This window comes from Drosophila grimshawi, unplaced genomic scaffold (assembly GCF_018153295.1).
Source record: "Drosophila grimshawi isolate 15287-2541.00 unplaced genomic scaffold, ASM1815329v1 contig_44, whole genome shotgun sequence".
NCBI lineage: Eukaryota > Metazoa > Arthropoda > Insecta > Diptera > Drosophilidae > Drosophila > Drosophila grimshawi.
This window is the reverse complement of record NW_025063240.1, coordinates 18,451,142-18,554,052: the sequence shown is the minus strand read 5'-3', so window position 1 is coordinate 18,554,052 and position 102,911 is coordinate 18,451,142. Positions and strand designations below refer to the sequence as shown.

General features: G+C 40.6%; 7 protein-coding genes across 14 annotated transcripts; 6 read left to right on the top strand and 1 right to left on the bottom strand.

Moving 5' to 3' along the window:
* The first annotated feature begins 31,472 nt into the window (after positions 1–31,472).
* On the top strand, positions 31,473–43,516 carry LOC6557427 (paired box protein Pax-6). Of its 2 annotated transcripts, none has more exons than XM_001983714.2 (6): positions 31,473–32,131; positions 37,177–37,371; positions 40,060–40,200; positions 41,659–42,111; positions 42,170–42,354; positions 42,551–43,516. In XM_001983714.2, the coding sequence occupies exons 1-6, from the start codon at positions 31,795–31,797 to the stop codon at positions 43,055–43,057; spliced, it is 1,818 nt and encodes a 605-aa protein (XP_001983750.1). In that variant the 5' UTR covers positions 31,473–31,794; the 3' UTR covers positions 43,058–43,516. The 2 variants fall into 2 exon arrangements, with proteins under 2 accessions (XP_001983750.1, XP_032595360.1); XM_032739469.2 differs by having other exon boundaries at positions 31,481–32,131; positions 42,568–42,926.
* A 5,464-nt stretch (positions 43,517–48,980) lies between these two features.
* LOC6557365 (ADP-ribosylation factor GTPase-activating protein 1) lies at positions 48,981–51,462 on the top strand. Its single transcript, XM_001983716.2, has 5 exons — positions 48,981–49,337; positions 49,425–50,005; positions 50,067–50,271; positions 50,543–50,602; positions 50,669–51,462. The coding sequence occupies exons 1-5, from the start codon at positions 49,278–49,280 to the stop codon at positions 51,194–51,196; spliced, it is 1,434 nt and encodes a 477-aa protein (XP_001983752.1). The 5' UTR covers positions 48,981–49,277; the 3' UTR covers positions 51,197–51,462.
* A 462-nt stretch (positions 51,463–51,924) lies between these two features.
* On the top strand, positions 51,925–65,086 carry LOC6556829 (calcium-binding mitochondrial carrier protein SCaMC-2-A). Of its 4 annotated transcripts, none has more exons than XM_032743514.2 (9): positions 51,925–52,016; positions 53,124–54,019; positions 54,478–54,604; positions 54,664–54,751; positions 54,820–54,931; positions 61,673–61,750; positions 61,980–62,138; positions 62,198–62,771; positions 62,841–65,086. In XM_032743514.2, the coding sequence occupies exons 2-9, from the start codon at positions 53,486–53,488 to the stop codon at positions 63,077–63,079; spliced, it is 1,911 nt and encodes a 636-aa protein (XP_032599405.1). In that variant the 5' UTR covers positions 51,925–52,016; positions 53,124–53,485; the 3' UTR covers positions 63,080–65,086. The 4 variants fall into 4 exon arrangements, with proteins under 4 accessions (XP_032599405.1, XP_032599403.1, XP_001983753.1 ...); XM_032743512.2 differs by having other exon boundaries at positions 51,925–52,020; XM_001983717.3 differs by lacking the exons at positions 51,925–52,016; positions 61,673–61,750.
* Positions 65,087–65,546: 460 nt separating this feature from the next.
* On the top strand, positions 65,547–67,856 carry LOC6556751 (SET and MYND domain-containing protein 4). Its single transcript, XM_001983718.2, has 4 exons — positions 65,547–66,220; positions 66,278–66,623; positions 66,682–67,440; positions 67,498–67,856. Exons 1-4 carry the CDS (start codon positions 65,647–65,649, stop codon positions 67,805–67,807), a joined length of 1,989 nt encoding a protein of 662 aa, XP_001983754.1. The 5' UTR covers positions 65,547–65,646; the 3' UTR covers positions 67,808–67,856.
* A 432-nt stretch (positions 67,857–68,288) lies between these two features.
* LOC6556897 (RNA polymerase II-associated protein 1) lies at positions 68,289–74,287 on the top strand. Of its 2 annotated transcripts, XM_032741357.2 has the most exons (15): positions 68,290–68,463; positions 68,523–68,815; positions 68,877–69,108; positions 69,167–69,575; positions 69,636–70,118; positions 70,182–70,348; positions 70,412–70,581; positions 70,640–70,725; positions 71,612–71,846; positions 71,915–72,072; positions 72,145–72,682; positions 72,743–72,881; positions 72,943–73,355; positions 73,422–73,648; positions 73,734–74,287. In XM_032741357.2, the coding sequence occupies exons 1-14, from the start codon at positions 68,337–68,339 to the stop codon at positions 73,593–73,595; spliced, it is 3,624 nt and encodes a 1,207-aa protein (XP_032597248.1). In that variant the 5' UTR covers positions 68,290–68,336; the 3' UTR covers positions 73,596–73,648; positions 73,734–74,287. The 2 variants fall into 2 exon arrangements, with proteins under 2 accessions (XP_032597244.1, XP_032597248.1); XM_032741353.2 differs by lacking the exons at positions 71,612–71,846; positions 71,915–72,072; positions 72,145–72,682; ... (2 more) ...; positions 73,422–73,648; positions 73,734–74,287 and having other exon boundaries at positions 68,289–68,463; positions 70,415–70,581; positions 70,640–70,729.
* LOC6556949 (general odorant-binding protein 69a) lies at positions 70,538–71,485 on the bottom strand. Its single transcript, XM_001983720.2, has 5 exons — positions 71,354–71,485; positions 71,206–71,284; positions 71,064–71,152; positions 70,905–71,007; positions 70,538–70,839 (listed from the first exon to the last, which is right to left on the bottom strand). The coding sequence occupies exons 1-5, from the start codon at positions 71,423–71,425 to the stop codon at positions 70,739–70,741; spliced, it is 444 nt and encodes a 147-aa protein (XP_001983756.2). The 5' UTR covers positions 71,426–71,485; the 3' UTR covers positions 70,538–70,738.
* A 1,822-nt stretch (positions 74,288–76,109) lies between the features above and the next one.
* On the top strand, positions 76,110–96,405 carry LOC6556910 (bumetanide-sensitive sodium-(potassium)-chloride cotransporter). Of its 3 annotated transcripts, XM_032735258.2 has the most exons (21): positions 76,110–76,194; positions 76,809–77,023; positions 86,167–86,648; positions 88,626–88,805; positions 88,863–88,977; positions 90,207–90,465; positions 90,522–90,775; positions 90,840–90,954; positions 91,019–91,158; positions 91,238–91,403; positions 91,468–91,619; positions 91,689–91,798; positions 91,877–92,012; positions 92,066–92,659; positions 92,734–92,962; positions 93,148–93,204; positions 93,332–93,385; positions 94,220–94,317; positions 94,400–94,629; positions 95,657–95,886; positions 95,952–96,405. In XM_032735258.2, exons 3-21 carry the CDS (start codon positions 86,413–86,415, stop codon positions 96,194–96,196), a joined length of 3,600 nt encoding a protein of 1,199 aa, XP_032591149.1. In that variant the 5' UTR covers positions 76,110–76,194; positions 76,809–77,023; positions 86,167–86,412; the 3' UTR covers positions 96,197–96,405. The 3 variants fall into 3 exon arrangements, with proteins under 3 accessions (XP_032591149.1, XP_032591153.1, XP_001983757.1); XM_032735262.2 differs by lacking the exons at positions 76,110–76,194; positions 93,332–93,385 and having other exon boundaries at positions 76,827–77,023; XM_001983721.3 differs by lacking the exons at positions 76,110–76,194; positions 93,148–93,204; positions 93,332–93,385 and having other exon boundaries at positions 76,827–77,023.
* The last annotated feature ends 6,506 nt before the right edge of the window (positions 96,406–102,911 follow it).

Below are 102,911 nucleotides of genomic sequence, written 5' to 3'. Positions count from 1 at the left end.
AACTGAACTAAAGTCATCAATATGTGCGATGGCTCAAACTAACTAAATAGTAGTCTCTTCGAAAAAGCCAGAGACGCGATAATAAACTGTTGAAAAAAATATGGAAAGTTGTTTGTTTTCTTAAATAAGCAATAATGGGTTTGCTACTAATAATTATCCATCATAAAATATAAGACATAAAATATAAAAGTATTCATTATTCGTGCACAAGTCTTCAACTATGGATTACGTTTCAAAAATACTTACAAATGGCTAGTTTCAAAAATCAGTGATTAAACTATAAAAAAAAAAACACACACACAAATTTTTGTAAACCTTTGTTCAGTAAAATTAAGCAACAAAATAGTTTTCAAGCTTTTTAACAACTTTTTTATGGTGTGTCCAGATATGTGAGAATTTTCAAAGTACAACAGAGAAAAGAAGCTAGCTGCAGTTTAGTTCTTGAAACTTTTCACCGTCCCCCCTATAAATGTTGATAACTAAGTGGTTAGCTATATTCCTCACAGAGTCGGCCTCTTTTTCTTTATAGATAACTAAAAATTATTATTCCATTGGTCTATTACACTTATTCACAAGTTAACAAGGGACGTGCATAAAAATCGATATTTATATTTATATATTTATACACAATTTCCAACAATCAACGATACACACACACCTAGACACACATCCAATTTGAATGGAGGGGAAAGAGATACATGTGACAGCGAGAAAAAGCACAGCCAATGAGCATAAATAAACATTTAACACTCAAAAGCTTCTTAAAAACGTTATTAAATATTAATTTAATCAATATTCATTGTGTGACAGAGACTGAAACAGAAACATAAACACAGAAACCAAATGGTAAAAGAGATGCAAACGAAATCGAAATTCAAAATATCAAAATACGCGCATAGAAATCGCTTAAATTTCGTGTGTAATGGCCAATATGTCCAAATCGGGTTGATAACATCGACATTTTAATTATAACCAAATGAAGCCGCGCACACACATACAAAGCCATACATACATAGAGACCGTCAACCTTATGATGGGAAGGGGTGGTTAGGGGGACATAGGGAATGGGAATGGGAATGGGGACGGTGACGGTGACGGTGAGTGTCCGAGGGCTAACCGATTAAAAATGCAGAGTCAACTAAGCACATAAATCAATGTAAATTATGGTGTTAACAAAAGGCAAACTCGGCGCGTTCGGAACACCAAGCATTGGGAGACTGTTGGACTGGTTAAGTTTCTTAGTTCTGACTCCGGCTGGAGATTTAAATGAGTCGCTTGGAGTATGTTGTGCACTTCGGATCTGATAAGAGAGCGCTCTCTTCGCGTCGTTGTCGATACCTTAGATGACGCTCGGATGGGATCTTGTATGATGATGATGCTGCTGATGATGGTCCCATTTCTGATGCTCAATCTGAGCCATGCAAGCGTGCGCCCAATCACACACACACACACAGATATATATATATATATATACATTCAGTTTCAATTTGCTTGCGTCTTTATGAGCCTCTGTTTCCCCCGCCTGAGCTCCAGCTTCGTCTCCAACTCTTGACTTATTCTAATTTAGTGCTGGGGCTGGTCGCTGAGCATTCCTTTAATAAATTTAAATCACCTTCTATTGAAAATATTTTCACCTCTCTCGCCATAAATTATACCTACATTATACACGTACAATTGAGAGTGTGTATGTGTGTGTGTGTGTGTGTATTTGTTTGTATTGATATATTTATATATACATAAGTATTTTAGCAGGCAGTTCCTCGGGGTGTCTGCTTGTTGATTTCCAATTAGTTGGTCTGCAAGCATTTCAAGACTTGCGACATAACAATACACTCCTACTATGTATCCAGGTTTTTCCCCCCTTCCTGGTCGTGTCCTGGCACGCCCCTGACTACGTTGCGAGACCAGTCCATCAACATCAGGCGAACCCACAGACTCTGACAAAGTGGCGCTCTCATGAGCGCCATATAATCGCAGTCAAACATTTTTACGATCGCAGCTGCGATCGTCTGTTTCAGGATATGTGTTGTGTTTGTTTGTTGTTGTTGCCTGTTGCCTTTTGCTAGTTGCCAGTTGCCAGTTGCCAGTTGCGAGTTGTTTTGCTGTTTTGGGTTTTACAGTAAAATTGCTCAGAGCTGGGCAACAATGTTGGGAGATCTTTTCGCAAATTCTTCTGTTGATCACTGCGCACAGTTTTTATCGCTTGGGTTGGCTGAAATCGATGAACTTTACCCAGGCTCTGGCGAGTTCCACCTCTTCCTACCCGCCCCCAACCCCCTCGCTATCCTGTTGCCTTTCCCCCAGCGCTGCTTGAGGGTCCTCTCTCGCACCAGGGGCCCGGTGATAAATCTGTTGGGAACGCCGACACAACATTTCCATCTCATAGTCTTAAATGGACCATAAAAGCGCGAAATCACAACACGCGCAATAACTAAAGTTAGTTACGTTAACTAATGTATACAGCAACAATGTTGCATAGTGATCGCCCTAGCAGCCTGCCTGCCTGCCTGCCTACCAGCTTGCCTCACTGCCAGACCAGACAGTCACCTTGCCTTAGCTGACCATCGACCTCACTAGATCATAGAATTCTTGATGAGCAAACTATAAATGGAAGCTTGTGTTTTCTAAACTTATTGAAATGTTCACAGCTAAAAGTGCATTTGCTAAATTATAGTTGCTTATTTCAGCTTATAAATAATATCCACAACTAATTTTCAGTATCCTTGAAAGAAGCATGTGATCTGATTCACAAGGAATGCAAAAAAAATGAAGATGCTTCGGTTGAGTTTTGACAACATGTAAATTGTTTCCAACTTTAAATGTACTTTAATCTATATGCCATGTTTTTTTGAAAATCAGTAATTCTTTTGTATTTCCAACTTTAAATGTTGTTTTCATCTAGAGGATAACCATTAAAAATTAAATTTTTACAAAGTTAGGGCTTTGAAAAATTTTGACCTGCTTTGAAGCTGAATTATGTAAGGTCAAAAATGCATAGTGGAATTTATGAAAATTGCTATCAATTAAATGTTAAGAAGCAAATGATTAGTAATATTGAGCTATCTACATATTTTCCATATTAGTACGGGAGCTGTTTGACTTCTAGATTTTATGCGTGGGTAATTCAAACAGTTCCAGGCATTAGAACGAGCCGCCTTTTGTATTGGCAACAATAGTAATACTTCTAGCTCATGCTGACAAACAAATGTTTGATGCAGCCCCCGTTAAGGTCTCTGTTCCAGCTCAGAGATCGGAGCTGAGCTGCTGTTAATGAGCAAAGTGATTAAAATGTGTGCATTTGTATTTGTCCGCTCCTTAAATGAGCTCGCGCTTTCAACGCGTTGCGACCGAGTGATTTTGTCTCGTTGTCATCTCATTAGGAATCGGGCGATAAGACAAATTTGTTTTCTTTGTTTATAACTTTATGCAGATACAGGTTTCCATCTCACATACGCTGCCACGCAACGGGCATATCAGCGCCACTTAACAACCGACAATACATGCAAACTATAGGGTATCATTGGACCGATAACAGTCTACGACAGTATCAAGAAAGCGGCAAGAAAAGTTCGAGCGGTCGACCAAAAAAGAGTTATATATTTAATCTTTGTCGCTTTGGAGCAACAAGCTACAGCCACCACAAAAATGGAATGCTAAGCATTGATTTTGATTTTGAATTCAAAATGGTTTTGTTTTGTTTCATGTGTGTTGTGTTGTGTTGTGTGTGTCTTGTGTTTCACTGCGCTGTGGCGGCAGCTGCCTGACATCTTCATTAACGAGGAGTGTGATCAAAAGAGTAATGAGGTGTTGATAGTGCCCCAAAGCCAAAAAGACATTTTATGCATTCTCGTAAGTTTAATTAAGAATAGCAACGGCAACAGTCAGAATATAATAATCACATGCTCATAAGCAACAGCAGCACAACTTTGACTTTAAGACTACATTTTTAAACTGACACAAAGTTATTATTCTTGGCATCACTGAAATGATTCGCATTTTATAATTACTTCCATTAGTGATCGTTGTAGGTTCTTATAACGACAAGCATTATTTAAGAGAACAACACCAGTTTCGCTAATAAAATTCAAAAATAAAATTGATAAATGATGTATTATATTAGTCTCATCTTTATTTATCTCTATATATATTATAATGTTTGCAAATTTAATACTTTCGAGCTTTCATGTTTTTTTTTTTTGTTGTTATGGTATACGAAATCTTATCGCTCATATTTGTTCTAATCTATCATCGCTGTTTATTCTAATTTCCATAATTTCCTATTCATATTGTTTGCCTTTTGAAAATCTATAGAAAAACTTAAGAAAGATAAATAAATCAAATCATGAGCTTAAGCATCTCAACGCATCTCATTAACTATTGGTACTTTCGTATTTGAATTGGTTCTATGGAATTTCACCATTATTAATTTGCATTTGATAAATTTGCGTTAGTATTTTGTTTAATCAGCTTTAGGCTCGTGTTCTATGCTGTTATTTCTGTTGTTGTATTGTAAAGCGTCCAATTAGCGTACGGCTACCGAATTATGATCAATTATTATGAATTGATTTGGGGACTAGTATTATAAAAGAACTTTTTGTTTCGTATACTGATTTTGCGGTATTGTGCAGCTTATCTAGAGAATGTCTTAAAAGAGAGAAGGGGAACAAAAGTACGACAACACATGAGTTATTAGCTGGATTAGGTCAGTCAAACAATGGCCAATCAAAGAGCTGAGGCGGCACCTGCTCCATTTCGAACCACTTAGCTCGCGCATAAACTTCGGCATGTGAAGGGTTTTTGGAATGGGAATGGGTTTGGGATTGGGTCTTTGTGCTGTGCAATTAACCAAAAGTTATGTCGATGTGCGTAATTAAAATGCATTCCCGCTCCTCCGCTGAAATGGGCCCTTAAACTACGATCTATTGTTCTCTCTAGCTTTTTTGGTGACAGTCTTTAAGCGCGACGACTACCAACCAAAAATGTTAAATGGCATTTTGAGGTTGCTTTGACACAAGATTTATTGCTTGTCCCCAAAATCACAGAGACCCGTTGCTGCCGCTGAAGATGCGGTTAAATCAAACCAAACAAAGGCCCTGCAAAGAGAGTTAAGATGCAGCCGATCACGTTCCAGCAAATCACGCATAAATGAAGTCGCCAACAGCCAACATTAACCATAGCAATGACATTAACATTAACGTTAACATTTAAGGTATTCATGCGCCTTCTTCGCCCACTAATTGACCCAGCGACAACGACACGGAAACCAAAAACCAAACCATCCTACTGATAAGCAGCAGCCAACAGTCTCAGCTCCGATTTGGATACGGGTTTGGGTTGTGTGTTTGGATTGGATATGTGTTTGTGTTTGGGTCTCTGTTTGAAAAGTTTGTGCATCGAGCGACACTTGGCGATCGGCATTCGTGCTGCCGTTGGCTAAATCTCCATTTAAATGTGGTTGGGAACGGTGATGATGCCTCATAATGCATACAATATGTCTCTATAGGATTTCAGTGGCTTCATTGATTCTTATCACCCTATAAAATACATTTCGTTTGATTATTTGTATTTCTCTCGCTTTTTATAAGCCTTCCACTTTGCTGTCGTTCTTGTTGTCGCCATTGTGGCTCGCCGTTGTTCGGTTTGTGTGTGCGCCAGCGTCTTATTTTTTGTATACCCTGTAATTACTTAAAAAGGTGCCATGCTGCTGCTCATCTGTTTGTAACAGACAGGAGAATGCATCACTTATGTAAAATGTGCACATATGTCGAGTCGTAATTTCCAATGTGACCTAGAAATCAGATATATTCACGGACTGAAAGCCAATTTCTATAATGGAATAATAAGTTCGTAACGGCTACACATAGGGTATCTGCAAGTCACCCACTTTCGGTTTTGTCTTGTTCGTATTTGGTGTTTTTATTTTTTCATTCAACAGACATAGTTGGTTGCTTTTTATTTGAAGTCGAGACTGGGACTGGAGAGTCGGGGCATAGTGCGATTCGGAGTGTAATTTATGTCTTTATTTAGTAAAGATTTCGTTTCCTAATTTATTGTGATATCTCTTTGGGCAAACGGACAAGCAGTGTTGCTCTGGACTCTCGGTCGCATCGCGACACCTTGCCCAACCTTCTCTCTCTTCCTCTTATATTCCCATCACTCTCACTCTTTTAGTTGTGGCTGGCTGCTGCTGCTGCTGCTGCTGCTGCTGCTGCTGCTGCTGTACTCTGATTGTGCGCATGCGATGTCGTTTGTGCTCACCTTTTTGACCACTCATTCGTTTCAGGCCAGAGCCCGTCCAGCGTCACCTGTAGCCGTGTCAATGCCTGGCTACTTTTGCCACTGTCCCATCGTTTCGAGTCAGCCTCAGGCCGCGTGTAGGGTTCAGCTTCAGCTGCACAGATTGAGGTTGCCATTAAGAGCGTGAAGTGATCCCAATTTATCTGCTATCGCCAGATAATGCTCATCGAACAAAGTGAATTAAATTGAATTTGAAAATAGCCGCAACACAGACAAAGCGTGGTCTCTGAAGCCGTGGCAACGGTACATTCTATATTCTACATTCCCATACCCAGTTCCAATACCAAACCCATTTCCATATCAATTTGAACAATTGCATATGAATACTCGTTTATTATGGTGTACTCTCTATAAACAAGTGTAGCTTTTATTTATGATATGTCGTAATTTATATATATCTTATTGCCATGCTTGGCCATGAGTGACGTCAATATTGAGCAGATTCAGCACCCTCAGGCCCAAATACCAGCCGAGAACATCTTCATTAGGAAATGGGACTGAAGACTGAAGCAGAGCATGGACTTGGGATCGTTTCAGCGACAAGTGCTTTTTCTTGTACGAAACGTCGACGGGGCTAATTGGATTACTGGACAGGAAGGACGTGGTCAGGTCCGCAGAGAGTCAGTTTCCCAGTTTGCAGTTGCAAAAAGGGTTTTAGCCCGCTCACCGTGTCAATTAAATCTGCGAACGAAATGCTTACATAAATTCCAAAATTGCTTACGGTGCGCATCGATTTAAATGGAAACAGCAACGCTGTGGCACCGACTGAAGCAGCGCAGTTGCTGCAATTTATATGCAAATTTATTTCAGTGCAGCTGATAGCTCGCTGGCCCTAGCTGAAACTGAGACTCGAACTGAGGCTGTATCTGTGGCCAGGGCCAGGTGATAACGACGTCTCTGTAACGATATTATGACGTCGATTATGATTGCGCCTCACTGGCGATCGCTGGCCATCGGCAACGGAGACAAAGTAATTTGCATACAAATGGTGAATGCTCGTGCTCAGTGTCGGTTGCGCTTCGTGATTTTCCGTTGAGATCTGGCGTCGGCTGGGTCAGATCGGTGTGGTAATTAGATTGTTAATTTATGCGACGCCTGAGCCCTGTGACCAAGCACAAGATTCAGTTTGCCGGAATCCGTTTCAGATTCAGACAGTAAGCGATGCTAAAAGCCTATAGGACAAGCCGTAAAGTAACACAACTGTGTAGTACTCAGTACCTCTACACTTTAAGAAATTCTTTACCTACAAATCAATTTTCACACTTTCTAGTATTTTGCTGAATTTAAAAAAAAGATTCTATGAATTTCAAATAAATGTTCTTGCTCTTAAGAATCTGAACTGTTCGTAAGCAGTAACAGAAAACTTTAAGAAATTGAGGCTACATTCCAGAATTTGGCCAGCCTGAATTGTTTTTAAAAATATGAATATGAATTTTAAATAAGCCTATCTTTTCAGATTTTGGAGTATTTCTGAAAAGTACCAGCAAATCGGATATTTTTGGCTGTGTCGATTGAGGTCAAGTGAATTTTAAAAAGTGATCTTATTTTTGGTGAGTGTAGCGGCCAACGCAATCCAAATGATTTATAGCTGAGACGGCTCGTTTTATGTTTTATTTGCGCTGTGACAATCGACGACACGCGGACATTTGCATGGATCGCTGCTGCTGCCGCTTGTTGCCGCCACTCGCAAGTTGCAAGAGTCGCCAATGCGACATTAAAGGGCATTCTGCTGTCAGGTTTGTTGCACACTCGCAGCTGTCCAACGCTTTGACACCTGTGTGAGATTTGCTGATGCGACTTTCGACTCAAAGCAAAGTTGACTGGTGGCTGTTGCTGCTGTTGCTGCTGCTGTTGTTGCTGCTGCTGCTGTTGCAGTGACTTTATTAGTGGCATACCCACAAAACCCAGACCCAAACAGATTATAGGCAACCGTCCTCGCTAGGTGAGGAACCCTTGCCCTCGTTTATCTATAAAGCTACTTGCTAATTGTTGGCAATTAATTGACACGCGTGTATTTTACACATTTGGGTTATGTGCTAATTTCTACACAATGTGCATGACGGATGGCGATAAAGAGGCGCTGATGATGCAATGACATAATAAAGACGACAACAGCAGCAACGACAGCAGCAGAAACTATACAATGACTGCCTTGCAGCACTCTGCCCCGGAATATGCAAATACTATGCGCCGATAAAGATCACGCCGTACAAACAATAAACAGCAAAAGCGGCAACATCAGCAACAACTAAAGCAACAGCAGCAGCAGCAGCAGCAACAACAACAGCAACAATGATCGCTGCTAACTGTTGTCTGTTGCTGTCATGTTGACAATTGGTCGTTGGCTTTGTTTTGGCCCCGTTTTTGTATTATTGTTGCAACAATTAACACACAATGCCCTGGCTAAGCAAAAAGGGTTGCCTCTCTCAGACTGCCTCTTGTCACTGCTTGGGTGTGCAGGTGGTCCTCTTTGCAGCTCCTGTGGCTGCTCCTGTTCCCTGTTCCTTGCTCGCCCTCGTCCACTTATGCAAAACGAATTCAATTAACACCTTAGCATAAAACATAAAATGTCTACGAACTTTTGAATGCTGTGCGCGGTGGTGTTGGCGGTCACGGTGGTGGTGGCACGCAGGTCTCCTTCTCCATGCCTTTCGTCACCCTTGTCGGCTATACACTTGCATAAATAATTGACCTAGTCTGCAGGAGAGCGCACTGAAATCGAAAAGTAAGTTGTACAGTAAAATAAAGTTGAAATGCAGACAATTTTTATATACTCTAAAGTGACCAATGATAATTATGAAATCTGTTGCACAGAGTAAGACGCTTTAGCATACACCAGATCCCACGATTTTCTGAGTGTACTCAAAACTTAGGCCTTACGCAGCGGGAGAGAAAGAGAGCTATCGGGGTAATCGGCACGCCAACGCCACGTCCGCTTTAGTGGCCACCAGGAAGACATTGGTTCCATTGGTTCCCCCCCTGGCAGACAGGTGAAACATGAAAGGAAACGCAGCACATCAGTGAATGGTGAATGGTGGCTCTGTGGTTCTAGGGGCGCCGCTTTGGTCAGTGGTGCGCGAGCTCGCCTAGTTATTTATGTGACAAAATTTTGCAAATAATTGGATTGACTGATCAAAGCGATAGGACGGCCAAGAGCAACAACAATAAAAACAACAGTCTCAACTGACCGTTTTCCTTTAAGACAGAGAGAGAGAGAGAGAGAGAGAGAGAGCGTGGAACAGGAATTGGAATTTAATTCAATTAAATGCGTATTGTGCTGCAATTCCTCAAATGGCCCGCCAGTTGTTAACCAGTTAACCAACAGCAGCAGTATCTGCTGTTCAGTGGAAAGAACCTGGAACTTGGAACGGGAGCGGGATCAATAAACGACAGCTGACCCAGCTGACCCCAAAGTACCTACGCTTCTGTGATGTCTTCTTCAATGTGTGCGCTGATGAATGGCCAGCTCGTACCTGAATGATGAGTGCTCATGTTTAGCTTGACGCTTATTAAATATGTGCGGCAGTTGCGACAACGACTTGCAGCTGATAAGCTCTCCAGGCTGGCCAACGAGCAGCCCGATTTTAGATCAAAATCGGATCAAGTACACTTGGGAAAAACTATGACATTTTACTTAACAGATTTGTAAATTTATTTTGTAATTTGAATTTTAGTAAGTTCAAGCTATAATAAAAACTTTACTTTCTGAATAACTGTCGATATTCCACACCATATTTTTTTTTTGAGTGTACCGACAAAAGCTTTCCCATAACTCTCCAATGATGCCGCAACCCTTTATCCACTGGACAGCCTAGCCTAATTGGATTAAATGAATCCAATGAAACCGAAAACAACATCAACATCAACATCAAAATCGAAATCAAAACGTTGAGTTTCGATTTTCTTTTTGTTTGTTATGCGAATCATGTTTGTTATTTTATGCGGCACGGGAGATGCTGCGCCAAGTCTCTGGTTGGGCTCCGTTGCGTCCCGCCATTGAAGTTTTACTTAGAAGTGCCTCATTTGAGCCCATTTGCTCATTTGAGCGAATCGACGACGATGTCGAAATCTATGAGATTCACTGTTGACTTCGGCGTAATAATGATATCCATGGGAAAACGTTTATCCGGCCTCGGCGGCATATGGCGACCAGTGACTCACATCGAGTAACTTGGAGTTAAGGAACAGCTACGTATACATATATAATTAAGTATAACCCATCAATATTTGAGTCTTGTCCAAATGTTAGTTGCATTCGACCTTAAGCACAAAGAAGTGCCACAGCCAAAGTCACTTCCACACTCCGAAAGACGAAAGCCAGCTGAGTGTATCCCTCGGCGGTGCCTAATAACCCGCAATTTGTGTAGCATTTGTACATTTGTACATATCTAAGTAACTACTGTACTATATAATTTGTGGCCCCCAAAATAAACGCAATTCGTTCTGTTCTCTACACAGTCGACAAAAAAACGAAGCGTTTTTCTGATTTCGAAAATGCAAATTATTGAATTTTTGGAAATGCAAATAATCATTAAGTTTAAATTGTGGTAAACTCAGTGTGGTTGAGGCTCGAAATGAAATGAAACCAAGCAAAACGCCTAAACTGAATTCGTCTTTCGTCTCTCGTACTTTGCGGTCAGGCTAAATGCGGCTCTGGGTTAAACTATATTTCCATTTCCATTTACATTTCGAATTTCCATTTGGGTTTCGCCTCAATTATACGCTCGGTCTGCGTTTTTAGGGGGCGGTTTTCTGTTAGTGCTTGAGTGGTCGGAACTCGGTCAGAAGTCTGTCAACCCCTTCGGTCAACCGGACTACCGACGACTCATTGGCAACACCTCTCCAATTTTCATGCAGCTCAATGAGAAACAGTCCCAAACCAAACCCAAACCCGTAACCCAAAAGTGGTTGCGCTTCACTGGCACACATAATCATAATTAGCTCAAAAAAGAAGGGCTCCCTTTTCTTGGCCGCCGCGGTGGGTGTGTCTGCCTCCAAAAAGTCTTTGACTCTACTCACATGGCAGAGTTGCGTTGGGAGTTGATTGCCGCAATCCTGCATAATATTTGCCAAAAGTTATGTGTGTACTGAAATTCCATAATAAATAACTGGCGCATGATTACACTTGAAGCAACCACAACAGTCATAACTTAGACTTATCACAGTTCAGCTGTCAGTAGAGGCTAGCAAATATCCTTGAATAATACTTGCTTGTCTGAGTACAGAAAGACCCATCGAGAATTATGCTGGTAATTGCGGTTTACTATATCTCAGTACATCTTGTGCTCTAATCTCTTAAAATCAATGACCTGCAATAGAGAGTTTGACACACAGAAAGACAGCCTGATAAGGCACATAGATACCGTATAGTATTGGTGAGCATACCTCTTTCAATTTGCAAGGGTATACAGGGTATACATATATAACAACCATGATTACGGCTACTGCAGTGGCAGTGGCAGTTGCAGTTGCAGTTTAGCTATGGTCTTAGCTTCAGCTACTTATGGCCGTGAGCAGTAGTTGTGCTCGTAAGTGCGCTGATCGCCATCGCGAGTGCTTCCTGTGCCCGGCTATTATAACTCACACACACACACACACACACCAACACCAACACACACGCGTAGCTAGAATGGCGGATTGAACTCTGGGCGATTGGGTGCAGTTCAGCTCGGTTTGAAGGTGCATTTTATGTACAAATACATATACGAAGGCGTTGTGCGCCGGTTAGTGGTCGTAATCGTGGCGGTATATAATGACCACACATTTACCATTTAAATTTACCAATGGCGCATGTGCTTCTATGTGGTTGTCTCAGTGTGTGTGTGTGTGTTTGGGTAATTACGTGCAATTTTCACTCCTTTCCATGCGCAAAGCCACAGGCTGTTTGAGTTAACTTGTCCAAACGCCAGATGGCCAACACGGCCTCTCGACCAACTCGGGCAACTCGGGCAGCTCGGGCAACTCCCCTGACGCATTACACAACCTCCATTGTTTCCGTTTTCCGCACAATTATTACTTATACAATATAAATTTAAAAATGTTGGAAAAACAACAACAACAACAACAAAAAACACATATGAAAGAGAGAAAAAAGGTGACAGAGACGCAGCCAAGTGCCGTTTTTTGCCGTTTTTACGGCCACTTAGCAAATAAATAAATGGGCCGAAAATTGCCGGGGCTCAAAAACAAAACAAAAAAAAAATAAAAATACGCGAACCAGGAGCAGAACCAGCTAACCGCAAGGCAACCCGAGGCCGGACCGCCAGTTTGGACCAAGATTAATAGCTGTAATTGTTATTCATTGAGCGCGGCGCTCTACTATTGTCTCAACACTTGGTCCGTACCCCAAACAGCTGCCTTTTGGCTAATATTGAAAACCGCAAAGTCTGCCAAATTGCCGCATCTCTGGCTGTCTCCGGCGATGCCAAACTAAATTGAAATGTTCGCCCAATCGAGATGCGAGACAATATTTATTGAATTTTTAACTGTTTACATGAGCCAAGCAACTCGATCCCAAAAGCTGCTGTGAATAAAGCTATAAATGCATCTGCAGTGTTATTATTTTAAATTATTAATCATTACAATAAATTAATTTTAATTTGGCAAGCTTGGCCATTTTGTTGAAATATTTATCATATGGAATTCAATTTCGTTACAAATACATTTTACATGTCAAAAATGTTGAGGAAATAGGCAGAATTATCTTTGATTATCTGTTTGCAATTATTTAAATTTAAAAAAACCCAAGCAAGTTGGTAATAATTTGGCGTGCTCATCACAAGAGGCACATAATCTATTAAGTATCTTATTCTGTGATTATATATTCATTACAAGAGACAGATCATATTTTGAGGATCTCATTCTGCTGTTGTGTAGCTTTCAGTTCAACAATTTCTAGACTTTCTTTGTTCAAATACGACTCAAATCTTCAAAAATCAATGTTTTAAATCGCATTTAAAGATTACTCAAATACTTTCATATGTTTTTTCTTCACACTCATTCTAATCTCAAAAAGCGTATGTAAAATCGTTTTAGCTGTAAGCTTTTGGCAACTGTTCGCATGAAATCGAAGAGGTCAACAGCAATGCGAACACAGCCAAAGCAAATCAAGCTAAAGGGGGCATAAGGAGGAGGGAATTTGGGGGGGGGGGGGTCATTGGTTTGTGTCGGGCGTGGATTCACGGACGTGTTCGGCGCAGAGCCAACGAACAATGTGCAAGTGAAGCCCCATAAATATTGTTTAATCGATGTTTGCTCTACGTTTTATTGCATTTATGGCGTTTTTAATGAGTGCGCCTCTTCTACGACTTGGGGGCCCCCGAGCGCGAGGGGCGGTTGCGGGGTTAGGGTTGTTATAGTGCAACATTTTAATTTTATGCCCCGCATGGCGAACGGTTATGGCTGCCCGAGCGCCCAGAGGGGCAACTTGTAAGCCGCTAACGAAAGCGGTCAAAAAGTGGATGCGAAAGGGGGGCAACAGGGGGATGCGAAGGGAGGGGAGGGGTTGGGGCAGACAACGTTAAGCAATCGGCAAATGCGGTCGCTGTTGCTCTTGCTGTTGCTGTTGCTCTTGCTGTTGCCGTTGCATGTTGTCTTTGATGTGACTGCCAATAGGATTACAATATTTTTGCCAGTGACTTTGAGTCGACGTCTCAACGCTCCATTTGCCATTGGGCCTTCAACGATGATTGCCAGCTGCACCCGGAAAAACAAGACTGCTTAGACAAGGAACACATATATATAAAGCAGACTTAAAGTATTCTGTCTAAAACTACCAATAATAAACTCTAAATAGAATTCAGATTAAGAAATTTAATTACTGAGCACAAATCAATGTGATTTCAATTGGATGCTACTGCGTTTTTTCTTCTTGTGTAGGAGGCAGATTTGTCGATAGGTCGGCGACGTATCCGTGTCTGGTGAAATTGACATTCATCAGCAATTAATTTTGTGCGCCTCGGCAACAATGTAATAGCCGGAGCAAAAGGAGGAGGCAGAGATTGTGTTGCCAATTGGCTCGTAAAAAGCAGATTATGCTCGCCTGTTGCCTGTTGCCTGTTGTTGGTTATTGGTTGTTGGTTGTTGTTATTGGTTGGCTGCTTGCTGTTGTCCATTGCCAAAGTTTGCGGCTAGTTGGCCAACTTAATCTTATCGCTTTAACGGTGATTTAGCACTCCAGAGAGCGAACGCCTCCGCCTTGGGCTCCACCAGCATCGGCCATTAAAGTATCTCATCAAGTTTTATCGACCATTAAAAGGAGATCCGTATTTAATTAACCAGCCCCAAAATGTGAGCATGAATTGGCCTCGCCAGGCGCGCACAATTCACCAATGCCAATACCCAAAGCCGCTGTCATTATTGAGCTGGTCTTCTAGTTGGTTTGTTGGTTTGTTTGGCTGATTGTGGTTATGGGCCGCAAACATTGCGCATTTGGCCATGTTTGGATGGCAGTTCAGCTCCAAATATGTGTAACCCCCGTGCCAAATTGCTTAACCTTAACAAGCCAGCCGGACGAGGTCTTGGACCATCTGACAGGGTGTTGAGTGGCAGATTACATGCATTAGGCTGCCACCACTCACGCCCCGCACTCCTCGTCCAACTCCTGCCCCACTGCTGCAGTCATTTATCGCGCCTTGACAAATTTACGGCTTGTAATTGCAGTCAGCTTGAAAATCGAAACCCGACGAAAAATACACAGCTTCATAAACACACAGCACACAGAGCAGAGCAGAGCTGAGCAGAGCAGAGCAGATCAGAGCTGGCTGCCAGGCAGCCTCCTGGCTCAATCTGGCCAATTGTCTTCGTCTCGGTTCTCTTGTCTTTTTTTCTTCTTTTATTTTATTTTTATTTTTGCTTATCGAGAGTTGGTTTTCCGCGCGCTAACCAGCAATTTGCGTCTTGGGTTTGCCCTCTTGGAGTCCGCAATTCGTTTGGATTTGCGGCATGTTTCAATTTTTCAGTAGGCTTGATGCTCACACGGCGCCTTTCACTGCCAAATGCTGGATTGTTATGCCAGCGGAAGTATCTAAGTATCTGATCCACCCACCCAATCCCCAACTCACTTCACTCTCGGCTGAAGTCATTATTTATTTGTAAATGTTGCAGCCAGCTGGCCAAGGCAGCCGTGTCATGCCAGCGCCAATACACACGCACACACACACCCCTGGGTTGACTGAAAGTCTGTCTGTCAGTCTGGCAGTCTGTCTGCTTTCGACTGGCCAGTAATAACAGTAGCTGACACTACCGCTCCCACACACACCCTCATTTCGGGGGTGGCGGGTTGTGATGTGTGCGCGGCCATTTGAATGCGTCAGCCATTTGCCTTTGTCCAACGAGTCCACCCTAAGTGGTCACTCCACAACTGGAGCTGCATTCAATACATCATTCGCCAACATAATTCACTGATAAAGGGACAAATATCCAAAAATGCAAAGATATGTGAACATATTTACACTAATTTTGATACTTGAAAGCCATTAAATTTTGGTATTTTAAAATTTAAAAAAAAATGGTTTTTATTATATATGAGGAAGTGACATTAAAGATAAAAACTAAACTCAAATGGAAGAGTGCTAAAATGAAGCATAGTCCACAAGCATAAGAGAGTGATATATATTCCAAATTCGGCAAAAAGACATTCTTTTTTTATGATTAGGAACTCCTCGCATCCTGAAGCGATGCTATCTCTAGCTGTCTATGCTCTGGTGCTGGCATAAAAAATGAACACGAAATGATCCACAAAAAACCAAAAAATGACTTATGAATTGCACTTTAAAAGATGATGTTGTGTTGTATTGTGTGTGTGTGTGTGTGTGTACATCACTTTCGAGCTGATTGATGATTGCGCACCTACGCAGCGCAAAGCCAAAAAAAAAAAACAGGCAGCAAAACGAGCGTTGGAAATTAAATGGTATTATTAAAAAGGTAACAAGCTAAACGCCTTTTAAAATGCGTTGGACACCGGGCAATTCAAGACTGAAAAAAAGAGGTACGAACTCAAAACTGGAAGGCGAACCCGTGTTATTTATGCATTAGCAGCGAGCCAAAGCACCTGCCAAAAACGAAGGCGACGAACTCCAAGACTCAACATCCCCCCCCACAACTAAAAGAGTGACTGACTGACAGACAGTTCGAGTGGCAGGAGCAGGAACAGAAGCCCTTTGTAGATTTAAATAAATTCCAAATTAAGAAAAACTTCAAGCAAAAGGGTTCCGTGAAAGCATTTTCCACATGCTCACACATACACGAACACAGGCTCTAGTTCCTTGATGCAGTTCTAGATGCCGATGCAGAATGCAGACCCCATCATCAATTCATCAAAAAACATGCAAGGGGTGAAGCGGCACTGCTGCAGGACCTGCTGATTAAAACAAAAAGGACGATAACCAACGGAAAAAATTAGAGCAATGTGTATGAGGTCAATATGGCATAAATTTCCGATGAGCAACTAAGGAAAAAAACAAAAATAAAAATGCAAGAAACCATCAAGTTGTGTTTTTGATAATGATGCAACATTTGAGGTTTTGTTTTTTGTAGCCGGCGGAAATGCTGCGACAGACAGGTGAGTTTTAGACGCGCGACGCACAAAAACCAGCCGAGTGTTTAGTGTGATGCGTATCCTGAATCCTGAGCATGTGCTGCTGCTGCCCCACGGCTGCAATCGCGTGCTCCGAACTCTGCCGCCAGCGTGTGACATGAGCAGCAGTAGCAGCAGCAGCAGCAGCAGCAGCATCGTCAGCAGCCGCTCAACTAACTAACTAACGTGTGGCCGTTAGTTAGCCCCGGCATCCAATCCCAATCACCTTGCTCTAATAACCTATCTATACCGGCCTTGCATGATTGCTCATCACCTGCCTGCCTGTCGGATGAAGCAATCGACCTTTGTTGCTCTCGCCTGGAAATTACTTTTTTGTTATATTTATTTTTGTATTTTGTATTTTGTGCGTTGCGTGATTTAAGCATTTGTTTCCTGATACACTTTAATTACGGGTTGCTCTCGCCTGGCGCTTTGTAATTGCAGGCATCTGCAGTTAAAAGACACACATGCAGATGCTGATGCAGTTGGAGTTGGAGTTGGGTATTGAAATTGAATTCAATGAACGGCAAACTCATCTGGCTGATGAGTTTCCACTTTGGCAAAGTCGTACAATTGTTTACGTATTTGAGCTTTTAATGCCCTGTTGTCATTAAAGTGAGTAATAGCAGTGAAATGAGGAATGAGTCAAAGGAAGATGAGAAGCAACAGCTGTCTTCGCATCATCTACTTAACTCTCTTTTATATTCACTCGATTCTTTCTATATTTATGTTAAAGGTATTTAATTGCTTCTTCAGAAGCCATACAAAATTCAATCTGGACAAGTCTGAAATGAGAAATTAATTATTTGATTCATTTCGCTTTGTAAACAATTATTTAATTTTATAACAACTGTAAAACAATTTAATTTGAATTACTCACTTAATGATGGCACGTAATAATAGCTGTGTAGGTCCTATTCTGCTTTCTAGGCAGTAATATAGATATTGTTTAGACATAATTTATTAATTCCTTGTAAATACCAATGCATCGCGGCTACACTAAACAACTCATCAAGTTATGTACTTTATTTTATTAATGTGTTGCTGGCGTACATATTTATTTACCACACATTTATTAGCCTGTTTATACTGTTAATTCGTCACGTCTGCTAGTAAATGATAAATGCCTGTCAATTTATGGCAGATAGGCCAACAGACTGGAGCTCTGGAGCCGTGACTCTGGATGGGAGCGGCAAAGGTAGTCAGAGTCGCGCGACCCATCGGTAATCAACGTCAATCGGTTAGTTAACACACACGTCTGAGTGAGTGTGTGTGTGCGTATGTGTGTGTTGTAAGTGTGTGTGTGTGTATGTGTGTGTGTGTATAGTATCAATACATGCATATGTGTCACGTACATAGCTCATAAGCAGCGGCATTATGAAGATTGATATGAGGCCTAATCACATGCTAACATAAATGAATTGTCATTATATAACACGAACTCTCTCTCCATCTCTCTCTCTCTTTCTCTCTCTCTCTCTGTCTCTGTCTCTCTGTATGTCTCTATCTCCCTCTCACACTAGCACATGTGTCTCGTCTAGGCGACAAGTGCGGCAAGCACTTTAAAGCGACTAATTCCATTTTCAGGCAACACAGCGGGCTGTCCTTCTTCTTTTCTTTTTCTTTTTTTTTTATCAGCTCTGGCGGAAATCTCTTGCTACACCTTGCTTAACCCACACACACACACAGACACAGAAACACACACACAGTGATATGTTTGCCGGCTTGTCCTTTGTACCCTGCTGCTTGCTACCTCAATACAAAACATCGATCGCTTTTTGATGATGATTTTTGATTAAGTGGCTGCGATTTGTCAAAATATTTCACGCTTGCAGCATCAGCTCAGTTTAAACCGGGTAGTGGGGGAGGAGAGGGTAGGGCAAGGGGGGAGGGGTTGCGCACGTGAGCAAGGGGTGGAGTGGACTCGAGGCGACTGCTTCTGCTGCTGCTGCTGCAGGCAATGCAGTAATCAGTACTCAGTACTCGATGTCATCGTCCCATCAGCGTTGGCGTTGTCAGCGTTGAGTTGACAGCAAGCGCGAGGAGATGCGGAGGGGAAGAGTGACAATCGGTGGGCACTCGGCTACCTGCAACTGTATGACTCCCAACCAGTGTGACTTGGGATGCGACTGCGACTCCGACTGCGACTGCGCAGATCTAAGCTACAGCTTTTAGCTTCTGTCTGAGCTGACAATAAAAAATGCGTTATGTTTCAATAAATGGCCGGCAAGACAATGTTGCAATAGTAAACAGTCAAGATAAAGATTTCCGTGAGCAGCGTGTCACAGTTGACTAATTGACAGGACAGAACAGGACAGGCCAGCACATACACATTGAACCATATTGAACTGAATTATCAGTGATTTGTACAAATACGTGTTTCACTTGCAGCTATAGAATGTGACAGTGAATGGGATTGGGTTGGGGTTGGGGTTGGGGTTTGGGTTTTGGAATTCGGTTTGAGCTGGGAGGGGGAGTTGTTCGATGCATGCCCATCAGCTGGCAGCTAATTGATGTGCAATAATAAATCTGGCAAAGTTCAGTTTTCAATCCGAACCGAAACACATAACTCGCAAACCATTCAAACTTGTTTTGGCCAACTGGCGAGATTGCTACACAAAGACAAGCCAATTACGAGGCGTCTCGAAAGCAGCGACTAAGTGTGGCTAAACTAACTGCAACACCAGCTACACAGCAAAGAATTATAACTTGCAGTTCAATTCCTTTTGATAATCGATTACAAATGTTGTAATATTTATTAGATAATTGAATGAATTTATAAAGAAAACAATCTGCTGACATTTTGGCTTAGAAGTAATAGTTGAATCGAATAAATATAGTTGTTCCCACTACTTTCAATCTGAATAGTATTCAAATTAAATAAAAGAAGTTCAAAAGTATCTGCAAATTTGATGGATGCCCTAAATTAACAAAGTAATTTCATATAAGCAATAAAAAAAGGGTGAAAAGTGCGAAATTGAGATGTTTTCACTTAAATTGTTTTTTAAATTGTAATTTTAGTTTTAATTTCATTTAATCTTTGGTATTGCTATTAAATTGATGCCAAACATTTGGTGCTGTGTACAGCGCAGTTAAGCAAAGGGAGCGCCAGTTGACACTTGCGAGCTGCAACTGCCACAGCGACGCAACGTCGCAACGTGCCCCGTCTTTCACGTCCTTGCCCCGCCAGGCACTCCCTTGATCCATGGACAACTATCTGCTGGCATAAAAGCAGCAACAGCAAACAGTGGATAACAGCGGCGTTTCTTGGATCGGGGTTGGGGCTGCTAACTGAGAGCTGCTAAAGCAGACAGCGGAATGGCAGGGAGGAGGGAGGAGGAGCCTTGGCTGCGGCGACAAAAGGCAGATCGGGCAGAATGGCAGAAGTGATGACCGGACAACAAACTACATTCAACAGATAAATACTGAATTTATGACTTAATTTAACTGCGAGCCAACGACAATTTTGATGATACCGAGCAGGCGAACGGGGCACGAGGGACACGGGCAGCGGGGCAAACAGCAAAGCAGGCGAACATGAGTGGGCAGTGGCAGTCACAGCTTGGGTTTGGTTTGGTTTGGCTTGGTTTCGTTTGGTTTGGGGCAGGGAATGGGAATGGGAATGGGATCGGCACCGTACATTAGCCAATCCTGGTCGCACATCGCTTCATTCACAGGCCGCGACAAACATAACTCAAGTTGAAAGTGATGGTGGGGTGTTGCAAGGGACGCGTTGGGGCAGGCATGCATCTGTGTAAGTACTGAGGGTCCAGTCTTAAGTCTTGCATCAGAGTCTGGCCTGGTTTGCTTGATGTCTCTATTGGCGCATTGACTAAAATATATTTAAAAAAAGAAGCTCAGCGCAAATTGCAGCAAATGAAGCGCGCAGGGTAAGGAGCAGAGAATGAGCGAATGAGAGAGAGAGAGAGAGAGAGAGAGAGAGGGGAGAGATGTTTATCAGTGGGGCAGACTGTAGCTGTATTAATTTATCGCTGCACTACACGCACAAATTGTAGCCGAAGGACATCAGGCGTTGCCCCCGACTACATCCGACTACTCCTAGACTCCTGCGATGAACACATGGCACATCAAATCCGGGCAGCTCAATGCACACACAAAATCCAACTCAGCAGCTGGAACATCAGCAGGCAACAGAGATCACAGGCATCAGTCATCTGACATGGTGGGGCAGGAAGGAAGCGGCACTTGCACACAAAATATGTTCTGCACCTCTGGCTGGAGTTGCGTGTTTCGTGCTCTTAATGATATTACGCGTAGCGTTGCCTACAAAAGATTTTCAATTGCAGACCACGCATTCATCTCGACCTCAACTCAAATTCAAAACTCAAGTCTCGAAGTCAAACCTCAACTCTGTGACAGCAATTAACCGTCTCAGTCAACCTAAGTCTTTTGCCTTTCTCCCTGGCCTGGTCTGCCTCTTTATTGTCAGCCACAAAAATAGCCAAAAACCAAACTATGACTAACTCCTACCACACTGAAAAAAATGCATTGCATAATAAATGAAACTTTAGCAGATGGAGCTATGTCTCTATGATGAGTTTAAAATATATTAAAGCCTAAAAAATCAATAATAAAAACTTATTTACTACATTTTATTTGCATATTTGATCAAATAATAAAATCAATAAATATTTAATCATATAATTATATTTAATATATTCTACACAATATTGTATCGGTGAATGTGTGTAAGTATTACTGAGCAACTAGCAATAGAAAGTGACTTCTGTTTTTAGCTGAATATTGGAAATGTGAAAGAAGTCTTTGACCACAATCAATATGTAATCATTGATTTGTTTTACACCATTTTTTTTTTCGGTGTATGCGTGTGTAAATTTCTAAGTATCTATGAGTAACTTTGGAGTTCACAAACACAATGAGATTCGGGGCGAAATGTAACGAAACGAAACGAGACGAGACGAGACGAGAGCGTTTCGTGACCCAAACAAATTATTAATTATTAATTGGGGAAAATATGCTATAATTGTGGCGGTCGCTTCTTTTTTATTTGGCTGACTGGCAGTGACCGAAAATTAAATGAAATTAGCCGACCAGGTAATTTCACTTTGCATGTGACGAATTCTCCCCAACCAAAAGAAGAGATACATGGACAAAGAAGTGCGTGACCTGCTGGTTACTGGTGGGTGAACCATTTGATTGTCTCAAAGCCGACAGCTGGGAATCCATTGCTTAGGCAGCAGCAACAGTAAGAGCGACAGCAACAGCAGCAGTGGTAGTGTTGATCCTGCAGCAAGCTGCAAGGCGATAATTGCAGCGCTAAACGCAATGACCAAAAACACAATGAGACAAGTTAACACATGAAACATGAAAATATGAAAACATTTCAACATTTCAACATTTTTAAACATTTCGCACACACGAAACAATCTACTTCAATTTGGATTTGCAGTTGACAAGAGTCGAGTTGCAGAGCAGAGCAGAACAGGACATTCTGTCCCGCAGTCAGACAAATCAGCGGTTGAATGCATTTAACACTTTGCAGCGGTTAACAAGTTCAGCTTTGACCGTTGCCTTTGGTTGCCCCATTCGCTTCGATAATTTTGATTTATGTGGGTAAATCATGAAGGGAACGCAAAGATTTACGACAGATCAGCCGCAGATTTATTACTTTTTGATAGTGCGTCCAGAACAGACTGCAAAAGAAAAGGATTCGCTGATGCTGATGTGCCTGCTGATACCCCCCCTCTACCTTCTACCCTCTCCACTATGGGCCAGCGATGAGCCAGCAGGTAAATGGGCTAATGCGTGCCGCCGCGTTTTTAAGTTGTTCTAATTTGCCAGCGCCTCGCCTCGCCTCGCCCGTCTGTCTGTTTGTCTGTCTGTCCTGCGGGACTGCAAAAAAGGTGTCATCGACATCAGTGGCAGCCGCCGCCTCTCGACTGGGCAACCTTTACTCTTTTTGGCTGCAGTTATCGAGAAATGAAGAACTGCAGAACTGAAAATTGAGAAATCTTTGAGCTAAGCATTTTTCTCATGGATTATGTCTGAAAATTGTGCTTCTAAATTGAAATAAAGTCATATTGTAGATGCCAAGCCAGGAATAAGCAGGAATTGCTTTCAAAATTGGCGCTTTTTTGGGGAAGCTCCACCCCAAGTGAATTTTTTGGGGCAGGTTTTCAAATTTAAATGCAGTATTCATCTAGATGCAAAATCATGATCATGAATGGAAAATCTGCTCTTTTTTGTGGCAGCTATCAAAGTGTGTGAAGTTTGCAACCGACTCAAAGAAGAAATTTAAGTAATAATAATAATATTGATCTTGATTCCAAACTATGATCGAAAATCTGCAGGTGAAATATATATTTCCTCATCAAGTCGTGCAGGTTCTGTTTTGAGATCGATATGGCAGTTGGAAGTCTAGAAAAAGTATTTAGTTCATGCTCAAAACTCAAATCCTACTCGTTTGTAAAAGTATTGTATTTAAGTATATATATATATATATATATATATATATATGAAGCGTAGTTGTTTCTGGAGTTGAGGTATTAAAAGTAATTAGCCATAAATTGCTGATAAGTGTAAACGGTGAGTAAAGAAGCATAAATATTTCAATACTAAGTACAAGTTTTGCGATGAAATCATTTTTGTGTTACGCTCGGGAATCGCAATGGGAAAGTTTTCGTTGCCAACTGGCTGCAAAGGTCTTGTTGCCAGTTTCGATTTACGGTGGCACACTAGCAAAAAAGCAACAAAAAAAAGTGGCAAAAAGAGGCAAACGGTAGGCTGGCAAGCTGCAATCGTGATTCGTAGCTGGGCTTCGAGCGCAATTATAACGGTGCAGCGGTGGTAATTACCTGTGAATGCCATTTGCATAATAGCCAACCAGCCAGCCAGCCAGCCAGCCAGCCTGCTAGCCAGCTAGCCAGCTAGCCCAGTCACTCAGTCAGTCAGCCAGCCAGCCAGGCAGGGCGGCCCCTTTTCTGCAAAGGCGGGTGGCGGCAGCCAGACGGACGGACGCATGGATGGACGGCAGCGGCCGCTTTTCTGCAGCTCGGACAAAAAAAAACACAAAAATTCAAAAAGAAAACCAATGCAATTACGTGCATACAGCTAACATCAGCTAACGCCAGCTAAAACACCAACAACAAGAACAACACCAACACCAACTTTATTCCATGTGCGCTGCCCACCAACCTAACACGCTTGATGGCACCAACAATAACAACAACAAGAACAACAACAACAACAACATCGCCTGGTGCTGCTGTTGTTGCCACGCTCTGACGGCTCAGGCCGCCATTTTGCAGCACTGCACTGTGGCTCAGGAGTAAAGCGCCTGGAATAAAATAACTACTGTTTACAGCTTTTTGCAACCAAAATATTATTATATATTAAGAGCTTAATCGATTCGAATTTTGATGCTGATCAAGATTATATATACAAAATGCGGTCGAAGATGCTTTATCTTGACTGTTTCATAATTTTGCATAAGTTTTTACATTTTTACGGGGTATTATTAATTAATATTATAAACTATTCATTTTCTGAAGCTTTTACTTGAGTCTAGAGGTTGACTACACATTCAACTTTATTATTGGGTTGTATAAGACAAGAGTCCAAATTTGTATCTTTTGTACTTCTTACTGATAACCAATCTATAATCCTTTGACCAGTCTAATCTATGCAATAATGTTTCCTGGCTATAAAGACTTTATATATTTTATATTTAGGATTTGGTTGTTGAGTTAAGACTCTAGTTTGACTACTTACATAATCTTTGCACAATATAAATCCTTTTGAACCTCAGGAAAGGGTTGAAGAGTTATTGAAAAGTTCGTGCGATGTGCAACGATGTTGAGCCACTGTGCGTCGACCTCAGTACTCATCCCTTGCTCCTCATTCCTCTGGCTCGCAAGTGCGCTTTGCTACTCGTAACTCGTAACAATGTAACAAGTCGCTGCTGTTGTTGCTGCTGTTGTTGCTGCTGTTGTTGTTAGGGTGTACTTTTGCCACCCACCTCCTCCCCGCCCCCTTGACAACTTCTTGCGCCCCACCTCGCACGCCCAGCTATCGCCAGTTGTTGGGGCAAAGTCGACAACAATGTTAATCGGTCTTATGGTTTGCTCAAGATTCGGGTGACTAAAGACGTTTCTACCGTCCATTTATATGCAAATTGCGCTATTTATCGCCATTTTGTTTTTGCATGTTCGCTTTGTGTTTTTTTCTTGCAGTTGCTGTGGTTGCTGTTGCTATTGCTGTTGTTGCTGTTGCTGTTGGTCTTATTGCGCTTTTTGTGCAACTTCTAATTGCAAGCCGCATTGGAGAAACTTGGCTGGAAATGAAAGCGTAGTTGTACCTACTTTTCGTGCAGTGGAGCCAAAGAGTCGCACTCAGCTGGGAACTGAGCGACTGAAGATGGGGCCAACTGCTAACTGCTGGCTGTTGTTGGCTGGCGTTGAAGTCGGAGTTGGAGTTGGAGTTGGTTGCTCCTCCGGTTGCTGCATTTAATTAACCTTATAACGGTTCGCTAACTAAAAGTGCCTTTCGATCGTTTGAATTTGAATTTGTGAATTATACGTTGCGGTCACTGGACAACGCGGCTCAACGCCACGTCGATTTTGAATGTGAATGCAAATTGCGAATATTTTGTATATACGATGAATGTACTCGTACAGTAATCACTCGCCAATTTGAACACAATGTGGCAAGCCTAAGCTAAAATGTGAAATCCTGAATAGAAAACTAAAACAAATCATAAAACGTATTACAAATTAATGATTTATTTATATTTTGATTTAAATTTAATGTGATTTCGAAAAATGTATTTGTTTATTTATTTACGAGTAAGCAATGCTAATGCGCTTTCTGATTAATTCGAAATCATTTTGTAATTCGTTAAGAAACAGCTTTTTGATTAATTGATTCCTCAAGAAACAGGTTCAATTAAATGTGTTAATAATGCGGATGAAATTCAGTTACTCATGTTTTTGTTTCTAATGACATTATTAAGTTCAACCAAATTAATTTAAAGATTGCATGCTTGAAAGGTATTCTTATAAAATACAATTCTATATTCAATGCCTGATAAATGCCAATTTACATTTTTAAACAATACTAATTTCTTACAGTTCTAATTTCAGACGACTTTTGGATATGGGAAAACTTGGATGGCGAAACTTGAGTTTTTACTTTGAGCAATTGAAAATTTGTAGCTGGTTCGTGACGAGCGGCGCTCCTGTTGTGTTGCCACAGTGGATGCTCGGTAACCCAAACACACGTCGAACAGTTGAACAGTTGAACAGACGAACATGTTTTTGAGTTCAGCTGAATGGGGACCGGGTGCAGGAGCGCCTTTTGTTATCGAATGCAAAACTATTTAGCCATTGCATGTTGTTAATAATTTTAAAATCAGATTTCCGCAAGTTTGACGCAAACACGAAGGTAGTCAATAGCTGCAGGAGTTTTTTGCCGTTGTTGTTTTTATTGTTGTCCATGACGTGTCCGTGTCTTGATTGCGGTTGCTGCAATGCGCCCTTAACAGCAGCGACGTTGACTGCGACCGCGACTGCGACTGCGACGCTGACTGCGTGGAGTGAAACTGGGGCCCCAACTGACAATTGTTGCGCAATTACACAGAAGACCTATGGGCACGCAACTTTTGGACGGTTTTGCGGCTGCCGCTGCCAAAGAACCATCTACCGAATGCGACTGACTCTGATGCTGATGCCAACAGTCAACAAAACTCGGATCACGCCTCAGCCAAACTGCTGCTGAAGTTGATGTTGCTGCTGTTGCTGCTGTTGCTGTTGCAGTTGCTGCTGTCCTCAGCTTTGTGTTCGTCCTCAATCACGCCATGCACATGAACTACTTTAGTCTGTCTCCGTCCCCGCTTCTCTCTTTCAGCTCCCGTCTCGCGTCTCGCGTCTCCCATCTTGCATCTCCGCGTCCCGGTCAAAATCAATGTTGACGCAAATACGTGTATGTAGAATCATTTTACCGACAGTTCGGACTTATTTCTTTCGCTACCGAATTTAATTGGATTTTCTCCCTGACTTAAGGGCTTTAACTGCTGTGGTATGTGGAAATCATTTCTGCACCCAGACACGCAATGTGCCAGCAGAATTAGCTTGTCGCAGGAGCAACAGCATTAACAACTTGCCCGCATCGTCGCCTTAACTCCCTCCCCTCCCCTTCTCAACCCACCCCACCCTCATCGTTGTTATGTTGTTTAGCAAAAAACTCACTTAATTTAGCGACGACGAGGAGTTAATCATTACAATTCGCCAGTCGCCGCCAGCTAGCGAGTGGGGGTCATCTCATCCAGTGCGTGTATACAATGTAGAGATATGTAGATGATGAACATGAATCCACTACCAGCAACTATTGCACACACCTTCATCTTGGTAACGATACCAATGGATTTCTAAAGCTGCATTATTCATAATATTATGACGGACATATCAGCCTTATTAATATGTCTGTAATTATCAGAAATACATATCCCTACGAATATCCTTGAACTGTTTAATCTATAATTTTGAGCAGCAGTAAGCACTACCAAGTCGGTTCGGCCTCGCCAGTAATGTCCTTGTCTTTAATTTATGTACTTATATGCAAATCGATATCGAATAGTCGCTTCTGTTTCTTAAAAGAAAATATGTGTTTGTAGCCAAAAGAAAACTCTAAAGAAAACCTCTTTTAGTTGTTTAGTTAAAGGCAAACTCGGCCAACATTTGTATTGCAAAACAAAAACTTTAGAAATGTTTATAAATAGCTTCAATAACAATGTTTCTGCAATTGATATATTTTTCACTATATAAATATGTATTTATATAAATATATATTTATATTTAAGTACGTAATTTTACTTCTTTTTGTCGTATTTTGTATTTTTGAAATATTAAATTTAAATGTTAATTTTTAAAATATTTCAGTTTTAGTACAAGATAAATATATATGTAAATAAAATATAAAATATGTCAGTATATTTATACATTATTCTATAAGTACATACTTTCCCTTCTCTTTTTTTTGTATCTCCCATGCAAAGTGCCATTTGTTTGCCTTATTAAAGCAAGAAAAAAAAGACACACAATGAAAACAATCGATTAGTTCATACTCAAGCCAAAAGGCTTTAGACACCTCGGTCGAGACGAGTGTTCGTGGGCACCAGACAAAAGGCGGAACTTTATAATTCTGGTCAGGCGCTAAGCACTTCCTCAGATGGCGGCCATTGTCGAAGCGGCGCAAACAAAAAGAGAGAAGCCCAAACTCATTTCCGCTGGCAACGGATTGAAGAACTTTGTCGAGTGACGAGGCTAAAATGCGCTAAGCGAACTGTTGTGACATCTGCAATAGACAATATATGGCCAGACCATTTGCATCTAATCAAAGTCTCAGTTCCTGCTAACAACTAACCATTTTTAATTATTGGGCATTTTTCTTAATCAGCAAATGAAGATGGAAAAAAAATGAAGAAGAAAAACTGTTCATCAGCGGCGGCAAAAATTTCATTTTTACGGTTCACAGAGTTTCGTGGCCATTGTGACTATAGTCAGGGGCTAGGCACTTATGAATACTGATTCGTATAGACTCAAAAAACATACCCCACACCGCTCGCCCCCGCTCGCCCCGTTGCCCCGCTGCCCGCAATCGTAATCAACATATGCATATGCCTACATATGGGTAAACATCACCGCGCCGCTAACCGTGGCCACAAAAAAGCCCACAACAGTGCAACTTCTTGTGTCTATGTTGTTTGCCTGAAACATGTACTTTGCCCGGACACACAGACAGACAGAGAGACAGACAGACAGAGAGACAGGGAGACAGACAGGGACAGGGGCCACGGCAAACAAACAAAAACAGGAAGCGTGGCTACCACAAATATGCGCGGTCTGCGCGCAGCAGGGCTTTGACTCTGCCTCTTTGAGTTTTGGCCGGGTCTTGAGTTTGGGCATTGGGCATTGGCTGCCACTTGCATGTAGATACTAGATGCCTATCTGACTAGGAACACTCGACTACCTCGACTGCCCAAAAAGAAATAATAAAAATAACAAAAATAATAGTCAAATAATGTTAAAAATAATGGCGACGGCTGGCTGTCAGGCGGCGGCCATAATTAAAGACACCACCACCACCACCACCACCCTCTACCCAAACCCCTCTCCTTAGATAGACCCTCGAAAAAAAAGGGCGCACGAAACGCAATTAGACGCAAGCATAATTTGTTAGCGCCGTCGACGTTGGCAGCGACGCCAACAGCGAGACAATTGGCATGCAAATGGCGTATATAAAAAGACTCTGGGCTGTGGACTTTATGTGCCCATTAGATACACAGTGATAAATGCCTAATTAGGCGCGTAATTAACGTAATCAATCATGCTGGCCCAAAAACAAAATGAAAATCAATCATCAAGTGGCTTTCGCACAGTGTGAAAGGGAGGGAGGAATGGGGGGGCCGTCGACCGAGCGCCATTAGCCAATCTGCGGCAATCGACTGCAGTGAGAAACAAGCAGCAGCAATAATGATTTTCTATACTCACACACAATACACACACAAGCAAACACACAAGCACACACACATGCACACCTCTATACTCAGTCGGAAGCGATTACATTCCAATTGAGAGCATACAATTCGTTCGGCGCATTTGATTGGCTGTTGAGCAGATGCAGCCGTTGCTTGCGTTAGAAAGAGATGTCGGCTGTGTGGGTAGCTAAAGCAGCATTGGTGCGACTGACACGCCTCTGCCGCAAGCAGAGCGCAACATTCTCACTCAAATTGTGAGTGCAACTCAGAAAATTGAGCGCATAATTATGACATCGGCATTTCTCGATTATATAAGTTTTGAGAGACAGTGTGAAAATGAGTCGCAGCAAAAGACAATTTAAAAGACACTTTTTGTGTGTGCAGCTCTCTCACTCTCTCTCTCTCTCGCTCTCTCTCTCGAAAAATAAAAACTTTGCGTAGTCTTTTATCTATAATAAAAATAAACAAACTATTAACTATTAGACGTGGTGTGTGTGAGTGTTGTGTTGTGTGTGTGTGTGTGTTGTGTGTGGTGGCATTTTGCCGGTTAAAGTTTGCCTTTTAATTTGAATTATTGTTGCTTTGCGGTAGCAAATTATAGCCCATTAAAATTGATTATTTTTCATGGATGAGGGGCGGTCGGGGACTCATCAGTAATCACTGTCGATATCGAATAAATATCCCAAAGTTCTAAAATACTATAATTTGTGCAAAAAATTGACATATCGCCTGATTGCTGTAATTATTCAAAAAAGAACCGGCTATTTTAGCGACACTTTTGTTGCGTTTCAAACAGACGCCTACAACTTGCAACAATGCAGCACAATGTGTGTGTGTATGTGCGTGAAAAGCCTACACAGAGTCAGTCACGCATGTTGCACTGCGCTCGAAATGCTATAATCAGCATGGAGAGCATAAGAAAATGAAAGCTAATATCGCAGCCATTATAAAAAAAGAAAAAACAAACTTTTGCTCCGAATTTCTGCCCCATGCTGCCCACCGCAAGTAAGGGAAAAAGCAAAGCCAACCAGCGACGAACGACCATTTTAGACGCACACACACACAAATCCATGTACATAAATATATATATATCTATATATATGTATGTGAATCAAGAATGGGCATATAAATCAATTAGGCGCGTCGCTTTGCCCACTGTGCCGTGTGTGGTGACCCGTGCATAAGTCTCGCGTCTCGCTTGCACTTGCACGACACGCGCAGCAGCAATAGTCACAGCAGCAGGAGCAGGGTGGACTTGATTTAGCGCTATCTCTGTCGCACTCGCATTGCATTTGGGGTTGGTTCTTAAGCTTAATCGGTTACTGTTACTGGCTAGCCTCAAGTCGGCAAATTCTTGAGCTTTTTTGCCTGGCCTTTGCTAATGCGTTTTTTTAGCCGCTGCATTTTGCAGGGCTCCATTCACAGCGGGCGTCCACAAAGACGAGCAAGAAGAGCAATAAGAAGTAAAAGAAGAAGAAGACGACTAAGCAGTAGCAGTAGCATGAAATGCCTTCATATATCATAATCAAAGTGTGCGATGTGCTTCCGATTTGCCTCCTCTGCTGCCATTTTGCTAGCTGCAACACAAATAAATCGAATACAGAACTTTTTGAAGTCACACATACGCCCCGTATTACAAAACAAAATCACTCATCAATTAAAATGTGACCGAAAGTTTGTTTTTTGTTGAGCTGAACAAAAGGCAGCGAACGATGACTGCTTAGGCAGTCAATTAATTATTGAACTTTTACTACTGTTTGAAAACAGAAACTCAACGAAGCGCTCAATTGTGCGACGGCTCACTCACACACACACATACACACACCTACATACACACACACTCACACACACACACACACACTCGAAAACGAGTAAAACAAGCATTGCACGAACAAAGAGAAAGACAAGGCGAAGCAGACAACGTAGAAGGGGACGAAGCAGAAGCAGAAGCCGAAGCAGACGCAGTAAAACGGTAACAGAGCAAAGCTCAGATCAGCTGCGCTGCTGCGACGGCTGACTGCTAGCCGGCAGAGAGACCAGGCAAACGAGGCGAGTCAGTTTCTGTCTCAGTTTCTCAGTCACAGTCGGCGTCAGCCAACAGCGTGAGTGAGTGCGCGTCGAACGGGAACGTTTCCCGTTCGCTGTCTCTCGAGTGGTATATTTGTACGTGTGTGTGTGTATGTGTCTACGTGTGTTTGTGTGTGTGTGAATGCCGAAAGACGAGCTCAAAAGGCCGACGGTTAATGCTAAAGAGTCGCTCTGCCAAATAATTCACGTGCCCAATTAGTTAGTTTTGAGGAACCGCACGCGCTTTATATTTATTGCTGTTTTTTCAACAAATTTTCGTAATTTATCCCATAACTTATCGATAGTCGTGAATTGTGTGTGTGTTTTTGTTGTGCGTGGCATGGCTACAACAACAGCGACATCAGCAGCTCCAACAAGGACCTCCACGAACAGCAGCACATCGCTTGCCGTCAATTATCCAACTGCCACGCCCACCTGTACAGTAGTCACAACATCATCAGCAGCAGCAGCAGCCGCAGCCGCAGCAGCTGCAGTCATGCCCACTGTAGGCGTAGCCACAGGTTTGCCCGTGGGCCTGGCTGCCGTGCCCATGCCACCCCATCTGCACCAGTTGCTGGGTGGCTTGGACAGCAGTGCAGCCAAAAGCGGTGCACAGCCGACGGCAACAACGAGTCCAACAAATCTAACAGCCGCCGCTTCACCCACACCACCCACAGGTGAGTCTCTTCAATTTATATTTGAAAATTATTTTAGACTCTTCTAAGCACAATAAGTTAGATACCCGCTGCTGCTATGGCTGCAGCTACACTCAGAAAAAATAAACCAAGTTCATTACTATCAAAGGAAAAAGTTTCTAAATAAAATGTAAGTGAATTTAGTTTTTCTTGTTTAAAACTGAATGGTTTCTGCAATCGAAGAAAGTTTTTTGAGACAGAAAATTCTTCTTAATGAAATTTATTTGTAATAAATCCGCGTGTCAATAAAAATTTGTAAAATATAGTTTTCGATTGTACTGTTGTGGATAGTTGAACCAAAATGTTTGTGGCTTTGGAAAATGGTATACAAAAACTGTTTGACAATAGGAATAAAATGAAGCTTTCGTGAAAAGAATTTGAAAACGTCTACAATGAAAATAAATAAAAATTCTTCCAGAAGGAATATATTTTCAATACATTCCACAGTCAATCAATTATTGCAAAAATGGATTTTTTATTGATTTTTCTAACTTCTGTAAAGATGAAAGAACATCCACTAGATTCTCTGTAATGAGTGATTTTACAAAAGAATAACACCCGAGGTGGCCTGTCATTTGGCTTGTCTGAGTGTATCCAACTGCTTCCCAGTAAAGTTAGCCAGCTCAGCACCTTGCAAGTCCAAACATTCAGGAATTCCTTGAAATGTGAAGGATATAGGTTAGCGCAAAAAGAAGATAAAGACTAAAGGGACTACACTAACCCAAAAAACAAGGCATGCATGTTGTATTTGTATTTGAAACTGGTGCCACTGGCCGCCAAAAAGCCAAAAGCCCAGACTCAAAATTAAATTTCTGACCGAGCCGCAGCGGCTGCCTGATGACAACCCATTGGAAAAGCGCAATGATTTGGAAATTTCACAACAGCAACAACAGCAAACACCAAAACCAACAGCAAGAGCCATGGCTAAAAAAGAGCTGACTGCAACGCCGAGCTGGGCTGCCAACTGTTTTGGTCTTTCGCACATCAGTGGCAATTTGTTTTGCACAAGTATGGGTTGTCAAATAAAATTAGTTCATGTCGTCGGCCATCGAGTTGGCCACGTCGAGATGCGACTACAACTGCCACAACGGGGTGCACCGAGGGGAGGGCGTGTAGACGAGGCGGGGTGCGACGAAGAGGCGAGGCCCAATGCGGTTGCAGCGTGCAAAAGCTTTGACTTGTCTCTAAAAGGTGTTGGAAGTTGCACAATAAATAAATAATTATAAAAAAGCGCAGAGAATGGCTAAACCAGCAAAAGGCACACACTCAACACACACACACACACACACTCTACACACAGTCGACACACACCATCTCAGAGCTGGGTACATGGCATACATTGATGTTTAAGCACTGCGCAGAAACCATACTTAAGGGTCTCGGGTTACTTGATGCGTGTATTCGCATTATTCTTAGAAAGCCGAGCGTATAAAAGGTGTGCACAATGATTTTTCGAGTGTACGTTGACGTAGCTGGTTACCTCGATCTGGTTTGCCACTAATGCTCACATTATGCTCCACATTTGAGTCCAACTATGTACTTTTATGATGCTTATGCTATTTATGTCACCGGGCATGCAGCTTCTATCTTCTAGCACAAGTCACTTGACCGGAAATTTCTTGGGGCATCCCCTTCCGCTTTTGGCCATGTCTCAAGTGCATTTTGAGGGAATAAGTAAATGCTCTAACTGGATGTGATCTAATTTGGGTTTATCTTGTTCATAGATCTGATTAAATGTCTGTTACTCATCTCCTTTCCATATCTACGGTTATTGGTTACTTTCTTTAGCCGACTTCTTAAGTAGACTCGATAATGCAGTTATATTAAATGAAAGCTTAACCAGATCAGACCACTTGACTTATATTTTCGTGCTGATCAAATAGATAAGTAATTTACAAGGTTGGATGAGCCTCTTTCTCATTAAGCATGTTTTGTCTGCCTTTATTTACCAAATTTATGGCTGCACGACAAGCAATGATGTGCAAATAAGAATTGCCTTGAAAACGCAAGTGTTTTCAATTTTTAAGAAATTAATATCAATATTAAAAAGTTAATTTCAGACAATTATTGTAAAATAAATATTGAAATGCATGCAATAACACGATTATGATCGTAAAAATGTAAAAATAAACGAATAAATTAAAACGAACTTCGAAATTTTTAATTTATGCAGACCCTCAAAATTTCAGAGATATTTCAATTTATTTCATTTATGCACAAAACAGAATTCAGTGAGTTATTCAGAATCTTAAGATTACATAATATTGAAAGACCAGAGTAAATCTTTCGACAGAGTGCTCCTATGGCAGAGACGTGATATACTGATCAGATCCGGTCATTCAGCAAAAAGGCGGACATATATCGAGTTTCGTGAAGAATGCTTTGAAACTGCAGACGATCTTGGCTATATGGACTCGCCTGGTGACGCTAATCAATAGTATATACCAACTATTACCCTATAAACGTCTCTTTCAATGTTTTGTACATTTAAAACACCAAATTAAAACATCCTCAACATGGGTATAAACATGCCTTAATTAATCCAGATTTGCTGGGCAACTTTTTCACTGCAAATGCGATCAGCTCGCTGTGGAAGCGAGAGAGCTAAAAGTGCGAAGATCACAATATGACGCATTACTGGATGGAACAAAAATAAAACCAGAAGCTCCTAGATTCGCAGACAACGAGTAATGTGCTGCGCGCGACAAACAAGATCAGCGAGCAGCAACTGAGCCACAAGGCGGGACAACAACACATCAGAGCAAAGTGAGAGCGAGAGAGAGAGAAAAATCAGAGAGAGAGAGAGAGACAGTTGGAGGGGTAGACTATAGAATGGGGCTGAAGTACTTAAAAAAAAAAACGCTTTCAACTTTAATTTATATGCAATGCGGTGCGGCAAAAAGTTTACCGGTAGCAATAAATCAAACTATCAATTGAATTCCGAGGCGATCATCACTTGTGCTGCTGCTGCTGCTGATGCTGCTGCTGCTGATGCTGCTGCTGATGCTGCTGCTGATGCTGCTGCTGTTGATGCTGCTGCTGCTGCTGATGCTGCTGCTGCTGCGGCTGCTGCTGCTGCTGCTGCTGCTCTTTGTTGGCGACGCACATTCGCAGTTGGCTCGATCCCGATCTGGATGTGGATCTGGATGTGGCACTCTCTTGGCTCTGGCGTCGCTTCTTGTTTGTTATAAGTTTGTGCGCCAAGTCGTGCGATTTTTAAGCCGATTTTGCAATTGACTGAGGCGCGTCGAGGCAGCCCAAGCTGTCGCATTGCCCCCTCAACATCGGCTACTAAATCATCGGTGTGGTCAAGTTTGCCGCAGTCGCTGTGTGAGAGAGTTGACATCCGTGGCATAAGCGCAAGTCTACGGTGCGAACGCGACTGAGTACTTCATGTGACTTGTGGCTCCCGGCTACCGGCTGCTGTGGTTTGGCCTGGTCTGGTCGTCAATTGTTTGGAGCGCGGCATATAAATCAGGCATAACCATAACCATATAAACGCGACCACAGCAATTGCCGCAACATGCGGCTGCAACAAATTGCACAGCATTTGTGTACGCATCACCTTTAATTAGCACAAAATGCGTACGTACACTGAGAAAAAAGGCTAGATGAATATAAAGAGAGTGCTACTTTTCGGAAATACTTTTTATTTATAAGCACTTATAAAGTACTCCAATTAATATATTATCTACTCCCACTTTCAAGAAATACTTTTCCATAAATTTACATAAAACACTCGATTGATTCACAAATAGTAATTCTGATCCCAAAAAAAGTAGGTGAGCTTAGGGCTTCTGGGGCACAGTTTTTCTCAGCGTGTATCAGAGGGTCAGATCGAGTTCAGAGATGGAGAGAGAGATCGCCCCACTTGAAGAGCATACCAAGGCATCCTGCCAACAACAACTGACCACAACTGAATGCCACACACAACAGTAGCGCAAAAAGGCGAGGTGTTAAAATGTGTGCAGTTCTCGCGATCAGATAAAATGTCAAAATGAACATAAAAGCTTCTACATCTGAGGAATTGCTAATCGCTGCCAGAGCATGGTGCGGCAAGGAGGGAACAATACCTATATATACCAAAAGCACAAAACAAAACTGAACCCAACAAATTGCCAGGGACTGCAACGGAGACATCAGGAATTTCATAAATTCCAACTCAAATTAGCAGTATCGGGACTGTGTTGGCAGTCGATCGCGCTGGCCAGGCTCGACCAGGTAATGGACCACACCACGTCCACTTGACACGCCATTATGACCATAAACGTTGACACTTCCGCCAGCGACTGCAGCGCTCGTCACTTTCTGCCAATGTCTTCGTCTTCGTCGGCGACGGACACTGAGGCGATCCTCTGACTCTGACTCTGACTCTGTGTGTCTTGTGTCTTTACACTTGGACGTGCTCGATCAAAAACAGACCGAAATTTGTCCAATCATCTGTTACCCTCCTCTACTCTTCCCTCTCCGCATCCACCTCCTTCCTTCAATCCGATGGTTGTCCCACTCTGTGCTACAAATTTCTTGGTGTTTGGCTGCCATGCGCGGAATTCTGGCAGCAGCTTCGTTTAAATTCCAATTGACATTTAATGATTTTTCGCGCACTCTTTCTTCTACACTCAGAGAATAATATGATATCATTTAATAAACGTTACGTTAACTCTTCGTTAGTAATCTACCCTGAATCCCTGATTATTACTGTGCGTCACAAAAAGTTGAAAGACAAATAGAATAATCAATATTATGAATAGATCGATAGTATCTACTAGATAAGAATTGTCTTTAAAATTCAGATTATTATTTCACATTCCTTTGAAGGCTTTTTCATTGAGTTCTGGATACTTTTCTACTTTTCAGAAAATGTTTTTTAATATTTTGTGGACTGTTTTTCACAGCTTTTCTATTTCTGAGAAATTTTACTTTTGTTAATTTAGGAATTAATTCAAAAACTCTCTTCTTAATTATGGACAATATTTTGTCTGAGTGTACGCTCTTTCTAACTGTCTTATTGTCTTTGTTCCTTGCAGCGCTTACGCACAATCACTGCCCCTCGGCAGCGTCCTCCCTCTTTGGCAATGGAGCTCAGGGCTCGGCGGCGGCAACAAATCTCAGCGCTCTGGCGTCCCAGCATCGACTTTTGGAGCTATCACGTTTTGGACTGCGTGGCTATGATTTGGCGCAACATATGCTGTCGCAACAGGGAGCGGTATCCAAGCTGCTGGGTAAGTCGAAGTGGGGAATAAAGGGGGTGTCGGCTGGCGTCGTTAAGGGTGCAAGTTCAGCCTGACGAATGTAATCATCGTGCTTGCATAACACGCGCTCCAAATGCAATTGTCGTGTGTCCCACTGAATTAGGGGCTCAAGCGTCCGTAATCGATTTGCGCGACTGTAAGTTCCAGATTGTGTTGGGGGCCACGTAAACACGACAAATCGATTGCACCTTACCATGCCCAATCTGCCCACCTGGCCAATAGCCAACACACAATACTGTTGGCTGCACACCTGTTGCGACTTTTATTTTATTTTTGTTGTTGTTGTTGTTGCTGTTGTTGTTTTCGTGCTCCAAATTGCAATTCTGCGCACCTAGCGAACAAAGTCTACCAATTCCAAGGGGGCACTGAAGCGGGTGTCTAAAGCTTTGACTCTTTGTTCTCATCTGGTGCCAGATCATTGTCGTCTGATATAACCAAAGACCAAAGAGATATACGAGTATATCTATCTCTACAGTCTTTGACATAATGTGACTGATAGCTCAAAGAAAAGGTTGCATTATCTCTGTTTTAGATACAGTTCATTTCGAATTGAATTAACTTCTGTTTGATTCTCAAATATATATAGAAGCCATCTATTAAAGTTCTGATAAGAGATACATAATCATCTATTTATTACAACTATGCAAGTAGAAGCGTTATGCATTTTGACCTGACTTGATCTCCCCAACAGTCGGTTAAACAAGTGCAGTTTATTGTTGAGCACGACTCAATTCGTTCACTACAACCATTCAGTGAGCTATCTTTGAATCATACTCACATATATTATCTGATCGGTACGCAGCCGTTGCGACAATAATTCATTCACACTACTTTAATTGACGTCTGTTGCAGTGTAGGGGCGAGGTGTGCGGAGAGCGCCTTGTCGCTAGCTCATTTAATACAGTGTAAATGTGTAAGTAATTTCCGTTTTTCGCAACGTCTAATTTGCATAAGTTCAAACATTGAATAGTAGGCACCGATGCCTATATAGAAGTAACTGTGATATACACTGAGAGAAGCTAAACCAATTTGTGTTACAAATGTGTTGTTAAGCTCAAACACAATGTGTGAATTTTAGTAATATTCAAGAGTCAAATTTCAGTCAAGATTTCATAAATTTGTTGTCATATAAGATAGGTTCCTCAACCTCATAAAATGAATACTGGTTAATTATGTTATGAGTACATTGTCATATAAGATAAGCTACTTATCATTGTCAATTTAGCTGTATTAAAAATGCAATTCTTGTCATTTGAGATCTTGTCTTATTCATTCTCAAAGATATTTCAAATTAATACTATTTAAAGTCTATAGTCAAGTAAATGATGCTATAAATGCCATATAAGCATCATTATTGATATATAAGACTAGATTTATCCATAGTCGTATAAGATAAGTCATTCATTTTCAATGATATTCAAATGTAACACCAAATATATTCCACAGCTAATTGAATTGTAAATAAAATTTGAGTCGCATAATTTCTTATCTTAATCAATCTCAAAGATATACGCAATTAATACTAATCTGCATGGATTGCAATATAAATATATAAATTAATTAATATTAGTTGTATTCCATAGTCAATTTTATTTGATTATAAATACAGTTGTTATCGGATAAAAACTTAATCTTATTCATTCTCAATGATATGGAAAGTTAAGACGATATTCCACAGTCAACTAGATTTGGTTATAAATAGATAGTGTCGTATGAGATCTTATCTTATTCATCATCAATAATAATTAAAGTTAATACTGGCTATAATCCACAATATTTGTGCCATAAATCTTCAATCTTTTAATGTTAGTTTTTTCTGCCTGTAGCCGATCTCTCGCAACTTATTCACAAGATAAGCAGCATGCGCCTGTCACTCGCTTCCGACAAATTATCATCGAAGCTGCGCTGAGGCTGCTGCTGCTGCTGCTGCTGCTTTGTTGTTGTTGTTGCATGAATGTGTCGCTGCCAAATATTCAAATTAGCGCCCCATTGAATGGCGGAACGCGACTTCAATTGTCTAGTTGGTGAGTTAGTTAGTTAGTTGGCAGCAGGTAGCAGTTAGCAGATAGCAGTTAGCAGGCAGCTCGCCGTGGGTAGCCAGCGGGCTTTTGATTTGTTTTGAAACGCCCACACGGCCCACGGGTGCGGATACTGTCTCTGTTTGTGTGTTGTATATGTTGTATATGTGTCGTACCCGGGAGCAGTGATTGATAATGCGAAAATTATGCGAGTAGCCCTCAAGGCAGCTGCATGTGTCTACAGTTGAATGAGGCTGCTCTCTGGGCCAGAGGTCAAATGGTGTTAAAGCAGTTGGTCTGTGTGTCAAGCGAAAAATGTACTCAAATAGCATAAGATATTCGTTCGATAATTTTCATATTTTTTATATACGAACTTCAATTCTGTTTCCAATGTGATTAGCTGGAATTTAAGACTGAATTCACAAGTTAAGACAAATGAGCTGTGCTCCAATTAAAGCAAAACCTTTCCGCCTTTAACAAACATCTTCCGTTTCCGTGCTCACAAATTTGTGAGTCTTGTGATTGTTGTGTTATATTTATATATATATATTTATAACTCTATCTTTAATGTTTGAAAATCACAACTGTTTAAGAATGAGAAAAAATACTCTTACTGATTGCTTTATTTATTTTATTCCAGGCACACTGCGTCCACCTGGACTGATTGGCGGCTCGAAGCCAAAGGTGGCCACGCCAACCGTTGTCTCCAAGATAGAGCAATACAAACGCGAGAACCCAACGATATTCGCGTGGGAAATACGCGAGAGACTGATTAGCGAAGGTGAGTGAGCGGAACAATGAGAACGACCATCTCATCTCATATAAGAAGTAAGAAGAGGGACACAATCAATACAAGTAGCCACAGTGGCTAATTAAAGTGAACTGATGGGAACTCCCAAAAGCCAAATTGCACAAAACCAGTGACAAGCTCGAAACTGAAGCAACTGCAAAACGTCAACTGCAACAATCAATTGAATTGCGTCTGGGCGGGCATACTTAGGGTTACGCGTAACATTCAACATCCAGCTCCAAGCTGAGGTCCAACTGCTGCTCCTGCAACATCATGACAGCATCGGGGCTTGATGTGTTTATGGTACTCGGCATCGTACTCGAAAAACGAATTAGCCATGGTCCATGTCCAGAGAACTGCGTTCCCTTGCCTCATTTAATGTTACATTTGTACATGCTACCAATATATATAAATATATATTTATATATATATATATTGTTTCGCTCTGTGGTAGATTTATCGATTGGCTAATTTATGAACATCCGCTCCTTGGCTCCACTCGATTGATATGTAAATGTGCTCACATTTGTGTCACTCACTCTGGCATTCCCCCCCTCAAACACAGACACACACACACACACTGCATCCCCCTGCTGTAGTCCACTCAATCGAGCTGTGCGATGAATCGTCCGATTGCCATCGCTCACATGAGACGTTCGAACACACACAAAGACCATAGTCCGAGTCATTGCGAGTCTCTGACTCTGACTCTGGCTGTGACTGTGACTGTGGCTGAGTCTGAAGCTTGGCCAAATGTAGATCACAATCGCAACTGGTCTGCTCATTACAGTCAATCTAATTTGCGTCAGTCGAGCTTTGGGGTTCATGAGCAGGTCACGACGCACTGCATCCGGCGCCAGTATCCGTTTAGCCACAGCTACTGCTTTCAAAATACAACATATGCAATTGCATTTGAAGACATTTAACTATTTTACATCAGATATATGTCGATTTAATCTACTACATCAAATTCAGCAGATATTAGTGAATTAAACTTGCCAGTTTGACTGCTCTTTGAATTTAGATTAATATTCCCAGTTTAACTCAGTTAAATTATGAATAAATTGAAGAATTTATTTGGTATTTGGCATAGGAATAAATCAAACAAGAAAGCTCTAGTGGAAAGAGCTTGAAAGTTTAGCTATTTTAAAATGTGTAACAGGCAGAAAGGAGTAACTCCGTTCCCATAAAGCATATATATATTTGATCATGATCAGCAGAGACTATAAGAGCTATAATTTGGAATATAAGTTTCAGTCAATCAAGTGCAGATCAAGTTGTTTTTTTCTGTATTTTGGATAACAATCAAAAGTTTAGCTTTCCAAGTAATATATAATTATTGATTGATCAACTGAAATAACAGCTGCGCTCAGAGCATCTCCTAGTCGAGCTCTCCCGAGGCTTAGCATATATTCTAATCGTTTCAATCTCCATGTTTGCCTGTGTTAGGTGTTTGCACGAATGCCACGGCTCCATCTGTGAGCAGCATCAATCGCATCCTGCGCAATCGTGCCGCCGAGCGAGCCGCCGCGGAATTTGCTCGGGCCGCCAGCTATGGCTACGCTTTGCATCCAACGCATCCGCATCCACATCCCTACACAAGTTTTCCCACCTGGCCGGCTAGTCTGCCCGGCCATCATCCACTTTGGGGCACTGTGCCGATGGCCGCGAGTAGCTCGTTGCCACCGGGTAGCAGCTTTAACAACAACAACAATAGCAACAACAACAGCGACGGCAACTCCAATTCAAATATTAACAACAACAACAACAACAACAACTGTACGAGTGCCTGCGGCGGCAGCAGCGCTGGCAGCGGACGTTTTTCCTTGCCAGCTTTATCGCCAGAGTCGGGCAGCCGGGACAGCTGCCATTCGCCGGATGTGGATGCGAATCAAATGATAGGTGAGTGAACAGAGACTACTGTTATATATATCGACATTATATATATATATTCTGCCAGATATTGAGGGTGAGGACAGCGACACGGAGGACAGTGATCAGCCCAAATTTCGACGCAATCGCACAACATTCAGTCCGGAGCAGCTGGACGAGCTGGAGAAGGAGTTCGACAAGAGTCATTATCCGTGCGTTGGGACGCGGGAGAAGCTAGCATCGCGCACAATGCTCAGCGAGGCGCGGGTGCAGGTGAGTTAAGAGTTGAATCTGAACTCTATTTATATTTCGCGGCATCCCCACAAATTTCGCCCCTTTTGATTACTAACCAAAAAAAAAAAAAATGAAAATGAAAATGAAAACAAACGAAAAAAGAAAAAAAAAAGATTCCGCTTCTCTTTTTTTTTAATGACTAACAAATTGTCTCTCCATCGATTGATTGAATTAGGTTTGGTTTTCCAACAGACGAGCGAAATGGCGACGCCACCAACGGGTCAATCAGCTGAAGCAACGCGACTCGGCATCGGAGTCACAGACGCCAGCAGGAGCTACTACTACAGTTCCGCTGGAGTTGAGCACCTCAGCCACCGGCAGCACCAACAGAAGCCCTATGGCCCAAGGCCACCATCTCCGTACCATGGCCATGGTCATGTCCGATCCCAGTCCCGTGCCAGTGATAGCAACAACAACAGCAACAGCGCCGCCTGCCTCAATCACAGCATCAGTTCCATTATTAATGGGCGGTGAGCGTAGCGCCTTTCATGCGACCATGCCCTCCGTCTCCGCCTCTGCCTCAGCGGCCGCTTTTGCGCTCAACTTTGCTCGGCAATATCTGTGGCGACACATGGCCGTGCCACAAAACGAGGAGAACTATGCTGATGCCAAAACGGAGCTGGATGTGGATGAGATCAATGTGGATGCGGAGGATCCAGAAACGGAATCGGAGGCTAACTAAAAACAGTGCAATCAACAAATGCTGTATTTCCAGTAGCTACACTTGCAAAAATGAATGTGCCCTCAAATCTAGAAAAATCACTTCCCATTTCTAAATTGACTCTCTACAAATTTTTGTTTAGATTTTTGTTTTTTTTTTGATTTTTGCAAACATTTTTACAATATTTACTTTCGAAAACTTTCTTTCTGAATTTAAGAAATATTCATTTCGAATTCCAGGGCGATTTTCTAGCTTCTATGGCATATTTTCCAAGTGTAGCTTTAAATCCTATAGCTAGAAAATATCTTAAAGAAAAGAAAAGAAAAACTATATAAAATGTGCAAGTTTTGTGAATTTGTCAATTTTTCCTATCGCTTTAAATCCAGAATTTAGTGCAATTTTTACTTACTTAATTTATGCAGTTTCTAACTAAAACTAAACACGTGCTGAGTACAAATAAAGAATGAATCTATATACATATATGATTATATATATATTTATATGTATATGTATGTATGTGTATATATGTTTTTAAGACAATACATATAGAAGAATTTCGATAAATTCTCACGGGTTTCGTATAATTGGTCGGGAATTCAGCAGTGTTGACACCTCGGCCGGAGAGGGGAGTAGGGGCTGGGAGAGAGCAGGGAGCTCCTCGACGCGCATTCAAAAATAACTCAAGTGGACAAATCTGACAATTTTGTGGCTACCACAGACACAGATACAACAGCAACAACAACAACAACAAGAAAATATACAGAGGCATCGACTCAGAGTTGAAGTGGCTTGCCTGACTGGGCTCGGTTCGCGTTTGGGCCAAGTTCTCTGTGCCGATGCCTGTGCTTGGCTCTCACTCTGACTCTGACTATGGCTCTGGCTCTGGCTCTGGCTCTGGCTCTGGCTCTGGCTCTGGCTCTGGCCCTGGATGATTAATGTGGCTTTAATTACATGCGCTGAGAAGTCGTGGAGTCGTCAGCGTCCTCGTTGTCGTCGTCAATGTGTATGCTCGAATGGATCACTATAATTATATAGATGGCCGAATTAAATTTTAATTTAACGCCTGTCAAATCAGAAAACCACTTGTATAATCGTTCGCTTAAGCCAGACTCAGAGACTCAGACACAGAGAGAGAGAGAGAGCAACAGCAACAGCTCCTCTGGCAGCCGAAACAGTTATTCATTTGGTTGAAAGAATCAATTGAACAGCAGCAGCGCCAGCTGCTTCTATTATTGATTGTAATGAGCCACCGAAGGCGTCAACATCATCTAAGCCAAAAAAACAACCTCAGCACCAACAATGATGAAAGCCAAAGAAAAGCAATGAATAGAAAGATGCCTCAGCACCCGAGCAATATGAAAACAATTAATGCCATGAAATTTACATACCTGCGGCTTTTTGATGAGTCGCTCAAAAGGCATTGTGCTGCCAAGTACATGCTACAATATCATTTAAATACATATGTATATATTTATATATATGGATATGGAGTATACGGTTTACTACAAAGCGAAACTGTGGCTGACGTGGCTTCATTTAGTCACGGTGGTGCTGCTGCTGCATGTGGCGCTATGTAAATGCCGCTGCTTGAGCCACCACCACCAATCAATAACGGAGCCAAGGAGGCGTTGAAATGTACATATGTATATACATATATATATGCATTGTACAGTAGTCGCTCTGCAATGAGTACTTCTCGCACTTGGCATACTTTGAAATCAAAAATGTTATTAAATTTGTAACACCGACGGTGTTTTTCAAGTGATTCGCAAAGATCCCCTTTTTATATGCATAGAAAAGTATAACTTTCACTCAAACAATCGCTTATTGGTGAGTGAATACTGTACTGTGTGTGTGTGGAAAGTGTCTCAACTGGGCTGCTACAGATCATTGGAATGTCTTAACTCGCATCCTTGCCATAGCTGTGGCTCTTAATTGCCAAAGGCGTTAGTATTAAGTGGTTTTCGTGCTTATTATAAATATCTCTTAATTTTTGCCAGCCCCAATGTTCTCTGTGTGTATCTGTGTGTGTGCGTGTGTGTGTCTGCTTGCGAGAGTATGAGTGGCAAAATCTTGAAATGGCAATCACCGACTTGCCTCTCAGTTGCAGAGCTAACCAGACAAGTGGAGGACGACGTCGTCGTCGTCTTCGTCGCTCCTGTCGTCGTCGTCTTTGTTGTCATTATGTTGTGTTATTTGGCACGATTTGTTGAACTAAGGAGCTGCATTCGTCGCTGATGTTGCACAGAGAGACTGCAGACTGGAGAGACTGGAGACTGGAGGCAACTGAGGTTGTGCGCGGTTGCATGATGCTGCCGATCGATTGAGAATCGATCAGCAAACGATCGGCAAAAGGCAATGGAAGTGGTCAACACTCGCAAAAAAAAGAGGCAGTAATCAGTAAAGTTGAAGTAATCTTTTTTTAGCAAAAATAAATTTCTCAATAAAGAGATTTGCTTTATTTAAGTTAAAAATATCTTTTTATGATTGATCAAGATGGCTCAGCAATTCTCATTCTCATCTTATTAGCTAAATTACAATGTAGCAATCATTATCTGCTTCCATATCTCATCTTGACAATGATAAACATATAACACCTGTTTATTACACCAACAACTACAAACACTTGCAATTCTCAACTCGCTATTCGCGAAGAAGTCATTTAAATAGTGTTAAGTACGAAGCTGCCCGACTAATTGTGGACTGTCTAATAATATAATAGATTTCTTATGTGCACTTTGCACACATCTGCTCGACTATAATATATATATAAATGTATACAATATATATAGATCTCTTCTGTGCACAACTACTGACAGATCAAGCGCTGTGTGAGAGGTGTCTACTCCGGGAAAGATAAATAGGGTTCTGCTCGCTTTCCCCTTCGCACTCTTTCTACAATAATAATCACAAAATTATATTTTATTTTTATATTTGTGATGCATTAATTTACTATTTATATGTTTATATCTAAATAACCTAGATCCTCCTGCAACTAGTGCACATTGAGCACTTCTTCTAGTTCAAAATCTTTTGTTTTTTCGAGTGCAAGAGCAAGTGGCAAGCAGTAGCAGTGCCTCAGTGCTGGTGTCTGTGCCTGTGTGTGTTGTAAGTGTAAATATCATCCTTTGGTTTTGTGCGGCAGCTTCAAATGTGCCCCATCCACCGTCTACCGTTCATTGGTAGCCATGGGAGCGGGAGCCAAACTGGCGTCGCTCGCTCAGCGCTTATAATTGTCGCATGCAACATCGCGGCTATCGGCACACATTTATATATATATATATGTATATATGCATATATGTTTATATAGCACGATGCAAAGCGACAACGACACGGAATCGCCCTGGACAGGTAGACATGAAAGGTAACGCATTGCTGCTGCTGCTTTGGTGCCACAGAGAATAAGTAATTCACTTAACGCTTTAATATCGCTGATAAATACGCAGCCCAAGCATCTTCCCCCCACTCCCCACCCCCCTTCTAGCTTGCAACGATCAGAGTGTTGCCTTGAATATACATTGCCACTTAATTGGTGCAATTTTCAACGATTTTGTTTTATTTGCATGTGTGTTGAGTTTTTGGGGTAGATCACTGTGCAACCTGCGCAGACTTTGTGGCAGCGGCGTGCGAACAAAACGCGCCTCATTTACATAACATCGTGTGGCAAAATAAATACAATTGTCTGTGTCTTTATGTATATATATATATATATATATTTATATATGCAACAGATCGCGGAATATTCAACGAGTGAAATAAATGATACAATTTTTCAGCTTTATTCATTTCGAATTTGTGCAACTAACTCAAATCAAACGCACTTTTCTTGGTTCTTGCAACATTTTCCGTTTGCACAGCTGCTGACAACTTATGTGCCGGAATGAGGCATTATTCTTACTGTCATTCGACCGGATGCACACTGGCCAGCACACAACTTGCACATGCTCACCCAGAGCAGTTAGCGTCAGAGGGACATCCTCTATATATATATATATATATATATATATATTTATATATATATATATATGTAAGCCAACTGGGATGCTCAGCAGGCGAGCAGGAAAGCGAAACTACTACCAGGCACTTCTATGCGAGTTTAATGCAAAGCTAAGCCTATAATTTGATCATATCCACACAATAATTCACTGGCTGGTGCAAAATGCCCAGTGGCGCTGCTGTGGTGGTGCAGGGCGTATCCACAGCACCACACACAGAACCACAGAAGAGCAGTGACAGAAAAAGCGAATAATGAATGCGCAGCAATGCCATTTTTGGCAGCTTTGGGGAGTGCACAACAGCTTCTGATAAGACCACCACCAAAGGCATCCTCCACGCCACTCCACTCCACACTGGATGCGACTCCAGCAGTAGTTGTTGAAAGCGTCGATTGACCAGCGAGAAAACCCCGCCAAAAAACCCAGGCTCACTTAGTTGTCCATGCGTCATAACTCAGTGCTGGAGTCAGAATTGGAATTGGAGTTGGAGTTGCTCTCGATCGGATTACCCGGCAGGCATTTCAATTCAACACATCCTTTGGTTCGCTTGCGTCGCCTGCCCAATTATAATCGTTTGGCTATACCTCGACCACGCCCCCCTCGCTCCAAAGGGGGCGTGTGGACATTTGGACGCAAATTATAGCAATGCGACTGACTTAAATAAATGCGCAAGTTTGAAAATTGAAAAGAAATTAACTGTGGGCAGGATTGGACCCCGCTGATTCCCATCTCTCGCTGAGTTGCAAAAATATTATGCATAATTATACGCTAATGTTCACATTGAAATATTTACTGATTTATCGCTATCTGCAAGTGTCCCTATATACATATATCTATATATATATATGTATATGAAGTGGCTTGCTCTGCACTTGGAACATTCAGTAAGAAAAAAGGTTATCTTTGATGCAATTTGTACTTTGAATAGGTTTTCATCAACTTTACAATATTGAATATGATGGAATTCAAGTCAGGGATGACTTTCAGCAGCTGGATCGTCCTCTATTATATCATTAGCTGTAGCAGTAACATCCCCATGAACCCATTGAAAAAATGCGTAAAAATATATGGCATTTAATGTATGTTTGGATGTAAGCATCTGTATTTAATATGAAAGGAAGTTGAGGCTCCCGGCGCCAGTCAGACTCGAAATTTGAAGGGACCACACGCAGTCTGTTTGTGTTGGAATCGGTCATGTAATTCCCTAATTTCTGTGTCTTAGATTCACCGACAGTTTGGATTGATTACTGTAAAGAGTGTGATAAATCTCTGTTTTTATTAACTTTCGGCATGACGGTGCAGAAATGTGCGTTCGTCGGTCGGAAGAACATGAATGAAATTAATATGAAAATCAGATCAGCATGATTAGTTATAATTTGTAAGACGCGTCATCGATAACGCAACCTTTACAAATACCCAAATACAAAAATTAATTAATTAAATTTGTTCGAGTGCTCCCAGAGTAGGAATGTAAAAGTTCATCCACTTAATTATTGTTTTTCAAAACATAATTATATTTAAATTTATGTAATTTAATTTTTATATTTTTAGAAAATCAACAATAGAGTGAAATTAATTAATAGTTTTTTGTGTATATCAAATGTTTGTCATTATGTCAATTTGGAAACTTAGAAGATTTGGTAACTCAAGTAATGAGTAATCTGCAGGAAGAGAAAATTATGCATATTCTGCTGATTTCATAAAGATATGGGAAAATATAGAATGATGTATGCACATAATTATTTCGCTAAATTGGAATCGATAGCTGGATGCAAATTCAAAATGTAGTGGAAACAGAGACTATCGAAATGGTTCCACACTGAATTGCGAGCTAGTTCCATAAAGAGTGGAACCAAATATGATACAAAAGTATGATTTGGTATTTTAGTATTCGGCTTGTTAGCAAACCCGTATTTCCCTGCGCATTTTTGCCATTGCCCAATTCGGTCACACTAATTGTGACCATTCCAAGTGGAACTCGCTATTAACAAATCTTTTTTTTTTTTGTGGCGAATAACTTTTAATGACTAACGTATAAGGTGAGGGAAACAATTGCACAAACTAGTTCAAAGTGTTAATTTAGTGACGAGAAATCAGCGTTAAACAACAAGTTGGACACTTTTATTTGAATGTCGTGCAACTGTGATTTACCCGATTGCAAGCAACGCCAACGTCAGCAAAAACTTTGGTATCAACTTTGAAGTGTGCAAATTAAGTTTATAGACGCTACATAATACTAGTTAATTATGGCCAGTCCCAGGACACGTCGAGTGCTGCAAGAACTAAAGCCACAAGATGATAATTCGGTAAGTTGACATTCAATTGCAACGCAAATATTGCGCAAACATCGACAAAAACGCGTCTTAAAATCATGTTTTTTTATGCACGCCCAGAAATGTTTCGAGTGTGGCACCCACAATCCCCAATGGGTATCGGTTACCTATGGCATCTGGATATGTCTGGAATGCTCAGGCAAGCATCGCAGTCTGGGCGTTCATCTCTCGTTTGTGCGCTCCGTGACCATGGATAAATGGAAGGACATTGAGCTGGAGAAGATGAAGGCGGGTGGGAATCGCAATGCACGTGAATTTCTAGAGGATCAGCCAGATTGGAATGAACGTGCGCCCATCACACAACGTTATAATTCCAAAGCAGCCGCTTTATATCGTGATAAGATATCGACGCTGGCCCAGGGCAAAACCTGGACTCAAAAGGATGCCGAATCACGTTTGAGCAACAGCAATTCCTATAGTTCCAATAGTTATGGCAGCAACTCTGCAACAGGCGGCGGCAGTTCGCAGCCCCGCGAGAATGCAACAGGTTACGGGGGATCCACCGGCGGCGGAGGCTATCAGAATGGTGGAGGCGCCTACAATGAGACTGCTGGCTATCAGCAATTCCAGACACAGGAGTTCAAGGACCAGAAGGAGGAGTTCTTCAGTCGTCGCCAAGTGGAGAACGCCTCGCGACCCGCGTATGTTCCTTCAATATAAAATTATGCTATAAACTGGTAATCAAACTTTCGATATTTACAGAAACTTGCCACCAAATCAGGGCGGTAAATATGCTGGATTTGGTTTCACACGCGAACCGCCACCGAAAACACAATCTCAAGAGTTGATCGACTCCACGCTGACCACTCTGGCATCCGGCTGGAGTCTGTTCTCATCAAATGCTTCCAAGTTGGCTAACACTGCCAAAGAGAAAGCCGTTACCACGGTTAATTTGGCTTCAACTAAGGTAATACTTTTAAAAGCTATATTTTATTTGTATTACAGTGGTTGCTTGGAAATATAATTGCCAGAAAAAAATAGTTTTAATATGTGCACATACTTTTTGATTGCGTTTATTTTCACTTGTAGATTTATATATATTTTCAGAAGTATATAAACTTAAATTTATGTCTTATGTACACGTATTTCTTTTAAAACCTGCTCTTGCTTATTGATATTATTTTTTATATGTTTCATTTTGTATGCGTTTTTATTTGCTTTTTTCGTTTACGTTGTAGATTAAAGATGGAACTCTGCTAGAATCCGTTCAGAGTGGTGTTACAGAAGCGGCCTCCAAGGTCGGTAAAAACTCAAACATCAATCTACATTATATTCACAGAGTTCGTGTCTATATACTCCCTTAGGTCTCGGATATTGGCAAACGTGGCTGGAATAACTTGTCGGGCAGCAATACAGCGACATCCCAGAGCGGTTACAGCGATCCTAGCATGGAGGACAATGCCTATCAGCGTTCGCATTCGGTGGGCGGCAACTTGGCTGGCGGCCTGGGCCAACAGAGCGGCGTTAGCGATAGTGATTGGGGTGGCTGGCAGGACAATGCTAACAATAAGACACACCTGACCAGCTCTAGCTCATACCAGAACCAACTGAGCAGCAATGCTATCGGCGGTACAACAAGTGCATCCGGGCTAACCCAGGACGATGATTGGTCCGGCTTCGATGCGGCGAGTTATCAGAATGCGGAGACATCGTATCAGAATACGCCGTCGGGTGGTCAGAGTGTCCGGAGGAACATGAAATTACAGGAGACATCGCAGAAGCTGAGTGAAGGATTCGACAATCTCGATGTGAAAAATGTGAAACCCGCCGCAACTGCGCCTAGTGGCAAAGCCAGCGCCGAGGATGATGCATGGGATCTGTTAATGAACTAACAACAACAACAACAAAGCATACAACAAATGTGTATTTTGACGGTTAACTTGATTTGTTTTGCATTATGTTTTTGTTATTGTCACTTTGTTAAAGAAAAAACTACAATTTATTCGTATTTCGCATTTAATGTAATTAACGGATATTATGTTCAAATCTATATATGTATGTACCGAATTTTCAACGAACGAACATTCTCTTTTTCCATATAATTTTAACAGGTTAGACCAATTTTAAATAAAAATGATACAAAACAAATTATTAAACAGAAATATATATATATGAATGTAACGAATTCCTTGCATTATATCACCGATCATAACTTTTCTACTAATAACGGATATTGGACACTGTATAACTGAGGACAGGGTATTCTAAGGTTGAGCACATTTTACTAGAGCATTATTATATCTTGCAGGGCGTTGTGCTCTTTATTCTAATCATTTAGTATAATTTACACGTCATTTTAGATTGGTTGTCAAATCAATAATGTACCTCAATTAAAAATACATATAAATTTTAAATAAATAAAATACACAAAAAATCGATAGCTTCAGAAACACGCAAATTAGATATATATATCATATTGCTTAAAACTATCGATGTATCGATACTGCACGAAACTTTCTGCAGTGTTTTCTCTGTTCTTTCATTCATTTTCTTTCGAACAAACTGTGTGGACGCGATTTTTATCGTTTTCGTGACATTCGAGTTGGCAGTGCGCGCAGTTTACTCGTTTAATTAGGATACAAAGTGAATTAAAATTGACAGTTAATAGATATTTACTGATTCAAACAGATCAACTAGAACAGTTAACAAGAAGTAGGTAATGAACACGCCACCCGCTGTGTTGGTCATTGCAACTCTCTTTTTCGTATCCATTTGTATTTGTTTCAGTGTGTGTGAGTGGCTCTGCCCGTGTGTGTGTCTGTGTGTGCACAAAAACGCGTACGCAGAAATTTAATTTTGCCAATTTGGCAAGAATGAAAAATGTACAAAAAGTGAAACCTGAGACCGAATCATTTGCACAATTAAGATAGTTAAATGGACATGCGGCAATCAGCGCAAAGACTTGAATTAAAACGAACTCCAACTCGAAAGAAAGTTCCAGTATCGTCCTGCACCCACACACACACACACATACACACCCTACACTCTCTTCTTGAGTGCGTGCGTGCGTGAGTCGTGTTGCTAATTTTCAAGGCTTCAGCAGCCTCCTGCGAGACACACAGAGCAAGCAGCTAACCTTTAAATCAATTTCAAAAAAATCAATGAATCATTCGCACTCGCCACTTCTTCGCTCTCTCTTCTACTCTGCCCAGCTGGCAGCTTGAAAAATATTTTGAAAAAAATGTAAGAAAAAAAGAAAAAAAATGTAGTGAAAGTGCGCTTGCGAATGACTTCATTTTCACGACGGCGTCGCGGCTTGTGGGCAAGCAGCTGATTCGCCTCATGCTCTGCTCGAGGGAAATAACCATAAAGCAAATGGATTTATGCCTGGCTGCTTTAGTGCTCTTATGTTCACACTCTTTCCGAGGGTATTTCGACCTTGTCACGTCATAATCACTTAAGTATATATACCATCTATTAGTCAAATTTTCCATAATTTGTAATATATCTGTAAGGGTATTTAAAGTTCGTTAAGCCTCCGATAATTCTGTCAAATATGTCAAGGGCGTAGTCAGTTTTTCGGTTAGAAGAGGGGCCAAATGCCGAAATTCAGATAAATATTAAACGAAATAGCAACGCCCATTTTATATATTTTTATACTTACCTTTTTTGTTTTTGTTTACTTTATACAAAATATTTTAAACAATGCCATTTGATATACAGATTCATACAAATATATAGGAATATAGTGTGAGTGTATGTGTGTGTATATAATATGAGAATAAACAGCAACAATTTCTTCAATTTCTTTATTTATAGACCTTATAGAGACAGACACAGAGAAAGAGAGTGAGAGAGAGTGACGAAGACGCCGCTGAGATCCTCCATTCGACGTTCCCGATCAATTCAACTCAGTTCAGTTCAGTTTAGCAAGCAAAAAGTAACCGAGCCCCGAATTCAAAATGTGTCAGCCATAAAAAGAGCGGCCAACATATATACAATTATATATATTTATATCGAAACGGGCATTGAAATTACTAGGAACAACCTGCGCTGATTGCTTTCGCATTTGTGCGGAACTCACAAGCCACACAACAACAGATATAAAAAAGAATATTTTGAGCAGAGAGCATACGGAAAGCAAGTAATACTTGAAAACAACGTTCAAACTAGTCTGGAGAATGGTTAAAAAGCAAGTCGATTTCGAGAACAACGCGTCCTTAGTAATAAGTCAGCAGCAGCACCAGAAGCAGGAGAAGCAGCAGGAGCAGCAACAACAACAACAACAACTACATCCTCATCATCATCAACAACCACAACAACAACGCATCGACATCGATTTGACGCCGGATCAAAATCAGCAGCAGCCTCCAAATATTGATTTTAATTACGCACGTCAGGCAAATGCGATTTATGCACCACTGAGCAGCAGCACCACGACAACGACCAGCTATGAGCAGCACCATCAGCGGGAGGTGCAGCTGCAACATGCGCATCTCGACACAATGCCACACAATTTTCACACGATGCCGCCACAGGAAATCGTTGCATCGGGTGTGCCACTCGCCATCGTGCCGACGGAGATTCCTGCCGAGGACGAGGAGCGACTGGAGCGCATCTTCAATCAATTGGATCGAGACGGCGATGGCAAAATCGACATACACGATCTGTCGGCGGCTCTACACGAATTTGGCATGTCCAGTGTCTATGCGGTGGTAAGTGTGAACTTGCAACTATATATATAGATGTAGAGATGTATATAGATGTGCCACAAGTAGACTAGTAGCTAGGCAGCTGCTAGTCGTTTAGTCTCTTGCCACAGATATATTCAGCATTAGGGCTTTGCCTTGCTTTGCTGTATGCCACAAATGTCTGATCTGTTGCACACCTCGCTGTCTGTTTGGCATGTCAAAAGCAAGAACATCTGATGTGCATTTACATTTTTGCATAATTGGCCTTTGGTTTTTAAGGTTTCATGCTTGATCCGCAGATTATTTGCGGCTATTGATTTTGGCAAATGGGCGTTGCGCTGTTATTTTTGGTAACAATAGCATGTTGGGGTGCGGGGGCCAAGGTTGGCCATAGCATAGTGTCTGGGTCAGCCACGTGCTCAGCATTTGGCAACCGTATTTGAATAATATAATAATTTGAATTATTGTTTTCTTTTCAACAGAGATTCTTGCAGCAGTCGGACACCAATCAAAGTGGCAACGTTGGCTTCGCCGAGTTCCTTCACTATGTACGCGAGCATGAGAAGAATTTGTGTCTGCAGTTCTCCCATTTGGACAAAAATCGTGATGGTGAGTTGGCTCAGACTTAATCTATATATATACATTTATACTAATGCGTTTTCGAATAGGCAAAGTGGACTTGGAGGAGCTAATATCGGCATTCGCAGATCTGGGACTGGACGTTGACCTCGAGGAGGCTAGAAAACTGCTTAGCAGGTTGTTGTTGTTGCTTTGCCATTTGTAGAGCTTATTAATTGATTGAATTTTGTTTGATTGCCACGCAGAATGGACAAGGATGGCAGCCTCAACATCAGCTTTAATGAGTGGCGCGATTTTATGCTACTGGCACCCTCAACGGACATTCACGATCTAATCAAATTTTGGCGGCACTCTACTGTAAGTCGGGGCTGCTACAGCCTTGTATATATTAGCTGCCAGTAATTCAATAGTGTAAGATAAGCATATTATTTTAGACGCTTTGTATATATATGGATTTGGATTTGGCTTGGCTTGGCTTGGAAACGAGAAGTTTGCCCAGGCAGCTGCCTGTCGCCTGCCTTTGTTTGCCTTATTGTAAGCGGAGCCTGTGTAAACTTTGTGGCTCCATTTCCATTTGCAAACCAATTCGAATTTGTACTTTGTTGCGCGCTCGTTTCCGTCTAGCTTAGTTTAGTTTCGTTTATTATCGTATCTGTATCGCATTTGATAACTAATTGTTAAACCTTTTTACTCCCCTCACCCTCTACTCAACCCTTCTTCGTTTCTCGTTTCGCATACACAAATTGACAATCCTATTTATATCCGCGTACTATAATGCTTATATTGTGTAGTACCTGCATAACTCCTGACTAACTGAGGATGATTTGAAGGTACATATCCGTCTAATTACAATTATCATCAAATTATTGTTGTAGTCGTTGTACAGGGCACATACATATATAGATACATATGTGTATATCTCATTGCCACATATATTTACCACTTATATATATTTGCCTTTGCCACATTTGCTAAATCACTCCCACACACGAATTCAAATCTTATCAGCTCCAGCAATCAATTCACATTCAAATTCCCCCAGTCATGTCATATATCCCTAATCGTTCCATGGGATGACCCAGTAAGCACTTTTCTTTCTTTATTTTTTTTGGGGGCCAACACATTTAAGAGAACACCAAAGCTTTGAAAGCTCTTCGGCAACGCTCTATTTCTCTTTGGCAGTCTCTTTTGGCTGACGTAAGTCGGCGTGTTTTATTTCATCATTGTGCTTAAAACTGTTTGCGAAGCTTTTAATGTTTGCATCTAGGCTGGACTCTGTCAACTGATCTTTTATCGTGCGCTTATCAGTGCATAGGTGTGGGTCAGGAAGAGGGATGTGGGGCGGAGGGGCTGTGACAAAGCTAACAGTTCCATTTCATTGGCTTTGTTGTCTGCATAATCATTTTGTTTACATATTTTCAACTGTTATGGTTGTCACTCGGTTATTGTTTTATTTCTTTTTATACACATATATATATTTAATATATATATTTACGTGAATACATAAATGACTTAATTCAATTGTTTATGATATTTTTTTGCTGAAATGATCCCATTTGGTTCGTTTCAACAAGCACATAACGGTGAATGTACAAGAAACATGACGATCCTCTTGATTTGTTGAGTCACTTTGCTGGTTTGTTGCCCACCAATTAATGTTTAATCTTAAGGTCAACAGGTTCTCTCGAAACAGGCTGTTCTTTTGTTGCTACCTGTCTGTAAACTGACAAATGGATTCGAATCAAGCGATAGCAACAGCTTCGTCTTCTTTTCATGTATTCCATTCGATTTCTCGGTTGCTACGCCATCTTTTTGCTCGAAACCAGAATTTGGCTTATCTTGAAACATATGATTATGCCCGAGTACCGTCAGGAATTAATTAGATTTTGAATATGACATATTCGACTGCTAAATTGGCAGTATTTTGCTTGCTGATAAACATATTTATTTGCCTGTTGTTAGTTTTTTTTGAAAATTATTTACGCTGTTGAATTGTGTTTACGGCACATAATCTTGGAAAAGTATTCCAGATTAAAGTCCATGTCCTAGAAGTCTCATCGACTAGACTGGAAACTAGAAAACTGAATTCCGTCTGCGTTAGAATTATTTTGAAAATTTGCGATAACACCATTTTTTGTTGTTGTTTTTGTTTTAGAGTGCACAAAACAATTGCTTATTTTAAAGGGAATTTCTTAGTTAAAGTGTTTAAAAGCCAGCTGTTTATTTGTATTTACCATCCTCGTAACTTGATCTTTTTGTGGACCTGGTAATTGTATGATTGTTATATATGACTGTGTTTCTTCACATCAACATTGCAATTGCTTTTTATTGCGGTTTAAAATACGTCCATTTAAGTTCCTGAGCAATTGCAGTGTATGTGTGTGTGTGCGTGTGTGGCAAACTCGACTGATTAATGGCTGTCACAATAAAATGGGTGTGTCAGTGTTTTTCTTTTTGTCTTTTATTTGTATTTCTATTTGTTTCAATGTGCAACCTTATCAAGGTTCCAGTGGATTCGCCTTAGTTCCACTGCTGAGTGTTTGTCTAAATAAAAACCAATTAAAAATAAATAATATTTGCTAATTTGCTGATAAGCATTGTGGCTCGTGTTTTATATAACACATTCGTAGGTTTTTTTTAGGTCTTGCAAGTGCATATAGTCTAGTTGTTTGAATAGTTTTCTCAAATGATCTCTTTGAACATTTTAACGGCACTTCGCAATGCCCAATTAACCTGTAAGTACAAGTTTTGCTTTGAACAGACTTGCCTCTTTTGTTTATTATAAGCCAATTTTCAGTGACGTATGCAATCCATAAAATTTCCATGGCATTTGGCATAAGGCGCGGGCGAGCTAAATTCAGCTGAGACTCTGCGACGCAGTAGTCCGTCCGGGTCGTCATATGCCCTGTTTGTGCGGCTATCAACAAAAATATTCCCGACCGACTGTCCCCTTCCCGTCCCGCTCTCAGCATTTGACGCAAGTGTCTGCGCCCTTGATTAAGTGTGAAATCGGTGCGAACCGGTTGAACATGCGAATAAAATTTAGTCAATGATAAAGAAAACAGAAATAAAAAGCCGTAAAGATGACAATAAATGTCTGGCGCTAGTCTCTAGTTTCTGTCAATGGAGTTGCCATAAGTTAACATCATTCTGTTAAATTGACTGTTTGGCGACAGTTGCTGGGAAAGGGCGGTCGGAGGTTATAAGTGGATTGTCGGACAGCGGGAGCGTGGGGAAAGAGCGAGAGCCACGCGCCAAGCAGTTTGATAATAGTAAGAGCAATAAGAAAGAAAATCTAACGCAGCGAGGCGTTGAGCTCAAAGTGCAAAAGCAAGCAGTGCCGCCGACGTCGACGACGGCGATCGTCGGCTGAGTTGCCGTTGTGAGAGACGAAAGCTCTCAGTCTTGTGGCAGCTGGCTCACGCGTAGGTTGTGCGCGCGTTAAATTAGGAATTCAATCCGCTCTCATCCAGCGATTTTTTATGTAATCATACTCAAGTGGAGACGGCTTTGCCTTCCTTCGTTCGTTGCAAACAGAAAACGTGAATTTTTTAATTCTGTGTCGCGTGTTCTGTGAGTTAATCGAACAAAGCCTCAGTTCTGCTATACTCAACACACAACGTAATAAATAATAATTAACAGTGAAAGTTTTTGCAACACACATTGCAACACAAATTTAGTGAAAGCTGCACCAGTTCAAATACGCACAACTATCCATCCTAAACGCTCATTTAAAGCGGAAGTGTGGAATATTGGCAACAACAAGCACGAGTCTTATTCGTGTCAATACTCAATTTGTGTGATATACAGAAATATATATATATAAAAAAAACCAATATGTTCCGCAATACAACATATCAATACAATTTGCCAGTCGACTACCATAATATACAACAAATGGCAGCCGCTGGCGACATGATGGAGGACTTCGTTTTCATATTCCGTGACATGATGAGACTTGTAGGTTTTATTATTATACTTATAACACTTTTTAAAGTTTAAAATGTTAACTCTGATACGAGCCATGTAAATCCCCTTCATTTTTATGAATCATTTATTGTGTTTCCCGCTAAATGTCATAATTACAATTGCCAAGTCTGGTGTCTGACGCTGACTCACCCTTGGAATTCAATTCTGTGTTCTGTTTAATATTTATCTTATCGTTTCCAGTGAATTTGTGTGAGCAAAAAAAAAAAATTACAAGCAAATGCTAAAATTGCACATTCCATTCAACAGTGTTAGAAAAATTTGCAAGCTTTTATGTTGGCAATGATGACAAAAAATGTCGATTCAGATTTCTGCAAGCTTTACTCTGCCACTTTCTAGCTTCTTCTTGCTGTATCCGCGGCCGCAACTGGTGCAATTATCTCTGCCTGCACTTGCTGCTGCTGCCTCACTCGAAATCGAAACGTATTTTCGAACTCGAATTGGCTTCCCATTGTTACGCAGAGTTGCGAGTTCCGATTCGGGAGAGGTCGCATGGCAACAGCGGCAAACATTCGAAAAATGCGACGTTGTGAAAAGCGCAAAGCGCGCTGCTGATACGAAACCGGTTGATGCCCTCTCGACCCACCCCTCATCTCTCCCCACTTGTGTTACTCCACACATTTAACATTTGGCGTCCATGTCTACGTCTTCGCCACGTCTTCGTCTTCGTCTTCGTCGATCGTTAAATCGTGTCGACGACATACTTACACACACACTGACATGCCTTACACAGGGCCTCACGCACTCGTGTCTAATTAACGTCTCTCTTTTTCGCTCTCTCTCGTTCGCTCGCTCTCTCGCTCGCTCTCACTTGTCTAGCATTCGCCTTGTGGGGTTTCATTACTGTTACTGTTGCTGTTGCTGTTGCCAAGTGATTGGGCGACGTCATTATGCTCATTTGCTCTTGGCCAACTTTACCCAGTTATGGAGACTGAGTCACGGCTATCGCTGATTATGTGTGTGTTTGTGTGGGCGAGAAGGAGGCTGGGCTGGGCTGGACTGGGCGCCCCCTAACCCATAATGACGTCAAATGCTGCGTAAGCAATGTTGTGCTGCTTGTGTAAACATGTTGATCATCTCCAATCGCTTGCATTATTATTATTATTTCACTGTTTACTTTACATTTTGCTGACGTCTCCGTTTCGGCAGCGGATGTTTGGTGCGTCATTGAGCCTGCTTCATGGAATTAGCCGCTAATCGCTGAATACATTTCAGCAAAAATCACTCTGTGAGTCAAGTGATCAACTCTTCAACGGATCACGAGATCAAGTTATTGATCCAGTTTGGGAACTGCACCTTCTGCACTCTGCTGGCCTAGTTTACCTTCATGGCTTGCATAAGTTACTTTGAGTCGGGCTTGAATGGGTTTTTAGCCTTGGCTTGGGGTTTTTATTATTTTTTATTTTATTGACTACTGAATGTGTTGAGCTGTAAACTGGTAAAGCGCCTCGGAGCCAACGATTTGTATTCATTAACTAATATCAATTGCCTCTATTCAGCCACTTTTCAAATACCAAATTTCCTTGTTATTTTTACTTTACTTTGAAGACTTCGACGTTCAATAGCGATAAACATTTTTGGCAGTGATTATTATAAATAGAACAATTTGTAGAAAGCTTTTCCCTGTCATGTGCTCAATCGATATATGTATGTGTATATATATGTTTGGTTCCGTTAGCGAGCCATTAATGAAAATAAGTAAAGACATATCAAAAGTGAATACGTAAATGCAAATATTTTTGTGCAGGAAACTCAAAGAGTCAATGTCCACATTTCAGGCATTTTTCTATTTTTTATTTTCTCTATATTAGATGAGATCATAATATTTCCGCTCTTAATGCTTTCTACAAATGACAAACGCAAATAAAACATCACATTTTATAAAATTTTCCCCCAAAGTGTGTGGTGCAAATATGTTAAACATGACAAATAATAATAATAATAATAATTTGAATTTCATAGCTTGCGCCTTTGTTTGCAATTCGCATTCGTTCGCATATATATAATAACTAAGCGTACACACAAAAAAAAAAAAACAGAAAAACAAATTAAATTATATACACATGGATAGTTATGAATAATATGGCATTGTACTTTAGTGCAGATCACATTTTGTTGGCCTTTTCGCTTTTATGGTATTTGCACTCGCGTTTAGATCTCGTTGAAAGTCATTCGTTTTGTTTGAAAGGCAAATGAACTTTGAATATATAAATTGAATTGTTGCTCAAATTGTGTTCACCTTGAACCGAGTTATTTATTTATGTTTTTTATTTTATATATATAAATATTTGTGCAGCTGCGTTGCAGTCAAATATTTATTGGGTTTTTCCTTTTGCTTGTGAAAAGCTCTTTTAAAATCACAAGACTTGATGTGGTATTTGTCTTTATCACCTTGAGACGGCTTTGCTGACATTTTGTTCAACTTAAGCGGCTTATCAGTCAAATTGTTATCAGTTATAGCAATATAAAATACACAACTTGCACATATTTTCAGCGTAATAAATTTCGAAAAGGAAATGCTCAAAACTGGCGAGCTTTAAACTATTAAATTGTTATGCTTCTTGTTGGGCACAAGACCAAATTGGCTAATTACGTAACGACAGTTCGTAACGTAACGTAAGGGGGGAGGCACGTCCGGGAGACGAAATAGAAAACAAAGCAAATTAGTATTTAACACATGCAACACACACACGATATAATTGTTGGCAAAACGCATAGTTGTTGGTTAGAGGATTGGGTTGCGAAGGGGGAGCGAGGTGTTTTTGGCAAGCGCGTCTGTCATTTTTGTTTTTTGCGTAGTTTGCTGCTTTTGCAAATTGGTCTATTTTTAGAACTAGTTGCGTGTATTCTCAGTTTGCTCTTCCGCATTGTATTTTGTGTTTCTTTCATGCATTTCTTTCGACTGTATTCGGGGCAGGGGCAGTGGCAGGGGCAGGGAGCACAGTGTGCGGGTAAACAGCTTATTTGGATTATCTCTTGTTGCTTTATACACCTGTCTGTAGTTGCTGCTTTGTTGCTGTTGCTGTTGCTGTTGGTGTTGCTCAACTGGAATCGACAGAGAATTGCGTCGCTTGTGATCCATCGCATAAAAAACTAATGGAATACTTACAGGCGCTGGTTCAAGAATGGCTGATGTGCGTGGTGCTGATGTGGGGCATAAGTGCAGCAGCGAACACGAAAAAGGAATTGGTCTGACCTGAATATCTAACCATCCATCTATCTAGTTGATCTGTGTTTGTGCTTTGCTGTAGCTAGAGGCGAATTCAGTATATCTATCTATCTACCCACCCTCTCTGACTCTCTCATAAAGCATCCAACAAATCTGTATTTATGTGCTATAGCTTAAGCATGATATTTATTCATTTGCCAGCTTGGTTTTTTACTAATAATTTTCGTGTATTTTGTTACCTTTTTACAGTACCTCGACATTGGCGAGGATATGAATGTACCTGATGACTTCACACAAAAGGAAATGCAAACGGGCCTCTGGTGGCGCCATCTTGTGGCCGGTGGCATCGCAGGCGCAGTTTCACGCACATGCACAGCTCCCCTGGACAGAGTTAAAGTCTTCCTACAGGTAAACTAATATATATTCTATATGATTTTAGCAACCCAACTAATCCCTTGTCTTACTAGGTGCAAACATGTCGAATGGGAATCTCAGAGTGTATGAAGATCTTGCTTAAGGAGGGCGGTTTCCGCAGCATGTGGCGCGGCAATGGCATCAATGTGGTCAAAATTGCACCGGAAACAGCGCTTAAATTTGCTGCCTACGAGCAAATGAAGCGTTTGATACGCGGCAATGATACAACGCGACAGATGACGATTGTGGAGCGTTTCTATGCCGGCGCCGCAGCCGGTGGCATTTCACAGACCATCATCTATCCCATGGAAGTATTAAAGACGCGTCTGGCTCTGCGCAAGACGGGACAATACGCGGGCATCGCCGATGCGGCGGCAAAGATCTATAAGAACGAGGGCGCGCGGAGTTTCTATCGTGGATATGTGCCCAATATATTGGGCATCTTGCCCTACGCAGGCATCGATCTGGCCGTTTATGAGACGCTCAAGCGTCGCTATATTGCCAGCCACGATAATAATGAGCAGCCCAGTTTCCTGGTGCTCCTCGCCTGCGGCAGCACATCGAGCGCACTCGGACAACTCTGCTCGTATCCATTGGCCTTGGTGCGCACGCGGCTACAGGCACAAGGTGCGTTTATATTTGCAATCCTCAAATTTGTTCATCTATCTAAATTGTAAATTATTTTATTTTCTTTAGCCGCCGATGCGACGATTTCGAGCCAGTCGCGAAAAACACAAATTCCATTGAAGAGCAGCGATGCGCACAGCGGGCAGGAGACAATGACGGGACTGTTTCGCAAGATCGTCCGGCAGGAGGGCCTCACAGGATTATATCGTGGCATAACGCCCAATTTCCTGAAGGTGTTGCCCGCCGTTTCCATTAGCTATGTGGTCTACGAATATTCAAGTCGAGCGCTGGGCATCAAAATGTCGTGATCTGTTTATCTGTGATCTGATTACGTGTCGCTGCCGCCGCCGTCTGCAGTGCGGATCGATCGGATGTGTGCTTTATGCAATGCTGTGCTGTGCTCCAATTTGTATAGTAGTCGTTGTAGTTGTGGTAGTGATAGGTGTACCGAATTAACGCCATTCGCTCTCAACTGCAATGATGATGATGACAGACAGACAGATAGACAGACCCTTCTTCTACTATAGGACAAACATAATGATGATGGTGATGGATGATATGCTGATGATTTAGATGCTTTCCTTAAGTGTAGCAACAACAACAAAAAGCCTCTTCCATGCTCTTGGTGTATATTTCTTTATAATTTATAGTTAAATTAGTTTTTGGTTACTTTCTAAAAATACAAAATAAGTGATACTATGGCTAATTTATTTATAAAAATATGAAATATTTGAGATGCGGAGAGAGTGAGAGAGGGAGAGAGAGGGGAAAAGAGAGCGATAACCAATCCCAAGTTTCTTTAACTAATCCTACAATCGCAGTAGGCTCAAGCAGTTGCAACTATTAAGTGCTAATTTATTTAAACAACAAGACAAGACACATGCAGGTTACGTCAGAATATAAGACAGCATTGGAGAGTGCTTAGAATAGTCACACGATCGCAGAGCTAAACTTAAAAAAATATATACCAAAAACATAAACAAAACGAAGCAAAAACAATATTGATTTAAGCAACGGACAATGCTGTCGAAGTAAACTAAATGAGAACCGTAAACAAACAAAATAACAAAAAATGTGTTAAGTTAACGCTGTTAACTCTGTGAACTATATAGAGCAACTTAGACAACTAAAATAGGCTACAAGGTTTTACCGAGTCCAAGTGCTTAAAGCTGGGCCAAGCGTTATAACAATAAAACTGAGTGGGAGAATCGAAAGAAGAAATGAATATGAATGAATATGAATACTTAGGAGCGTTTTAAGCTTGTACACAAAAGACATAAACTACTCGTATTTGTTTAGCATAAAATTACAGAAAATACCAATTAACACTTAACGTTTGAAATGTGATGATAATAGTTTATAATATACGTACATACATACACACACACACACACTCACTCACACACAAATACATACATACATACATAATAATACCGACCTATGATGCGCTTCTGGAAAAAAAAAACAGTTGCAGTTTTTGGTTCGACGGCGAGGCTGAAATTTTGTAGCATTTTATTTGTTAAGTTTAGTGACAATTTTTTGCATAGATTGTACCAAGTTGAAGCCAACGAGATTATGTGTGACTAAAGCAAACAAACAAAATTATAAATTATTTATTTTTTTATATAAATATACCATTTACACAAGTACGTCAAATTTAGTTGGACTTTTGAAATTCTTGAAAAGCAAATGTAAAACGAGCTGAACGAATTGTGAAAGTTATCTACATATGTATGTCTTATTATTTTATAACTTACACTTAATTAGTCAATGAATTTTTTTGTTTGTACAATTTTTAGTGAAAATAGTACTACATGCGAAAGAAAAAAAAAACTATATTGTGAATTCTCTAATAATAATTACTTGCGCATTTTTGTAAAATGTTTGTAACTAGAACATCATTATTCAGGAAGGAAAACAAATCAAAAACAAACAAAAACAAAAACATTATCACCTATTTAATTAACACCTCACACTTGGAAATCAAAGACAAGATCATATGCATTATTTAAAACATACAAATAAATACAAACTCTTCAAACTACAAATTACATATATATATTTTTTTCTGTTTATTGATTAATTCATACATACAATGCTTAATTCTAGTCATAGAACAAAGATTCTGCCCTTTCTTAAGAAATATAACCTTAGAGTTGTTCTCCAAACCCGATTTATTTCCCTAGATAGCAAATGTGCATTAGTCACAAACTTCCCCCAAAAAATAAGATACCCTTTGAAGCCTCTTTCCCAATACGTAGTTGCCGATATATAATATAATATACTATAAATAAATATTCCATTAAATTACTGAATTGAATGTTTCGAAAATAAAAAAGAAATTCAACTTAAACTATTGAATATACGGATATATAACTGCATATATGGTATATATATTGTTATATTTTTGTACGTTTAGCTAATTTTTAAATACATTATTTAATGTGATTTGTATGCCCTACTCAAGTTAAATAATATATATACATATATATATATATATAAACGATATAATAAATGCAAAGCATACCACTATTCGTATACGTATTTTGAACTTTTCTATTTAACTAAAGATTTAGGAGGCGTATGCTTAACGTGCACTGTGGCGCACTCTAGCGGCGAACTGGGTGTAATTTGAAATAAAGTATTCAAACAAGATGTGAAATGAACTGCAGACCGGTTCACAAATCGAATCCGGCGCAATTATTTTTAACGCGGTGAACTGAAAAATCGGGTGCTATTTTTGGAGGGTATCCGTCCGCCAGCTGTTTCCAATACTCAGCGCAACCAAACGGAAAACGAGACGTGACGAAAGAAACGTAAAATCCAATTGCATTTTGATTTTTTTCCATTTTACATAATTAAAGTGGCAAGGAATATGGAATACGATCCGAGTTATCAGCAGATCTGCTCGACGCGCACCGTTCAATCGGATAAGAAGGGTTTCTTCAACGAGTTCTACCTGGACGTGAAGGAGGCATGTGGCGACAAGTGGCTGCAAAACTATTTCGGCAAACTTAAATCGAATGCGGCACGCATCTTGTCCATCTTCAGTGATCGCGAGATCTGTGATCCGGTGCTCGGCGTCTTGGAGCATGTGCAGCCAGTCTACAAGGAGAAGGATGTGCTTGTCTCGTCGCAGCGTCGGGCACAGGCCGACAAGTTCCAGCTGATGAGCAGCAATGCGGAGCTGGAAGAGGATCGCAAAGAGTTGCTGAAGCAGGCGCTGATGCATGCCAATCTCGCCGTGATGCGAGCACCTGCTCCGCAGCTGGACATGAGTGTGGATAATGGTTTATCGCTGGCATTGGCCTATCGTACACGTGCCTCCATCCTCATTGGCCTGGGCGAGGGTGAGGCTGCGTTGAGTGACCTCAAGCTGGCCACCAATTTCGGCATGGAGTCCAAGCAGAGCGTCGACTACTACTGCAAAATGGCCAAGGCATATGCGGGCAAGTACTTATTTTAATAAATATGTACTTCATGTAAAAGCGGTTTTATTTTTGTAGTCATGGCGGAGAGTGCACGTGCTGAAATCTCGCTGAAGATTGCCGAGAAGCTGGCTGGCGCTGAGACAGCCATAATTGCAGCCTGTCGCAAGGATATTGCAGGACTCAAAGCGGTCAAGCGTGAGCCGGCCCAGAAAGCGTTGGCGCCGGCATTGGCCCATGGCGAGAATCCAGCGCTGAGCGGTGCTGCCAATGTGGTTAAGCTGGTCGAGACTAAGGACAAGGGGCGCTTTGTGGTGGCCAATGAGGGCTTGAAGACGGGCGATGTGGTGCTCAGCGAGAATCCTGTGGCTGCCTGTCTGCTGCCCAACTTCTTTGGCACCAATTGTCATCATTGCTTCAAGAGGTGAGATATGCAGATAAATATATATCTATATATAGTCTAACTAAGACCGTTCCTTTAGGCTGCACACACCTGTTGCCTGTTTGCATTGCTCGGGGATTGCTTTCTGCTCCGCCCAGTGCATGGGAGAGGCTTGCGAGACTTATCATCGCTTCGAATGCCAGTTTATGGATCTGTTTATTGGCTCGGGGATGTCCATACTCTGTTATATTGCATTGCGAATCTTTACACAGGCAGCCAGCCTGGAGGATGGTCTGCAAACGTCGAATCTGCTTTTCGAGCATCTGGTCTCCCATCAGGATGTGCGCCAGCCGGATGACTATCTGCAGAGATCCCTCATGGCGGGTTTCCTTATGCGTATTTTGCAGAAGGCTCAATATTTTGGACATCGCAAGACCGAAGGCGTTAATCCCACTGCTGTCGAGTTGCAGGTGGCAACATCCCTGCTCGGATTACTGCAAGTTCTGCAGTACAATGCCCATGAAATCTATCATACGATGGTGACGGATGAGCATTGCTTCGAAGGCTGCAAGGTGATTTATTTGGGTGCTGGTCTATATGGCACCGGTTCCTACTTCAATCACGAATGCTGGCCGAGCACAGCGGGCTATTATGTGGGCAAAAGGTTGGTAATGGCAGCCACGAAGCCACATCGACCCAACGAGATTGTCGCAGTCAATTACGGGCCCATCTTCTCCAAGATGAATCTGAAGGAGCGTCAGCGATCCCTGCGTGGTCGCTACGCCTTCAGCTGCAATTGTATGACCTGCCAGGAGAACTGGCCTCTTTTGCAGAAGATCGACAAGCAAGTCAGATTCTGGTAAGTCAGATTTTCTATATATAAGTCTATACATTTATCAGAGTTAACTCCCTTCAGGTGCACCTCGGCGAATTGTGTGAATTTGCTCAAGTTCCCCAAGGATTTGGCCAAGGACGTGCGTTGTCCTCGTTGCCGCAAGAACATCTCGTTGAAGGAAAGCGTCGCCAAGCTCATTAAAATCGAGGAACTTTATCGCGAGGCTGCTGAGGCGATGCAAGCCCAAAAGACGAATGAGGCAATTGATCTCTTCAAGGAGGGCATCGATACATTCTTCCAGATAGCAGCTCTGCCACACAAGGATACATTAATTGCCCAGCAGGCATTGCTGAAATGTTTGGCCAACACGGGTTCCACATTCAAAAAGTAATCTTTAATGTATTGTGCGTTTTTTTATAATAAATACTTTATTTAAAATGTGTCTTGAGGGACAGTAATTAAGTTTTGTACAAGATATTATAGATAAATTAATTATTTTCACAAAATTGTTTTGTTTACGGGAAATCTTTTAAAATGCATATTTAAAACATGAGCGCGAAAGAGAGTAGCAGTATTGGAAAACGTTTGAAAATATGGTATGCGCCGACTAATTACTTAAACCAAGTACTTGATATATCGATGTTAACGATATTAAGCTAGCGACAGTTCATAGATAATTATTATCATTATTATATTTTTTTTTACGTTTTCCTTAATAGTATCTGTAAATGCCACATCTAGCATTGCCTGTGATTAATGTACCTGCTACTACGACTCGTTACTTTTGATTAGGTCACACTGTGATCGTCAGTCACTTGTTATCGTTGTTGTTATCGCTCATCTCTATTGCAGTGTGCTTGTTGCCGGCTATTTTGGCGTTCGGCATTTGATTTGTGGTTTGTCTAAATAACAATACCAAAATGATGAAAAAACTTAAACCTGGCGAAAGTGAAGAGGATGTGCTGCGTATGGCAGCCGAATTTAATGCAGAGCGTCAGAAAAATCGCAATTTTCAGCCAGCTGCCACAGTTGTACGCATGGACAAACGTGAGTGAAATGAACTGACTATAAAATTAATTATTTTAAACAATTTTCTTAAACAAAAGCTCCAGCAAAATCATTGTTTGCACAGAAGCGAGAGCAGAATAGACTTAAAGGTTCCTTGATTGTTGATAAAGAAACTGCAAAGAAGGCAATACCCAATGCTGATAATGTTGAAAATGGGGCTAATTTGAGAAACAACCAAGTTTTGCTCGATGAAATCCACGAAAATATGTTGGGCGATGTGCGGGGAAGCAAAATAAATCAGAATCTGATAAACAATGTGGTAGGTGAAATCGTGGAAAGGACAGATGGAAGAGTGCAAGGACACATCTCAAGGAATCAGCAGCGAAATGAAGTAAGCCTTAGTTAAAGCAACCAATTAACTAATATTTAATTAAAGATTGTCTTCCTTAAAGCACAAAACCAACAAGTCAAGTATATTTGCGCAAAAATTCAAAGCATCTAATGTGAGCTGCAATCAAATGGATACGGATGATAATAAGATTGCTATGGAGCAATCCGGAACCAGCGTTGTGATTCAAGACGAAAATCTATCGAAGGAAATCCATGCTGAAAATGCGTCTATACTGAAACAAATGAGGAAAGAAGACATCCTGGCGGAGCGTCAGAATCTGCTAAGCTCCTTGGGTAAATATATACATAAAATAAAGCTTATATTATAAATAAATGTTATCTCAATGATCAGATCCCGCTCTGATTGAGCTGCTCACCAAAAAGCGTGAAAGCAAAAAGGTTACGCCCAAGCCAAAGGATAATGCAACTAATCCCAGCGAGCCTCAACTTTTACCCCCAACAACAACTTTGTCCGACTCGAATCCCGCCCACGAGCTGCTGCAGCAGAGCGATGAGGGCAACTGGCTGAATTTCAATTTGGTTGAGGATCATAAATTGGCCTGGATGAGGGATATACCCGCCCAGATGTCACAGCTGAAGCCAGGACATCAGTTCAATGCACGCTTCGATTGGAAGGGTGTGCTCTTGCCACATACGCTGCAGGAGCTGCCACAAAGCGTGGATGAGCGGGAATTGTATTTGCATGGCGAGGAGCCCGATCGTCCAGGATATACGCTACAGGAGCTGTTTCGCCTAGCGCGGTAAATGAAGCATTCAATAACCAAGCTAAAACTTCGTTAAATTAAGGTCTCTGTTTGCAGTTCGACGGTGTTGCAGCAGCGCATCTCAGCATTTGGAGCGATTGCTGGCATTTTCAGTATATACAATCAGGGCTTCTACGATCAGGTGCTCACGTTGCCCATTTCCAAGATATTCTTTCTGCTGCGTTTTGGGCTGGACGACAACGCGCCGGCACAGCTTGAAGTTGTAAGCAGAGCATTGGCTCGGCTCTGCTACAACGAGACGGACGAAGTACTCCTCGACCATGTCCATGAGAATGCCTATTGCCAATGGCAGCCAACGCTGCAGGTGCTCACAGATGGCGATGATTCCAACGATGCCACATCGGTTGCCTTTCTGCAGCGTTACATGAAGTTGTTGCGCACGAATCCGAAAGCTGTCAGCGCTGATTTTGATGAGGATCAGGAAAATAGCGATAGCAAGATGTCCATGGATGACTTTCAGCTGGCCGAAACCGATCTGATTAATTGCCTGCTCCGATCGAATATCTTGCAACGTATCAAGTATGTTTGCTGCTTATTTGTGTATGTAAAACTTGAGTTTAATGTTCGTTTATCTATCTACAGTTTTATATTGAGCTCTGTGCGTCCTGAGAACAGCACAGTCGAGTCCTGTTTGAAGCTGCTTATACGCATAGCACGCACAAATGTGAATGTTGCTAAACAATTGTCTCAGGAAAGAGAACTTATGAATGTGATTTTGACTAACTTTATGTGCAAAATACCGCAGGATAGTAAGTGGTCGAGTAACCAATTTAACTAACTATTACTAATAATAATTGTAATCCCTAAACCAGCAGCTGGCAACAGCTCGACACAGACTTCATTCTACGGTCATCCTCAGCATCTGTGCCTTAAGTTGATGCGTGTGTTGATCTGTCAGCATTTGGAAATAGCTCAACAGCTGGCAAATGAAGCATTCATTGAACGGTTGAAATACTTTTTATTCTATCGTGATGATATGAAGGTACGAATGATTGAATAATATGTTAAATTATAAACACTTATTAATTTTTTAATTATAGGGCAAAATAATACGGGTACAGATTGAAGCGTTGCGCATTCTCCGCTGCCTGCTGCTGCTAGGAATCGCGGATCGGGAATTGTTCAAGTGAGTTTTGCCTTCAGCCGAGAAGATCGTTCATCGCGTCTGCTATGAACGCACCATCCGTTTCCAAGTAACACAGCACCGCTTGGTAGACAGTGTCACAGCCATCAGCACCCTCTGCAATTGCGTAGAATGAAGAGTTAAACGTAGGCTGTTAATTAGTTGAGCTATAATTGCTATACTTTTCATGTCACATGCATCCGCCAATTTCTTAATATTGGGATGAATTTCCGGTGGCAAAACTTCGAGCAAAGAGTCCAAGTGCATATCGTTATTATGGTCTACCTGTTTAGAAAATATTATATAAATAATTACAATAATAGATTTGGGGCTCTACGTACAAGTCCAAACATATCAAACATGCAGTGCAGAAAGCACTTGAAAGTCTGATCACTTGGCAGTTTGCCCTTGTGCGCCTCGTTCATTAACTCTGTAATTGTGTAAATTACTTAAAGCAAATTCTTTATAATATCGTTGCAATACCTTCAGAGAGGCCCGTTGTACTCATGCAGCGAGCATGCATCTTTTTCACCTGCTTCTTCACCACATCAGGTATATCCAGCTGTGTGTAAGTTTTGAATTAGCAAGAAACCAAAATAAAAAAGACAAAGACGAATGTTAAAAAACTTACAGCTTGTTGTGCCTTTATGACAAAGCACAAAACTAGCAGCGTTAAAGTGAATCCCCAGATTTTGGATGCCATTGTAAGACACGGTTTGAAATGCCAACTTTAAACAAGTTATTAACGCTGTTACTTAGAACTAAGCGCTGCCTGGAGCGATGTCTATTTATATAGCTAAAATTGTTGGTGGCAACCAAAAAAAAAAAAAACAAAAAAACCGGAAATAATTTGCTATTATTGTGTATTTACAATTGTTTATTGTGACAGACAATTCCTGCCTGCAATGCGACAACTGCTTGATTGGCACTATACTCATTGCGTTTTCGATGTGGGCGGTCCGGCGCTTATACGCCAGCACGCAGCTGCCGTACTCTCTGCGATTGTGGCAAGCGGCGAGTGTGGCGTATGTGATTTGGAGGCGCAGCAACTATTGCTCGAACCATTGCATAACTGTTGCTGCAGTTGGCTGCACAAGGCGACACGTGCTGCAAGCCTGAAGGATGTGAGTTAATTGCTACAAATACCGCTGAATACTTTTCTTATATCATGTCTTTCTATATGTGATTGCAGTACACACAGTTGACACTCTTGAGCACATCAATCTACGCCGTGGATTGGTTCTCACGGCATGGCTATCTGGGCACCGCATCCTTTCAACAGTGCCTGATCAAGATTTTGCCTGAATTTGTATGCTCCGCTGGGTTCATTGCATGCGTTGAGCAGTTGAAGTGAGTTGTCACATTTGATTGACGGCCTTTTGATCGCTTAATCGGTTTTAATAACTACCTCTCTGATCACAGACGGAGCTCTATAATTTTGCGCCACTTTACGGACCGGCGCAATGTGCATGCACCGCTCCCAAATGTGGGAGCTGTCTTGATGAACGACTATGGGCCGCAGCTAATCGTTAGCGATACGTATCCCGTGCATTTATTGAGTAATCTCTGGGCACTGCTCGAACCACCAATGGAGAATGATCTGAAGCCACTGTTTAAGGCTCTGCTGCAGCCGGCGGTGCTGGAACCCTTAGCTGAATACCTCAGGCAGTTGAGCACTCGTCTAAATCGAGTGTTGGCCAGTAATTTCTTTGCACGCAGCGAACTGAAGTTTGTTCATCAGCTGCTGACCACCGATGGCTTGGAAACCTATTTGACACGCACCCAGCTGCTGCAACTCGTCTATAATTATCTGTGCTGTCTGACCACCGCACAGGCCAAGCAAATGAAAAGCATATTCGATCGGCATATATTTAGTGGCAAGTATGTTGATCTGGATGCAAAATCTTTGGAGTTGCTGCAACAAACCTGCATGGAAATTGTCTACTCCCATTTTATAGCCGTAAGTAAAAGTTTATTATTTGTAAATGCTGTACTAAAAACTTAATTAATTAATTTGCAGGACAACAAGGATCCCACCTTGACACTTTGTTACACTCAGGCGCCAGTTCTTATGGCAGATTGGCCTTACTTTGAGCTACGCGTTATACTCAACAGCTATTTGCAAAATGTGCAGCAAACGCCTGCGGTAATATATTCAGGTAAGTCGTATTAAGAGAGTTGCTGTTTTTGTATTAGGTTTAAAGCAAAGTCCTTCCACAGAGAATCAAGTGGTGCGCATGACATTCACCTTTGTGCAGCAGCTGGAGCAGCAGGGACTACAAATTGTTAGCCCAATTGAAAAGTTAATGTATCTGATGATTGCTTTTATGGGTCCCGATAGTCAGTTTCTGGAGCCAGAGCTACATAAACTGCTCCATGCTCAACTGCTCGATTTCTACACGCAGAATTTAACGTACAATTTCGACTTTGAGGCCACGTTCGAGGATAAGGCCAACTTTGAGCCGCTCTACTATCTGTTTGTGAATCACTTCGAGGCAGCCAGCTATGGAGATGAGCTGTTCAGCTCACTTGTGCTGCTCCCACTGGCTCAGAAATATGATAATAAGTGGCGTCGTCGCATCTGGTCTGAGCACGTGCAGGCAGTGCGCTTTTTAAACTGTGACGAGAAATTGGTATGCGCCATAATCTGATGATTATATTGTGTTTATCACCATGTAAATTTCATTTATATATTACAGTTGATTGGTGGCTTGGACGCCTATCTACAACCGATTGAGGATGAGCCGTCGCTGGTTAAACTCTATGGAGATGCACTGCAGCGACAGCTGGTGCGTCCTGGCAGCATTGCCTATACAATTGCCAGGCATCATTTCAACAACTCGCAAGCAGTACAAAAAACCAAATTATTTTAATGTAACTTTAAGAAACGTCTCCTGGGGCTAACTTTGTTGCCGTGATATAGCCAGTAAGTTACATAATAATACAACATATTTAATTATGTAATTAATATTTCTTTTGCCTGGCAAAACGTGGCTGGCTTACTCTCCCAGGAAAGGCCAAGGGCATGCTACAACAGAGATAACATGGATTATAAACACGCACTTAATGTTTTATGCAGTCCAGGGCCTTGGGTTCATATTCAATTACATGCTTGAGTGGAATTAATGCATTATTGTTTAAGAGCCGAGTTGTACGTGGAGATATATGTTTGTATATATCTGTATATACATATACACATTGATGTCAGTTTTAATTGGTTGCGCCTCAACTGTTAACTGTTTGTAGCAGGTTGCCTGCCGCAGACAATATCCAGTATCACCCTCAATTAATTAACATCACTTGACTTATTGACAAACGCCAACTGGCGTACATGAACAACGACTACTGATAAAAATATATATGTAATTATAATGAACGCAATTCAAAGGCCACCAGCTAATTAAATTATATGTCATACGTTTGTATTTGGAATGTGTGCTCACCCACAGACCCACCAACCCAGCGACCCACTTACCCAACGACTCACAGTCAAATGCGAAGTCAAAAGATCTGTGGAGTGGCATGTAGTGTTTGAGTAATATGTGCATTAAATGATTTACGTTAATTGTTGGTTGGAAGTAAAGCACATATTGTTGAAAATGTTCCTCGAAGGTATCCAAAAATAAATACGTGTTTAAGCTGTGCCCAAGGCCATTAACATTTAATTATCATTTTATAAAATTGACGTCAACTCGACCTCGCTTCCATTGACACATGAGCGTGTGTTCCTTTCATATGCAAGTGGGTGTAATGCACACACACACACACACACACACACCCAACAAACACTTTCACTCAAATCCGTATGAAGGAAGGATGTTCGCATATGTGTTTCTGTGTGTGATTCGGTGAATTGCAAAACGACCTCAGGAGCTTTGAAAATGATATTACCTAAATTTATGAAGGCATGCCCGGATTTCTCTTCTTTTTTTTTTTCTGATATGATGGATGAATTCGCATATCTCTTCGTGTTTGACATGCACAGTGTCTTTATAAAAGGGGGCTCGAGCACAAGTTGTTTCTTGTGCTCAGCAATCTATCTGCATATGTATGTGATTTATTAGAAATTTTATGTGGATGTGCTTAAAAAGTAAAAAATTTGCAGTAACAGCTGATGAAGGATGAGAAGGCTGCGAAGTGTGAGTAATCATAATTTTAAAAATTTTCAATTCATTTACATTTTATGTTCATTTGCGGATTTGCGTTGCAGAACCTTGGACATAGCTTAAGGTCTTATGAAATACTGATAACTTTTATTTAATAATACACACATGCTTACGTCACTTGCAACTTGCATTGCGCTTGATTAAATAATCAGCAGGACGTTTATTTTTATCACATTCCCTCGAACTTGCGGCTTTGTTTTAAGTTAAGCTGTTAGTTTGTTATGACTTCGTAGAATAAATGTGAGTACAGCAGATATGTAGATATATTATATAAGTATAAATAATAAATCTGCGCGAGCAGATTGCGTTGTCTGTGTAATGAGCAAACTTTAGGCCACTTCATAGTTTGAGTACAAAATGCCAATAATGTAAAGATATTTTTTATTGCATAATTATTTGTAATAAAAGATCGTATCAGTTAATGAAATGGTGTTAGCCTTATCGGCAATGAGTAGTCCAACTAAAACACACTTCATAATTTAAAATTTAAATTAAATGCTTATGGCACAGCAGAACAAAACCAAATGCTAAAAAAAAACCCTTTAAGGAATATTTTTTTAAATGTGTTGAAAATTCGAATTTCATTCATACATATTTATGTGTATATTTAGCCTTATGTATTTGAGTTGCTATTTACATTCGTCCAAGATACGTTGCAGCGAATCCCTTGTTGCCAGGGGTATAAAAACTAACCACCCCATTAGCACAGGAAAAAGGACAACGACACAAAAAAACGTATCATTGTTGTGGCACACAGAGCCGCAGACAAAGTCGTCTGCAACGGATGCGGCGCCTTTAAAACCGGCACCATAAACAAACAGAAACAGAAACACACACACACAGAGTACACACACACACACACACACACATGAGAGAATGAACTCAGAGACATATTGTGTACATTTGCAAATGTAGAACTATAGTTTGTCACTCAAGCATAACTCCATGTTCATTGAGTGGAATTTTTAGAAAGTTGCACGTCCCAGTGATTTGTCATCGATCACGTCACAGCTTTGTGGGCCCGAGTTGAAATGTCGCGCTGTAATAGCGATTTGGGTTTGGGTTCGGGGCTTTTGGTCGTCGTTTCCGACGGTTGCGCCGGCTGCGTCGGTTGTGTCGGTTCCGTCGGTCGGTTTGCTGCTTTCAGTATGTTTTGTGCTGATCGCGCGAGCCGTTCTTTTCTTCGTTTCAGTTACTCTTTGGCTCTCTGCACGTGCGGTGGCTTTTTATATTGAATTGGTTTCGTCGCGCTTGCCACCAATTCAGCGCACTTGTGTGATCCTCATTTCGGTGCTCCACAGTTAAAGTACTTTCTAAAAAAATACATTTCTTCCAGTGAAGATAAGATACAATATAAACATATAAACGATCTATTCTTGGATTGCTGACTTAAATAATAGCTATTTATACATATGCTCAAAAAGAGAAAAAAATAACGAAATGAATAAAACGAAGACAAGCAGCCACTGCAAATATGCATAGCTATTTTATTTTTTGAACTGAGACTGGCAGGCTGGTGATTTGTTGTGTGTCTATGTTTTGAGTGTGTTTCTCAAGTGCTATCTTGGGAAGTCTCGCAATTAGTGCTAAAGGGGGCATATACCTAAAAGTGTATAGTGTTGTGCTACGAAGAGGAGAACACTGAACTGAACACTGTCTCAAGTAAATGAGAAATTTGTTTGAAGTTAATTGTGCTTCTTTTCACAATCGAGTTTCGTATTTCAAACATGCACGTGTGCCACAAAACTTATTATGTATCAACACACACACACACACACACACACTCTTGTATAATTTGTTTATATATTTTTTCGTATTCACGCATTCGTATTGTGAAAAGTACCTATATTTTGTTCATGGGTGTGTTTGCTGATAAAAGGCATTTGTTTGGAATTGAATTTTGTTGTTTTTCGTCTACAGATTTTTGCATATTGTTTTGTGGTGTAGATAATTCGTTCGCCGAGAATAAATTGTCGGCACGATTGTTTGTATAACTTTATTTACTGTATCAGTGGCATAAGTCCGCATCTAAGACCTGTATAGAAGAGGTATAAATAATTAATGAAGAACCGTCCACGAATATCTACACAAAAAGCTCGTTCTTAATAGGATTTCAATTCAATCAACATACTTTGGTAAGTTGCCAAAATAAAACCTAAAATATTTAATGATATTAGGGAATTACTTTGCAAAATTTTTCCATTTTATTTGTTTGACTTTTAATTGGATTGATTTCATTCGAAAAACATCCGCTGTAAACTAATATTGCCTATTTTGTTTTTAATGATTGTTGAAAATCTTTTAAAATGGGCACGCAAATCGAACAAATAAAAGTTGATGTTTACTTTTTTGCATCGTGCCTCGAAGTCAACAGACAATTGACACAGTAATGATACACTGACTATACTGGCACGTCTGTCTAATTTGTATTTTTCTTGAGTCATCGGCATCTTCCAAGAATTTTGGACCCTACCCAATTTTGTTCGGTTAATAGCAACTTTTTCTCGAAATGTGGCAGATTCCGCCTAAGATTGTGTATCTTTTTGTTAATCTTTTTTCTTCATTCTTCGTTCTGCTTTCTGTTCGATCTTCTCCTTTGGGCACGCTAGAAGTTAGTCACATAACAGGTCTAAGTCTTTATATACTCCTTCACAAGTACATAACGAAAAAAGCACCTCTAAATTGGATTCTGACCCCGACCTGAAAAACTTGGCATGGCTCAGCGTTAATGAAAACAATATTCAGTGGGTAAATATTGCTGTGAGCAGCATTTAAAAGAAAGTCTGCGCTTAAGACTGTCCATATGCTATATACATATATACATATACATATGTACATATGTATGCTTATGTACATACAATATTTATTTAGCTTCAAGTGTCGCTTAGTTTAAATGCACTTGAACTTGAAAGCTGTATTTGTTCTCATACGGATCTACAAAGCTATACACATAAATCAAATATACATAGTAAATGTGTGACGCCAGCTTTTTGGTGCTCGTTAAAGTTTTCCTTAGTCGCTTTGCACTTTTTGTCTGGGATCGTTTCATTAGGCTAGTTTCCAAATGTCTGGCACTTATCATTGCAGTGAGTGACCATGGTGTTCTCTTCGGTCACGTCAGAGTATTTCCTAATCGGGGTGAATTTAAGTGCTCGTGATGTGTATAGAATAAACTGAGCTTTCGGTGCACATTTTACGGTCACTTGGTATATAACTATGTACATATACATATATATATATATCTAGTATGTTCTAGCCTCTACTTACTTGCACTTATATAGACGAGTACATATGTGCACTTTGAAATGCAATGTGATCGGAAACATGCCGTCAAATATCTAGTTACCTTTCGTCGCTAAGCGAAGAAAGTATCTCATATCATTAATGTACAGCGTTTTATTATTGTTGAAGTCATTAGGGGCCTCCCCTTAAAATTCTGACCCTGTTTACTTTTATCAACAAAATCAGTTTACTGCCGAACTCGCATTGCTTTGTCTTGTTGAGGGCAATAACAGGTAGATAACAAATGTTTGTAGATAAAAAAATGTCATCGGAATCAAAAGACAAGTGGCCCAGATAATGTAAGTTGTGCAAGATGATAAATATCTCAATTTAATGAACACTTTTGTTGTCTTTTAAATGTATATTTAGGTACTATGTAAGCATATAAACAATCCGAATGCATCTGAGCTTCACTAATAGCATTTATGAAAGTCTCAAATACACCACTAACTTCTCCGGGTGTGTGTCACATGGCGCTTAGAGTATGCACACCTGCTTTAGGAGTACACAAAATGTTTGATTCCAGACTATCAACTTTCGTGACTACAGCTGCTTTTTAACAAGCTACGCAGGCGCTGTTTACTCAATCAACCCTCGAGTATTCATCCAAAAGGCAGCCGAATGTTCGAGTTGCCTAAGGGGTGGTATTCGAGTGCTGTACCCTACTCATGTGAATAGATATTCGTTACAGCACTGTGGGCTATAAGGCCAAAATTTAATTAAAAAGTAAAAAATCTTCGGCAAGTGCAGATATTATTTTTATAATGAATTGAGTTGCTCATTTCTGTCATCTACAAAGATGTAAGTCGCACTTAATGGAAGTGACATGCTTAATCTGTGCCACTGTATAAATTGGCGAAGCGTGTCGTGAGAAACTCAACTGTCACATTCGCCAGATAAACAAACGCTCGACGAGCGGAGTCTGTCTCAAAGTGCATTCATCGACCCATCGACAGAAACAATTCAAATGCAACTTATGGCCTAACAGCATCTGAATTTTGGCTTTTCATTGACAGGCCGCTGCCGAGAGCGGAGACAGACAGAGCTGGACATTCTGTGACAAGTGGCGCTAGAAGCAAAGACTTTTCATGTCAGCGACAGACAATAAATAACGAAAATATGACACTGTCACCAAAGAAAACACAAAGAAAAGTCATAGGAATGTTTGCTCTGGGGGACGGCAATGCAAAGCTGACAAATAAACTATTAAATCATTGACCTTGCGAACCTTGACAAAGAGAATAGACACGACTAGTCTGCTATAAAGCGAACAACAACAAAAAATAGTAGAAATAAAAACAAAGAACAGACTACAACCGGCGATAACTGAGGTGGGTTGATGTGTGGATGTGGATGTGGGTGGTGCAGGGGTTGGGTCACAACGGAAATGCGACTTGAGCAATATGCAAAAACCTTCTCGAAAGCAACGAAAATAGCAATCGTCTCTGACTGAAACGCGAACAATTTTCACCTTTTCGCCACATTTTCCGCTTTTAATCAAGATTTATGGCAATTGACGAAACGACAGAACCAGCAATCGTGGGCACTTGGGGCATTTAGGTGGGGCCCCACTGCAGAACGAAAGAAACGGCAAAAGCTGAGCTCACATTGCGGCAATCAAAGCGCTGCCTCGGTCGTCTTGCTCGGGACTCATAAACAACATCTTCTGGTAGCGGCGATTAATTGAATACGACGTTAATTAAAACACGCGAAATAAGCGAGTATAACGGGCAAAAAGCGGCAACCCAAAACCAAAACCTGACCTCAGCGATTGTGCAGGCCTCTCGAAGATTAGAATTTCGGTGCTTTGATGTGTGTTTTTTGATATTCTGCGGGTCAAAATTGGGGAGCAAGTTTTTTTTAAGGCAGGTCAATCTCTCTAAATTCTCTGCAGCTGCCGCCACAAATTAAAAATTAAAATAAGCCTAGAAAATTTTGTATATTCATTTAAATTTTTGGTTTCATAAGTAGTTGAAATGTGAGCACTTCAAATTTATGACGAACTTTGCGCAGTCAACCCAATCTTTGGGATTTATTTCTAGCTACCTAACGTATTGTTCTAAATTGAGCACTCAGACGTAAAATTATGTGAACTATGTATGTGAGAGATAGACTCCCTTCAATAAGGAAGGCCCACACATATAAGCTCATAATTAGCTGCCAGCTACTACCTGTAATGTATGTATGAGCATAGCTCATAAAACTGTTGTGGGTTGAGGTACTTTAAGCTTTGTTGAATTTATCCAATTTTTTTAAAGCTTCTAATACATTATTTTAAATTGTGTGCCCATTTTTCGATGTAATACTAATGGCTTATTTTAGGTGGCAGCTGCTGTCGGCATGTGATTTACATTAAGTGATTTTCATTATTCACTCAGTGGCAAGTTTCAAAGTTGTTGATTAGATGGCTCAATACATAGCTTTGATTTTTGTCCAATTTGTTAAAGTGGCTCACATCGCATTCAAAGCGCGTGTGAATGACCTAGCTAATCTTTGTTTTGATCATGATTCTGAATAGGTTCTTAACATGTTGCATGCTCCAAGAATTATGTTTGCTTTGCGTGTTTCGGTGCAGTTCGCATACACCATTACTGGTCAAAATGAGTTGGCCAAAGTATTTAGCAATGAATATGTATATAATGCTAACTTATAATTTAACATGTAAACACGAAAATTCGTCTTTAATAAGCTTATTTCTTGGGTACATGATTCAATTCACTTTGGGAAAATCAATTAAATAAATACGATTAAATATTTTGAATGGTTCTTTACGCTACATGAAAAAATGCAGATAAAATGCGATACGTGTAAATACTTTTTGAAATTCTTTTATTAGCATCTGTGTTTGAGCATTGCTTTTGCGCCGCAAATGAATTTCAAGCACACAAACGGCGAGACTCTCACAAAATGGAAATTTTGCATTGAAAAAATTGTCGACTTTAGCATTTAATACTGCTGAAACAATTGGTTGTATTCATGTGAAGTGTCAAGTAAATTAGCACGAATTTCGAATGTCACACGTGTGGTATGAGCAATAAGTTAAAGTTGTCAATTTATTCTCGATGCCGGCTTATGAGAAACGATTTTAGTTTCGTAATTTATCAGAAGTACCCTTAATCGATGGCTTTGTTTGTTTTTATGACTTGTGGAATAAATTTCGCTAAAATGATTTTTGGCTAAGCAACTTTATTTATTGCGAAGCATTGAAAGTGAACATAAAAGGAACATTGATTTCGTCAAAACAATTTACCTTATGCTCGTAATACTTTTTTTATTGACCTTATAATGCTGGCTGGCATTTCTTTGTTCTGCCTTTCTCTCTTCATACTTATATGGATTTATTTGTTTTTGTAGATTTTTGCACTTAATTTATGCTGTCGCAAATGAAGCAAATAAAAGCCGCACACACACACACACACATAAATAACTAAACACCCCAAAATTCCCACGCAGTCACAGACTGGTGGAGACTGTGTTTCCGAATTCGGGAATCCGTGGACGCCTCCCGGGTACTTATCGAATGGCATTCCATTTCTGAGTCGTAAATATATGCTGCCACAAATTTACGACTTTAAATCATAAAAAAAACATTGCTTATTGGAATCCAGCTTTCCCCAAAAGACCTACCCAATACCTAAACATACATATTTGTCAGTTCACAGGCGACTTGCTTGTGGCTGCCTTTCAGTTCGAGTTGTTCACAGGTTTCCTGTTTGCATCATAAAAACTCGCGAAATAATATTTATGGTACTTTTTTTTAATGCAAATTTACAGCCAAAAAATAATATAAATACTCTCATACTTATATAACCAAATGTGTCGCATAATAAAGCACCGAAAGTTCTTCGACATTGTTGGCTACTGAATAGACTACGGCTCAAATTTTCCATGCTTTGATGGTTTTGCGGTTAGTGAATGGGGTAAAATTTATATTACGCATCAAACATATATTTTTAATTTCGTATTGTCTTTTTAGTTTGATGCTGTAGTTCTCTCAAAAATAGCCAGTCACACTTTTAAACTGTTTTTTTTTTTTATTTCTCACTGTTTGCTGGTTCGATTTGTTAGCTCTCCAGAAAAAAGTGGTTTTGTGGTTTTGGCTTTTAAACAACAATTCAAAACCTAAAATCATTTTTAAGCTTAAGTTATTCCTAGAAATACAAAATTTCGAACAAAAATAAACCTTTTCGTTGTGCTGTCCTCCGGTTTTATTTATTCATTGTGTTGGACCTGTCAAACCAGAAATGTTGATGGATAAATTTAAAATGATATTGATAGATAAATGAATGGAGTTACATACAAAGGTGTAAGGAGGGCGGTAGGTAACCTGCCTCTGGCCACATACATAAATTAATAATTCCAAAGCAAAATTTGACAGAGCTACAGTTAATGTTGCTATGTGCTATGTGCTGCGCAATTAACATTTATTGTTCTGATCAAAACCTGTTTTACTTTAAGGTTCTTTTTATTGTAGATAAATCTCCACTCATCTTTATTCATTGCGATACGTTTAATTGGAAGCATAATAAACAGATAAAGATGAAAAGTAAATGAAGCATAAAGCAAAAACATTTAATGTTTCAGGCTTAATGAACTGGTTATAATTAATCTTTCTCCGGTTCTTCTATCGGTTGCTTTCTTTTAGTGTGAATACCTCTATTCGACACACTAAAATTAATCCGAATAGAAATGTGGAAAATAGAATTCTTATTTTTCGATTGAAACTGAAAATACATATTTGTATATATATGTATTATGATTAAATATGTTGCCTTTGAAGAGCCCAGTTCTTTTTGAGTATGTCTCAATTTTAAGCCGGAAGACTCTGTCGCTTAAGATAATTTATCAATTTATGGGACTCAGCAATTAATTTTCGTAATTTTGGCTCTAATTAGGAAGCTATTCTTGTCAAACAATGAGTTGCTGAAGAAATTACATACACTCAGAAAAAATGGAATGTCTTTAATGATTTTTTAAGCACTTTTAAACCTGCGCGCCAAACATGAATTAATAATTGCATTTGTCTCTAAATGTATATGGAATGGAATAAATGTTTAAATATTCCGACAACGTTCAGCTAATTAATTAATTAGAGTACGCGTCAAAGCTAAATTGTCACTGTAAGCTTTAATAAATATTAATTATATGCCATAACTTGTTACAGCCTAATCTAACGGCTATAATTGGCATCGTTCAAAGATAACACTTTAATGCTTGAACAACAAAAAAAAAAAACAAAAAATGAGTCGTAAATCAGCTAAATTGTCAAAGGATTCTGCTTTGTAATCCCTGAACTTTGACTGACTTGTTTAAGAAATATGAGAGGATTTGTGTATAAGTCTGCTAGATGTTTGTATCTAATATCGTTTTCCATTTATAGCTTTAAGCATTAAGTTTATTGGACTACGCCCTTGTGAATTAGTACACGCTTGACTTGTTTAACTGTTGTTGTATGTTTTTGACACTTTTTGTTGTCATCCTGCCAGGCTATCGTTGCTTCGCAGAACTTGGCTTGTTAATCAGCTTTGATGTGTATCTCCCTATTCTCAAGCACAGCTTCCTGTATATGGTCACATGTGCTGATGAACGACAACAACATAGGGGTATGGGCGGAGCGGGGCGGGGCGGGTCGTGTCATGTCACGTCGTGTGGCTTTTTGGAGAACAAGTTGCGGACACCAGTGATGCCTGTCGAAAAGTTTCTTGTTTCTTGTTTCTTTTTTTGTTGTCTGCCGTTTTACTGATTACCATCTGAACATGTATCGCTTCTCATCTAGAATAAAAACGATTGATATCAATATTAGGACATCAACTATGACCATGATTCGATACCATGACGGCACGTTCCAACGGTCATCACAATACATGATCCCATCGCACATAGACCATGTTATGCCATTGTGTTGATGTTTTGTCATTAAGACCTGCTACATCAGCAGCAATAGCCGGTCTTAACTTTAGCGTCAACATATTTTATTGCCGCTTGCTTCCGCTTGCTATCGTCTTGTAATTGAGGTCATGTAATAAAATTTATTTGTATTATATAACATACATATATGTATATAATCTCAATGGTCAAGGTGGTCGTTTGTTCTTGCAATTTAACAGCTTGAGTTGAGTTATTTTTGATGGTGTAAAGTTGCTGCTACAAACACTTTACATTTTAAGGACTTTAATATATTAGAAATGCAATGCGTATCCTTTGGCTATTCTAATTTCTGAATCTCAACTCTTTACGACCACGTCACAAAGTTAAATTTATCTCATGGCCATTAAGCAAGAGAGCTACTAGCTCAAGGGCAAACATTTAATTTGGCCATATAGCAAAGGGCGTTGAAGTAAGCTTTATATGGGCCACCACCGAAAGTTGTAAAAATGTTATTTTATTGTGGCAATTGAAATGCGAATGGCCGTTGAATTGAGCAATCAAAAGAAGAAAGCGGAGCAAATGCTTAAATACGCATACTCGCATAGGCATTGCCAAGAAAAAAAGGCAAAAAAAAAAGAAACAAAAAAAATTAAAAGCTTGAGAAAAGCAACAACAATAGCAATAGCAATAGCAATAACACAATCGCCGGCATAACAGGGCAACACGAAATCACCATCGAGAGCAATTGGCCCATTGTGGGACCATTTAAAGAGGGGGCCCGTCGCTCACTTTTTGGACTCGCTCGGACAATGGCAACAGCAATTATTCAGATAAGTTTTTTATACAACTTTTTCTCGTTGTTTATGCCAGGCGTTTTAGCAGCTGTCAAGTCATTTCAATGGTTTTCTACGTGAAGTTAAATAAAAATCGCACATCAACTCGATCGTCACGTGTACTGCGTTGAAGGAATGCAAATGAATTTGTTTATGGCGCAATTAATCAATTAATCGCTTAAGCCTTCATGAATTATGAATCGCTCCCTGGTTTCAATTCAATTCTCTCTCTCTCTCTCTCTCTCTATCTCCCTCTCCTCTTTAAACTAAGTCACCAAAAACTTTAGGCCCAACGCCTCGTTGCTTATCAAGGACACCTGGGGCTTCTTTGAAGTACATAGGTCAAGTGACGGCTTCTCAGCGTGTGCCTGCCACCTGACCGATAAGCGTTAACAAAGTTTTGGTCCTCAAAGCCTCAAATGCCAACCTGCCAGCTGTCGATTGTCCGCTGACACCCTTCTTCCCCCTGCTGTCGTGTGTGTACAACTGGTCTCATTAAATTAAGAGCTTAATTGCCTCAATAAATTTGTGCAAATTCCACGTAGTCCGAGTGCAAAGTTCCCACATATTTGTATTCCGCACAGAAAAAAAAAATGCATAATTGGCATAATTATCTCGCGCTTTCATTCAAAGGTCTCTGCGTGTTTTTTGCTTGTTTCTTTTTTCCTATTTGACTCTTCCATTCGACGCTAATTGCTCGTTTTCGTTTTGTGGCACTCTCAACTTGACCCATAAATGCCAACTGCTGCACGAGAGTCTCAGGACCGTGACAAATTATTGCCGCTGTGCAATCAGTTGCTGTAATTCCTTCTTGGCTTACGAGCTGCTACTACCTATCCTTCTTCTAAACACATAACGCATACGCCAGATGTGCCATGGGAAGGCTTAGGTGTACGTACGCACACTTGACTCACATGGCGTGTCGTCTCCCTTGGGATCAGAGAGACCGCTAATCATGATTAATTTGCATCAATTTGCTCGAGCTATATTTAGCAAACCGATTTGTGCAAAAATTTGCACGCCGCCGTACTTGTAGAGGTACAAAGTCTACTACTAATAGACAAAGGAACTATAAATAAAGTAACTAGGTATTATTAAAGTCTTGATTGTGCCAAATATTTACCTGTGACTTTGTAGTTTTCCATGAAAAATATTTAGGAATCAAATATTTAATTAGGTGTTTTATTGCATTTACATTCTTGGTTATATTATATGTAAAATATCCATTGCCATGTCAAAATGAATTCACCTGCAAATCCCTTTTATTTACGGTATTATTTTTACTACATTTGCAGCAAAATATTTGTGGTACAGCTGAAGTGGGTGAATACAAAGAAAATAGATAAAGCAATTAATACAGCTGACTTACAACACGGTGAAGTGGAGTTCATGGGTTTTGAAGTAGAATACCCAATAACTTGTGTGCATTAGCCCAACCGCAGAAACCCAACCGAAGCTCTCAAAACTTTTGAAAGCCCAGACCAACACGAGCCAACCGCACACAGAGAGGCACACACATAAAGACAGAGAGGCAGAGAAACATGTCGGACACAACATCGTTTGAAATGGGCTCGGTCGATCGACCCAACCGCTTCCAAGTGAATCCTGTAAACCATCACAAAAACAACAATGACAATGGCAACGGAGACCGCAAATCACATCCACCTCCCGGCGAAGAGGTCTACCGCCGTTTGACCAACATCGAGGGAGACCTGCTCGAGGACGACACTTTCGATGCGACACAATTACTGAACAAACAGCAGCCCAGACACCAGAGGTACGTTTATTTTTTCTGCTTCCACTTGATTTCGACCACTTTAAATAATTTGTAAATGAGTACAAACTTTTTGAAAATTTTCAACTTTCACTTTACTGTAGTACTGTTTTTTCCCAAATTCATCTTGGTATTGTCATTTCCTTTATTTCTTTTCGTGACCCTATTATCAATGCCATGCTAAAATTGTTTTGGTTACTTATCTGCCTGTATGCATAACAGATGTTGACATTTTTATGGCCTCAGATATATAGGTTGAAATGTGTCGCAAGGCTGTAGAAATTGATGGAGGGATTCACAGTTAGTTTTTTATGACTAGTTGAAATAGGCACTACATTTTTTGAACAATTTTTCCCTTTAAAGTTTATTGAGGTGCTCGAAATTTTACTTAACATTTTGAAATTGAATATTTGGGTTTTTGTTTGTTGTCTTATCCTTTTTGTGTAATTTAATTTTGAAAATTGTCAATCGTCTGTGGTGGTTTCAATTTAAATTTCATTCATCTATCAAGTTACTCGAAAGTTTGTCGACCTAGTTCGCTGCCCTCAAGCTCGTCAAGTTCGACAAAGAGAAGCATTGCTTTGTCCAAAATCCTAGAAAACGGGCAAATGGGACCGTGTTGCAACAGCAGCTACAGCAGCGGGCAACAATACAAACAATCACAGCAAGAGAAGTAATGATTTATTGTTTGTGTATTCAATGGATGCAGTCGATCCCAGCATGAACTGGAAGCAACATTTGCATAGTCAATGGATAGTCCGTTTTGAGTTCCTTCGGGACCGTTAACCAAGTTCACGACTGTTAATCATAGGCGAGAGTGGAGAGTGGCGGCATTGACCTTTTATTGGTCTGGTCTTGGTTTGCCGCGTGGGCGATAAATTATCAAACATACCCGCACACCATAAAATGAGGCTACTTTCACCGTTCTGCATTATTCATTGCCAACTTTATATTCGAATGAATTTGCAAGAGTACCAACATTATTTCTTTAATTCTTTATGCATAAGTATAAATTATCTTTAGTTCAAATATGTACAAATCGGTGGAAGCATTTACATTTAAATCATTTAAGCCCTTAAGTTAGTCGCTATTACGAATAAACCGCTTAGCTGGTTAATTAATTCGTGTAATCGCCGAACCGAATTTCAATGTCAAGTGGAATATACTAGAAACTCGTTGTAATTCGTAATTATCATTCAAATTGCAAATATTTGTATTTACGAGTGAATACATTATAGCATTTGTTTAGTGTATATATAGTAGCATTTTTAAATGTGTGGATGTGATTCGTATTCAGAATAGCTCTCCATTGTAAACGTGAATCGTTCAATGCTGTGCTGTGTGTGAATGCTCGAAAATCAGCAGGGATTCACTCAGCCATGCATCTCATTATAGGCAACAACAATAATGTTAGCAATAACAAAAAGTTGCAGCAACAATAACAATAATGAACCTGGATTGGTTGGTCGCCGGGTTGTGTTGCGCATATATGTGGCGGCGTATCCTGCAATTGTGGTAGTGTGTATATATGTATGAGTGTGTGTGCGGCACGCACCTCAGCACAAAATAAAAACAACAAACAGAAATTGGCATTTTGTCTAGAGAGAGTTCAAATGGAGTGTAACATAATTTACTTGGACAATGCTTGGCAAATGAAACAAAATCAGAACTGCCATAAAGGCCAAAACACCGTGTCCAGTTGAATTTAATTTCACATTTCCGATTTGGAGTGAGCAACGTGTACTTTTTAAGTGTATATGTATGTTATGTACCCAACTTTTTTGCAACGCCTTGGGCAATTCACAGCTCAGTGTTTGCTGCTCTTCATTATTGTTATTATTCTTTGTGTATTATATCCCAGCAGTGTAGAGAATTTGGCCAGCAAAAAAAAAATACATTTGTCATGGCACAGTGAACATAGAAAAAGAGACCGTTCTTAAATCTTTTTTATCCGCACTTATTATTATTTTTTATTTGCAGACAATCCATCAAGAGTAGTTTTCGCGATAAGGATAAGCCATCCCGCTTTAAGGATTTTCAAACAACAACGCGTTTTCAAGTCGATCCGCAAAATGAGGAGTCGGACTCGTCAAATGATTCGCAAGAGGAACGTGACCTTCTGGAGAATGAATATGATACCAAATACGGCAAAAGTTTTCGGTAACTTCGCCAAATCGATAAATTCTAGAATGTATCTAACACTGATTAATTGCGCAGGCATTTTACTCGTGAGGCGCTGCCACGCCTGGATAATTATCGTAATATGATGTCCATACAGGCCGCCTACCGTCCAACGCTCGACGAGCTGCATAATGCAACGCTGGTGGGCAAAGTGAGTAGACTTAATTTCAAACTAAATTCGACCCCAAATGTCTAACGGTCAGCACCATATTTATTACCAGTGCCTTGCAATAAATAAGATTCCAGGTTTAACGTGCTCCTGCACAAATTTAAATTTATAGCAACTGAATAAAATTCAAGAGCAGGCAATGTCCTTGAGTTCAGCTGAAAAAAATGTACAGCCATTGCCAGCTCGTGCACTTCACAATGAAAAATTGAAGCTGGCAAGTTTTCAGTTGGTGTTCCTTTCTCCTTACACTGACTTCTTGAGAACCATTTTCGCTGACACAAACCAACTTCAACATCAGAGGTCATTACCGTAGAGTCGCAAAGTTCGTGGTACGTTCAGCTTGAGCGCGTGCTTGTCACACAGCTTAACATGAACGAAAGGCAGTCAGTTTAACCACTGGAACCACAGCAAGTAACAAGTGCAGCTAGTGCAAGCCAAATTGTGTGTGCTCGTCATGAGACCGGCAAGTGAGACAATACTTTTCCAAAGTTTTCGCACCCACATCGAAAGTGACTTTTTAAGGCCGCTGACTTTTCAATTGACTTTTGCGCGTTGAGCCTATGACTTTTCCATGTTGTGTGGGCGCATCGCAAATACAATTTTCTAAGCCAATCAATTGCCACTAATTGATTTTGAACTTTCGAAAATTCTATTTTGCGCATTTGCGATGTGCCTGCTGGGCGTCAATTGAAATAAAAATAAATTTAAAAAAGGAACATTCAAAATTGTTGCAATTATTATTTAAATCAGCAATGTCTTGGGGCAAATATATATAATAAGATTGCTTGGCATAAAACGATAATATCTCTTAATTTAACGAAACTTTATGGAGCATCGACTAGGCAGACATTAAAAATACATCGTAAGTCTGCAAGGGTATTTGAAATTTGACACCGTCAAAAACTCTTGGATTTTGTTAATGAGCTAAGATGAAAAGTTAAATTTAGCGGCACATGCTGTTGCGGTCGCGGTTGCTTATGATTAATAAGATTATCAGGTCACGAAGTAACGACATGTTGGCAGGACAGTTGCCCTGCTAAGCTGAGTGCTATTAAATGATACCGATGTCATATCTTCTCTATTAAATCAGCCCTTAAGGGGTACATTTTATTTTGTCAAGCTCTGGCGATATCGTGTATAAGTCATGTGGCATCATCTATCACAAGTCGACAGGCTCGATTGAAAATGACTTTTGGCTTTTCACTTCACAGAACACGCACAGCCTGCAACGCAACCAGGACTTGGAGTCGGGCAACACAAATGGTGTACTCAAATTTGGTTGGATCAAAGGTGTGTTCGTTCGGTGCCTCCTAAACATATGGGGTGTGATGCTCTTTTTGCGCCTCAGCTGGGTGGTGGGGCAGGCGGGCATCATCGAGGGGTTTGTATTAATACTGACAACGACCGCTGTCACCACCATAACGGCGTTGTCAATGTCGGCGATAAGCACTAACGGTGTCATCAAAGGCGGTGAGTACTTTGTTGCTTAGTTGTTGTTTTAAATGTTTTTTAATATGCTTGCTTAGGTGGCACCTATTATATGATATCACGGTCCCTGGGACCCGAATTTGGTGGCTCCATTGGGTTGATTTTCTCGCTGGCAAATGTTGTTGCATGCGCCATGTATGTGGTGGGCTTCTGTGAGTCATTGCAGGCCATGCTGACGGCTATGGGTTTGGAAATCGTTGATGGTGGTGTTACAGACGTGCGCATTGTGGGCAGCACCACCATACTGTTGCTTCTCATTATCGTTGTCGTCGGCATGGAGTGGGAGGCCAAGGTGCGTATGATTAATTTTTGGCATTATTATTAATACTTCACTGTTAAAGATTTCTCGCTCGTAGGCACAAATTGGGCTGCTCATCATTCTGCTGGCAGCTATCGTCGATTTCGTCATCGGCAGCCTCATTGGTCCCAAGAATGATGGCGAGAAGGCCAAGGGCTTCATCGGATATAATGGTAAGTTTGACTGTCGGTGAAAAGGGCGTCATTGAACAGGCTTTTAATCAAGTTAATTTGGCAGCCACGGTATTCCAATCAAATCTGTTTGCGGACTACCGTCATCAGGGTTATGTCAGTCACGACTTCTTCTCAGTATTCGCCATCTTCTTTCCCGCGGCCACGGGCATTTTGGCTGGCGCCAACATTTCCGGCGACTTAAAGGTGCGTCACAACAGCATTTTTGAAATGTTGCGCTCTCAAACAAATTTACGACTCGTCCCCTTGTATATTTGTGTTTTAGGACCCACAAAAGTCTATACCCAAGGGCACTATCCTGGCCATTGCTATCACAACGGCTACCTATTTGATAATGGTTCTGATCTGTGGCAGCACCGTGGCTCGTGATGCCACTGGCTACGTGGTTGATACCCTCAACGGCTCATTCGCATTTCTAAATTGCTCGACAAGTAGGCAACGCACCTTCCCTCTTCGCTGTTCACCCCACTTTTCAATAATTACATTTTCACTTAGCCACCACCGGTACATGCCTCTATGGTCTGCAGAATTCGGTCCAGGTAATTGAATTAGTATCTGCTTTTGGGCCGCTTATTTATGCTGGTTGTTTTGCCGCTACATTGTCATCGGCATTGGCTAGTCTGGTTTCGGCGCCAAAGGTCTTTCAGGTAAGAGGATGCCAAGATTCCATGCTTTAGGGCCAATAAATTATTTTGTCATTCTGCATGCGTTCACAGGCTCTTTGTCGGGATGAGTTGTATCCGAAAATAATTTGGTTTGCCAAAGGCTATGGCAAGAACAATGAGCCAGTGCGCGGCTATGTGTTGACATTTGTCATATCAATGATGTAAGTAAGATGGCATATATAAATTTGTAATGATACATTGCATAAATCATATACGCATATATTGGCATTTTTTTTTAGCTTTATTCTTGTTGGGGACCTCAACTCGATTGCACCGCTCATCTCGAATTTCTTCTTAGCCGCCTATATGTTAATCAATTTTAGCACATTCCATGCTAGCCTGGCCAAGCCAGTTGGCTGGCGACCAACTTTTAAGGTGGGTTACAATTATATTGCCACAGAGTTTTTTAAATTGTATTCTCTGCACAGTATTATAATATGTGGTTGAGCCTTATGGGTTCCATACTCTGTGTGGCAGTAATGTTTCTGATATCGTGGGCCACAGCACTCATCACCTTTTGCGTGGTGCTGGCACTGTACTTAATTGTCGCCTATCGCAAACCGGATGTCAACTGGGGCTCCACCACACAGGCACAGACGTACAAGAACGCATTGATGTCCGTGCAGCAGCTCAACAATGTGGAGGATCATGTGAAGAACTATCGACCGCAGATACTCGTCCTTTCTGGTCTGCCCAATACACGTCCTGTTTTAGTTGATCTTGCTTACATGCTGACAAAGAATCTATCGCTCCTGGTTTGCGGACATGTGCTGCGCGGTCCCGGTTCGCAGAAGTACCGCAACTACCTCAAAGAGCGTGCCTCCAACTGGTTCCAGAAGCATCGCGTCAAGGGCTTCTATGCACTCATTGATGGCGAGGACTTTGAGGCAGGTACACGCGCTCTAATGCAGGCCACGGGCATTGGCAAACTCAAGCCAAATATCATACTCATGGGCTACAAGACCGATTGGCAGACGTGCGATAGAAAAGAACTGGTCCAATATTTCAATGTCATGCATAAGGTAAGCGCTCATCGTAAATCAGTAATGGTATATTGGAAGCGCTTTGCTTATATAATTATTCTATACCTTTTCAGGCTCTTGATATGTATCTCTCTGTGGCCATATTGCGTGTGCCGAACGGCCTGGACTGCTCACAACTGCTCGGTTCGCCGGATAACAGCTGGACAACCGCCAACTGCAGTTTGGAGGTGCCACGCACTTTACAACCAAATGAGAGCTCCAACGATCTACAGGCTGCCGATAATAGTGCACGGCTTGGCCTCAGTGGCAGCATGGATTCTTTGAGCCGAAATGTATCGCAAGGTAAGTTAACAATTCTGACTGCATGTGAGCTGCTTATTAATCTCGACATTTTTTAATTATTTTTGCATGGAACCAAATTGCGCACCTGTGCACAAAAAAATAAAAATAAATGAAAATCAAATTTAAACACCTATTGCAAAAAATACCACAATTTAACATCTGCACCACAACTGTAAACCCAAAAGTTTTAGATGCCGCCAGCAAATTGGCTCGCACAGATAATGGATTGAATTTTGTGAAAAGTAAGTATGATAATGATGTGAAATTTGGGCATTAGCGTTTTGCTGTGATTACTTTGATTTTGAGTTCTGTGTGTGCGTTTGTGTTTCCGTTTTCCATTTCTGTTCCATTTCGTTCTCTTTCTCGTAGTGCGTTTCAAGCAAGGCCTATGTAGAATACGCTCTTGGCCAGGTGGAGTTGAGTGTAAGATCAATTTTACGTGTCGTAAGGTAATTGAATGGAATGTGAAGTGAAGTTAGGGTTACGGCCAGTAGGTAAATATGTATGATCAGCGTGAAGAATCCACCCCTAAAGTTTATATTGTTTTCTCCCCTCCCACACTCTGCACACTGCATGCGTACTTGCATAATGCCATAATGTAGCCTCTAATTGAGTCGTTTTTCTTTGCTAAATTAAACTCTATTGACGCATGCAACTAATTTGAATACTAACTGTTAAAACTTCGTGTTTGCCAAGATTGAGGAAGTGCTTGAGTGGCCACTAAATCAAGTGGTAACTACCCAATGTTGAAGGCGATTCTCTTGAGGGGCTTTGAGGCAGCTGTTGCACAACCCTTTTGGCAATTTGTTGCGACCCCAAATTAAGAAATTCCCGTAAATTTGAATTTAAATTTATACAATGTCCCTTAAAAGCACGAAACCCAGCATTTTGTTGCGGACTACATGTGGGGCCGTAAGTCCAAGGGTTCCTCCATTTCGTCCAAATGGGACCAAGGAAGGTGGCTCAGCACGTGCATGTTTAAGCTTTTGTTTTGCATACATTTCCCAATTTGAAAATAAATTGTGAATATTTGCCAAATTTAAGAATGGGGGCAATACGAAGCAAATTGCATAAGATTGCCTCGTTTATGGTATTTAATGAACTAATGATTGCTTGACTTAAATCATTTGAATTACTCATAATTTTGCGCTCGCCTTTTGTCATGCATTGTACTCAATTATTTATGGTCTGCTCTTATGCTCATAAAAAAGCTTGCAAGAATACTTATCATTTATTTTTGTCACAACCAATACACAGCTTCCAGCACCAGCGACTTATCCTTCATAGCAGCCAATCAGGTGAAGGATGTGTCTGGGCTGCCCGATCCCCTTGACGCCAAGACCGTCAATGAGCAGGTAAGATTAGCTTGATTAGCTTGAAATATATATATATATTGTGCTCAATTTGCCGCAACATATACTCCCATACAACAAACAGCCAAATACACTGAGGAAATCGAAACAGAAGCACGACGATCCTGTTTCACTTTACCGTGGTCCTGGTGGCGCCGAGCTGCCTAAGGATGTGCTGGCTGACTTGACGCAATTTACGCGTAAGCGCAGCCACGCCGTAATCGATGTCTGGTGGTTATACGACGACGGCGGGCTCACATTGTTGCTGCCTTACATCATAAGCACTCGACGCACCTGGCAATCATGTAAATTGAGGTAAGCACGATGCCAAGCCAGGCTAAAAAAGGTCTCACTCCCTGCAGCACAAATGGCCCGAAACCGAAGGTGTTTAAAAAAAGTACGTCGATATACGTGTGCGGATTTATTTGGCTTGAATTGAATTTGAATTAAATATGCCATCGCGTGGCTTCGGCACCCTCTCATGACAGCAGATACTTTTTGGCTTCAATTCCTTGGCAGACGGACAAACCAAGCAGGACTCCCTAAGTGGTGAGCATGGCCTAAGGCAGCTGCCAATTCGACTGACTGACGGAAGCTATAATTGAGAAAGAGACAGAGATAAGGAGTGGGAAGCGAGAGAGAGAGAGAGAGATACGGATGTCAGACTGGCAGACAATAAGCAGGTCATCCCGATAGCTCAGAGTAGCTGTCAATTCTAAAAAAAGCCTAAAAAAAAAACCAGCCTGCCTTCCACATAAACTGACAAACACTCTGAAAGCAGGAACCTATCGTTATTTCACGATGCAGTGACGCGTTAAGTATAACATTGGGCATGGCAAGCGATGCGAGTGATTCAACTTCTTGCTTTATTCACTTTATATACGCTGTTCGACAAGTTGAAGTGGAGTTAGTGACTGACAGAATATGCGCTTGAGCACAGTACAAAAAATAAATACAATTCGATTTTTAATCTTACATTGTAATTTATTTTGAGAGTAGATTTCAATCGTTAGCCATATAAAATAAGAGAGACACTTAATATTTTCTATAGGCTACGATTGTAAAACTCCAGAAACACACTTTAAACCAAGCTAGGTCCTTTTAATAAGGCTCTCTTATTGGGAATAATACTGTATTTCGCAGTTTGGAAACTTAAGTCTGCAATGTTATTACTTTTTTTTATATTAGTTTTCCAGGCGCGCCAATTACTTCTCGCTGATGGAATTTTTTTGCTGCAATATTTTTGTTTAAATTGAATTCAGTTAGTGTGATCAAATTGATTGCATTTTTACAGAACGAGAATGTTTTCGCTTATATATGAATTTGTTTTTGTCTGCTCCAGGGTCTATGCACTGGCAAACAAGCAAGCGGAATTGGAATATGAACAGCGTTCGATGGCCAGTTTGTTGTCCAAGTTTAGAATTGATTACTCCGACCTGACGTTGATACCGGACATTACCAAGAAGCCGCAAGAATCATCCACGCAGTTTTTCAACGAACTGATTAAGGATTTCGTTGTAGGCGACAAGGAGAATGGCAACAGCAGCAAAGCAACTCTGAACGAGGATGAAGGTGAGATTGCTTGACCGTTGATTTTCAATTTATATTTAATATATAATATTGTATTTAATCCATAGCCCTCATTAGCGACGATGATCTGCTGGCCGTTGTGGACAAGACGAATCGATATCTACGCATTAGAGAGTATCTGCGGGAGCAATCAACTACTTCGGATCTCGTCGTGATGACGTTGCCCATGCCCCGCAAGAATATCGTATCGGCACCCCTCTATATGGCCTGGCTGGAGAGTTTGAGTCGCGGCATGCCTCCATTTTTATTTGTGCGAGGCAATCAGACGAGTGTTCTCACATTCTACTCGTAGGCGTGGCACAGACAAACATACGCCGCTTTTGTATTCTGTTTATAACCAAACTCAATCTTGTTGTTAGTTGTACGAGTACAAGAATTTTATGTTATTCTAGTTGTATCATAAATGAATTTATATTTATATAGACATATACAAGCTCACAAAAGCATACCTGAACCCCAACCATGACGCACACTGACGATTAAATTTTATGCAGACTTGTATCCCTTTTGTATTACACATTTTCTGAAGAAGAATTTGCCGCAAAGAAATTCTCGTGTTTGCTTTTGGTTTGGCAGCTACGTGCGTGCCCTTACGGCTATTAAAGATGGCCGTGGCCTTATCTTCGACACAACCAAGTGTTCGGAGGGAAAGTAGCCCACAAATTGTGAACTTCCAAGCAGCTCACGTTTGACTTCAAATTGCATTGACGGTGTAATTGAAATAATGTCGACCTTAAGTCGAGATCAAGTAATGCTGGGCAATCTGAAGGTTTCGGCGACTGCTATTCAGCATATTAATTTCTTCATTTTGTTTAGAGTTCAATTGTTATGGCTGTTCATTTGGGCATAACCCTTGACCATTTTGCGGTTCAATGGCCATGTCAGTGCCCAAAATGGCAGTTTAGTTACGCAACTCAATTTATTACACCGTAACGTTGCTTCAATTTGCAAAACCTAATAAACATGCGGCTGAGATGATAAGGATGATCAACAATAAATGGTGTTACAGTATGGTGGTCTTCCAGGTAAAGAACTGTAATCCAATTTATTTATATACATTTCTTTTTCAAATGTATTTTCCTTTAAATATTTGATTAACGCTGTCAGCGCGGTAGCGACATTTTAAATAAACAATTCAACAGTGTGAAATGGCGTTGACATTTCCTGTATTTCACACTCCGATCGAATAACACCCAAATTTCGCGCGTATTTATTCAGCTGTGTATGGTGTGTAAAGTGGCAGTTAAGAATTATCGCTGTTTGGCTCTCGTGTTCATAGTAAAGAAATATAATATACAAGCGAAAATTACCACTTTTTAAAAGTTTGAAGTACTTTCATATTTTCTTTGTGTTGCAGTGAATTTGATTAAGGCGAAATATTGAGTTAAGCGATTGGTTCATGTTGCAAAGCGATTGGTATATTTAAAGTCAATCCTTTATATATTGGTAATGGCAATTGAAACAATTGTGTTTTTAATTGCATTTGGCTTAAGTGCTTCCTACATAAATGAAAATTATCCAAATATTGATATTGGAAAAATCAATAGCAATTATCTCGCACAAAGCTATAAGCATCGAATTTACCTGTTTTCTGTTTCCTGTTTTCTTCGATACCAAATTATCGTAAATAAATATTTAATGTGGCACTTATTCAAAAAAACGAACATTATTTATTTTTGTACTATATCCAGACAGGCTAAGCACCCCTTATGGCAACTCTTAGATCTTTGATTTTCTTACACCGTCCTGGTCCCAAGCCGTGTAGTTGTATGTGGTATTATTTATGGAGTACGTTTAATGTTTATCAATTTCCAAAGTGATTGACAAACAACGCAAAAGCTCCATACACATACACACACACACACACACGCATATTATTCGTATTTACATCAAACTGTATAAGTATCTTATCTCTCTTCATAAGTGGCCACGCTGCGTATACGTAGCGTATATCGCTGGCAGTGTGATTGACGCTGAAAAATTACTGCCATTGCTTATCAACTCAAGAGAAAATTAACTACTGCTGTGTGTGAAACGCTTATATACATATGGAAACATGAAGCTTGTACTTAATAGCAACTATAAATACGCCTGAAAGTATACAGCAAATAATAAATTTCGCCACACCTCCGCCGCAAGTGTTCTTACACAACATACATGTATTTATAACTATAAGTGTGTGTGTGTGTTTCCGTCTAATGAGCTAAGTTTCACATACCAGCTCGCATCGCTTAAATCAATTAAGTTTTCTTTTGGTGCAAAAACCGAACGCGAAGTGTGCTCGTGCGTGTAAGAGAGCTTGTTTGCGGATATTACTGCTTCTGAAGTCGACTCTTGAACCCATCAAGTTTTGGGGCAGCCGTTCAGACACAATATACGTGATTTATTTGTCGCATACTGTTGAGGATGCCTCAAGTTTTGTTATTTGATTGCCAACGCCTGTAACTACTTAACGAACAAAAGCAAACAAAAGGGGAGTTAGTTTCGAAACTAACAAGTGCTAAAGTAAAGAGTTTAACAAATGCTGTCAATTCTTTATATTTACAAATACTTCTGTGAAGCGAGCAATCTGTTCACAGGTTTAAGCCATTAAGTGTACGTGTAAATCGGTAACATAAAATTTTGTTGTTATTATTGCTATGAATGTTTTTTACGATGTGCCTCGGGATGCTCTGTCTTGAAGTTTCTTAATAAATCGCTTTAAATGGCTTCTCTTGCTAAAATTAAACATGTGTAGTACACATTTCTATGGTCGTATGAATCTTGTGTTATGAGATCTTTGGCATTTAGAGTCATAGCATTTGTACGAGTAGGATTTCATTAAAATTTTATGTTCAAATTTGGCAAATTATTTGAGTAAGACTTACAGCTAGCTAATTGCTTTTTGGCAATCTGTTGCTATCGTTTCCATGATTTGTTTTTCACATCCTTTAGCAACGTATAAATGTTTTGTTCAAAAAGCCGCTTAAGTCGAACTCTTCTCTATGCTCGGGCTTTTTTTTATTTTATTATAATCTTTTTATAGTCACAAAATTGTTTTGTAAGCCGCTTTAAAGGTCTTGTTAATGCTGAAACGACAAATTTGCCACGCATTCGAATTGCCGTCTGCTGCCCTCAATAGAGTATGCTACTCATACTCTTAGTCTTAGATTCAATTGATTTTGTTTGGGCTTAACAAGTGTCGTAATCCTTTCCGTTTATATTACGCCCAGGATCCCAGACAGGGCAGCATGAGCGGAAGTTTCTACAAAGATATTTATAGAGGGGGAAATCGATAAAAAAAAAGTTAATCCAATTAGTCGGTTATTATTCTTGACAAACGAGTACGGATAAATGAATGCTTCCACGTAAGAGCTAAGTGCAGAACATTGCGACTACTTATGAGCTTAAATAAATTAAATGAACAAGAAATCGAACATTTGAGATTGTATACAAGATTCAAGGACAGAAGGCAATACCAATGCTTTTATTTTTATTTTAAGGATACGCTGTGTGGTCAATTCAATTTTCAGGGCTTTGCGCACGATTGCTCGATAGGTTTTGATAAATGCTTTGTGAAACTTTAGTTGAACTACTGAAAGACCAATATAGTTCAACGCCCATAAACCTTATACTCTGACCTACATCAATAACTCAGTTTTGCGTTCGACACGGTAATTAAAAATTGAAAGCACGCACTGGCTGCTTGCCTGCTTGCCTGCCAGCCGGCCAGCTCGGCTAAAAGTGCTGTGTACTTTCAGAGTCAGGCTCGATACGGAACATAAATCAAGCGGATCAGCCACCAAACACGTGCGGAACGTAAAGGCAACCACCGTCTACATTAAGCTGTCAGCAGGACGCGGCCGCAGCCATAATTACAAATTCCGGGCCACACATTGTAGTCCTATATCAAACGCGAGGCGGAAACGTTAATGTGCCCGCAATTGCAGGGAGTTATCACGCACCACCAGCCATCGAATCGCTACACATACGCACACACACACATACTACGCACCCATACAATTAGTTGCGTGTCTTCTCCGTTGCCTGCTGCCAAACGAGGCGTATACTTAACACGTTGGTCGGCTAGCTGTCTGTGAAGTTTTCGAGTGTAAATTTGGCTAATGACTTATGCAAAAATTTTTTGGAAAGCCCTATAAGCGTGCTCTGCATAAACTTTTAAATAATTTGAACCGCAATTAATTGCGCAGCGCTGACTGTGCGTATTCCGATATCAGTGATTTGGCAAGCTGAATGCCCGGTATTCAAGAACGATGGCGGGCTTCCGTAAGAGCGCTTTAAGAAAAGTAAATACGATTTTTTAACTTTTGTAAAAATTTGCATTCGATGAGATCAGTGTGGGTAAGAAATCGCGGATATCCCTTAAGACTCATATTATTTCAGAGGGGGCAACGTCATCCCCAATTATTGTCAGCAGCAGTGGAAACTTTCGTTGCCAGCGTACCCCTAACAGATGGTCTCACAGCTTTTTATGTTCGAACGCGTAGCATTATTTTTATAAAAAAATATTATGCACGCGTTTATCGCATAAATACTGCGCGTGTATCTGGTCTCCCAGTTGTTGCTCACAGAATGTAAATATATCTATATATACTGAACATGCCTACATATATGTCTCGAATGTATCATGGACATCCCCTGTCAGCATCCCTAGTCCACGAAAATGGCTTGTCCATAAGAGCGCCTTTATTTATATCATCGAAGTGCCGAAACCAAGTTGCTCTGTAACCGTTTTTATCTTGTAATTCAGCAGCACCACACCAGCATGTCCTGCAAGCGGGTCGGATCGATACCAGAATGCCTTGCGACGCATCTTCGTTTTGCCGTGCCTCATAAAGTGGCGGCGTAGTTTGTTTGGCAAGCTGTAAGCATTGGCGCAACAAGGCAGACTAAATTATTTACTAAGCAGTTACATTTTCGGTGTTGTGGCCATAAGGAACATAGGGCGCTGCGACATGCCACAGGACACGCGGCTGTGCCAACGGAATAAAGCACTAAACATTTTTAATGAAGCTCAAAAATCGAAAGTTAACGTTTGAATACCACAGGACGGCAACAGTACGCAATGCCTTCGGGGACACGAAGCATTGGACAAATTGTTTGGCAAAGACAACGACAATTGCAATATTGTGTGTCACGTGTACACAATAAAATGTCCTCGCTATAGATTGCGATGCGGAGGTTGCGCAGGCATGGAATTTGTAGAGTTTGCTTTTCAAAGCGGAAATTTGCCTAGCTCGCATGGGACGTGAAATGAAAAAGTTTGAGACAAGTATGCACAGAATGAGGCTGAGTTTGGCATTAGCCCAAAGTTATGGCAAATTAGCAAGACGAAGACACAATTCTCTTCTTACAGCATCTCTAATGTCTGTTTGCTTATATATATATATGTATATATATATAAATATATATATATTTGTATGTGTGTGGTTTTAACAAGTTCTTTATTCGAGGGGACGCATTATGTTTACAGCTCAGATGCTGTTGCGTATACTTTCACTTTCTATTCTCATTTATTTGGCTCAGCTTTTTTTATTCGCCAGACTTAAAGATACTTTGCTAGAACTTAAAGCTATAACTTTTATTTGCTATTTCAAGGACAAATGAAAACTCACTTATTTAATTTTTAACGATAAAACACAATTACTTCCCATTTACAGAGCTCGTGACTGTCACTTAATGAAGTTCGACAGCGGTTATTTAAAAAATTTTACGCAATTGGATTTAAGATCTGTTTACTTTATTTTTAGGTAATTCTAAACAAAATTTAATATTTGAACACTACAAAAAATTTCTGAGATGAAAAATGTGTAATTTTTCTGTAGAGATTTTTTATATTATATAATGTAGTTAGAGATTTTAAGATTAAGTTGTATATGCTCAATACAACAGAAAATATTTTTGACGCATTTTAAGTGCTTATCGGAATTAATAGGTCTTAGGTGTTTAGTAAAGTGCTGAATGCTCAGCAAACTACGTAAGGAGTTGTACATATATAATTTCTAAAACAATTATTGACGCACGAATCCAATGCCTATGCAGTGCACAGAAGCCATTATTACAGCCACAACTGTGTGGCTGTAAATGTGTTTATATGTCAAAAGGGTAAATAATCATTGGGTTACCTGGAATTAGAAACAACAAAGCCACACAGCAAGCATAACAAATGTGAGCAACAATGTGGGTGAAATACCAAACGCTATTAATTATATAGCTCAGCTCAACGCTCTCTGTTTGTCGTGAGAAAACCGGTCTACAAATAAATTTGCATAGGTTGATATTAAAATAGTTCAAAAGCCGACTAATGACCAGTTGTCACGTCAAATTCAAACGTTTGCCAAACGTTTGCAGCGAAACAAGCAGCACAAATACAACAACTTTAACAAGAACAACATTATCCCGAAAGAGACGTATGCTTGTAATATTAATTTAATTTAATTGTCTGCCGTAAATGAAGACGCTTCCGAGTGGCACTTAAGGCCTAACCAAAACCAGAGGCCTTCCATTTCGCACACGAAAATTGCGCATACGCCGTATATGCAGCTGTTGAATTAACCGAAGCGGCCAACGAATGCTCCCTTGTGCAATTTGTTAGAAAAATAATGTTTATTAATGGTCGTTGGCTGAAAATGGACAAGAGCCATTTCCGAGAACAAGCCTGAATAACAATTGCCAATGCATTTCAGGCACTTAATTGCGTTGTGCTAGGATCTTAATATATCCGACTAACAGGATTGAAATATGTTCTATAAACTTTCCGCTTCCTTAAATACTTTAAGAAATAATTGTAATTTAAAAAGACAAGAATCGAGTTTGCGCCCCTTACTTGATATCGTGCTTTTAAAATAATTTTCATTAAGGGAAAATGTGAAAACGACTTGACAAGGGCAAACTTCAAAAGTCGCTGGGTAATGCAGACAAATATTTGCAATCAAGTCACGTGGCGCCAAATAAAAGTTTCTTTTTGGCATTTTATTTATTTTAATTTCTCATTCGAGCTTCCAGAG

Excerpts from the sequence above, each read along its gene's own strand:
- LOC6557427 (XM_001983714.2), top strand. The coding sequence starts at position 31,795 with ATGGCTACAACAACAGCGACATCAGCAGCTCCAACAAGGACCTCCACG. Across the intron at positions 37,372-40,059 it reads AGCGGTATCCAAGCTGCTGG|GCACACTGCGTCCACCTGGA; the intron begins GTAAGTCGAAGT and ends ATTTTATTCCAG. Across the intron at positions 40,201-41,658 it reads CGAGAGACTGATTAGCGAAG|GTGTTTGCACGAATGCCACG; the intron begins GTGAGTGAGCGG and ends TGCCTGTGTTAG.
- LOC6557365 (XM_001983716.2), top strand. The coding sequence starts at position 49,278 with ATGGCCAGTCCCAGGACACGTCGAGTGCTGCAAGAACTAAAGCCACAA. Across the intron at positions 49,338-49,424 it reads AGCCACAAGATGATAATTCG|AAATGTTTCGAGTGTGGCAC; the intron begins GTAAGTTGACAT and ends ATGCACGCCCAG. Across the intron at positions 50,603-50,668 it reads TTACAGAAGCGGCCTCCAAG|GTCTCGGATATTGGCAAACG; the intron begins GTCGGTAAAAAC and ends ATACTCCCTTAG.
- LOC6556829 (XM_032743514.2), top strand. The coding sequence starts at position 53,486 with ATGGTTAAAAAGCAAGTCGATTTCGAGAACAACGCGTCCTTAGTAATA. Across the intron at positions 54,932-61,672 it reads AATTTTGGCGGCACTCTACT|GCGCTGGTTCAAGAATGGCT; the intron begins GTAAGTCGGGGC and ends GAATACTTACAG. Across the intron at positions 62,772-62,840 it reads CACGCGGCTACAGGCACAAG|CCGCCGATGCGACGATTTCG; the intron begins GTGCGTTTATAT and ends TATTTTCTTTAG.
- LOC6556751 (XM_001983718.2), top strand. The coding sequence starts at position 65,647 with ATGGAATACGATCCGAGTTATCAGCAGATCTGCTCGACGCGCACCGTT. Across the intron at positions 66,221-66,277 it reads AATGGCCAAGGCATATGCGG|TCATGGCGGAGAGTGCACGT; the intron begins GCAAGTACTTAT and ends TTATTTTTGTAG. Across the intron at positions 67,441-67,497 it reads GACAAGCAAGTCAGATTCTG|GTGCACCTCGGCGAATTGTG; the intron begins GTAAGTCAGATT and ends AACTCCCTTCAG.
- LOC6556897 (XM_032741357.2), top strand. The coding sequence starts at position 68,337 with ATGATGAAAAAACTTAAACCTGGCGAAAGTGAAGAGGATGTGCTGCGT. Across the intron at positions 70,119-70,181 it reads AATATCTTGCAACGTATCAA|TTTTATATTGAGCTCTGTGC; the intron begins GTATGTTTGCTG and ends ATCTATCTACAG. Across the intron at positions 72,882-72,942 it reads GCCTGCGGTAATATATTCAG|AGAATCAAGTGGTGCGCATG; the intron begins GTAAGTCGTATT and ends GTCCTTCCACAG.
- LOC6556949 (XM_001983720.2), bottom strand. The coding sequence starts at position 71,425 with ATGGCATCCAAAATCTGGGGATTCACTTTAACGCTGCTAGTTTTGTGC. Across the intron at positions 71,153-71,205 it reads TACAACGGGCCTCTCTGAAG|AGTTAATGAACGAGGCGCAC; the intron begins GTATTGCAACGA and ends ACACAATTACAG. Across the intron at positions 71,008-71,063 it reads TGTTTGATATGTTTGGACTT|GTAGACCATAATAACGATAT; the intron begins GTACGTAGAGCC and ends TTTTCTAAACAG.
- LOC6556910 (XM_032735258.2), top strand. The coding sequence starts at position 86,413 with ATGTCGGACACAACATCGTTTGAAATGGGCTCGGTCGATCGACCCAAC. Across the intron at positions 90,776-90,839 it reads GCATGGAGTGGGAGGCCAAG|GCACAAATTGGGCTGCTCAT; the intron begins GTGCGTATGATT and ends TCTCGCTCGTAG. Across the intron at positions 94,630-95,656 it reads TGGCAATCATGTAAATTGAG|GGTCTATGCACTGGCAAACA; the intron begins GTAAGCACGATG and ends TGTCTGCTCCAG.